At 49.2% G+C, this 142173-nt stretch overlaps 1 protein-coding gene and 2 long non-coding RNA genes across 4 annotated transcripts in view; all 3 read left to right on the top strand.

The window, feature by feature from the left end:
- Positions 1-2877, top strand: part of LOC138121408 (uncharacterized) — a 5167-nt gene extending 2290 nt beyond the window's left edge. For both annotated transcript variants that reach the window (XR_011156178.1, XR_011156177.1), the window contains exons 5-7: positions 1135-1249; positions 1635-1736; positions 2183-2877. This is a non-coding gene — a long non-coding RNA (uncharacterized lncRNA). The remainder of the gene's footprint in view (positions 1-1134; positions 1250-1634; positions 1737-2182) is intronic.
- A 23237-nt stretch (positions 2878-26114) lies between these two features.
- On the top strand, positions 26115-39163 carry LOC138121409 (uncharacterized). Its single transcript, XR_011156179.1, has 3 exons — positions 26115-26237; positions 27907-28007; positions 38599-39163. It is a non-coding gene; the product is annotated as an uncharacterized lncRNA (long non-coding RNA).
- Positions 39164-90158: 50995 nt separating this feature from the next.
- ZBTB40 (zinc finger and BTB domain containing 40) lies at positions 90159-139248 on the top strand. Its single transcript, XM_069035222.1, is given in 26 exon segments — positions 90159-90283; positions 95858-96306; positions 97321-97849; positions 97852-98350; positions 98952-99085; positions 102892-103019; positions 105285-105607; positions 106116-106207; positions 106209-106259; positions 118632-118824; positions 122972-123058; positions 123061-123104; positions 124208-124376; positions 128648-129032; positions 129034-129053; positions 129500-129514; positions 129517-129689; positions 129691-129706; positions 130510-130674; positions 131095-131265; positions 131268-131308; positions 132136-132298; positions 133806-133892; positions 134892-135112; positions 135839-135975; positions 135977-139248. Coding segments are annotated over 24 exon segments (3786 nt in total). The 5' UTR covers positions 90159-90283; positions 95858-96306; positions 97321-97411; the 3' UTR covers positions 136011-139248.
- Positions 139249-142173: the final 2925 nt, after the last annotated feature.

Here is a 142173-nt window from a genome sequence, read left to right as displayed (position 1 = left end):
CCTGAGGGTGGGGGGCTGCCTTCCCACTGCGTGTCGTTCAGGTGGATGAGCTCCAAATCCTACCCCCCAGGCCCTGGGTTCCTGCACCAACACTTCTCCATTCCAGGGCTTTTCTCGTTCAAACATTCAACTTGGTGCCTGAAGGTGAGCACCTGATGGTCGGGAGGGTCCCAGCCTGGAGCTGGGCAAGATGCAGCAGAACAAGATGAATGTCTCACCCCTGAAAATTCCTAATCCATTCCTGGCCATGTCCTAGTTCAGAGATCTCTTCCTGTGTCAGAGAGAGGTGGTTTCCTATGAATCCACAGAGAGCTGGGCTGTCCCTCCCAGGGTTCTGTGGCAGCAGCTGGAGGCCACCTTCCCTTGTCCCATGGAGGGAGGTGGTTAGTGAAGCCTGTACTGGGAGGTCCTGGGTGCGTTTTCAGCATGTGCTTTTGACACAGGGCACAGAGGAGAGAAGTAGCCACATTGTTTCCAGTGCCATTTGATCCAAAGAGCCCAGGCAGGGACAAAGCCTGCCAGAGCTGCTACACAGCCGCACTGGGTCTCTGGTTACCCGCACTGCCTGCCTTGAAACAATCCCAGTGGGGTGAAATGCATTCACCAGGGTGTGAAACCAGGCAAGTGTGAGTGGTTCCTCTCTCTTCCCCAAAATAATGTCCCCAAAGGGGAAACAACATCAAGGCAAAGTAAATCACTCCATCCCAGCCTGCTGGCTGGATGCATATCCTTGCTGGTGCTTGGCCCTGGACAAGGCACCCAGGACCTGAACTCCCTGTTGGGCAGGCTGAGCCAGTGCATGCAGGCAGTCATCTTTCCCCATCACTGTGGACATTGGTATTTGATTTATTGCCTCTTCAGGAGGAACTCTTAGACTTCCCTTTGGAGCTGGAGGCAGATCTGAGCAGCTGTGTTTGGCATGGCAGGGTCTAGTGGTTAGAGCCAGAGACGAGACGGCAGGACTCCTGAGCTCATTACTGTAATGAAGCTCGGGGAATTGGTTGTTGCTTATGGAGCTTTCCATTTAAGGAGGCCAGACTAGATGATGGTCCCTTCTGGCCTTAAAACATATGAAACTACAAATAACTCAGCCAATAATTAGAAATTTGAGTCTCATTCCTGTGAATATTACAGGCTTGCTGGACTAGAAGCTACAAAGGCTGCACCGAGCTTTCCTTGTGTTTTAAGAGAAGTCATTTCCTGGTGGTGGTCCCCTGAGCAAATCCCAAGACTGATGTCATCCGTGTTGGTATGTAAGCACGTGCAGGTAAATGACATCACTGTGAACTTGTGTCATGTCCAGCGTCATCTAGATGTGGCAAATAAGGATAATAAAGAGGGAAAAGTCAGATTTCTCATGATCATGTCTCCTCTGGAGTGTGAACTGACTTTGACATCCCTATCCCATCCCGCAGAGCATGAGCAGAGCCTCCAAAAAGCAAAAGTGATGCTTGGTAAGAAAACTTGGAGGAGAAAATGCTGTGTTGTCAAACATGCATCTTCACCTGCTGATCAGGGCATATCTCTGGGGGTGTTTTATATCCCTAACATGTCCTGCCATTGTTCTTGGCTCTGTTTCCCATCCTCTTCATTTTATTACTGCTTTTTAGTTGGACAAGTTTTACTGGTTTCAGGTCAAGTCTGTGTGCAGGGTAACCCTGATGTTGGGCATATTTGGCAGCATGGGTGAGGAAGTCAAGAGGAAGGTGGAGGACTCCTGTTTTTCTCAGCAACAGGTTTGTGGCCACCTGAGCCTAAATGGAACTGTGGGGAGAGGTTTCATGGCAAACTTTGGGAATTTATCACCAAATACGATTAGGAAGTACTGTTATCCCAGTTTTTTATACAGCCCCACTCAGTGTTGCCTGTATCATCTCTCTTTTTCTCCTCACCTTTGCTGTATGTTGCTTGGTTTCACATAAGACATTTCAGACTTTCTTCTTTGTTTTTTTAACCCCTATCCTTGCACATATCAATATTTCTTCTGTCCCTACCTGGCTGCAGCAACAGTTCCAGTGCTGCCAGGAGGACACTGCATCCCTAGCACTAAATCCCAGACCTACCACTGCCTCCTCTGCCTTACAGAATGGGCTGAGCTGGTGGAGGCAAGCTCAGAGTCAGGATATAAATCTGTACTCAGCAGAGCTTGGCTGATCATAACCAGTATCTTTTAAAAATATAGGGAAAGGCTGCAGTGAATCAGAAGACCGAGTTGCTCTCTTCTTCCACCAGCATGTACATATGCAGCCTCCAAATGGGAAACAGCCATGGAAAAGCATATCCCTTGGGACCAGGGTAACAAGTCCCAGGCAGAGAAAATGCACAAAGGGAGGAAAAGGGGGTGGCCATGTTACCAAGGGGGTTCACTCCACAACAAACAAAAAGGTGTGACGAAACGCTGGGTTGCACACATGTAAACAGCAACCAGGGGTATTTCCTTGAGCAAGACCTGAATGCTGGGGCTGAGAACTCAACAACTCAGCATTGCACAATGGATGGGTTGGAGTCTAGTCTGTTCTTGTTTTCCCAGTTAAATGCCATTTTTGAAATGTATTGTTTGTATTGTTTAATCTCTGCCATAAACTATGTGGGACATGTCATGAATTAGTGCTGCAGCAGATGCCTTGGCTTGGGAAGTTTTCATTTCTTGAATAAAACTCCTTTCCCTTATAATTTTGTAGCTTTAGCACACACATCCCTCTCTTGGATCTAGATAGCAAGGGTAAAAACAGGGGTCACAACAACCACTGAGAATCTTTCATTTATATCTAAAAAGACTTGAAAAAGACCTTCCTATTCATGTCAAGAAGTCTTCCTGAGAAATCCTTTCTGCATTGTTTTTTGCTGACATCTGTACTGCCCCAGGTATGATTAATTCTCCCGCTCACAATAAAATGCTTCTCCTTTACCTCTGAAGCAGTCTGCAATTTCACAATTACTTGGTAAAACACACCATGCATTCACCTTAAGCAGCAATGAGAACCCGGGCAGCTTTGCTCCTGACAGCACAAGGGAGATTTGCCCTCGAGGGAAAACAGCTTGGCACTTTTAGCTTTCTGATGAAGGATGTTCCTGACAGAGTTCAGAGGTGTTGGAGAAAGTGGTTTAGGTTTCTCAAAGGGCTGGTTGTTCTTGGGAGGCTCTTCCTAGGGTCTGTGAGGCTTGGGGTGGGCTTGGAAGGAGGGTGCTTTTCGCAAATCATTGTGGGCCCTGGATCCGACTGATCCAAGTGCAGCCCCCGCCCATCACTGTTTCAGAACATATCTCTCATTCCTGCTGCCTCAATTACTGCAGCAGATCCCTTCCCTGCCAGAGCCCCAAGACACAAACTGACACCTGCTGATCAGGCTTGGGCTCCTCTGGATCCCTGGGGTGCTGTGGGAGCAAATGGACCTCTGCCAACATTTCCACCCACACTAAGGGCTGCCCCACAGTTCCCCCAGGGATCTGGGGATCCTTCCAAAATGAAAGCCAGGCATGGATACTTTTGTAAGAGGAGAGAAGGTGTTGAGCGGCTTGGGAATGCTGGGGTTCTACAGGGTGTTTGCTAGCATGCGCAGGATTAACTGATGATAGTGGAGAGCAATGCTGGTGCCAGGGTAGGACAGGCTGGGCTGAGACCAGGGTCTCTGGAAGCCTTGTAACTCCTTGTGTCCAGGACAGGTCTGTGGTTCTCGTGCTGGGGTCTTGAACTGGAAAGCCACCCTATAAATTCTGCTGCAGGGAGCTCTCAGTCCTCACACATGATGATAAAAGCTGCTTGTTTGGAGCAGGGCTGTATTCCCTCCACCAGCTCCTTGGGGTGATCGATATGTGGGGGGAGTTAGGCAGGGTTAGTGCCTGGAGGCTGAAGTGTGGGGCTGGGCTGGGTGGGTGCAGCCTGGCTGGCAGTTTATCGCTTTTGTTAGTGGCAGAGAGCAGGACCTGATTATCCAGCATGTGTGCAGCCAGGGTAAACTATGAGCACTGGCTGACCAGCAGAGAGTGTAAAGCTCTCCTTATGGAGCCCAGCACTCTTGTTAAACTTTAAGGCTCGACTTCTCATCAGCTGGTGCAGCTGAGTGTGCAGCCTGCTTGCAGGAGAGGCATGGAGGGACAGAGCAGCAGCTATGTCCCACCACAGAGCCCCTGGGATGGTGCTACTCCTGGTGTCTGGGCCTCCCCTGGGAGAGATTGTCAGAGGGATACATAAATGAGTAGCCCCATCCCATGTGGTGACTGAACTGGGATCCCAAATCTACCTTTAGTCCAGAAGAATTTGGGAAACCACCAGTGAACAGAAAACTGAAGCTTTCTGAAGCCATGGAGGGCTTAGGCTCAATGATCCTTGTGGATCCCTTCCAACTCAGCTTATTCTGTGATTCTGTTTTCCCAGTGATATTGGGGGCTCTCTCTAAGGTGCATCTCTCTCTGTGCCATTGTAACCTGCCTTTATCACCAGTAAAGCCCACAGTGGCTGCCTACGAGGGTGTGTGTCTTGGCTGTGTATTTCCTGCCCGAGTTTGTCTGGTCAATTCCTAAACACCAGCTCTCCAAAGGAGTGGTTTTGTTCTCTAGATAAGGCATGCAAGTTCCTATTTTAGAAGCACAGAGAAGCTCATACAGACTGACAATGCAACGGGGTTCTGGTAGGGTGGTATGGGACCACTGGTGGGATGTAGAGAAAGAAACCTGGAAGCAGAAAGAGCTGGAACACAAAAAATTGAAGACAGAGAATAAACCTGCAGTGTGGTCTGGCAACAGGATAGGAGACAATGGTATATGCATGGATGCAGATGGAAAACTCATGGACCACTGTGCTGAAAAATCTCAGGAGGGACCAGTGCGTTGGCTTCTGGATACCTCATTGCCAGGGTGAGACTGGAAAAGAAGGACTGAGGAGGACCCAGCCTGGAGGGGTAGGTGAAGGGCCTTCTGGAGACAACCTGCAAAGGGAACAAAACAGCCTTGGCTTCCATCCCACCCTGGTCTATTATTGCAGGAGCAGTTGGTCTGAGAGCTGTTGCTCCACTCCGTTGTCTTGGGCTGTTTTCCCCCAACAACTGGATGTTTGCATTCACATCTCAGTCCTTGTTTAGGCTGGGAGACTGGATGAGGACAAGGGAAGTAAAACACTGACACTGCTGAGCAGAAGGGGATGAAATCTAAGGTACTCATAAAGAACTGGACTCTTCCAGACTCCTTTATCTGAGGTTTCTGTGAACTGCAGTGACATAATTAATATTTTGACTAAAGGGAGCCTTGAAAGACAGATGCTCCCTCTTTGTCACAGAGCTGTGAAGACACAACATGCAGCATCCTCTTGTTCCTCTTTAAATCCCTGAGGTAGCTTGACTTATCCATGTGGCCCCATTTCTACTGTCCTGACATTTCTAGTGGGAAAATTGATCAAAATGCTCTCTTCACGAATTGCAAGTTCCTGCCACTCTTTTTCCAAGTATCAGAAAGGAGGGGGAAGCATAAGCGTATGGCATAAATCCCTTGTGAGTCCCCTACCTGTCCCACTTTTAATTAAATGTTGTTAAATTATCCTGTGCTTCAGCAACTTGGTGGCAGAAGCTGGTGTCTGGAGCAGCAGAGAAGATCCTCAGGCAGGGTTCAAGAGGAACATGTTTTTTTTTTTTGTAGCGTAGACCTCAGTTTAATATCCTGAGTTTTCTAAGTTCTTGTGTTGTCAGGAAATATAAGCAAGAGGAAAAAATAAAGGTGAAAGGCCAGCTTTTCTCCATAGCTGGTGTATAGTGAGCAGTCAGGAATGTCTCTCACTGTGCTTGTGGTCTCTAATGTGGAGCTCTGCAATGCTGCTTGCTCTGCTGTCCCACCCCAGGTTTGCAAACCCATTGGGAATGGCTGGAAAATGGGTTGCAGTAGCACCCTGAAGGTAGGGGTGGGTGGTTGGGGTCTCACTTCTTGTCTTCACCTCCCTGGAGAGCTCCAGCATGGCCACCATGGCCTGAAACACATGCTGCCCTGGCCATCAAAACCCTGTATCAGTGTAAGTGGCCCCATATCATAGCGTATTGAGCCCACCATCCAGCTGGCTCCCTGTCATCCCTGTGCCCATCCCTGCAGGCGCCCCAGGGCAGCTGCTTCCTCCCAGGACTATTTGGGGTGTTGCCGTGGGAGGCTTAGCAAATTCCCTGGGGCTGTGGCTCTCCAGGAAGCCAGATACCAAATCCTCTTCTCTTCCCAGACCCTCCCAGAGCCAGAGCCTTGCTTCAGCAACTGTTTATAACTCCTGAAGCTGGCCAGGCTGTTTGGTTTGGGATAAAGCACAGTCTCGAAGGACTCCTCCCTGCCACCACAGTGGCACACAGCTGCTTATCTTCCATGACAGAACCTTTCCAAGAGCCCTGGGAGCTGGGCTGCCCGCACTGGCCCCAGGAGGCGTGTGCCTGGGATGGGTGTGGGAGGAAGACAGCAACACCAGCTGGGTTTAATCATCCAGGATGTGCCGGGAAGCTGGGTGGGATGCCTGTGGTGGCAGGTGCTGGTGCAGGAAGCAGGGAGATAGCCTGGGAATGGATGTGATGTGGGAATGCATGTGGGGAGAGGTGTGGAGGAGAGCTGATTCTGGCCTTGCTGGGCATGGTGGCCACAGGAAGGTCTGGCTGTCAGATTCCAAGTAGAAGGAAATTCCTTTGGAACCAGCTGAGTTTGGGCAGGGGCACTAGGCCTGTACCCCAGCACTCCAAGATGGCCCAGGAGGGTCCCAAACATTTTGTGGGTGACTGGTCAAGCAAGGCACTGGCCTGGCTGCTCACCTACCAGCTTGAGGACCTTGTGCTGGGGTGCTGGGGCCATGAGGGGAGCATATGCACGTGGGGACATGGGCTGCTCTGCCCTTTCCCCTGTTCTGCTCCATGGAAAACTCTTCCATGCGCGACAGCAGCACCACCAGGGGTGCTCCTCCAACAGGGAATGCTGATGTCCCGGGCACAGTGTCAGCAGGATGGACACAGGATTCCACCAGCACAGGGCTTGAGCTTCATGCCTGGCTTCTGTTCTGGCCAGCTGACCTTTGAACCAGGCTGGGGCTGGTCTCCTTCCTGGGAAAGCATACGGTGCTTTCCATGTGGGGATGGACAAACCAGGACAAGCCGAAGGGCACAGCTCTGCTCATTGGTGTCACTGACACAAGTAGTCTCCTCTGCTCTCCAGCTGTGGCTGTAGCAAGAGCATGGTGGCCCTACTGCCTGCACAGAGGATGCTGTCAAAGCCATGCAGCCCTGGGTGGCTCCAGCCTGTATCTGCCATGCTCTGTGCACTGTCGCTGCACTCTCAGACCAGCAGCACAGGGCACAGCCTCCGAGCACAACGTCCCACAGGCAGCAGGCTATGAAATTCCCTCTTTTCCCAGGCTGGTAAAGGAACAGTGACTGCCTCCTATCACACACTATCAGCATGGTGTGATAAAGGCAGCTTCCTGACTCTGGAGCCCTTGCTTTCATCTCTCACATGAGTTTATAGACAATATTAGCATGAAATCTATTTTAACCCTAGACGTTCTGCTGTAAAGCTCCAGCCCTCATCCAGGCATGACACTGGGCCAGTACCTGCATGATGTAACGTGTTTATGGGGAAAGCAGAGCCCGAGGTCAGCTTGGACCTCCTGGAGGAGGGTGAGAATCAACAAGCATTCACTTGCAGGCAAGTCACAAAACCTGCCAACACCTTTGCTGACTCATCAAAATTGAAAAGTTTTTGAGGAGAGAGTTCAGTTTTCTGCATTTCTGATGGGAAGCAGCCAGAGGGCCAAAGGAGATGTGCCTGAACTCTTCCAGCCGCCCACCTTGCTGAAGGCTGCATGCCAGAGCCTGGCTCCATCATGGGTAACTTGGAGATTTCTAGGTCTGGGTCCAAATCATGGTGAAACCAATACTGGCACATCCCAGTGCCCCAGGGAGGGGATCTGCTGCCTCTGCAGAGCTCTCCACACTCCCACACAGCTGTTAGTAGGCAGCTGAGATGGCTCCCAGAGGGTGGAAGGTAAAGTACCCGTTTCTCCTGAGCTGGACAATGTTCATGCAGTATCACTGGGGTGGGTTCAGCCCTGCTCCTGGCAATTCTCTACCAGGCCTTGTAGCTTGTCTTGCTCTCCAAAGTCATTGCCTTACTTGATCCACATGATTCTGTGCTTCCACAGAGCACCCAGATTACACCCTGCTGGAGTCCACTTCACGTTGGAAGCACTCTGGATAAGCTCCTCTCCTTGGATAATGTTTCTTTGCAAACCTGGGAGACTTCTTTCTGACAGAGCATGTCTGAAACCTCCAAAAACTCCTGGGCTTGTTTTGCAAACCTAAGATCTGAGTTTGCTAAGATATGCCAAGGCTGAGGGCTCTGCTTGTTGGACACTGAGGTTCCTGGAAGACTTGGCTGAAGACATACTTCTAGGACCAGATAGGAGATATTTGTCTTTCTAAATCTGCCACCATCTGCACTCACACTGTTCCCACTGGCTGAGTCATTTATGTCTTATTTGTAATTATTTCACCATGTTTGCAGACTGGGGGCAAAACTGTTGTGTTCATGCCAAACACAGCACATAAGGGGCCAGTGACACGTCCCCTCTCACTGCACAGCTGCTCTCAGCTGGAGGGAACAGCTGGGCTGTTAACCCCAATGCAAACCAGGGCAAGGGATGCTTGGACAGCCAAGGCCTCGGGGGGAGAATGAGGTATGGAAGGTGAAGGGGAGGTTTGCTGGGACTGGTCTCTGTGGCCCTAAAAACCTTGAGCTGAAGATTATTGGTGCGAGACTGGAGCTTGTTATGGAACAGGTCATACAGACAAGGGACTGGAAAAAATGTGGTGACTGGGAAACTGTGCAGGAGGGTGAGAGAGGAAAAAAACACAAAGAAAATCCCATTCTGGCAAAGTGGGCAGAGGGGAGACTGAGGTCTGCTGGTGACAGAGGCAAAGCCTTCCTACAAACACCATAAAGAAGAGATTTCATTGCATCATGTACATGAAATCTCCTGGCAGGGCAAGCTGAGCCCTGCATTTGTCATTCCTTTAAAATTCTATTCTTTGTCCTTCTTTCCATGGTCTTCTTTTTCTTTCTCCAGCACTGAAACACGAAGGCAGAAAGACATAGCTGAAATCTTGCTGCCTTGTAGGGGTTGGGGAGCAGAGTGTGAGAGGACAAGGATGGTGACCCTCTGGACTGTTTCTTCTCCAAAGTTTGGTAGCAAAAAAGGGGCAGAAAATGAAACAACCCGCAACATATGAGCCTCTTTTTGCCCCACAAAACAGTGCTTTAAAATCAGCCAGTCTGTGGAGGAAGTGTCCACAAGCTGCACCCCTTCTCTAGAGACCTCCAACTGTTTGGTAACCACAATCTGTCGCCTCCACTGGTGACTCATCTGCACAAATGTCAGTCTCTCCCATGGAGGTGTTCATACAGTTCCTTGCATGACAAAGTGCTGGTCTGGATGGCCTCCAGGTGCAGCCATCCATTACATGTCAAAAAATAATCCTGCTGCTGAATAACCTCCACCACAAACCCAGAGGAAGATTGATGCCTACTTGCAAATAAAGGCAGTGATAGCATAGCCCATGTTGAAGACCCAGCAAGAACAACCAGGTTGTGCCAGGGGTGCAGCAAGAAGGTCACAGCAGAAAGACCACAGCCAAAGAACACAGGGAGCTGACTGGTATGGGAACCGATATGATGCTGGGAGAGGTCTGAAAAGGGTCATAAGGTATTTCTGCAGGGTAACTCCTCCCTTCTTTTCCCTGACAGGCATTTCCCAAATCCAGCTCGATGAGAGGCTCAAAGTGGCCACAGCCCCAAATCTGACAGAGCCCAAGGAGTGTGTGGACAACACTCTTAGGCACAGGGTGGGATTGTTGGGGTGTCCTGTGCAGGGCCAGGAGCTGGACTCAATGAACCTTGTGGGTGCCTTCCAACTCAGCATATTTCATCATTCTGTGATCCTCCAAGCAGCTCAAGTGGTAGAAAAATGGATCAGAGCCTCAGATGTATGGGACATCTCCAGTTGTGTCAAGCAAGTCATGCCAGGCAGGCTGGGAGCAAGGTCCTGTGGGGTCAGTAAGCAGGAGCATCAGGTTTGAAGCAGGCAGAAGAGGCCAAATCCTCATGGGGAAGGGGGTCTGAGTTCACGTGGGAGAATTGGGAAGATGAGACCACAACTGTAGAAAATTCAAGGAGCTCAGGGCGGCGTGTTCTCAGAGAGAAAAAAAGAAATTCCTGAACCACGAAGAGTAACTGAAGCTGTGTCCTGAGCCACCTGCAGTTAGGCACTTGGAGATGAAAAAACAGCTGTGAAGTTCAGTGGCTTTGTCCCCAGACTCAGTTGACTGCAGGGACAGGATTCACTGAGCATGGGTGCTGGGACACTGCACTGTGACAATGCCAAGCAGCTATTGCACTGATTCTGAACAACAAATTGAGGTACTTTCTGCCTTGGGCCACAAGCTGCTGGGCTGAACTGTGCTGTGCATCAGTTCTGTTGGACCAGGAGGTGGAAAGCACCTTGGGAGCACAGTGAAAAGCTCATGGGGGTTTTTCACAGAGCTCACGTACCAAAGGTCAGTGCTCCATTTTGGGCCTTGACCAAAAGGTTCAGATGACACTCAGATGCTCTTTCTCCTACATCTTTGCTCAGGCATGAATCAAGTGTAAAAGGTTGGAGAAATAAGCCTGATGGTGTTCCAGGGCTGTTATTTCAGTAGCTTCAGAAAGCACAAGGCTAGCAGTACTGTGCAAAGATGGGACTGTGTGCTGACCAGACCTCTCCTGTCAAGCCAGGCCTTCTCCAGGTTGAATCACAAGGTGTTTTTAGGACATAAATTGGAAGAGTTAGAGAAAGAAAATGCAGAATATTATATTAAGCTAAAGATGATAAAATCAAAAAAATTAGGACTGTAGGCCTGTCTCTCCTTGCCCTCTCTGCCCTTCTTTTAGCACTCAGTCACCTTGTGATAATCCCTCTCTGTGCCCCTAAGAAATCTTGCTCTGCTGTCACCTCTGAGGCCAGGCCATCAGTCTATTCCCCGCTTCTTTCAGCATATTCACAGCCTTTCCTCAGCCATAGTCTCCTTTCCTGGAGATATTTTTGTCTCAATCATGTTTTTCTCCACCCTTCAACTCTGTCTTACTCTCTTTGCATCAGTGTCCTGTGTTCTTCCAGGGAAGGACAAATCTGCTCTTGTCTTTCCCTTTTTCAAGTAACATGAGGGCAAAGAAGCACAACAGATCCCCTCCATCACAGATGAGCACCTACAGGTTGGTGCTCTGGAGATGATTAAAGCTGGGACAGGAGGAGGGAGCTTTCAAGACCTGCTGCCTTTGGTGTGGACACAGTGATCTAAAGAGATCTAAGTGCAGTGGGACATGCTGCCTGCACCAGCTCGAGTGGGTGCCAGAGCCTCCAGCAGGCTGGGGGGAGGTGGGGCTCTCTTGAGTATAGAAGGGCATCTCAGATACCTCAGAGCCGGTACAGGACCCTGCAAGGAGCAGGAAAGTGGCCCAGCAGCCAACATCATCCCAATGTCTCTGTGAGCTTGTAGGGGTGCTGAAGGGCAGTGGAAGGGAGCTCTTCCCATGAAACCTCTGAGCACTCCCAGCATGGAGGGCACAGTGCATATGTACGTGGGGGCTGGCTAAAGAAGACAGCCATGGTCACCATGACTCTCTTTTTGTGGCTTCCTGCATCCCTGGCCTCCAGTATTTGTACATCAGGGCATTAATTCAAACCCAAACATTTCTGCCCTTCCCAGATTTCTGCAGCCCATTCAGCACCTTCCACCACTCCTGCACCACATGTGCGATCATCAGCTTTCACCTTATTATTCACCACCCAGCTGAAGGAGATCTGGACACCAAGCCCTTAGAACTTTATGCCTTTATGAACTTCCTACTTCATAAACCTCTCTGAGTCATTCTGTGCCTGCCCGACATGTCCAGAGTGTCACTTTATTTCAGAGCTGTGCTGGAAGCACCCATACCTGGGCAGGGGTCCTGCTCCTCACCAGCAGATGCAGACACTACTGCTCGTGTTTTTTTTAAGGAAGGGCTCTTTCTAATTTTCACTTTTTATTTTGAAACTGCTTACAGATGTTCCCGTATTTTAAAACATTTATAGACCTGTGCTTAAAATACTTGCAGGGACTCCCAGGAGCAGCCAGTGCAGCGCAGAAGAGGTTCAGGTTTGCAAGCCCTTAAGTCACCATGAACAACACTACTTGTTCTTTTATGTTCGGTGCTGGAATGCTTCAAGGTGTTTAAGCAAGGCCAAGGCCAGGGCATGGGAATGCTGGTTTTTACCAGGCTTTGCCTTTAATTGCCTCCATGCCTGCACTCTCCTGCCCCCGCAAAGCGGAGAGGTGGGAGCTGCGCAGATGGCCAAGGTGAAGGGGAGGAACTGAGCTCCAGCCCTGGGAAAAGCAAGACAAAGTGTAGGGGGCTTTGCAAACACTTGGCACATGATAAGATGTGGCACCGATGCACGGAAGCAGTCCCTGGTTATCCTCACAGGCAAACCCATCAGAGAAGAGCTGGAAGAGGGGTTTACAGAGCCTGAAGAGGACCAGGCATTGTTTGGCTGAGATGCTGAGCTCCTACTGGTAGCACTCTACTCTCAGAAGCTGCTGCCTCCCTGGGCTGAGGTCATTAAAGATGTCAAAGAGCTGTTTTTAACAGGAGGGGTTGTTCGGCTCAATGCCTGGCTCTGCTCCAAAGGGAATAAAATCACAAACTCTCTGTGTGCTCCACATGCAGCTGCAGTGTCCAGCACTGGGGGCTGGGGGTACGACAGTGCTGGCAGAGGTGTTTTGGGGGGACAGAACAGTCCCTGAATTTTTGCAGTCCCCCAGGGTCTCCATGGACCCAAGGTCATGCTGCAAGGTGGAAGGTGGCTGGAACCAGGTTTGGAGCAGCTTTTGGCTGCAGCTCAGAGGGTCTGGAACCTGGGGAGTGCTGGGTGGTGCTCAAATGCAGCAGAAGGGCCCTGGGGAGGCTGAGGGAGATGGGGGGTTACTGGGTGGCCTCTGGAGAAGGCTGGTCTGCAGACTCTGGGGAGATGGTGGAGAGCAGAGCGGAAGGCAGATGGGAGAGGACCACGGGAGGGGTAAGGGTAATTCCTCCTGCCCCGTGGATCCCAGTGGGAGGACATCAGGATGCTGGTGGTGATCCTTGGTGGCCAAAGCCACCCAAGCTTTTGACCATGGACTCTGTGGGGTGACCTGTCTGTGCTGGCAGTTTTGCAAGATGGACTTGGTGTGATGAACACAAATCCTGGATGAGGAGATAGAAACCATCTGGGGAGGGAAGAAGGATGCAGGGGTAAAGAAGCAGGGACCCTGGCAGGATAGGGCAGCCCTGGAACACCCTAAACTGCTTCTTGCAGGGTGGCTGGTGTGTGAAGGGGAGAGGATACAGTGGAGCGGACAGGGACAGGCCGGGGGGCAGGGGGGAATGCTGCCCTGCACCTGCAATAACAAGCTCTGGGCACAGGGCCTGACAGCAGGATGGAGGCTGAGCTGGAGTTACAGCCCCCATGGGAGCCCCTGGTGGCTTGGTGCCCAGGAAACACCTCAGAGTCAGCCCCCTCTCCCCCCAGGAGCACCAGGGCATGGAGGGGGGTCCACCAGCCCCACACCTGCCTGGCTGGGAGCTTGTGTCCCCTGCTTGGCTGCCCCTGTGCATCCACTCTTGCACAGCCCTCAGGATCCCCTCTCCCATGAGGAACACCTGCTTCTAAAATTCCTCTGTTTCCCCCTGTACTTCAGGGACTTTATGTGTGACTTTGACCCTGGACACCTTTATGCCCTATCTATTCCCCCCCCAAATCTCTCTGTTACACGTAATGAACTCTGTCCACAGCTTTTCCCTGCCTGCCCCAAACCTTTTACTGCTAGCCACCCCCAGCATGAGTTTTGCCCCCCAATCCAGCCTCCTTGCAGGGCTTAATCCCTCCTGCTGCCCTCCCTGCTCCAAATCCTGACCCTGTTTGCTCCTGCTCTAGCTCAGTAGACATTGCTCCCACCATGGCCATGTTGAAACCAACTCATCCCACACCTTTCTCCCAATGACTCCCTCTCTTCTGCTCCCTCTGTGCTCCCTGATTTATCCACCACCAAATGTGACCTTCTGAGAGCGTGGGGGTTCATGTTAGTTCAGAAATTCCCCCGTAAGTGTATGTTCCAGGCAAGTTCCAGGGACTGTTTGCACCAATTCCCTAAAAGTGTTTACACTCGCATACCCCAACTGTCTGGCTATTGCTTCTCCTGCAACTAACTGGTTAGATGCAGGTTAGGTGAAAAGAGCAGGAAGTTAATGGGATTTAGGAGTTAGATCTTACCAATGGGACTTGGGAGCCTAGTCCAGAATATTTACTTTAAGTAAGGATGGTCACAAAGTGCAGATTGTCCCAAGCAGCAGGGGCTGTCCAGGTCATAAAACCAAGAAGGTCCAAGTCAGGAGCCACCTGTGCTGCCTAGAAGTGGGGAGATGGAGCAGGGCAAAGCTTTTGCTTTCCCCTAGATGAGGACAAGCAAGAGGAGCAGGGGAATGTGAGAACTGATTTGTGCAGCAAGTCCATGCCAAAAATGAGATGTCCCTTCCCTCCCTGTGGCAGCTTGTCTTTGCCATAGGAGATGCTGGAGATATGATGAAGCTGGGGAGGGTCAATCTGCTCAGGCCAGGTGTACCGCAGATGTGGAATTAATGGGGGATGCTACTCAGTGTCCCCCCAGCATCCCTTCTTTTTCCTTTCCTTTCCTTTCCTTTCCTTTCCTTTCCTTTCCTTTCCTTTCCTTTCCTTTCCTTTCCTTTCCTTTCCTTTCCTTTCCTTTCCTTTCCTTTCCTTTCCTTCCCTTTCCTTCCCTTCCCTTCCCTTCCCTTCCCTTCCCTTCCCTTCCCTTCCCTTCCCTTCCCTTCCCTTCCCTTCCCTTCCCTTCCCTTCCCTTCCCTTCCCTTCCCTTCCCTTCCCTTCCCTTCCCTTCCCTTCCCTTCCCTTCCCTTCCCTTCCCTTCCCTTCCCTTCCCTTCCCTTCCCTTCCCTTCCCTTCCCTTCCCTTCCCTTCCCTTCCCTTCCCTTTTCTTTTCTTTTCTTTTCTTTTCTTTTCTTTTCTTTTCTTTTCTTTTCTTTTCTTTTCTTTTCTTTTCTTTTCTTTTCTTTTCTTTTCTTTTCTTTTCTTTTCTTTTCTTTTCTTTTCTTTTCTTTTCTTTTCTTTTCTTTTCTTTTCTTTTCTTTTCTTCCTCTCTTTGTCTTTGGGCTCCTGCTCTGTGGCTTGAGGCCACGTCACAGCCCCTTGAATTGCTGACACACAGACTGGGGCTGCTGCCACTTCTGCTCCTGACCCAGCCTTGTGGGCAGGAGACCTCACTCAGAAAGGCTGAACATAGTTTGTCTGCCCAGTAACCTGGCAACTGCACTAATGCATGTGTGCACATAAAACATCCTCCTGAACCAGAGCCAGCACCCACCAAGGGCCATATCCCCTTACATCGGAGACATGCTACACTCTCTGCATTGCTGCTTCACCGCCATGCTGAAGGGCAAAACCTGCCTTGTGTTTCTGTCTTCTTCCATACATGTCTTCTCCTCACCCATCTGTATACTGCACCCCATATTGCAGTGGGATGCTCAGAGGTGAAGGAGGCTCTGAACTTGGAGGAGAAGGGGCTCAGCTTGGCCTTGTTACCTCCAAGAGGCACATTCACTATTGGGAATGCCCCAAATCAACCCACCTGAAAAATGCATCTCGGTGTTAAAACCCAGGGCTGGCTCACTGCCACCTGCCTGGCCATCAGGAGAAGAGGAGGCTGCCCTATGCTGGGGAGCAGCTCCTGATGTACTGTGGAGTACATGGCATGTGGGGTAAGGTGTGTTCCTAATGACCAGGTCTGTGTGCTCAGGGCTGAGCTCTGCTGGGCTCAAAGCCTCCTAACCTTGTGTTCAGCCTCTCAGATTTTTAGAAGAATGTTGTTCCAGTGGTAGACAGTGAATCTGAGTATTCTAAGGCTGATTTGACTTTTCTGGAAGGGTCTAAATCTGGCATGTCAGATAAAATCTGCAGTGCTGGAGAGAATGTTCATGCTTCCCACCCAGCACCTCTGTGAGCTGGGCGGCATTTCGAGGAAGGCTTGGGGGCTGCACTAGGGCAAGTCCCTTGAGGAGGAGACAGGAGGAGTCATCTTGCTGTTTGAATTTGTGTCTTGAGGCTCCAGAGGTTTCCTAAGACTGGAGGGCACAGGGAGGGAGGTGAAAAGAGAGAGGTGGTTGATTTATAGCTTACCATCTTCTCTGATCTTGATCGCCCTTTTTCTTGGGAGTCTCTCTTATCCAGACATGGAGATGGGAGGAGGGGATCTGTTTCAGAGATTGCTGAACTCTGGGTGTTTGCCATTTCCTGGAGATCTTTTGATGTTCCCTTTGCTTTAAAACATTTTCAGTGGTAAGTTTCTCAGCCTCCCGCTGCACCTCGACTCTCGACATCGGGACACGATCCATCACAACTTACCCAAACAATCTCCAGCAAGGCCTCTGGGGCAGAGAGGCAATCTGTCCCTGCAGGACTCAGCACGACTTCTGGGGCAACTCAGCCCAAGACCCTGGGCTGCTACAGGCTGTCCATTGCTTGTTCCCTTCCAGTGTGGCGAGGAATGGCAGGTGCCAGGGCAACGCTGAGGGAAGGCTGCCCTGCAAGCAAAGAATGAGCCTGGCGTGAGCTTTGATTGAATGGAGCCCAGCACAATGGCATCAAACAGGATGAAAACCACCTCTCTGGGTAACAGGCTTGTACCATTAACTGAGTCCTATGACTAATGCTAAATGTTTGATTTAGGACTCGCTGGAGGAAGAAGCACAAAAACCCCTTTCTGGCCAGACTGTGAAAGGTCTCCAGCTCAGATGATCTCTCTTGTCCAGCATGTGCACCTTGTCAGCCCTGGTAATGGGCATCAGGTCTGTTATTAAAAGCCCATCAAACAATCCTTTTCCATAAATCTTTTCACAGCACTGTCAGTTAATAAAATTGATTTTGTTTAACTGGTGCCATTTTCCAGAAGAGACAGACCAAAGAACAACATTGCCTGTAAAACAATCTGTTTTGTTCTGTGAAAGTAATTAGTTTTTCTTGGACTTAATGTGCTTGGGGGTTAATTATCCCAAAACTGCCCATGAACTCTCATGAGGTGGGGATATTTTTGTGGAGCTGCTGAAGGTGCGCCAGTTCTTGCAGCAAGGCTCTTTATGACTCTTGATAATGTTCATTATTTTCCTTAAATTATCAGCTTAGTGGCATTGTGTGCTTGCATGAAACTTTTCTTTCACAGCCTGCCCCCAAAAATTTCTCTCCTTCGTGGTTCAAACCTACAGACTGAGAGCACCTGGGACCACAGGCAAATGAGATTTACTTGTCTATTACTGGTTTAATCATGATTTTCATGCCAAAGTCATAATTTTGCAGTGGGATGAGTTGTGACTTATCATGGCTCAGGCTGTCAGTGACAGCAGTCCCAGACAGCTTTTTTGCAGTGAAAGAGGCCACAGAGGGAGATGCTCCCAGGCATTTTTAGTAGCAATATTCTTTTCAAGCCGATGGTCTGTAAAGGTGAGATCATGTTAAAGATGCTGGAGGTTGAGCTTCAGCTTAAGAGGAACTTTTGGGTGGAAAAAAGTGAAAACTCCTGAACTTTCACCACATGTTCGCATAGGAAAAAAAACATTCAACCAAAATATCTCATAAACCGGTTTTCATGCTTTGTTTTTTTTAAAGAAATGGCTATACATGGCCATTTTACTTGTAACCCAGCCAAGAATAATTTGCAACAGGAAAGTTTGAGCATTTGTAAAAATAAAATTAAAATAAAAAAAAAAATTGAAAGCATGTTAGAGTGTTTTAGTGTGAACCCAAACAGAGAGGCGGGTGTTCAGAAGGCAAAATAGCCCTGATAGCACAACACGCTGCATTTCTGGCCATGTGTTGAAACTGAAATCTTTTTTCACATGTTTGTTTTATTAATCACACTACAGAACTTAGCGCAGCACTTGCTGATTTTTGACTTGTTAACATTTTTCTGTCCCATTGCCATTTGGTCTCCATTTGAGGTCTACACCTGCTTCCAATGGGATAAATTGGAACCTCATGCAGAGTAGTAGCAGAAAACTGCCTCTTACCCTGTCCCAGCATATTTACCTGTTGCCTTCCTATTGGAGGGGGGCTTTTGACCCCAGGGCTATGCTGACTGCAAGGGGCTTGGGCTGCAGTCCTGATTCACATGGGATGGTTTTTCTTGAAGCACTTTCCATGGACACAGTGGATTCTGTCACAAGCAGATGCAAACAATGGAGTGTCTCACCAGGGTGACTTGGGAAGGGAATCAACAAGCTACTACACTTTTTCCATCTCACCATAAAGATTTTTGCAATAAAGGGCCAGGCCAAAATTTTGTGGTGTCAAGTAGGGAACAGGGCAGAGGAGAGCTGCAGTGCCTTGTGGGATAACCCAGGAACGTGGCGAGAAGAACAGGTGGTGGCCGGGGATGATAAACAGAAGTGTCTCTGCATAGAGCAATTTGCCACAGGATGTTGCTGAAGCCGAAGAGTGAAGTGAGATTCCAGCGTAGGGTTGGACATTTGCATGGCTAACAAGAATATCCAGAATTATAATAGTTAACACTGACACCCTGCTCGGAAGAGATATCAGATCTGCGGCCCCAGGGCAAACGCCGACTGTAAGAGATTAAGGAGAGGCCTCCAGCAGGGGATGGATTTGGGGGGGATTGGATTAGCTGACACCTGCCTGCTGTGGGGACTTGCACCTTTCCTGAGTGCTGGACATTAACCCCTCCATTGGGCAGCCCATCTCCCACCTAAGACTGCTGATTCATCAGGATGGAAATACTCCCCGGAGATCCGTCACTGCAGATGAAATCCTGATGGAAAAGTGCCCAGTTTCCTGCCTGGATACCCTTGGCAGCCTGCCTGACCAGCTGGTAGCAAGAGGAGAACATGGGAGCCCGGCTCCTGAGATGTTAAACTCTCCCAACTCCTGTGCAGGCGGATGATTGAGGGATGGTGGGCTCCCAGCTGGGGGACCACGGTGTGGTGGTATCTTGTAGCCTCCTGGCTTGAATCCACCAGCTGGGGAAAAAGGGGAGAGAGGGCCAGACTGCTCTGCCTTTTGTAAAGACTGCTTTTGGGTTCTCATCTCAAACTGACCCACAAATAAATCTCAAGACAGTAAAAGGCAGTGGTAGGTTTCATGTTCCTCTTCTCTCCTGCCTAACCCTGCTCATCCACTCCTCCATTCATATCTAATGCCCTTCGCCCCTCCCCCACCTTTTTCTGATCTTTGCCCATTGCCTGGGTAACCAAATGTCTTCCAGGGTGGCAGAAGATCCCAGAGGGTTCCTTGCTGAACCTCCACCAGGCAGAGATGCTGTGTGTCCAGATTCCTCCTTGACAGAGGAAGCTGAGACTGGTTTCTCAGAATCTGGCAGGCCCAAATCCAGGTCCCTCTCTTCTGCACCAGCACTGGCATAACAGCATGGGGACACCCTGTCCCAGTGCTCCATTGTGTTGATCTTCCTCCTGGAGTGTGGATAAACAGGACATGAACATGAGGATCTCCATAGGTGTGATGCTGTAAGTCCACTCTAGCCCTGACTACTCAAGGTCTGTCTCTGCTGTTCACAGTTGTATGGAAATGGCATTTTTTTCCTTCTTCAAACACATACTTGCCTTTGTGAAAATAACCCGAAACAGAAAATTCTGCCAGTTTCCTCCCTGAGAAGTTTGCCTGTGCTCTGGCCGTGACAAAACTCCCAACAGCCCACGCCATCTCTCAGATAAGCTGTCTTTCAGAGGAGAGCTTCAACAGCAACTGAAAATACTGGGCTTATTAAATTCCTGGGCATGGGAGCTGTGGTGGGATGTGCCACTCCTGGAAGAGTACACAGTGCCATCTAGCCGTGCTGGTCCGAAGTACAGAGCTCATCGGGTAGCTTCCCGACCCCAAACCCCGTCTCCAGAAGCCTAGTCACCCCTTTTCCACCTCCAGAGCAGCTACTGACTGACTAACATCGCCAGCATCAGGGCAGGGGAGTGCTGATTTCAGACCTTTGCGTTTAGCTCATGGTGAGGCTTGTACCTGAGCAACCCAGCTTGGCTGAAACAGTGACATTTTGGAGAAAACTAGGGCTTGAACTAGTTGGTCCCATTTTTTCACTATCTCCTCCAGGGTGGTGGCTTTGTCTCCTGGTGTCTCCCTTCCATTTGGTGCTGGTGTGCTGGGTTTCCAGTCCCCCTCTGCTACTGTTCCCTTTTCTGCACTTGATGGATGTGAGAATCTTGTTGTAGTTTTAGCCATTTTCACAAGTAATTTCTTCTGGTCCTGGCCATTATTTCCCTTCTCTACCTGGTAGATCTCTGTGCCAGCCCTGACATCCAAATCTGGAGAAAGATCAGAGATGTTAGGTCAGCTGAAGAGCTTGGGGTGGCTTTAGACTCCATCCAGCAACATGCTGAGCTCCTTTATTCCAGCATAGACATGCTCATTAACATCTACATCAGGTGTCAGAAGCTGTGCCCTCCACCTGGAGTCAGGGTTCCCTTTTATGCTGTGGCATTTCACTTGTGAGGAAACTGTGCATCTTGCTGGTGCTGAGTGTTGGTCCTTGGTGCTCATGAAGGGCAAGTCCTGTCTTTTGGAAATTTCACAGCTGGAGTTAACAAGGCTTAGACTGTGCTGTTCTCTAGCCATTTCTCCTTTCTTCCCCTCTACCATTTTTCCTTCCCTGTCCAGAGGATGAGATGAAGAGAGAAATGTGCACTTACCTCTCATCTGGTGTGGAGGGACATTTAAGATGTGATCTGGCTGGACTAGGATTTCACTAGGACTTCAGTCCTCTGTCAGGCCTGGTACAGCTATAGATGCCTGACAGCCATGTTCAACTAAATCTCGATTCCAGATGCCATCAGGAATATCCACAGGACACCTTGCCTTTCTGAAGTCCCCTTTGCCTCCCGCCTTTTGCTACTTAACCTGCCGTTGTGGCCCTTCCCAAATCCCAGTGCTGACAGCATGGCCCTGTATCACCATGTTGTGTCACCTACATTAATTTGACTCCCACCTCACATTGCTTTTTTTATCCTGGTCCATTTCTTTCAGCTTCTTTTCCCTCCTACTGTTCCATTGCTGGACTATGTGGAGCAAATAGAGTGTTTGCATAAATCTGGGATGAGTTCTTCTAGAGTATTGTGTCTCTTACCCTTGGGGGCATACTGCCATTGGTTGAAATACTCTAAGATGCCCTTCACTAGCTAAAATCCCATCTCCATGAACTGTACAACAAGAATGGAGAAGAAAGATTCTTAGAAAGACTGGATCGTTGGGTGTCCTCTAGTTATGTGTGAACACGAGTTTTTATGATGCTCATAACTTGGCAGAAGTCATGGTAACCTTGAGATACAGGCACTCACATACACACAGAAAAATTATTTAAGCAAAGACCAAACACCGTTTCTCCTTGCGCCAACCCTTCTGACCTAGATTTCCCTTCTGACAATCCAGCCCAAACTGGGGGTGGGATGCATTGGATCATCAGAAGACACCAGCTGTCTATGGGAGAGACAATTGTGTAGACACCTTCTACAGTATTAGTTAATGCCAAGAAACTGTCCTACCTGAACTGCTTGCCTCAGGATGATGTGATTTTTTCCCTAGAAATCCCCCTTTCCCTCTAGTGGCTATAAAGGCAGGCAGAGGCTGGCTGAGGTGGAAAATTGCCCAGTGGTTAAAGTCTGGTGAAATGTAAGTAACTGAAAACAGTGTTTTATAGGAGGAAACACTGCCTTAACACCAGCGCTTGCTGTGAGACCCACCTGTGGCAGTGCAGGAATGGGGGAGGCAGAGCCAGGTCTCAGTTACATCCTGCCTCCAGGGCATTTCTGTGCCAGACTGGGTGTTCAGCTGCAGTTTTACAGTCATCTCCCAAATGCACTGGTAGTGACAATGTGATTTTGGAGAATAGAAAAGCAAGATGTGTCCTGGGCCACACTGAGATGTCCTTTGGGGACATCTGAGGGGTCCTATCCCCCAAGAGTGCCTGGGTGAGTGCAGAATTCTGTTGGACAACTGCATCCCCTTGAGTAGTGTGGGAAAATGGGAAAAAATTACCAGAATGGGAGAAAATAGAAGAAATTGAGAAGAATGGGAGAAAATTATCTTTGTCCAGAGATATTTTGCATTAACATTAAGGAGAAACATCAACAACAGCAGATATGACAAAACTGGAAAATTTTCATCCAAAGATGAAATTTTCTGGAGGCTGTGAAAAGTGTTAAAACCCAAGAATGAAGCTGTGACTGCCTTTCTGGCTCTATATGGTGTAACATTGCCAACCTGGGTGATAGTATTGCAAGTGTCTCTAAAATTAGTATTTTTCTTAAAGCTTTGACTGCTGCAGCCAAATAAAAAGCACCTATTAAAGAATCATGATTATTAAGCCTGTCTCATGATTTCTGGAGCCTGATGTTTTAGATGGTTGAATTGTTTCCCCTCTTTGGCAATCCTGTAGGTGCCAGAATACAGCTGGGACCTCACACAAACCCCCAAGCATGAGCACATGTGAATGTTGGGTATGCTGAGGTGCTGCCAATGGACATTATTTCAGCCAGGAATTGTTTCCCCCATAACCTGAGATGCTGGAGTTTTGTGAATACCTACAACTCTGTGCTTTTGTTTCAAATAAAAATCCTTTTCTAATCCTCCCAGTTGCAGAGGAAAAGGGCTGACAGACTGTTCTGAAAGCAGTTTAAGCACCCCAAAAGCAGAAGGCCTATAAACCAGCTTAACAAATGTAATATTTAAACAAGATTGCAAATATTTTGAAGTCTAACCCTGCTCTAACTTGACTATGGCTGGGGTGAAGGTGATGTGAGTGAAGGAAAATTTGCTCTGCAGCTTAACTCTGCTTCTGCATCTTGTTCATTAAAAAAAACCACCTTTGGGGCACCTTTCTGAAGGGCTTTACAGGATTGAGGGCCAAGTGTGCTCTTGGAAAGGGCTGGGAAATTTTAATTTGGGTACATACTGAAATGCACAAGGTAAAAGGTGTGGATATAGAGGTTACCTGGTGTAATGCAAACTAAAGGAACAAAAGTGACCAAGCATTTGCCAAGATCTGGGGAAAGCTCTGAAGCACAGCTCTGGTGAGGAGCAGCTAAGGGAGCTGGGGGGGCTCAGCCTGAAGAAAAGGAGGCTCAGGGGGAACCTTCTCACTCTTCACAACTCCCTGACAGAAGAGTGCACCCAGGAGGTGGGGGTCAGGCTCTGCTCCCAGGGGACAAACAGGACAAGAGGAAATGGCTGCAAGTTGCACCAGGGGAGGTTTAGATCAGATATTAAAAAAAATAAATTCTTCACTGAAAGGTGGTCAGGCACCACCACAGGCAATGGTGTAGTCACCATCCCTGGAAGCATTCAAAAAATGGGTGGTTGTGATGCTTAGGGACATGGTTTAAAGGTGAACATGGTGATGGTTCTGGGTTAATGGTTGGACTCAATGATCTTTGAGAGCTTTTCTAGCCGTAAGGATTCGATGATACTAAGCAGGTCCTCTGGCTTCTCTGAGGTTCTGCATTCACATCCTGCCCCTCCTGCTCTGTGTCTTCTTGGCCTGACACCAGGGCAGGGATGTTCAGTGGCTCTGAAAGGCAGTGCAGGTTATAATAGGTGTATGGAAACACTTTGGAGTGGCTTACTGGAACCCCAATGCTGCTTTGGGGAGGCTTTTGGCTCTAAGGCTCCAGTTGGACTTGCAGACATTAGGGTCAAGAGGAAGTCAGGTTAAAAATACAGGATCCACACACACAGCCCACACAGGCTCCATCTGACACTCAAGAGGACTTGGCTGCACACAGACACTTGACCTTGCCCAGATACATGGTGGGTACACTTGCGGGCCACTGCTGCTGGTGGTGCCATGCTGTGAGTCTGACTGCTCAGTTTGGCCCCAAGGAGATCTCTTAACACTCCCAGACCAGGTATTTGCATCCATTGCCCCACCAGTTCCCCCACAGACACTTTTACATGAAGCCCCAGTGAAAACTCAGTGAGGAAGAGAGGGAGGTGAAGGGCTCAGTGATGCCATGATGATTTTTTGCCTTTTCTTCTATACCCCTTTTATATATTTTTTTTATAGCTTTTGTATTCTTAATGTTTTTTAGCCTACATTCTTAGACGTGTTTTGTCAAGCTGAGACTAAACATCTTAGAAGCCTCATAATTAAGGATCAAAAAGCCCCAGACACCAAGGTCCTCTCCAGAACAGATTTTATAAACTAAGATAGAACCATCCAAATGGAAGGTTCCTCGGAGGAGGGGGCTCAGTCGAGCCTCTCACCGGGAAATCTTTGATGGATGTGCTAATTAGTAAGACCTATAATATTATACCCCATCTATGAGGTGTGTGCATTGCGGGGTGCATTTCAGTGCATTCCACCTGGACATGGTGCACCTAAAAATCCTTAAAATAAATACAGAGGTAAAATCCCTTTTCCTCTTCTAACCGTGTTTGATTCTCGATTTTAAGACCAAGAAAAGGCGTCATCAGCAGGAAGAACAGCAGTTCTAGGAGCTGCCATGTGGACAGCACAGGAAGGTCTTTAATGCTGAGGTGATGAGGAGCTGAAGTAGGACATCTAGGACAGACAAACCCTGGGAAGAAGTTGGCATAGCACCCTGCTGGGTACTTTGGACTGGAGAGACTGAGTGAAGAGTGGATGAGGATTGAGTTCAATGTCCCCATCTTATACCGCTCTGATCCTTGACATTTACTCAGAGCTCAGACTCTGAAGAAGGGCTTAAGCCAGTGGCAACTAATTCCAACAGAAGGTCAAGAGCTTGTAAAAATGCACATGACAAGAGGGACCCTTAAAGAAAGTGGGACTTCGTGTGTGACTGCCTGCCTGCCCACATTCCAATTTGGAGAGGATTGGAGTAGGGAGCTATAAAAGCCATTTGAAAATGCAAGTTCCAGATCCTTCAGGAGACAAATGCACATTTATTTAAGGGCTCAGACAAGGAAAGAGAGAAAAAAACCCCATGGAAGTCCATGCACATCTCCGTGGCATCTCTGACTCTTGCATCAATTGTAGAGCCCTCCAATGGTTTCCAAAGCCAAATATTCGTTCCTTGACTGACAGCAGTGCTGGTTTAACTGAAAATGCTCTTCAGCTACTCAGTGTATGCAGGCATCCAGCCTGGGAAAGTGCAGCTAAGACAGTGAATGTCTGTCAGAGGCCAGGACAGCTTTAACTACAGGCTTCCCTAACTCTGTTGCCTCTGGATTTTGCTTCTTCTTGCAAAATCAGGACATGAAAGTCCTTAAGTGTCTCCTGGCAGGATGATTGCTTTGAAGTGTCTTTGGGCTGCTGTGAAGGGCAAAAATCAATGTGACTCAGAGGCTGCAGGACCTTGCCCTGCAAATAATGCTGCTGGGAGCAGGAGAGGAAGGTTCAGACTGAGGCACTGGTGAATCCTGGAGTGATGCAGTTCAGTTTGGGAATGAGGAATTCAGAGGTTGGTGGTGGCAAAGATCAATGAATACATCATCAAACAGGAGCTGATCCATAAAACAAACTGCTACCACTCGGCAGAGAGGTTGTGCTGGGACCTCCCAAAGACACAGTGAAGAATGGGGCAGACATCTGACCGGTGTGTGCTATGAATGACCAGTGCCTTGACCTTCTTGCTTTTGGCCAAAGGGTGCTGGTGTATCAGAGAACCTTCTGATGGCCATAATGGAGCTGCATTGGTTTATACTGGTTAAGATCCACAGTTCCCAGCAGGATTGAAAAGAGAAGCTGGTCTCAGCTCTAGCTGGCTGGAAAAAACTTCTAAAAACTGTTTCAAATCAGCTATGATCAATAAAATAAACAGAACAAGAGAATGAAGGAGAGGAGTGGGATGTGGGAGAGAAGACCTTCTGAAGTCTCTTGTATAAGCCCAGCCACATGGGAATGAGCACTTGCAGGAGAGGGTGCCTGATGGCTGAGGTATCCATCACAGACTGTTGTGATTCAGCTGTGATGAAGTTTTGCACAGGTGCATGAAGGAGTTTGAAGGAGGCCCATGTAGTGACACAGGATTGCAGATTTTCTGAACCCTTTTCATGCCCAGTCCTGAAGGGTACAGAGGAAAGGGTTAATGCCTCCCAGAACTCAGTTGTGTTGGGAATGAAATAGAAAATCTGAAAGCAGGTCAGTACCTCAGCTGCTTATGAATTCTCATTAATTTGCATTCCCTTCTCATTTATTAATGGGCTGACTCACACTGTATTTGCTTTCCCTTTGCTGCAATTTGCAAAATTCCTTCTTATTCCCAGTAGCCCTCTTGGCAGTGTTATTTTTCTCTGTTTTTCCCTGGCCTTTATCAGTTCCTTGCAGGTCTTAGCTGAGTTTGCATATTCTTGTTCAGTTCCCCCGACTATTTCTTTTCAGCCTTTTTATCTTCAGCCCTCTTAAAACATCCCTTGGGACTATCTCAGTGTCTCTGGGAGCAGCTGGGATTATCCTGCCACCCATTGTGCCCATGAAGGGGATTTTAATAGCTCCCTTGGCCCTCCATTCCCTTTTTCCTTCCAGTTCCATGAAGGGACTCAGATGGCCTCCCAAAGGCTTGGAAGCTCCCAGGGCTTGGAGAAACCTGAGTTTTTCAGATGGGAACCACAGTCCTGAGTAGCCAGTGGATCCTGTGGAGATGCTGCTCTGTTCTTCGTTGCTGTCTGCTCCCAAATGCTCTCTGGGTTGGTTATTGCAGTGGATAGGCTCGTGTTTTCTCCTGTGCTCTGGCCAACACTGGCCATCTGAAGGGTCTGTTGAAGGGGTTCACAGCTTCCTCCCAAGGCAGTGAAGGGGCAAGCACCAATCTCTGCTCTCTGGTGTCCAGAGACAGGAGATGGTATGAATTTATGTCAGGGGAGATTTAGGCTGGATTTCAGGAAAAGGTTCTTTCCCCAGAGGATGGTCAGGCACTGCCCAGGCTCCCCAGGGAATGGTCATGGCCCTGAGGCTGCCAGAGCTCCAAGAGTGTTTGAACACTGCTCTCAGGCACAGGTTGGGGTGTCTGTGCAGGGCCAGGAGTTGGACTTGATGGTCTTTGTGGGTCCCTTCCAGCTCAGGATATTCTGATTCTTTGATCTTGCTCTGCCTGTGGAGGATCCAAATCTTCCCCAACCCAAGAGTCAGGCAGCCTGTTACAGATGACCCAAAGCTGTGGTTCTGGCACCATTGCATGTCCTTTTCTCCCCTCATTTACCTCAGAACCAGTCTCTGCAGTCACCCAGAGAGCAGAATCTGGCTGTGTGAGCTCATTGGAAGGCTCTCTTTGGCTGTATGAGTCCACCATGAAGGTCTATGGCAGGATGAGCTTTTGGGGGCTCTAGAGGTTTGTTGTCCCAGAAGCTGGAGAGTGTTTGGTGTTCCCAAACTTGGTGGGTGTTCCCCGTTTGGTGAGGTGAGAGGGGTGTTTTTGTAGGTGCCAGCCTTGCCAGGGCTTCCTGGGTGCTCCCCCTCATACTTCCCCAAATTCACCCACAAGAGGGAGGCAGTGGCTTGTGGTGGCAGTTCCCAGTAGCATGGGGGTCACAGGGGGGTCGTGGGGGCCCAGACACAAATCCTGGGCTATGTGGGGGCCTGTGGGCTGCATGGGGGCCATGTGCACCCTGCACCACGCACCTACATCACTGGAACCCAGGCACTGGGATGGGATGGGATGGGATGGCTGAAGTACATTCATGACACACCTTGTCCTACAAAGAAAGAGCCAAGGGACAGCATGGTCTTGCCTTGATGGCTTTTATTTGTGTCAAAAAGTGGAAAGATGTTGGTGAAAGATATTTTTGACCTGATTGAGATTTCCCCCTGCTAGGGCTGGGAGAGACTTATCATGGTGCTGTGCCTGTTAGCAGAAGACTGCCCCTTCCTTTGACACAGGTGGTCCTGTTGCCAGCAGAAGGTGGGAGCTGGAAGGTACTGTCCTTGACAACCCTTTTCCCTTTCACTTTGTCCAGATAGGGTGTGGAGTTTCTCTCACTGGGGATATTCCAGAACCATCTGGACACAATCCTCTGCCATGTGCTCTCGGATGACACTGCTGAGGCAGGGAGGTGAGACCCCATAATCCCACTGTGGTCCCTTTCAACCTGATCCAGCCTGTAATTATCTCTCCAAACCTCCACATCTTTCCAAACAATCTGCTTATTGTGGAGCAAAGGGGCCCAAAGGGAAAGGCTGAGGGACTCCTTGGTATATGTACCAAGCTGATCTTTACAACTGATGCCTTTCCATGGACCTATGGAAGGTAGAAGAGTCCTGTAGGTGCAGAAACTCTGCTCCACAGTCATGGGTCCAAGACAATGGCTCTGTTTCCAAATACTCCTTGGACCCAGCTCCAGGCAGACAGGCTCCAGTGACAGCTTTGCCCCCATGAAACTTGCCAAGACCTCTCCCACACTGAGGGCCTGTTGAGGTAGTGTGGTTATCTCTATTCAACCCAGGTGGATCATCCTTTGTTCTGATATCAAAATAACAGGTTCATCACACATCATTTACTCAAATGCTACCTGGGAAACTTCAAATGTAAGCAAGTCCCTTTGGGAAGTTCAAGAGAAGTTCATAGCAGCCAGGGATTTTTGTCCCAGACCCTGAATCTTTCCATTGCTCAGAAGACCCCCTGCTCTTTGGGCTGGACTCACACAGCTGTGGTGCTTTCCCGGCTACCACGGATGGAGTCAAAGCTTGAAGCTGCTGTCAGATGGACCATCCCAGATTGTGCCTCACAGCAGGCAGTGGGCTCTGGGGTCACCCATCCCAAATAAGCAGTTCATTCTTCCACACAAAGTGGCCTCACTCCAGCAAGGGCATGGAGACTGCTTGCCATGGAGAGCTGTAACTCCAACAAAGGATTCCTTTCTCTGAACTGCCACACAATTGCTGGAGTTAAATAAATCTCTCAAGCACAAAGCAAACTATGTTAAACAGTGTCCTCTCCCACTCCAGCAGGATAAAAGCCGGGCATTTCGGAAAGTGTTTAAAAACCATCTTTCATTCATTTGTGTTCACTTTTCCCTCCTGTTGCATCATTGCACTCATTCAGGGGCTTGCACAGGGACCTGAATTTCTAACAGGAACAAAAAAAGCATAAGGGGAATAAACCCAGTGTTAAAATTCATTCAGAGCTTCTATTATTTGGGACCGAAAGGGGAAGGTCCCTTGCAGGTCACTTTTAAATGTGTCTGTCTAGAGGCAAAAAGCTTCAAAGTACATTTATCATCCTTTTTATTCACCCCCTTTGTCATCCACAGCAACCCAGGGATTTTTTCTTGCTTTGTGTTGTGGTGACTAGTACAAACATGGCTGGGCTCAACCACTGTGTGAGGAAGGAGGGCTCTCCTCAGCCTCACACATCAGAATACGGCTGAAGAGCTGCATACTGCTGGCACAGCATTGGTGGTGACATGCAAGGTGGAAGGGGCCTGGGATGAGCTGTCCCAAAACTCACCTGGACTGTGGGGTAGTGAAACCTGGGCAGGAGTGGCAGCAGCTAGCTGGACCTTTTATGTGTAGTAATTCACTAAAAAATGGGATTTCAATGTGACCAAAAGGAGCTCTAAGTTCAGGTTTCAGTCATTTGGATGTATGTGAAAGTGTCAGCATAGTCCTGCTAGATGTTTCCAAGGTAAAATGTCTAATTTCTGAAGTGCTGGAGTTAGACAGCCTTGAAACAACAGTCTTTTCCTATTTTCACAGGGCATTTTTATTTAAAGCCTGACCCAAAGCAGGAGAACATGAGGCTAAGCAAAAACATCGAGTGTCCCAAAGGAAAGGGTTCCTTTTGGGTCAAGGGGACAAATTACTCCAGGGAAACCTCTTGTGATGGTTGCGATCCCTGGGCTTGGTCCCCAGCCCCAGGGAGCATGATCCAGATTTAGGCTGAACTTGGGGAGAAGCAACTGATGCAGAAGATCAGCAGAGTCATGGCAAACTTCAGGACTGGACAGCTGGTGAGAAGAGGGAGCCATGGGAGAGAGCATGGATGGGGGAGAGGAAAAAGGAGGGCAGCATGTAGGTGATGGCAGGGGACAAGAAGAAGAAGTGGAAGAGGCAGAGCTTCTGCTTAGCTTCCAGTGGTGCAAGGGAGGACATGGTGGGAGAGCAAAAGGCAAAGCCCAGAATAAGGCAAACTGAGGTATGGGTTGGAAGGAGAGCTGGATGCTTTGGGGTTCCCTCTCTATTACCACTCGCGATTTTGCTGGGAAAAGGACCCCATGGCCTATCCAGGGTTGAGGTCCATGAGACTGGTTCAGCTTCACTGGGGTTCAGGACAGTGTTGGGCAAACTGTGGAGGGAGCAGCCAGACTGTATGACCCAGTGGCTGTGTCCCTGGTGGGTTGTTGAGACAGGCAGGACCTGTCTGTCTACTGGGACAGAGAAGGAGTCATGGGGTGGTCTCTTTCTATGATTCAACGTTTCCAAGTCTTCATACCCTTGTACGCTCCAGGACACTGATGTAGGAGGGGGTCTCTCTCCTCTTTGGCACATCTGGCCGGTGGCTGCTTGGCCTCCTCTCCTCTCCTCTCCTCTCCTCTCCTCTCCTCTCCTCTCCTCTCCTCTCCTCTCCTCTCCTCTCCTCTCCTCTCCTCTCCTCTCCTCTCCTCTCCTCTCCTCTCCTCTCCTCTCCTCTCCTCTCCTCTCCTCTCCTCTCCTCTCCTCTCCTCTCCTCTCCTCTCCTCTCCTCTCCTCTCCTCTCCTCTCCTCTCCTCTCCTCTCCTCTCCTCTCCTCTCCTCTCCTCTCCTCTCCTCTCCTCTCCTCTCCTCTCCTCTCCTCTCCTCTCCTCTCCTCTCCTCTCCTCTCCTCTCCTCTCCTCTCCTCTCCTCTCCTCTCCTCTCCTCTCCTCTCCTCTCCTCTCCTCTCCTCTCCTCTCCTCTCCTCTCCTCTCCTCTCCTCTCCTCTCCTCTCCTCTCCCCACCCCATTAAATACAGTTTGGATCATGTCTTACTCCCATGGTATCCCTTACACCCCTGGTGTCCCTTCCCATACTGTGCAGCAAGACCAACACTGTCATCTGTCAGTCAACAGTGTTCCCTGAGCTCCAGATCCGCCTGGTGCCTTTTAAGTCCCCCCATCTCTTTCCAAACAGGTGGCTTTGAATTAATGAGGTCTAGGGATAGTTAGAGAGTTATAAATATCTTCTGAGATGATGAATTTTAATCAGGAGTCCCTAATGAGCACAAGATGAAATCAGGAATGAGAATGATGGTCCTCCAATGGGTCTTCATTAACAATTCAAATGACTGAGGTCTTAATTAAAGGGCTTGGGACTTAGATGAGGGATTACAGATTGCCCAGGGGGAGAAATCAAAGACTTCAAGCCCCTTTTTTATAGAAGGTAATGATCTTTTAAATTAGATTTTTTTAAGGGAAAAAAAAAAAAAAAGAGAACAAGGCCTTGCTGCTTTATCTGGCTGCTTCACTAATTTAAATGATGCTCAGATCTTGAAGTGTGCAACCTTGGCCTGACAGCCCCCCATCACCTGCAAGTCCTCACATTGCTCATGTCACTCCCTCACCTCCACGTCCCACTGAACACTGACCCTTGGACATGGACATCATGAGGGGTATCTATGTTCTTCTTGGGGAACACTCCAGGGTTCCCTGATCCCAGGGAAATGTCAGTAGGAAGACAGTGAAATTGAGCCCAATCTCCTATCAGCTTTATGACTCTCCCTCTTTGCTTAGTTGTTCTGAAATGTGTTTTCCTAGAGAAAAATACTGCAAACATTCAGATTGTGTTTGTGGAAAGTTTCAGGATGTAGAAAACCAGGGTTTTTTTACACTTGTAATATGTTTTCATGGTCAATCTCAGGCCCATTTCCTTTGGCACACACAGCTCCAGGCAGCAGGTTTCCCAGCAGCTATCCCTTCCTAGGACAAAATGACCGTCTTGTCTTTGTTCCTACTGTCATACTTGCCACCATTTAGTGGTTTGAAGCGGGAGGAATTAACTCCACACAAATATCTTGTGACAGATTCCAAGTCAGAACTACAGTTTAATAGGAAAATTAAAATAAAGGCCATAGTACAGAAACACTGGCTTAAACTGACAGGATATGACCTGACACCCTGTTGGTCAGGGTGGTAGTAGCAGTCCAATGAAATGGTGGCTGCAGTCCTGTTGGAGTGATGAATGTGGTCTTGTCAAGGCAGTGATCTTGTAGAAAGGTCTGGTCCTTCCCTGGAGGACCAGCGGTGGTTATCAGCTCTTGTCCTCTGGGAATTCAGTGGTAGTGCCCCTGTGCTGTTCCAAACCTCTGATTATATACAGGTAGGAATGTTCAGTTCCTCCCTCCGGGCAAGGCATTTCACAATGGAATGATGTAATTCTGAGTCATTCTGTGAGACCTTGATGGCCCACTAGCGGAGAAAGCCCTCCCCCCCAGAGTGGCTGCTGCTTTCCCAGAGGGAGTTATCAGGGCTGAGTCATGGAGAAGATAAGAACATTGCTCCACCCATTTTAACAGCTCATGTAGGTGGGAGTAGAATACATACTTTTGGTTACACTTTACATTGTAACCCAAGACACACCAACACAACACCTCATCTAGGCCGAAAGCAGGGGATGTCAATCCCCCAGAGTGACCCCTGTTAATGCCAGGGTCTGCTTGTGGCTGCTGTCTCTGTCACGTCTTGTGGACACAAGCAGGGAGGGGATGCTCAGAGGTGGTTGCATGAAAGAGCCTCCCAGGACAGAGGAGAGGTTTTAGACCATGGGGCAAAGATGAATGCTCAGACCTCCTGATCCAGTGTTTCTTTCCAAGAAGGGGTGGGAGAGACTGTCTTGGTTTGAAAGACACGTGTCTGCTAAGGAAGGCAGGAGCCTCCCTTGGAATGGAAAATGTAACCCCCTTCCCTCTGAATATTATAATTTTGAAATTAAGGGGCTTTCAGGCAAAGATAGGAATAACAGTTCTTTACTAGTATATATAACAAGGCAATAATACAGAAATACTGGCTTAACCTGACAGAGATATGACCTGACACCCTGTTGGTCAGGGTGGTGGTAGCAGTCTGATTAAGTGGTGGCTGCAGTCCTCTTTGAAGTGATAGATACAGTTCTGTTGAGGCAGTGATCCTGTAGAAGGGTCTGCTCTTCCTCTGAAGGTCCAGTGGTGGTTATGTAGCTCTTATCCTCTGGGAATCCAGTAGGTAAGGGCTGAGTGTGGTGTTCCAAACCTCAGATTATATCCAGGTAGGAATGCTTGTTTCCTCCCCCTGGGCAGAGCATCTCACAATGGCATGTGATGAATCATGCAGTGAGGCTGGGTGGCCCATTAGCAGAAGGGGCAGATAACTCCCAGAGGGAGTTATCAGGGATGCTTCACGGAAGAGAAAAGAACATTGCCACACTTGGTTTTAACAGATGGTGATAGAATACATACTTTTGGTTACATCTTACATTGTAACCTAAGACACAGACAGAGAGGGAGAGAGACAGGGGATGCTGCAGAGGGGTGGGTGGAAAGAGATGTCCAGTTACAGTGGAAGTGGTTCCAAAATCTGGGTCTGGGGTTGACTCCTGGCTCTAAAGAGGCTCACGAGCAGGTCTCACATGGAGGGAAGGACAGTCCCATGCCGTACTTCAGAGAAGCTGTGTATCCATTCCTGGCAGCTCCTGAATCTCTGCTGCTCCCACAGCAAGAAGCTGAAGCAGGGCTCTCTGCAGGGGTAGTCTGAGAAATCTGGGTGAAGAACCATTCATTTAGGAAGAGCAGAAAGACTAGAGATGGAATTCCTGGTGATTTGTGCCTGAAGGAACAGCCTCTGTGGGCATCCTTTGTTGTTTAAGATCTGAACTTTCCCATGCAGCCTACAAGGCATGTGTGAAGCTGGATCCTCTGCCCTCCTCCCAGAAATATCTCAGGAGCGTCAACCCAGGAACTGCACTAGGTGTTTGGAGATGAAGCTGGACAAGCTTTCAGAAGGCTGAGCGAGATACACAGAGGCACAGAGTGCTATCCCATAATCTCTGCTGCATTAGGAAAATGGGTGGATCCACTTGGAAAGTGAAGCAGGAGCGCTTTCCAAAGGGGCTGGCCTGGCTGAATGCAGTCTGCATTGGAGCTATGAAAAAAGCACTATAAAATCTGCAAAAGCCCCTGAACTGACTTGCTGAGTCCCACCCTGTACTCCAGGTCAGAGAGATGGTGGCTCCAGGGGGCAGATGAAACTGCGACTGAGAACAGCCACAGCACAGGGCATGCTTACCTCAGAGGGGGCCTCTTGGGAGCCCAGCATGCCTCCATGGACATGGTGGCTCCAGGCTCAGCCACCTTGCACAGGACCCAGGTGTGACACCAGACAAATACCAGGTCCTGCATGGCTCCAGATATGATGACAGAGGATTTGGCCCTGTGTGAGAGGCATGGGGATGCAGAAAAACTGCTGTGGAGTCCTGCCTCTTCATACCCTCATAACAGAGCTCAGCATGTGAGGCAGTCCTAAAAAGAGTGTCCATGTGCTTCTGCCTGTGCTCTCTATCTCAAAGACATCTCTATCCCAAATGTACTACAGCACCAGTATCATGGCTTGCCCAGCTTCAGAGATGCTGGAGGGAGAAGCTGACTTTTCTGTGGAGCTAAAGGACCATGACTGACCCTCAAATTGTGTCCTTTGGGAGGGAGAATCAGGCTATGGGCAGAACAGGCAAAAACCTGGTATGCTGAGCCTTGTCTCCAGACAGATGCTGGAGTTTCTGTGGAGCTGGGGGCAGCAGCTGGATCATTACGTGTCTCAGATAACAAAGATCTGGCAGGAGGGTCCTCACACATCCCCTCATTGGAGACCACTGAGGCTCTGGGGGATTTGGACACCTCCCCTGCAGCAGAACAGGTGTGAAGGGCACACAGCAGTTTTGGTTCTGCAAGAGAGGCTTGTCTCCCATCTCTTCCCATGTGCATACTGGGACAGAGGCATTATCTCAAGATCAGGACTGGTTTTGCTGTGTAAAAAGCCCTGGAAATTTGGGGGATGGGGTGGGGAGTTTCTCTGGGACAGAGCAGAAAAGAGGTGAATGGGGCTGATGAAAGGATAGATGGGAAGCATTGTCCCCTCCCAGCTGCAGAAGGTTGATAATTTTATCACCCTCAGTGTGGCAGGTATTTTCCAAAGTCAAAGAGACTGGCCTTGTCCCAAAAAACCTGCAGATGAGGACAAGAGGATGGTGAGGGCTGAGATCTGCCATTAGGCAATAATAATGGAGATGTTAATGACTTTTAAGGGAATTGCCTCTGTCTTTTTCCTCCTCTTGATCATCTGTTCAAGGTTTGGTGACCATGTGCCCTTGTGAGATCTTTGAAAGGGGCAGCAATCTCCTGCATGAAGGGGAAAGCTGTCTATGTGGGGTTTGTGGACATGGTCCTTGTGGGCACCCGTGATGGGCAACAGGAAATGTTTGCAAACAGGGTATGAGTCCTGGAAGATGATACCAGAGAAGGTGACCCAGCTTGGGACCTGGAAAGGGGATGCTGGGTACAACCCTGACCCATCTCCAACTTTTTCTGTAAATGAGCCCTGTGCTCATCAGAGCTCCTCTAAAAACTGTCCCATCCATTCAGCGTGATGTTTCCTCCAGTGCATCCCCCAGCCAGACCCCCAGCTGCTTGTCCTGTTGCAGAAACACATTCAGGGTGGTGCCAGTGGTGCACCCACCGCCACCCTTACTGACCCCACTGCCATCCCCACAACCTGGGGGTGCGAGGGTGACTTCACTGGCAGCCCGGGGCTGGCTCAGGAGAGGCAGCAGCTGCGAGTCTGGCTGGGACTTACACCTATCACTCTGTAACTTCTGATGGAGGCTGGATTTGCTGAAATGTTCACTGGATTTTTTCAGCCTGCTGGGGCCCATAAATCTGGCTGTGCAGGGGCTGCTTCTGCTCCTTTCCTTTGGTGAGCAGAGGCGGTATTTTTCTTGGAGGGTGAGACTGACTGCAACCCTCCTTCCAGCACCTGCTGCTCCACCTCGAGCCACATTCCTGAGCAGCGGTGGAGACTGGATCTGTCTTTGCCAATCGGGGACACTGTGGTCTCCGAGCTGGCCCTGCTCCCCCCCCACCGTTCTGCAGCAAGGTAGGGAGGGGGTGCTGGTGCTCGCCCTGCTCCCAGAGAAGCCCATTCTGGCCAGTCATCAGTGTCAGAGCTGGAGAGCCTGGCTGAGCCCCTGTCACGGTCAGGACTCTGACGACCATCCATCACTGTTCCTTCTTGGACAGATGGGCCAGAAACAACTTGTGGATGCTGAATGTCCTGTTCAGCATTGATTCCTGGGAACTTCCCTGGCTCAAGTGGGAGTATGATGTGGAGCATGGCTCAGGCCATTCCATGGGACTCTCCTTCCTCTTTTGGCATGGGTCTCTCTGTGCCTCTCATCTAGGGCTTAGGAGATCTTGCTGCCAGAGGGAGCTCCCAGATCCCAAGAAACAATCTGTGATTCCTGATCTGGAGGATGTCTCCCCCTGCTCTTCATGGGCCACCTTGATCTGCAGGTGGGCAGAGCACCAGCTGCATCCAAAGGATCAGCTGGCAAGAAGTAGGCAGGTGACTGGGCTGGGGCAGCCTGGCTGAGACAGCTCTGCATGCCCATCATTTAACATTTCTCTCACAGACTGGTGTCTGCAACACCCCAGATGCCTTCCATCCATTCGTCCTTAACCAGTACCTCAACCACACTCCAGAGCTCACCTTTGAATGAGGAGCTCTGCTCTGGCCCTCATTGTGATTCACCAGAAAATTGTGGTGCCGGTGAGAGATGCTTCAGTACTGAGTGAACGTCTTGCTCACTCCTTCTTGGTCATCTCTCACCACAGCCCTCTTGCCCCATCACCTGGGCAGTTTTCCCTGTTACCAGCATTTTCCAGATCCCCCATGGTCTCACTGTCAAGTATGTGTGCGTCCCAAGAGATGGTGAGTGCAGGGATGCTGGGCGAGTCTCAGGCTCTTCCTAGACCACCTGGGATGTGCAAAGGGAAGTATGTGCATGTAAAAGAGGGCACTGAGATGCACCCTTGAGCAGTGTGTGGAAAGCCAGCCCTGGAGAGCTCTTCCTTTGCTGGGATCATGTTACATGCCTGTAATTAGCCTCTGGCTTTCCTCACAGAATGAGCAATTGTTTCAGTGATCTGCTAGAGCAGAGTTGTAGGCATGTCAGGCTGGCACAGGGCAGCTGTAAAACCAGATCTGCCTGAACCGCAGCCATCGTTTTTCAGAAGGAAACCACCTGGCCAGAGAAAAAGGGATTTATTTGCCTCTTCCTTCATCCCATTCTCACAGGCAGAATGATGATTCTGTTACAACCCGCCCCTGAGGAAGAAGGTAACCCAGATTAATAGATTCCTTGGGGTGGATTAGAGTGAAATAACACTGAATGATCAGTGCTTATAAATACATATATATGGAGGGCTTATTTTAGAACAGTTTGGTTTCAATGGAAAATGGCTATGTAGCTGATTTGGTTATTATCTATAGTAATACAAAAGCATAAAAAGAACATTTAAGAAGATGTATAAGGGAAAAGAAAGAGAAAGAAAGGATAAGAACAGAATAGTTATATAGTTACCACCCTCCAGTGGGTCCAGGGATAAAACCTGGTTGTTGCAATTTCGATGTAAGTTGGTCAAAGCAATATTCAGTCTCGATCCATCATGGATGGAGGAAGCCCGCAAAATGCAACGTTCAATGAGTTAATATATGCTCAGGCTCGTTGGGAACACCCAGGTACCCAAGTACCTCCCCTGGGGCAGAGAATTCTATGCTGTATGACTTAACAGGTGGATCAGGGGAACTTCGGGGGTCTTTGATGGTTTATGACACTTTTTAAGACATGACAGCTGCTTCTCTTGTCATCTTAGCAGAGCCAATTATGGCTCATCAGAAAGGAATTAATAATTTCAGGTTTATATGTGAAGTGTGAAACTTCCTGGAAGGGAATTTTCACTCCTGAGCCAATTATGTAAGGGAGGACATGATAAAAAGATATATCCTGCCTCACAGGATCTGCTTCTTATTGGCTTCTTCCCTGATCTGTCTCAGAGCCCAGCTTGTCCTCTCGGTGTGTGTGTGGGGGGGTGTGTGTGTGTGTGTGTGCAACCCCTCTGTCCCTGGGTGGTTACTTTGGGCATAGTCAGCAAAGCACCTGCTGCTTTTGCAAATGGCCAATTGTTTTGAGTCATTAACGATTAGCATTCCAGTCTCTCGAAGGCTCTTCGGAGTCTCTGTCTCTGCTGCTGCCAAAAGCAGAATTTCACACCCTGTTCAGCTCTATTCCCCGATGCTCCTAACCCAGCATCATGCTCCTACAGGTATCCTAAAAACCTGCACGTTTTGGCCACAGAACATCCTGCATTTGTCTGCTATTGCACAGGGACATATCAGGAGAGTTTTCTGCTGGTGTCACACATCTCCATTCTCCAGGCCTGCTCCACATGGAGATGGTCTGCCTCTGCAATGGTTTGACTGGGTAAATACCCCACAGTTTATCCAAAATTTCCTGTTCTGTTTGTTTCCAGGGATGTGTCATTGGAGGTGCCTGATATACAGCTGCAGCCATGGATCATCTCCAGCAGTGTGACTTTTGTGGCTTTCCGACCAACCATCACCCATTAAAGACTGTGTGCCAGGAAAAGGTCATGTAACAGCTCCACAGGGAACACACCTTGTTCTCCAGCCCCTTCTGTAAAATGTCAGGTATCCTACAAGTGAATCAATGATTTGGAATGCAACTCCATTCAAATTTAAAAGTGCATTCCCTTGAGCTGCTGAATTTGACCTGAAAAATTCAGCCAAATTCCTGGTCCTGGTGCACTGCAGAGACCTGATGAGACCTTCCAGCTCCTGCCACTTTCTGCCCGCATCTGTCCCGCTGTATCTGACCCTATTGATGCTGGTGCACTGGGCCACCATTGTGTGCCAGTTTGGATGCCCAGTGCATGACAACATCTGATCTTTTGGTAGGTGACTCATTTGGGCCTTAATCCCAGTTCTAATCTAGCTATGTTATTATTTCCCAGTTTTGATGGATGGGCTTGTTAGCTTTATATTACTCATGAAATGTCTTTCTTTTGTAGTTTCTGATTAAAAACATCTCTCTGTTTCATCTTTATGGGAAATTCAGCACTTATTGCTGGGCTGCAGCTTCATTTAAGCTCTTTGGCCTAAGCTAGCCAAAAATAACTAAGCATGGTTGGTTTTCAAAAACAGAGATACCTGCCAACCATCTTTCCTGCATGTGGAGTGACACTCTGCTTAAGTGTTGGTTGTCTGTCCCTCAAGATCCCACTTGTCTAGGGACTGCCAGCACATGGGTCCTCTTTGCCTCTGGGAACATTTTGTGGTCTGGTAGTCACGAGAGTTGGATTCAACAAAAGGCTGATTTGGTTGATGTGTGTTTGTGGTGCCCCCATTTTCTCTGTTGGGTGCCCAGCACCTGAACATCTGCACTTGAGTGTCTCACCACAGGTCAGCTTGGCCAAAGTTTGGACAGAAACTCTGCCTTACCCACCACTGAGCGGTGGTGACACTGCTCAGTTTGAGCATGAGAGGTGACTGGTTGGAGCCATTGGCCTGTGACCAGAAGATGGGCTTTCCAAACTGCTGGCACCAGAAGAAATGCTTTGGAAGGGCCTCCCATACAGCTTACACAGCTCTCTGGGAAGCTTCCTTGTTGAAGATAAGCAAAAACTGATGGAGGCTGATGAAGGATAGATGGATGAATGTAGATGAAGGGTAGATGATGAAGCTGATGGAGGGCAGATTTAGACTGGATATTAGAAAGAAATTCTTCCCTGTGAGAGTGATGACGTCCTGGCACAGGGTGCCCAGAGCAGCTGTGGCTGCCCCATCCCTGGCAGTGTCCAAGGCCAGATTGGACAGGGCTTGGAGCACCCTGGGAGAGTGGAAGGTGTCCCTGCCCATGGCAGGGGGTGGGGTGGGATGGGATGGCCTTTAAGGCCCCTTCCAACCTGAACCATTCTAAGATTCTCTGATTCTATGCAAAATGAGGACTCTTGCCTAAGGAGGTCAAGCAACTTGACTGACCCCTAAGTGAGAACCTGTGTGCTGGAGAGGTGCCCCAAAGGGATGAAGCCCTTCCTGACTAGAATAGAAAGGATGGGTCCCTGTGCCTCAGGTTTGATCAGTCTCCTCATGGTTTGGCTGATAATTCTGGGACCAGCTGAGAAACAACTCCAGCACTGTCCTGTCTTTGGTGTTTCCAACTGTGCCCCAGCACCGCATGCTACCAACCACATAGTTGTGAGTGAGTCCAGTCCCACATACCATGCACAGGATATACAGGGGCCTAAGTCTGCTCCTAGAGCTGAGACCTCCCCTTGGGTTCTGCCTTGTAGATCAGAGAGAGGTAGTAAGTTTTCCAGGAGAACAGCTTCATCCCATGCTCAGCTCCAGCTGGATGACTAAGGCAGGGGAGCTGCAGGTGAGTGTGTACAGGATACTGAGGCTGGAGGGTTTGAGGGGGCTGGATTACAGTGTACACCCAGACTTTCAGAGTGGCTGGAAGTGCTGTCTTATGTTTGCTTCCTTTCTTTCATCACTTTCAGATCCAAAGAAACAGCTGAAACCTCTGGAAACAGCAAACTTAAAAGGAGAAAAAAACCCCCAACCCTAAAAATAAAGATCAAGGGATCTTGAAGGGCTTTATCTTCCAAGAATCTGGGTTTATTTTTAGGAAGGCAGATGGGGCAGAGAAGCAAAAGACAGCAGATAGCCCCTGCTTCTGGTCCCATTGGGCTGTGGGTGCCGTAAGGCCAGCCCATGTCTTAGACCCAGCTGGGCAGATCCCAGGCTGTGGAGAGCCAAGACTCAGATTTATTTCTGCAGTTTCCCATTATCCAAATGTCCTGCTGGAACAGCACCAGAACATGGTGCTGGGAATTTTGTAACCCTATTTTCTACAGTAGTGCATGGAACCTGCACATCCCACACCTGCCCCGGCTTCCTGCCTCAGCCAAAGTGTCAGATGACGCCAAAGGGGTATTGCCTGTCCTGCAGCAACCCAGATATTCATGTCCAAGATAAATGGAAGCTCCCTCCCAGTGTCACTGAGAGGTGAGAGATAGTGGGATGCTGGCCCTGGAAGAGGGGATGTGTCCCAGCTTCATTCCTTTTTCCTAGGGTGAATGTTTGGATCGGGCAGCGTGATTTGACCCTGGCTGCATCTCTTCCCTTCAGCTCCCTGTTCTTTGCCTCCCAAAGTTCTTCCTTGCCTCTCCAGAAATATTTCTCCAGCAGGGAGCCAGGATCTAGTCACAAACTATGAAATAAGGCAAATTGCCACCCATTTACCCCAAAATTAAAGCTGCTACAATGAGAGACATTAGAAACATCTCACCTTGGGGCAAATCGAGTCAGAGTGGCTAGCAAAGGGTCAACTCCCACCTGCATCTGAGCTAAAGGCAGCGGTGTGATGTGTTCCCCTAATGCTGTGGTTCTCCTTCAAAATACAGCATCACTTAGTGCAGGATCCCTTTCCACTGGGGGCACACAGGGCTGCTCTGCAAAGCACCGCTGGCCTGAATGGGTGTGAAAAAAATCACCTGTCTAGCAAGGAAAATCCCATGTAGGTTTTCCTGCAACATTTGCAGTAGAAGAGCTAGACAGCAACTGCCATCTAAGGAGAGGATTTCTGCATATCTGCAAAATAACACTGTCTGCAGCTGAGGGGTTTGTCTGTAAAGGGCTTCTGAGGTGTCAAAAAGTGGTTTTTTTGAGTGGGTTTCTTTCTCTGTGTGTTTCTGCATGTGACACATTACTCTTTAAGAGTATGACACTGGCTTAGAGAAATAACTGGTTGGAAGCTGTCACCCCTCCCTCTGAACTCCAAAACATTTCAGCAAAGCCTTATGAGGCAGAGGCACCTTCAGTCTATCTGGTCCCAGCAGGTCCCAGGTGACTCACCCTTGCCCCAGAAGGAGTGTGCTGGCTACTCCGGGGAGGCTGCTTTGCTGCACAGAGATGCCTGTGGCTGGAACACAGGTTGCACAATCCTGCTTGGCAGCTCTGGCTGTGGGGTTGCAAAATGCAAAGCCATCCATGGCAGTCACACACCAGCGACTCACCCGAGAGCTGTCCTCATCTGCCTGGGCTGCCAGGCTTTCCAAAAGCTGGTAATAAGGGTCTTAATAAGTGGTAAATTGAGAAAGTCCTTATTTCCTACTGAAACTGGGCAAAACCTGCAGCTGCTGCTATGCCCTGATATTGCAGATGTCAAGGCACATGTGAAGTGCTGGATGCTGGCACAGACAGGAAGGGATGGGGAGAGAAGGGATAATTTTTCATTTTTCAATACACTTTTCATTAATAAAGCACCTGTGTGAGTGCACATCAGGCCCTGCTGTGGTGGGGACTGGGGGCTGTGCCATGCTGGGTGGCTGTGCCATGCTGGGTGGCTGTGCCAGCTCCTATCCCTAGGCAGGGCTGTTCTGGTTTAATGTGGCCAGGAGCAATCCCACACAATTATTATGAACAAGTGCTGTTTTCCTTGGAAATAAAGGGCCTTCTTTCAAAATATCCCATTTTTATGAAATATTGTTTTTTCTGTGGCCAAGTTTGATTAGGATTTTTTCCAAAAAAATACGACTTTTTAAAGGTTGATTTTTTTGTTGTTGTTGTTTGTTTTTTTTTTCTTTAGTCTGAAACTCTCCCAGAAAACTCCATCAGAGAGAATGGAAAGAGCATGGAAAGAGCAATGCGTCTTCTGCTATAGTGCACCCAGGTTTGGTGTGATGAGCAACCTTGGTTCATTTATCCGAGGCCCTGGCACAGGGTGCCCAGAGCAGCTGTGGCTGCCCCATCCCTAGGAGTGTTCAAGGACAGGGTGGACGGGGCTTGGAGCACCCTGGAATAGTGGAAGGTGTCCCAGCCCATGGCAGGGGGTGGAAGGAGATGAGCTTTAAGGTTCCTTCCAGCCCAAACCATTCCATGATTCTATATAGCCAGGAATACAGGAATGCTGTAATAGAGCAGGGGAAAACCACATGAAAAACCAAAATCCGTCAGAGCCAAAGCATCAGCACCCACCACAGCATGTCCTGCACTCTAGCCTAATGTACAGAAACTGGATTAGGAATATATCTCAGGAAAGGAAAGTAAGAAAACCTCTTTCTCCTGGGCTAGCTTCTCCCACACAAGGAAGAGGGATTCTTTAACTGGTGTGGGATTGCTTTCCCAACCACATGACAATGGCCAGGGTCTCTGTGGCATTAAATTTGACAGCCTGTGCTTTACATGGTATAGTTTGCAGGCTGAACTTCAGAGCTATTTGACTGGGCATTACAAAGTTTCCTAGAAGATTTTAGCATGTGAGCTTGGCGTTGGCACCTCATAGCAATAAACAAGCTCAGTGCTGGTGCTTTCCATCCCCAACACTGCGAGTGAGAACATCAGGGGTTTCTCTTTCCTGTGAAAAGCCCATAAACCAGCCAGGTAATTAATTTTCTGCTTTTGAGGAGAGCTTAGTCTGGCAAAGAGTTCAAGGCTGGAGCATTAGCAGAGCTCAGCTTCCGCTCAACCCTAGGAGAGATGGATGTACCTTCTCCTCGGGGCCCGCTCAGCTGGGAGGCAGCAGTAAAAGCAAAACAGGCTTCCTAACAGGAATTGCATCCTGAGTCATTACTTTCAGATACTTGAGTGTCAGCCAAGGACATACAGTTAGTGTGTCCCAGTGTGAGCCCTGTTGATTTTATTGTCCTGTTATTCCACTGTGCACAAGGTTGCTGCCTGGGGGGTGTGGGGGAGAGGCTGGGGGTTGTTTCTGCCCCTCTCATTGTTGTAGTAGTCATCCTGAGGGAGCGGGGTTACAGCTTTCTCCACGTGCTAGGATCACTGACCTGCAGTTCTGTGTGAGGTGATTTGATGAAAGAAACCCACACATTTTGCCAAGTCTTTTTGTGCTATTTGCTCTTCATTGACAACTGCTGCCTGTGCCCCAATCAGCTCCTTGTACAGGTGGGTTTTAGCTGGTGGTCACCATGGAGGGGCTGCTGCATGCTGAGTTGTGGCTTCTGTGCAAACCCAGGCACTGCTCCCAGGTCAGCTGGGCTAAATGGGCCACTTGGGGCAGCAGGCAAAGCCACGCCTGCCCAGCACACTCTTCTGTGGGTCCCTCACTCAGGGCCATGCCACCTCTTGGCCCCAGGAGTGGCCATGCCACCTCTTGGCCCCAGCCACCTGGCAGACCTTGCATGGGCTGGGGGCCTCATGCATGATCCAGGATGGGTCCCTTGTTCAGGCTTGGCCTTTCACTGCTGCTGCTGCAGTAGGAGCACAAGTCAGGGGTTTATTATGACCCAACACAACAACGTGGCACATCACCTTGGGGACAAATGCATGTCTGTGAGGAGTGACATTTTCCCTCCATGCTGCTTGTCCCCTCTGTGCTTTCCTTTGCCCCATCCTGCTGAGCCAGGAGTGCAGCAAATGCCTCTGCAGCAGCTTGGTGCATTTTTTCAGGGGCTGGTGGATGACTCCCCCTGCGCTGCCCGCTGTGTGTAAGTGTTTTATTGTTTGCCTGTTGAGGTGTGAATGAAGTAATGGGCTTTCTCAGTCACTTCATCCGTCTCCGGCTGACAGCTTTGCTTAGACACATTGTGCTGTGCTGTATAAACCCTGTCACCTTGCCATCTCCAAACAGACAGCTTCCTCTGGGAAACTGTAATCAAGCCCTCCTGAGCACTCAGCTAGCACTGTCCACGGCTCATAAATCACAGCAACTTTCCTGGAAAATCGTGAAAGGAGACAGACGGACCGACATGCACGCACCCAGCCATAGGGTCCCACAGCTCCTGGGCAGGCGCCTGGGCAGCAGGGCTTTCTGGGAAGGAGCAAAGCTTTGGCTGCTGAGGTGAGCATGCCTGGATGGGGCATGAGGACCTCAGCAAGGTGAGGAAATGTCTCTGTTGACCCCAGCACTGCACAAGACCCTGCATCAATTGGCACTGTCATAGCATCTCTGATGTGCCTGAGGTTGGAAGTGCCCCTTTTGGGAGCCAGGGCTGATCCACTGGCCCTGAGGATGCTTGACAGGGTCACTGCATAAACCTCTTCGCACCAGGTGAACAACACATGGGGCTTTTCTCTATCCACCTAGGTTTAAACAGTGTGCCAGGAGGACAGATGGCTGCTTCTGTTTGCAACCCATGCCTCTCCCTCAGTTATTTTGGGAACGATGCTCAGCCAGATTCAGCTCGGAGCTGGTGGGGAGTGGTCACTGTGATGAATTGCCACCACCAATCCTGGAGTGGCGTAGGCACGGATGTACCCTGTGGGACTGGCTGTCCTGATTGGCTGGGGCTGCGGAGAGGTGCTTCAGGGTTTTGCCCTGCCAAGTGCTCACTTGTCCAGGGACACTTCAGCTGGAAAAAAGCATCATGCTCTTCTCTCTCATTTTTATCCACTGGCTTGGGAATTTCATGCACATGGGAACAGAAGCAGGATGGGAATGACTGTTTAAGCATGGCTGGAGAAGGTCTGTCATTCTACTGAAGGGACCAAACTCCCACTTCCCCACTGACCTCTGTTGCCATCAGTTTTGGACAACAACAAGGCTCTATGGACCAGTCCTCGTTTCATGCCCCCCTTTTCCCTGAACACCATCACCGCTTTCAAGTCATCCTTTGCCTGAGTCCAGACTTCTGGCAAAGGTTCTGAGATCTACAAAAGAGACCAGCAAGCTGCCTAATTTGTAGAAGATGAAGGCAAGTTGCTGATCCAGCACAGTTGTTGGGGAGGCACAGATCTGGCCTGGGATGATGGAGCATTAAATACCAGTGAACAGGAAAGGAGACAGGCCCAAGAAGAGTTGTGGCTCTCTATGAAATACAAGAGGACTTTCTGTCTCTTTTCAGAGCCTGCAGCAGCAGGCTGAGGTTGAGCTGGAGCACAGTGCATTAACCTGGGATTAAGAGAAGGCTAATGATCACCCGTCAGTGCTGTCATCCCTCAGTGTGACAGATGCTCACAGATTTTGCTGGCATGGTCCTGGAAGATGGACCAGTGTGGCCGGTGTGTGTGTGGGGAGAAGCAGTGAGCCTGGGCCCCGAATTCCCAGCCCAATTCAGGAAACCATCAGCATGATATGCAGCCCTAATTAGGCAAATAAACTTAGCAAAGAATTCAAACATAAATTTGCTCTTGCTGATTTCGGGCTTTGCACACGTTTACCGAGCGGATGGGCTCCCCCAGGACCCCAGACTGAGATCTGCACTGTCTCTGATTTATAAGGTCCTCTTGGACATGCTAAATATAGTATTAAGTGTAATAAATGCAGATCACTTTCTTAAATATTCTGTGATTTATGTCCAGGCTCCTTCCCCTGAGAGCTGGGCTCATAAATCCTCTGTGCAGATCTGTAGTGGGGCACTTTCCTCAGGTGGGTTGGAGAGTTAGTAAGCAGGAAGGGACCAGCAGGCATAAAAGGGAGCAGGGGAGAAAAGCAAAGATGGGGAGGGTCAGAGAGAAAGAGGAGGGAGCCGTGGCGAAAGAGGGAGGGTTCCCATTGCCCTTTTTTTGGTGTATGTGGCACCCTCTGTTGGGCAGCAGGACGCCGGGATGCTTCTGCTGGGAAAGGGGCTGTGGATGGCTCCTCCATGCCAGGCAATATGGCTCTAAAGGAGTCTGTGGAACAGCCCTGAAGGGCTGGACACTTTATTGTGGATAGGATAATGTGGCTCTGGTTTGTAGGTTTGCTTGGCTGAGCATCCTCCTTTGCTGGCTTAAAATAGTCAAATCCTACCGGCATGGGCTGCTCTTTGCCTCCCTTCTCCATGCAGCACCCACCATGAAGATTAAACAGGGGAAATGGTGTCATGAAGGCTGGAGGATGTGCTGGGAGACACTGGAACCCAGCTGGAGGGAATGGGAAGTGGCTTACTTACATCCTGGGAATGGATGCACAGCCTGGGAATGGACGTCTCTGGGGATACCCAGGGCAGGTCTCCGCCCTTCCCCTGGGGACCACAATGAGACCTGCATACCACCATGTCCTCTGCGAGATGGAGCAACTCTCAGAGCTTTGCAGTGGTGCTAACCCCACCACAGCCTGGAGACTAGGGCTGCTGCTGGAAAGGGCTGAGGAGTGTGGAATGACACGGGAAGATGCTTTCCCTGCAGGGCTGTGGCAGGGGCTTTTCTCAGCTCAGCTGTCTTCTTCTTCTTCAAACTTGTGTCTGCTGATGCGGTCCTTCTTCACTGTTCTCTCCCCTTCTGACCCTAGCCACCTCTTTTTTATTTTCATCTCAGGTGTGATTCCCTCCCCTTTGTTCCTCATGCTTTTCTGGCAAGGTCCAGACTACTGCACACCACCCCATCACAGACCTTCACTCTCCTCCCTACCAACCCCTGACCTTCTCTTCCCACCCCTTCTCCAGTGCCCATTCTCCAACCTCATCACTAAACACACTAGCTCATCACCCTGGCCTCTTCCTTCCATGGGACCACCCTCTCCAAAGCTGTTGCTGCAGCTCAAGCACTATCTTGGCAGTGGGGGGACCAGCAGCTAAAATCGTGTCTCCCACACATGCTCCCCAGGCCTCCCTTGCAGTTATTTCTCACTCCACCCCATGAGGAAGCAAGTCCAGGATGAGGTATGGTATCTGACAGGAAAGCAACAGTGCAGGATGGGAAGGCTTGCAAGTTCAGAAAAGAAACCTCTGGGCCAAACGGGAAGGGGACCTGTTTGAAAGAGCCTCTCAAAGGGAGGAGAAAAGGGGAAAAAAAAATGGAAGAAGTGAAAAAATAAAGCTGTGGATTGACATCAGTGTGCCCTGTGGAGAAAGGTTCATTTGTGATCGTGGACCGTGCTTCCCGAGGAGGACAAGAGGGTGATTTATCTGCAGAAACAAGGGATGGGTCAGGCAGGCAGAGATGTGAAACACAGATTTGGTCAGAGAAAATGGTCCAGCCAGCCCTGGACACAACAAGGGAGGCTGTTGTGGAAGAGAGGAGTCTAGCAGTCCCCTTTTTGGGGATGATTGTCCCAGTTTGTCTCCTTGGCATGCAGAAGGATAATCCCAGGGCACAGCTTTGTCACTGCTCACCCACGGCTGAGGCAGGAGGGCTTGAGTGGGGCATGAGGCTAGTTCTGTAATGACCCTGCTCTGTGCTGAGGATTTCCAGTAAAAATCCATCATGATTAACACATTGAATTTGTCACAGCCTAGACTTTCATGACAAAAACCATGACTTTTTGGGTTTTTTCACAACAAGTCATGTTCTTTGTAATCTAATAAGCACTGCTCCCCCACAGTCCTTTATAAACTCAGCTCTGTTTGGTTCCTGGGTCGTCACAGATGGGAAAATGACCAGAGCTGTGAAACACTTTAATGCAATTTGTCAAGTTTTATTAAATGGCTTGGAATATTTTTATTACCAAACAAGGGTTTCTCAGTGGGGCTTGAGACCCTGAGTGGGCCCTACTCCATCTCCAGAGCTTTTGTGTGTTTTTGTGACTTTTTTCCCCTACTTTGCCCCTACAAACAGGCAGCTTAAATGAGAATCTGAGATTTCTCAGCAGCCTTTTGTCAAGCAGAGGAAACCTAGAGGAGCAGTTGTATTCAGTTGCTTGAGGTATTTCAGTGCAAAAATGTGGACTGAAAATGGCAGCAAAGAGGCAGTGAGGTACAAAACCTGTTAAACCATTTTTCTTTTACTGGAAGGAAAGAAAAACACCGCACGAAAATTTGTCCCCATTGGTATTTGCTGCAAGAAGCTCCCACAGGTGAGGATGGGACATGCAGGTCACATCACAAGCATGACACCTCTGCCCTCCATCCCCGGCCATCCCTTCCCTGTGCCATGTAAATTCATGCCACGCCACGCCATGCCATCCTGCCTTATCCCATCACCTGTTTCTCAGTGTTGGCCTCCTCATTCCCTGCTTGCAATTCATTTCTAAGGTCAGTGCAGGGACTCCTGCATGGAGAATGCATCCCGTCCAGTCAAAAAGTCTCTTGGTCTAAATTTTTACAATGAAAATTGAGAAAGAGGTTATAAAAAAGAGGGAGAAGGGCTTTTCACTTGAGCAGAAAGGGATAGGACAAGGGTGAACAGTTTTAAACCAATAGAGGAGAGATTTAGATTAGGTGTGAATGAAGAAGTGAATGAAGTAATTCTTCCCTGTGCCCTGGCACAGGCTGCCCAGAGAAGATGTGGCTGCCCAGAGAAGTTGTGGCTGCCCCATCCCTGGAAGTGTCCAAGGCCAGGATGGATGGGGCTTGGAGCACCCTGGGATAGCAGAAGGTGTCCCTGCCCATGGCAGAGGGTGGGAATGGTTTAGGGTCCCTTCAACACAAACGACTCTGTGGCTCTCTGAAGAATGTGAAATCCTGGCAGCTGATGTGAACTGTACAGTAACAAGCTGGTCTTAGTATATCATCTGTGCGGCCAGAGGGTATTTGTGACCCATGCCACAGAAAGCCTGTGTACAGTTTAGGTATTTATTGAAGAAATTTCAGGGATTTGGCAAAGAATGATAAGGATACAGGTTTGGAAAGTCTTCCCGCCATGGGGCTTTGTCATGAGAGTTGGGGACTCCCCAGTATAGGAAACTGTTGGAGGAAGGTTTCCTGGGAGACAAAAATGTCTTGATTGTTTTGACCAGACTTTAATTATCCGGCAGGAAGATGGTGCTTAACCTGGGGCAGACTATCCATTTGTGTTAGGCCAGGTGAGGTACAGCCAGACCCCTAGATGACCTGGATGTCTGGACGACTCTGCAGCACCTTTGTGTTTCTGTGTCCTAGGCAGTGATGATCTGGGCAGAATTTAATGCTAAAAGTTCATTTTTCTATCTCAGGGGAATGTTCTTCCTGTGATGCCAGCAAGGCTGGACTGGTACCAGTCCAGGCAGACTGTGGGGATGAAGGTGTAACCTGCACTGGAGCACAGACAAGGGACCACCAGAGGGTCTGAGGGCAGTCCTGAAGAGACGCCCCTGCACATGTGGTATCAAACAGACAGCCCTGCTCAGTGCCTAAGCCTTAGGGCAGTGCTTTGCCCTGCTACATTTTGTCATGATGAGTTCTGCAGTACCTCGAAGGCTGAGGACTCTGTAAGATTAACTCTAAAATCCATAGTCAGTAACCCTGGTCCAATAATCCAAAGTCTGCACCGTGATGTCTTCTGAGTCTCAAGGGCCAATATTGTGCTTTGGATGAAACAACGCTGTGCATAGCACTGATGAAAATGAGCTGGCTGCTGGAACTCTGCTCATTGGATGCTGAACATGTGCTGTGGGTTATGTGATGTGATTATTCATCCAGAAAAAACATTTTCTTCTGTGCAAGCCTCACAATCATCACTGTGCAGTGTGCACTCCCCTGCTCAGCAAAGAGCAACATATCCTCCAGCCTAACCCATGAATAAGGATGAAATATTTGAATTTTATGGAAGTCTCTGTAGGTTGGGAGACAGTTTGTGGGACCAGATTCAGTATGATATTGGGGTCTGCTGGCTAGTTTGCTCAGGAAGAGAAACCAGTAAGGAAAGTCTAGCTAATCTCCTAGTGTAATCCAGTTTTTCATCTTACAGATGTCACTCTCCCATCACAGGCATATAGAAAGGATCCCGGCAAACCTAGGGAATGGGCTTCTTCCAGGAACGGTTGCAGGTAGATGGATGGGGAAAGAAATTACTAAGTCCTGTTTTAGGGGTTTTGTCCAGAGTTTTTGCTTGTTTCCCAGGTTGAGGCTGATGCTGGGAACATGACCCAGCTGTCGAGTTCAGGGAGTCACAGACCTGGGACACCAAATCCCCCTGGAGCCATGTCCAGTCTCCCTTCCTGCTTCCTGCAGCAGTGATGGATCTCCAAGAGGTCAGTGAATTGTACTGAGTCCAAGCACCTTCTATTTACTTCTCTGCCTTAGATACTGCATTTTCCTGAGCTGATGATTGCCTAGTTCTGCCCCAACAAACCTCCTCTGTAGAGGCTTGCTGCGTGTTTTCATTTCACAAATTAATATTGTTTCTTCCTGTCCTTAGTACTGAGCACATTCAGCTATTTGAAACTTCCCCTGTACCATTTGGTGTTGGCAGTGTGTCAGGTTCTCTTCACTTCATCTTATCAGGGTAGTAACTTTTCTTTGCTATGATATATGTCCATACATAGATATCAGTGTGTTCAACTTGCCTGTTTCCCTTCTCACCAATTTAATTTGCTTCTAACCTTATGGGTTCTTTCAGGGCTGTTGCTCAAACCACGTGGGCCCTTCTGTTGTTTTTTATGGTAGAACCCATGTCCACCTTTCCCTAACAGAAGCCTGAGGATATTGGATGTGCTTCACTACCACGGTAGTACTGATGATCTTTCAAGATCTGCTCCGTTGTTCCCTTTCACTTGGAAAGCGATCCTGAAATGTACAGTTACACCAAGCATTGTTCTGACTCACTCCATGCATGTCCTGAGAGCAGTTCAGGTTCTCAGGAGCCTGACACTGATTTGGTGCATCCAGCACCATCCATGCCCTGCTGCCATAGGACACACTGTCACATACCCTGTCGCCATGTAAGTTCTTGGGTTTTTAACTTTTTTCTTTTTATAAACTCCTGTTTCACATTTAGTAGTAGCAGGAAAACACAGACATTTCTGTAGGATGAGAACATTGCCATCTGGTCTGGGAAGGCAGGTGTATCTTCTTGGGAAGGATGCTGATAGCATCCTTAGACTAAAGGGGCTGCATGCAAGAGAGAGCAGAAACATCCTGGGCTGGTACAGCAATGCCTGGGGGAAATGTTCTACTGTAAATCCAGGATCTCAACAGGCTAGTGGAAGGGGACTTAGGGTCTCCAGACCAGCCTCCCACCAGCAGCAGGACTGTCTCCAGCACTGCCTTGGCGAGGCCATGGCTTTGCCTAGATGAGCCCTGGAAAATCCCGTCCTGCTCCTCTCTGGGAACCTGTCCCAGAGTTTCCCAATGCCCTGCCTGGACCTACTGGAGCCACTGCCCCAGTATGGAGCCACTGCCCTGATACCATCAGTTTGGCTCTGTGCTCCGGTTCCAGGAGTAGCTGCTGCATGTCATGGCAGGGCGAGGTGGCTGTGCCCAGACTGCCACCCAGTGCCTCCGCTGGGCAGAGCTCAGAGGATACCCCAGAGCCAAGACAACCGGGCACCAGCCCTCGTATATCCCTGTGGCAGGCTCCCCACAGCTGCCACTTGTGCGAGCAGAAGAGATTTATGCTGACTTTTCATTCTGTTGTTTAGTAAATCAGGAACTTGGAAATCAGCATGGTTTCTTGTGCGAGCCTCACTAACGGCCGAGGTTATCACAACAGCTATAAATCCCCTTCGATTCTGGATGGGAAATCTCATTATTTCTCCTCTCTCCTCCCCTCCCTGGGCCATGAGACCTGGCAGAGCCATGGGAGAGAGGAGTTGATTCAATCCAGCTCTGGCTAAAAGTGATCAACCATGAATCATCATCTGCTGGAGACCCTCTCCTTCACTGAGCCTTGACTCCCAGGGAAGCTGTGCTGACTGGTCCATGAGCAGGAACTGCTTTCAAGGCCAGAGCATAGAGTGAAGTAAGACACCTCCTGCCCTGACAAGGCTGGTCGCCATGTAAGACAGGTGGTAGGAATTATGCTCATTTACTTGTTTTGTCCCCTACTGCTTCTCTCTGGGGACACAAAATGACCAAGACAGAGTGTGGACAAGGATGCTGGGATACCACCATGAACAAGTCTTCTAGGACTGGAAAAGGCTGTAAAAAGCCTTCAGTCAGTTCAGACATGAGTAAAAACACTCATCAAAAAAGACAGACCCAAAGGGAATTCCTCTCCTCTCTCCTACTGCCTTCCCATCTTTCTCTGCCCCCTGGGAGGGAAGTGTTTCCTCAGCACCCTGCCCCATAGGTCCCACTCCCCTGCTGCCTGCGCCCCTCCTCCTGCACCCCCTGAGCAGGGGTGTTATCTTAAAGAGATGTTCCAGGGCCTTGCAGTTGGCATGTGAGGAGGACAACTTCTTCCTTGTCAGCAGCCCAGAGAAGTCAGAGGCTTTGTGACCTTCCCTTGCACTTGGAACACTGGACAAGCTGTGGGTGTCCGTGTGAGGCCACCTGAGCTGGTACGTATTGTACAAATCGCTGCTAAGATAAGAACTGCTGCACTGCTGCACATCAGTGAGTCCCACAGCATCTTGTATAAATTACTCCCTGACACCTCACTTTTGGGTAACAGAAGAGGGTGAGGTGTAGGATACTGAGTTGTGTGGGTATCCCCATCCCAACATCTCCTCCTTGCCTGCTCGCTCCACCAAACTACCCTCCTTCCTGGTGTCCCTGGTGCACTCCACTGCTGTTGCCCCCCAGCCTTTCTGCCCCTCTGCTCCCCATATCCCATGGGGTGGGGCAGAACAGGACCGCAGGAGAGGGAGCAGCTTGGGAGGAGGGCACCCTGCTGGCTCTGTGATGGCTTTATAATGTATTCCAGATTCCACCCATTCCCATCCCTGCTGCGTCCTATCATTTGCCTGGTTATTTTTGATTGCTGCTGAGCACAGATCTTCGTGTGCATATTTCTGTCAGTAGTTCAGTCATTTCATTCTTATGTTCCTACACAAGTCTTGGATGCCTCATTGGCACTCAGTGACTTATTGCTCTTTGGCATGTCAATTTATTCCAGCATCTTCTTCTGATACCCCCCATTGCTCATTTTAAAACCTGAAATGAGCTGATCCAGAGTAGCTGTCTACCCCCACCCTCTGTGGGCCTGAAATCCAAAGAAACCCCTCAGCTTCCCATTCCTGCTTTTTGCCATCACCCTCTGTTTCCCTCCCAGGATTCCACCTACTTGCAAACATTAGATTTTATGTATTGTTATGTCTTTTCACTGCTTATTTTTGTACCTTTTTATTTTATAACATTTTTTGCCATTTGCTCTGATGAAATCCCATCCTAATTCCCTTGTTAGGTAATCCCTGGCATGCTTTATATTGCCTCTATTGCCTGTACTAAGGCTGGATTTCCTTTTTCTGAAGTGCCCCATCCAGCTCAAATACGAAATGAAACCCTGTCATTTCAGCAAATGTTGTTGATTTTCTTTCCCACATGGGCCTTTCTGCTTTTTCTCTTAAGCTGCGCAGCCTTCAGAGCATCATAGATGGGCACATCCACAGCTTCCATATCAAAGCTATGGCCTGAAATGAATTTGCCTTTAGGGCCCTTTAAATGAACTCTCCTCATTTATTTATTTTTAAGTAAGTTCCCACTTTCTAACACTGAGCGGCCTCCAGCAGTTTTGGAGGCAGCATTTCCCCCAGTGACTCTGGCTAATTGCATGGTGATCACTGGAAATTAATGGCTCATCACTGGCAGCTTCTTGAGGTAAAACCTCCATGCGACTTTGGGCCAGAAATGGCAAAATATCTGTTATAAAAACCCAAATAAACAACCCAGGCAGCAGCCATAACTGTGTGTGCTGCTGTCTGGTTCATACCAGTCATCTCTGCCTGAACTAGAACTCAAATCCTTTATACAGCAGTGACAGTTATTGTGGGGGAAATGTCAATTTTGATAACAGACATTACAGTCAGTTTTGAGGTGCACAGAAGCTTAATTCAGAAATCAAAGCTGTTTTGTCAGATGGGTTATGGATTCTTTGCCTCCAAAGTAGACATGAAAATGAGGCTTGAAGTAGCAGACATTCCCTCCAAATACTGCAGATTCCCCAACTTTTCAAACCAGAGTAAACTTGAAAGCACAGTTATACTCCTGGGCTGAAATGTGTGTCCTAAAAGCATCCTTTGCAAAAGTATCCTGTGTGTGCTGTGGTGAGAAAGGATTCCCTAAAGCATGTCTCTCTGGGCTGTCCCCTCAGGCTGCCTGGATGCTGCAGGCCTTCTGCTGAGGACTTGCAGGCACATTGCACCTCTGACACATCCCCAGCTAGGGTGTAGCCTGGGCTGGCATGTTTGGAGTGCTGCATCCTGGCTGAGATGCACCAGCCAGGATGTGCCTCCCGAAACAGCAAGGCAACTTCTCCCCCTTGAGGGTTCTGCACACCCGCTCATTTAGAAATAACTTCATCCCTGTGTCCCTGCCGAGGGGACACCGCTCTTGCTGCCCTCAGCCCACAAACAGCCCCTGGTCAGGGTGGGCAGGCTGTGGGCTTCATCGCAGACCTGCCAAGCCCAGCACAGGCAGCTCCCTGCCAGCTCCAGCCGGGAGCCAGCATTCCTCAGCCGGCAAGCCTCTCACCTGATGAAAAGCTCCAATTCAGCTCCTGCACGGCGAGTACCTGACACCTTCCCCAGCACAAAGAGGGCTTTCTGCCTCGTGCCCCAGCCGCAGCTGGGGAAGCGGTGGCACAGCAGCTGCCTCTCACCCAGAGGGGTCACTGAGCCACATCCTGCACACACCCCAAACAAAACCCACTTGTCTTAGGGAGTGGAAGAGAGCATAGCTCCCCGGGCAGGTGGCTGCCAGCTGGGCTTGTGGCTCCAGGTCTGCCAAACTTCTGGATGGGATGGTTCTCCCAAGTCTGCAAGCCTTGCTCTGGTCAGTGGGATGGTGAGCCTTGAACTGTGAAGGTTTTAGGACCAGCTCTGCATCTGGGCTTCTGTCTCTGAGCTGCTGACCTGGCCAGACCCACTGGGGTGACTGGTGTTCCCCTACCTCTGTGCTCCTCCACAGCAAGCCCTGAGCTGGGATGGAGTGGGTGGTCACATGAAGACTAACTTGTGGATCAGACAGGTTGGGCTGGGAGGTGAGTGGTAATCTCAGCATTGAAACAGGGTTTGTGAGGGATGGAGAATAACTCATTTTGGGAGGTATCCACTGAGGAAGCACTGGAGAGGCTATTAGTCTTTATAGTATCTTTGCTCTTTCCTTCCCCAGGAGAGACCAAGTTGGAAGCAGTCCACAAAAGTTCCCTCACCCAGCAGTGCCTGAATGCAGGCTACAGTGTATGCCACAGACCCCACAGGATGCAAATTACTCAGCTCAGAGACCCTACAACATTTCTGCTTTTCAGCTGGGGACTGTCAAATGTGATGTGCACAATCCACCCAGGAGGAGAGGACACATATCAGGGCTTCCATGCCTCAGCTGAGAGCCAAAGTGTCCAGACCGCAGCCAGGGCCTCCCTCCCCACTCCCTGTCTGTGCCTCAGAAACTCTGCCTTGCTCATCAATAGTCTCTGGTCCAATGCTCCCAGTGCGGGATATTGGGAAGCTGCCCTGGCCCCTTCCCCAGCTTCCCTGTCCACCACAAGGGTATTCCAGCCTCACAAATCCATCTCTTGATCCAGACACCTAAACCCAGATTGTGCAGTGCAGAGCATTGCAGCAAACCCCCTCCTTGTCTCTGATCCTGTGAAACCCAGTGTGCATGTTGGCTTCATCTGGCTTCACAGAATCGTGGAATCATTCAAGCTGGAAAAACCCTGCAAGATCACAAATTCCAACCATTAACCCAGCACTGCCAGATCCACTGCTAAACCATGTCCCCAGATGTCACATCCACATATTTTTTGTGCACTTCCAGGGGTAACTCTACAGCTGCCCTGGGCAGCCTCTTCCAGCTCCTGACAACCCTTTCTGAGAGGTTCAGGCCTCTCAGTCATCCTGATGCAAAAGCACAAGGACAAGTCATCCTCCCCATATCTGGTGTCCCACAAGCCCCTGGTGGTGCCCAAAGAGGCTCAGCCCATTACAGGAGACCAAGTTGATGCTGGATGCATTTGCATTCCTTCTGAATGCAAGCCAGATGTGACGTGAAACATCACATGTCAGGCAGATTGGCCCAAAAACAAAACCAAGATTATTCTCAGCAAGATGTGCAAACCCTTCCCTGTCTCCCTGAATCATCATTCTGCCTTTTATTGCTCTCATAAACTCTCTTGCGGAGAAAACACATGGCTTAAAGAAACCCAGATTCATTCTAGGTTGAGGGGAAGTAAGAAATCACTGTGAGCGTCTAATGAAGGGACAAAGGGCTGAAGTCCCCACTAGGTACCATGGGAGATCTTTCCCAGAGGTGTGCAGATGTTGCACTGGTGTGTCTGCAGGTACCCTGGCACAATTCACACGGCTCATGGCCACCTGGACCCCCAACAGCAGTGTGCAGACTGCTGAGTGAGTGCAGTCCTTTCCAAACGGAACAGAAGAGCCTTGCTCCATCTGGACACAACAGCTGGGAAGAGCAAAATAAATCAGGCTCCAAAGACTTCCCTGCTTGTCTGCTGAATGTGCTAGAGCCCCAGCCTCCAAGCTCTAAGCAGGGGTTGCATCAGGGGCTTCACAGGGGCTGCAGGAACTTCTGATGCTCAGGGAAAGCTGGTGAGTAGTGCAGGAATGGCTCTGGGAATGGACAGCACTGCAGCAGCCACAGCCTAGGGCAGGTTCCTCAACCACCAATGCAGCCCAGTTGGTCTGGAGACCTCATCCAGACATTCCCTGGATGCATTTGGGACGATTGGAGGATATACTTGGCTATACTGAAGCCTGAAGAAATTCTTCCCTGTGAGGGTGATGAAACCCTGGCACAGGCTGCCCAGAGAGGTTGTGGATGCCCCATCCCTGGAAATGTCCAAGGCCAGGTTGGATGGGGCTTGGAGCAACCTGGAATGGTGGAAGGTGTCCCTGCCCATGGCAGGGAGTGGGACGGGATGGGCATTAAGGTTCCTTCCCACCCAAACCTTTCTGATTCTGAGATTGTCTGTTGCTGTTGCTCTCAGTGGAATGTCCTTGGAGGTGGCAGCAGACATTTCTCCACCTCCGTCTTTCAGCATCTCCCCCTCAACCCTTTCTCTCTCCTGTTTGGAGCTCCCCCATAAGCAGCCTTGGCAGAGATGCTATAAACAGGATATGGGCTCTCTGGAAATCTGCAAGCAGGAGCGGCTGAAGGTATTTAAGAGTATCTCTGCAGTAAACAGAGATAAAGGGGGATCAGCTGTATGGAGTAGGGAGTAAGTATCAGATGGAACTGCTCTGCCATGGCGACTATTTACTGAAACAGGAGACAAATATTTTTTTGGCTTTTGCCAAAGAAAGATTTCTTGAAAAATGTGTTAATATTAGAAGTAAAAATGCATCTTTTAGACATGTTAAGTGGCCACATTCACTGGAGTTTTATTTACTATATAAAGGTTAACATTGGTCTGTTTATCCTACAGACGAGATTTCCAGAAAATTACAAGAAGGGTCATGTAACAGTCAGCTCCTGCTTGCCTTAGCTTATTTGCCAGAGCCAAATCCCTGGAGCCTGAGGAGCTGGAGCACATATTCAGAAGGACTCTGAGAACAGGAGAAAAGGAATAACTGAGCTTTAAGTTTTTCAAGTTCATTCACTGGGAAGGTGGGGGCTGGGCTCACCCTTGTGCTGGTGGGGGGGGTGAAAGACAGAGAGGCTACATCGGTTTCCCCCGAGCTGTGAGAGGGAGCAGCCAGTTGGAGGGAGGCTGAGGAAAACCCATCAATGGTGCAAGCAAGCTGCTTTCCTGCTAACCCCAAAGAGCCATTTTAAAGCCTGGATCAGGAGATTTGATCCCCTGCCCAATACTTCTTATGTAATTTTACTATGATTACTCTGCTCAACAAATGGCGGTGCTCCAGAGAAACATCCAGCCCCTGTCCTTCATCCAGTAAAGACATCCTGGGACTTTTGCTGAGGGAACATTTCTCTCACAGCTATGCTGTCTCTTTTTTGAGGGGTGAGACTGCCTTCCACCTTGCCCTGTCCCCCTGTGATCTGGCAGTCCCCTGTCCTGGATGGACTTGACAAGGTTGTCCCATCTACTCCTTCTGCCAGTTTTGGGACTTGCTTCTGCCTGCAGCTTCCCACACTGCTCCAAGGGAAGCTCATTGTCAAAACAGTTGTGAAAGTTCTGGAAAATCATTCTGTATTAAAAAATACATCAAAAAATGGGTTCATTATTAATGGCCCTGCTGTCATCACCATGAAATCCCGACAGAGCAGTGAGGCAAGGATTTTCTTCAATGAAGCAGTGCTGGTGCAATCCAGTAGCGTTGCTATCTGGAAGAGAAACTTGTGCCAAATTATTAGCTCTAATATAGAAAAATCAAGGCAAATATCAAAGGCCTGAGATACCCAGGAGGTTGGATTAGGTAATTTACTATTTTTCTCATGATTTGCACAGTCTTATTAGCTGAAATCAGCATGGCCTTACGAAGGTCCTGACAGAGTCTGGCCATGGTCCGGAGGTCTTGGCTTTCAGCTATGAGATGGCAGCCCTGGGATCCAGTCCAGCTAACTGTCTGTTTAACACCTGGGGACACCTCGGTCACTGGCTGGCATGGACATTCCTCAGTGTTTGGCACCAAAAGGTGCAATGTGACCTGCTGCCCGTTCATGGCATGAAGAGGCACCCTGGGCTCAAGTCGCTGGGTCCTGGCAGCACTTCAACTGCACAGGTGTAAAACCTGGCATCGCCAGGGAGGGTGGGGATGGCCACAGCATGGAGGGGAGGGATGGCCAAAGCAAGCCTGTCCAGATATGGGCCAGGCTTTGCACCTGCCACCATGTGTGGTACTGTCTGGCTTCAGGCTTCACCATGGGCTCTAGTGGAGGGGGGCAGTTAATTTCTCCCTGCTGTATTTCACAATCTACCCGTGCCGGTGAGGTGTAGGAGCTGGTAGACATTAAAATATCACAAACACACTTTCAGCTCCAAATCTGAAGGCCAGAGGCAGCCAAGAGCCACTCCACAAGGATGCACAGCAGAACGTCTCGGCAGTGTTAGCCATAGCCACTGCCAGAGGCATTGGCTGTTGCAAGAGGGAAAATCTGAATCAGATATAATGAACCAATTGAAGATACCTGGGCATAGTAAGACTGGAGACTGCTGTTCCCTGAATACTGCGAGCATCCCAGCATCAGCCTGAAAGGGATTGTCCCTCTCAGATGAACCTTTCCAGGACCAGTCCTCCTCAGGAGTCCACCTTCTTGCCTTCATTGCCTGGTGAATAATGAGAGATGTCCTCAGGACCTCGCTTTGTCAGAGAGGTATGAATGGCTTTCCATGACCCTCATAGATCTCTGCTTCCCATGCTCAATGAGCAGGAAAGCTGAGCTGTGTCCTGTCCCAGAGAGTCACTGTAAGTGGAGAGGCCATGAATGAATTCTCCAGTATGCCAGATTTCTTTTCCACCTTGTAGTGGAGGGACAGCCTGCACTGTAAAGTAGGGGGAGAAAAAAATCTACTCAGTTATATCCCAAAACATCAGGTTAAGTACCTTCTTTGTGGGATCAGCCCAAAATGCCATTAAAAAGGATGGGTTTTTGTCCTCTTCAGAATAGCAAGCTGAGACTTGCCCCCACTACATGCAAATGTTTCCACAGATCTCCTCACGTATTTTCCCATATTCCCACAAATTTTCCCGTTTCTATGAGAGAGGAAGGTGAAGGAAAAGGTGATTTAATTTCAAACAAAACTGTTTTCAGACACCCAGTGTCTCACACCCATCTGGACCAATGTCCAGCATTCAGACTAGAGAGGAGAAGGGATGTCAGCTGGCGAGTCCTCACATCTCCTCAGTTACTGGGGTTCTCAGTTACTGCCCATGCACTGGCTTTGGAGACATTTAGGAGCTGAACTGTATTTTCATGTAGGTCCCATGGGCATCACTTTTGCCTCATTTTTTTAAAGATTCCTTTAGACCCCTTTCCCCTGGGTATGGTCTGTCCTTAATTTTATGCTGTCCCTTGTTTTGAGCTGCTCTTTATTTTCCCGGTGTGTGGGTCTTGAGAAACTACTCACAGATGTGCTGCAATCCGAATGGCCTTGGTGCCATCAATGCCTAATATTCTTCTATCCTATTTTGACACTTTTTCCTGGGTTTTGATCCCTCATGTAGACTTTATGTTTCTACTACACCTCTCCATAGATGCTCTCAGACAGGTCTTTTGAAGGAGCTGGCATGGCCTTTGCCCTCTTAGGAACAGTCTTTTCTTCCTTCTCCCCCAGGGAAGTCTTGATCCATATTCCTTTGACTGCTGGGCAAGGTGAAGCAGCCATGGCGAAGTGAGGAGTCATTGGGCTTTCAACCACTACCCCACTCCTGTCCAGCGGGCACAACTCCAGTGGTGTGTCCCCTCTTGCTGGCCATTGCTATCTTCACACCATTGCTGGAAATAGAGGATTAATAAACTGCAGCTCAGAAATGTCGATGAACATGTGGGTTGGCTGTGTTGGACAGAAGATAATTTGTGGTGAAATCCACAAAACGTCTGGGATTTGTAAACGTTTCATGATGACTTGGCTCTTCTCCAAACACTCCCATCTACTGACAAACATGAGCCATGAATCACTGCACACAGGAAAAACTTCCAAGCCCTTGACTTACTCCTCACCCAGTTCTGCTACACTGACAGCTGAGAGCATTCACTGTCCAGTGGGGAACAGGGGCTTCAGGGTCAAGGTGAGGAGATATTTGGCAGCCCCATGGATGCTCTGTACAGGCCTCGGGGCAGATGAGGTGGGGACATGGCACACTGGCTTTTCTGGGTGGCAGCAGCCCACAGGACTGAGCTGGGACTGTCCCAGCTGATGCCAAGATGTCAAGGGCAGACTCCCTGACACAGCCCAGAGATCATCTCTTTTCCCAGAGAATGGATTCACTTTCCACTGCTGAAGGCAGGGCACAGGAGGTTGCCTTTCTGCAGCCTGGACTGTTTCTGGTACTGCAGAGCTCCTTGCAGGCTGCCTGCAGCATTTCCCATTAGTTCTGAGTTTTGGACTCTGGAGGAAGCTGGACTCTTGAGCAAGCTGGCTTTGCATGAAAAGCCCTCAAGAGCTGTTGCCTCAAGGCATCTTTGCCATTTGTCACCCTGCAACCAGCAGGACCCACGGGCAGGGAGGTGACTCACCCCAGCCAGGCAGTCCAGCTGCAGGGGACTGATCACCTCAGCCCAAATCATCAAATGCTGAACTGCTGATTCATAAACACAGTGTCTGGCAGCAGAACACTGGCTACCAGTGCTTGGCTTGTGGGTCAAGGACAGACTCAGAAAAATAGCTGGCCATGTTGGGGCAGGATGTCTTAGCCTTCTGTCTGTGAGCCCATGTGTTCCTGCTCCTGCCTCCATCCCCTAGTGAGGCCAGAGGAATACAAAGAGGTGATTTCCCAGGACCTTCTGGTCTCTGGTGGACCAGTCCACTTTTTGGACTCTCCAAGTGGAAAGAATGAAGCCTGTGATGTGGGCTCTTAGAGCAGCCACACTTTCCCTGGAGCCCTGGAACACCTGAAAAGCAGCACATCCCTGCAGGGTGGACATCCTTGGTGGCTTTTGTGGTGTGTTGTACAGCCATTCAAGCAGGACCACAGGCAACAGTTTGTGCACAATATTGCTCCTGGCGTGGCAACAGCTAGCAGAGGCCCTCCCCTCCCCTCCCCTCCCCTCCCCTCCCCTCCCCTCCCCTCCCCTCCCCTCCCCTCCCCTCCCCTCCCCTCCCCTCCCCTCCCCTCCCCTCCCCTCCCCTCCCCTCCCCTCCCCTCCCCTCCCCTCCCCTCCCCTCCCCTCCCCTCCCCTCCCCTCCCCTCCTTCTGCTCCAATGAGCTCCAGTGCCATAATCTTCTAAGAAGATACAAAGTTGTACCAAGGAAGGACTTCTCTGGCTTGAGGGCTGCAGGTCTTTATGTCAATATAGCCTCTAGTCATGGCATGGAGCACTACAGTTCTTCTTCAGGTGGATGTGAAATGTGGTATGTACCTTAGCTGTAAACATGATGGAGGCCAAGGCTCTGAGTCTACAGCAATTCCTGGAAAGACACTTCATGTTTCTTCTGAAGTCACCTTCACTTTTGTCATCAGACACAGGGTTTCCCCGTGGGTGTGCTGTGCTCAGCGTTGGTGAAGCCCCTTGGATCTTAGTGCTCATTTGAACATGGCCAGATGCCAGCGTACTGTTTGTCTGATCCAAAAAATTACCTCAAAAAGGACAAAATGTGTCACTATTTTGTTGCCTTGGATCCCCAGAGACTTGAACACATTCTCACTACCCGCAGATTTCTCCTCTGTTTTTCCAGCATCTCTTTTCCTTGGGTCACAGCAGATTTTCCCTCTCCCTCTCTCTCTCTCACTCTCTCTACCTTTTCTTGTAATGGGTCCCACAAAATGGATCAATAAACTGATCAAACTCTGTCTGGCATAAGGGGATAGTTGATCTGAAAGCAAGATTTCCAACCACATGGATCACCTAGCTGGTCCTGGTGTCTCCTCAGAAGTAGGAGCTGCTGTGCCATCTCCTGGATGAAAGGGGAGGGCTGAGATGATGTGAGGCAGAAGGAAAGGAAACTTCAGACATGAACTCCAGACAAACGCATCCTCTCTGTTGGCTCCTTGCAACCTTCAGTACTGGATGTGCAGCTTGGCCTCTCTGGTAACCTTGTACAGATACTTCAAAGGTGGACCAAGCACTTTTGAATAGCAAGTAGAGGACAGAAACTGTTGCAGTGACCCAGCCCACTGTTGGGCTGGGGGAGTTGAATGTCAATCAATTCAGGGCTCTCCCTTGGGTGGATTTCCCCACCCAGGACAGTGATTCAGAGGGTGGGTCGATGGGCGGCACAGAAGCCTAAGCCGCATCCCCCTGAGCAGTACCCGGCTCCAAACCGCCTCCCCCTGTTCGAGAAAGTTCTCTGGTATTCGGTTGTTCATTGGCTCCCTGTTATAACTCCCGCCTCTCGGTTTCCCCCAGTGGTTCTTGTTAAATTTTATCCTCCCCCTGGCTTGTATCTCATTGGTTGCCTTCCCTTTCCCTGCCATTTTCAAACCCCCTATAAAACTGAAAGTGAAAGCCCCTCGGAGGCCTTTTTCTGGTTCCTGGATCCTCTGACAATAAACCTGTTGGAACCCACACCAGTGGCCCCTCTCTTTTTCCTTTGCCTCCGGATTAACACAAGCCCAGACCATCGGCCCCTGACGTGCCTCCTCCATGGAGGAACCAGCACACGCGCCCAGCCAGCGCCGTTCTGCTGCCGAAGTCGGTTCTGAAGGACGTTGCAGAAGTAACGCTGCGTCCCCTCTGACTGAGGGCATGCTAGAGCTCATGCCAGCGAGCCAGGGACAGCATTAAGAAATAGCTCTCCCAGCTCTAGCAGACCAGTCCAAGGTTGGGATTAGAAAAGGGTTCCTCTCAATTTCTATGGAAAAACACTGCCATTGTGGGAAAGGCTTGGGAATTTTGTTTTGCTGCTTCTTACCTCTCTGTTAGTGATAGAATGTCAGACTGCACCTGTCTCCATCTCCTGCAGGAGATGTGCCAGGAGGAGAAAAGGAGAACAGAGCAATGTTTTGGTGGTCAGACATGTGGCTCCAAAGCCTTGCCAACATCTTGAGAAGAGAGTTTGTGGACTCCCCATTCCTGGAAGTGTTCTAGGCCAGGCTGGACAGGGCATGGAGCATTCTGGTCTAGTGGAAGGTGTCCCTGCCCATGGCAGGGGGATGGAATGACATGAGCTTTAAAGTACCTTTCAACCAAAACCATTCTGTGATTGTTGGCACTGGCAGTATTTTGCCATCACATGGCAGAAGTGCCTCCCCTGAAAAGTTAGGAAAATGCCTTTGTCTGAGCTGGACTGACACAAACTTCATGAAAACTTTCAAAGAAGGAAAGCTACTGAGATGTTTTGTTTTGGAAACACCTGCAGTCCAAACAGTTTGCTATTTCTGAAACCAAGCTATTCACAACTTCCTGCAGACCTGAAAGCTGCTGCTTCCTGCCAGCTGCTCTGGAAGTGGCTGAGGAGCACGGGAGGACTGTGACTTATGGTTGCCACAGAATCACAGAATGAGCTAGATTGGAAAAGACCTTTGAGATCAAGTCCAACCTATGGCCTAACACCTCCTCATCAACTAAAACATGGGACTGAGTGCCACGTCCAGTCTTTTTTTAAACATGTCCAGGGATGGTGATTCCACCACCTCCCTGGGCAGATGATTCCAGTGCCCAATCACTCTTTCAGTGAAGAATTTTTTCTGATGTCTAACCTAAACTTCCCCTGGTGCAGCTTAAGACTGTGTCCTCTCATTCTGTCAGTGGTTGCCTGGGAGAAGAGAACTGACCCCCACCTGGCTACAATCTCCTTTCAGGGAGTTGTAGAGAGTGATGAGGCCTTCCCTGAGCCTCCTTTTTTCCAGGCTCAACAACCCCAGCTCCCTCAGCCGCTCCTCACAGGGCTTGTGCTCCAAACCCTCCACAAGCTTTGTCTTCCTCCTCTGGACATGTTTGAGCATCTCAACGTCCTTCCTAAACTGAGGGGCCCAGAACTGGACACAGCACTTGAGGTGCGGCCTCACCAGTGCTGAGTACAGGGGAAGAATGACTTCCTTGGTCCTGCTGGCCACACTATTCCTGATACAGGCCATGTGCCATTGGCCTTCTGGGCCACCTAGGCACACTGCTGGCAACTAGGTGGGCAGATGAGCCAGCAGAAGTGGGACAGCTCAGAGATACCAGCTTACACTCAGTCAAATGTGCATGATACATGTTCAGTGATATTGTGTGCTACCAAAAACCATCCACCAGTGAGCTCTTGGCTTGTCCCAGTCCCACTTCCTGGGGAGATTCATGTCATTTAGCAGACTGCAGCAGAGAGGAGTAGTAGCCAGGATGGGTAAGCAGTGGGCAGTTAGTGCGAAGGCTCAGCATGTGGCTCCCACACCACAGGACCAGGAATACTGTTCCCCTGCACACCTGGGATCCATGCTTTTGGGGCAATGCCACACAACCCGAGCAGGGGTACCTTTATATGGGAGGTGATAGTGGCTGTGGTGGGATGATAGTCGGTGGTATCTGTCTTCCCACAAGGAAGGTTACTGGTATATGTGCTCCTCTGACTATAAGTGTCAAGACATTCCCAGTGTTCTCACACAGGTTCTCCTGCAGGGTACCTGCTGAGGGGTGCTCTTGAAGAAGGCCAGGATAAGGGTGGGATTGGAGAACAAACAAGCAAGGAACAATGAAATATTGCAAACACAGAGGCATAGAATGTGTCTGCTGGGAGTGTCCAATGCCTCTTGGGTGAGTGTCACCATTTACAGGTAGATCTTTTTCTTTCTTTTTCTCCTTGGGATTTTTTTGTGTTTGGTGAACAGCTCCTGCCCCCAGGACATGATTCCTGGTGTGGCAAAGGGGAGGGTCTTGAAGGGGAGGGTCCTTGCTCGTGCCAGAACTGCAGGGACTCACACCACGAGCCATACCTGTCTATATCCTTGTGGTTCAGAGTTCAGTTAAACTAACAGGGCTCATTGTAACAACGATGCTGTTGGGCTGCTGGAAGCAAGCAATATGTGGTCCCTTCCAAAAAATATCTTTGTTCACACTGCATATGGCCACAGTATCTCTGCAGGTCTTCCCAAGAGATCGTCTCTCTCTATGCCCAAGAGTGGGTTTCAGATGAGATTTCACCAATGGCACCAGGCTTCTAGAGAGATCTTGCTGCACTACAGAGGCCAGTTGGTAATTTGGAGAGGTTAGTGTGTGAGGTCTCATACTAACAATAGCCCTTGATAGAAAGAAGGTACTTGTGTGGCATTTCCAAGCAGAAGGAGGTCACTAGAAGAGATGGTTTGGGAAACCCCATAGGGAGCTTGTGGTCTGTGGACAGCAAGTCTCCCTAAAACACGTGCAGCATGTCTGTGGGGAGTGAGTCTATTTTCTGGGGATTTGCAATGAAGTTTTAATTCAGCATTGGAATTAAAATTCATTTTATTAAGGGGTCTTTAAATATTTCCAGAGCCTGACCTTTTCTGGAGGCTGTTGACTAATTAATGTCTGGTCTGGTGTTCTTCAAACTTTCCACACAGTTAAACTTGTTGCCAGCTGCTTTCAAACACATTTTTCAAGAAATTAGGTTGTAATTAAGTACAGTTATTAATGACTGTTTTTCCTGCCTTTCCCATTGGGTTTGCAACTTACTTTTCTCCATGTGGCAGAAAATGGCCAATATTTCACAGGGTGAGTGAAGGAATGTCTAATATGATCTTTAACATGTTGATTTTATTCAGTTCCAACTTTGCAACACAGTGGTGATCATCCAACCGCGTAGGAGAGACCTGGGTAGAAAACAGAGTCACAGTCAGGTCCCTGTGGGCAACCAGAGAGAGGGGGCAGGGAGCTCCTTCACCCTTGGAGAGCCAGTGCATGGGGAAAGCAGTTCATGCAGATAGGTTGGAGGATAGAGAGGAAGAAGGATGGAGAAGAGAAGGTGCAGGCCTGCTGGAGTGAGGGGAATCACTCTTGTGCTTAAAATTCAGGGCATGAAACTGGGAGCTCTGCAAATAATGTGAAGCCCATTCGTGTGAACACTCATCTCCTGCCCCGCTGTCTCTCCGCCCAAGAGGGACTATCAGGGAGATCCATGTGTGGAGAGAGCAGATGGAGCTGAGAGCAGCCAAAAAGGGACGCAGCACTCCTCCAAAGAGCCCAGAAAGGTTTTATATACTCTCTGCTCTCTGGTGTCGCTGAGGTCACTCTTCTTTGTCAGGCACATGGCAGCAAATCCCCCTCTAAGTCCCAGATCTCAGAGGCATTATAATAATAAAAGCCTGTGCTGAAGCGTCTAAGCAAACACATCAGCTGAGCAAAGTGTTTTTCCCCAGCCCCGGGACCCAGTTATTCTGGGAACTGGCAGTGCTGAAACATCAAGGCGGCAACATCCTCCTGCAAAATCAGCTGCCAGAGGGTCTGCAAGGGTGCAGGGGGCGACAGGCAGGTGAGGGTGCCCACCCATGAGGGGGGGGACAAGGCGGGGACATAGCACCTATTTCATTTCCTGACTGGCCTTCAGCTGAGTCCTGGCAGCTCTGGGCAGCCAAGGCACAGGGGTGGAGGCAGAGAGATGCTGACAAGTAACACACATGTGCACAGCCATGGGGTGCACAGATAAACAGTCCCTTGCCAGACGGATGGGATTTGTCCAGGCCCTTTTTTTCCAGGCTCTCACCCTTCTCTTTTTGCTTTCTCTTAGTGGTCCAAATGCTGTGTGTTCCCAGTGGGACAGAGGAGCCCTGTGGACTGGCACCATCTTGGCCACAGGGATGAGTGTGGATGCATGCACCGACTCATCCCCACCACTTCTGGCACGTGTCCTCACACTGCACGGCAGGTCTGCAGGCACAGCACGTCCCACATCCAGGGACACGCTCACAAGCACTGGGTAATGGACCAACGTGGACATTGGTGCTGGAGGCATCCCAATGGCCCAAAACCCCATCTGTGCTCTGCTCCCAGTCACAACAGCTCTACCCAGGAGGGAACAATGAAAACGGGCTGAGTAGCCACCTGCCTGGAGAAGGGCGGAGGGGCAGATCATCCCCCAGAGCACCCCTCCTCCTCATGCAGCTCCAGCCACAACTGGACCTGTGCCCATTGTGTTTTTTCAGCAGATGCCCACACATCTCAGTCAGGCTGCTGCAGTTTATCAGCATCTACTGCTGTCCTTCAGCAGCTGGGGCCTGTTTGGACTGTTCTTTATGGGGTCAGTACCTGTTGCCAGCCCTGGAAGCAGCAGGAGAAAGGAATTAGGAAAGAGGTGGGGAAAGATGGGGAGATGAGCCACCAATGGAGGTGAATCCAGAAAGGAAGGACTTGGCCTTGATCAGGATCCAGGGCAGCCTGTGTCCATTCCTAGAATCAGAGCAAGGCTGGTGTCTCTAAAAGGATGAACAACAGGCCTGCTTCATCAGCTCAGCTGCTAGAAAGGAGGAGCAGAGCCAAAAATCCAGGAGAAAAATGTTATGCAAAATTGTTCATCTGTTACTGATTGGGAGGCTGAGAGCTCAATGCAAACCACCCAATAAAACTGGCTTGGACAAGAATTTCCTGAATCCCAGATTAAGTGAATAAAGATGTTTCAGGAGTTCAGGGCCGCAGTTGGGTGGTTTGCACACAATTTGCTGTTGGTTTCACCCTTTGTTGCTTAATGAAGAACAGAAGGAGGATCTCCCATGTCATTTGACCAAGGGAAAAAATTATTTCTTCTAAATTTAAATTAATTTCCTGTTGCAGGCACAGCTCTGCTTATCTGTCCTACACAGAGGCTCCATCTTGGACTGTGGCTCATTCTGCTCCCTGCAAGACACTGCTCCCCTCAGGGATGGTGGCCTTCCAGGCTGGTGGCATTGAGGCAGGATGGCAGGATTTTGCATGGCAAGGTTTTTTGTCAGAAGCTAATGGTAAGAAGTGTTTTGAAAGCCAGGTCCAATTCTGAGGAAAAACCTGTGATATGACACACCCTGTGTGTGTCTCTGACTCATTCAGGCCTTCCTCTCCATACTCTTCACTGCTGCCAGGATGCCCCCGGTTGTGTCCTTGGAGGAAGTCACAAGGAGCAGAGGGTGCTCCGCTCACCTGCAAGGGCTGAGCAGCACCAGGTGGGCAAGGAGCACATGCCACACTGAGCTCACCAGGGACTGAGGGGATTCCCCACTCTCTCAGCATCTGATGTTGGAGAACTGCTCTACCACGGGGCTTGCACAACCCTGAAAACCACTTATTTTAATAAGCCTCTTATTCACAGTGAGGGAAAGGACCTAGGCTGTGTGCACTGAAACCCTGAGAAAGTTTCACGGCTACATGTCTTGCTCCTAAAGGCATCAACCTATAGATTTACCTATCTTCCTTTTATTCCATCTTCTATCTTTCAAGGAAATGCCAGAGTCTCTTTACAAACTGAATACCTTTAAGTCACCTGGCACCTGGAGCATTCCTCCAAGTAGCATCATGTGCCTTGTTGGGGCTTCAAGCTCTAATCAAGTGTGGAAATGGGATGGAGATCCCTGAAGAAATCAGAGAATAAATTTTAAAGCAGGAAAACTAGATCAGAACAAAAGATAAAGAATTATCATGAGAAACTTGACTCAATGGTCCATCTCTCTAGGCCTCATCCTTAATTTTGTACAAAAAACTCTTCAGAATATTTCCCTTTGCAGAATATCTGGGGAATCTAGCTTCTTAGGAGGAGTCCAAAGGCTCCAAGGACAAAGAAAGCTATTTGCAGCCTTGGGTCTGGAGTCATTACCACCAAACAAAAATGCAGCAAACCACCACAAAATGCAGCTTGTCTAGATGGCAACCCAGGGAAAATCTGACTGTAACTGTCAGCAGGAGAGTGATGGGCATGGACACCAAGGAGAGATGTGCTTCAGAGGGAGGATCAGCAAGAGTAATTGGATGAATGTGAGCAAAAGCATATTTAGGCAGGATATCGCAAAATGTTTCCATCTCAGCTATTAGTTTTATTAGGAGAAGTCTCCCGTGGGAAACTGGAAGCTGCATCACTTGACTCACTCCAAGCTCAGCACTAGATAACATGAAGCAGAGAACAGGCGTGTGTTGGCGGGGGTAGATGGCCCAGATGACCTAATGGTCTTTTCCATCACTCCAATTACAATCCAGCCTGGATAGAGGCTCTTCACTTGTCTCTGTCTGACTCAGGGTAACGACAGACTGGAGAATAACATCTGAATTTGTTCCAGTGTTATTTTCCAGTGTCTTCATTTGAGGTCTCTTGGGTAGAAGATGGGCTGCAGAGTGACCTCAGCTGAAGTGACAATATTTCCCAGTCTTCTTGCCAGGTTCTCCTCCTTGCAGGGCTTGTGTGCATTGGTGTGGGGGCTGCAGAGTTGCCTGGGCCCCAAAGGCCAGGTCCTGGGTCAGGAGCTGGCACTTAGCAAAGGAGTGAAAGAAATACAGGTACAAAAGCCATCCAGAAAAGCTAGAAGAGCCTCTTACCAGCTTTTGCCATCTGAGACACAACTGCTCCAGAGCTGGTTATTTCCTTTGCTTGGCAGTTTCTGGGTTCTTGTGGATGGATGGTGGGAGCAGTGAGAGGTGCAAGATGTTTTGGTGCAGTCAAACAAGCAGCAGGAGCTGAGTGCATCTTCCTGGTGCTGGGGAAAGCACAGTTCTGATGAGACGGTGTCAAGAAAGATCTAGGGATTCATCTTGTCCCCAAAGGGAACCCTCTGGGAGCTCCTGAGACCTCATCCCATGGTCTGAGCTTGTCATAGGAGTGCAGACTGCCATCTGCTTAGCTGATACCCATGTGGGACCCACACTGGGGTCCTCCTCTCTGTCCTAGGATGAAGGTCTGGGTTTACTCTGGAGTGGGGACCTCACAGCCTGTGGTAGTTCCCCGTTCCATTATCCTTAATGTCTGGGAACAATATTCCTTTTTCTCAGCTGATTTCACTCTCCCCTTTCTTCAAATACTCTTTTAAAACTATTTAATCAGAAATCTACCAGCCAGCTGTCCATCAGAGGACATGGGGCACAGGCTGCCCCGTGCTGTTCATGGTTGAGACAAAGCAATTTATGATCTACCAAACAGTTCACACAGCCTCAGTTCACACAGCCTCAGACCACCCCTCTCCCAGCCACATGCAGAGCCAAGTGGGACATGCAGGGAGACAGTGAAGGGCTCCTGGCTCAGACTGGTGGCTCTGGGACCCATCCATCTTCTCTGCTGAAATCTCACAGGTTGCCTCTGGCTTCACAGGGCTTGGGTTTGACACTGTCCCCTCAGCAATACAGCTCAAACAGGTACGATCCAGCTGACACTTCCTCCCACGGCAAAGTACTTCACTGAAGTTTGCCTCTTAACATCAAAGATATTCCTAAGTGCATTATTAAGGGGCACCAAAACCTCTTAAATACTTTAACTAAGAGCCTTGACAGTGAGATGGGAAGAATCCCTGTGAGATGTGCAGTGAGGGGAGCTGGAGGACAGTGTGAGAACCCAGCAGGGGGAACAAGGGGTGCACAGTGATGCTGGGGCCCTGGCTTCACCTGTCCTGGGCCTGCAGCAGGATCCTGGGCTCTGCTAAAAGGTACATACATGAATGCTGGAGCAAGAATCTGCGGGGGTTGGGAGGCTACATTTCATTGACTCTACAGCTTCCTGAAGAAACAATCTACATCTTCCTCACAAGGGTCAGCGGAGGGGCAGGTGCTGATCTCTGCTCTCTGGTGACAGTGACAGGACCCTCCCCCAGAGGGCTGTGGGGCACTGCCCAGGCTCCCCAGAGGATGGTCACGGCCCCAAAGCTGCCAGAGCTCCAGGAGTGTTTGGACAATGCTCTCAGGCACAGGGTAGGATTGTTGGGGTGTCCTGTGCAGGGCCAGGAGCTGGACTTGATGATCCCTGTGGGTGCCTTCCAGCTCAGGATATTCTGTGATTCCCTGATTCTATGAGTCTTGTTTGCTAATTGAAGAATTGGACTTTGTCATTCAGCTTTGCCTCACTTTGCTGTCTAGTCTAGGAGTTCTCTGGGATTCTCAGCTGGAGAAGAAATGTGGATTCCTCCAAATGGAAACTCCTTTCAGTACTTCAGATGCTTTTTCAGAGTGGGATGCATTGCCTCTGCCAAGCCCATGATATCCTTCCCAGAATACAAACATTGGACTGACTGTGATGCTTCCTAAAACATTCTCATTTTAGAAATACCTAACTTAATGCTATAGAAATCACCTGGTCTGTACTGCAAAGGGATAGCACAGACTTTCTTTCCCTCTTGGAAGCAACTGGTACACTGCAAGCACAAGAACATAATGGGAAAAGCTTGTTTATGGGATTACTGACAGCACAGAATGGTTGTCTGGGATGGGATAAAACCTTATCTAAAGAAAAACACAGACAGATACTTGGTGGCACAGGAAGTAATCAAGCTGGAGGGATGAGTGGTTCATAGGCACTGGAATACAGAAAATCAGGGACACTTCAGTCAACATTTAATGACGGCTTGATATGAGATCTGCAGGCCACTCTGCAGTGATGGAACAGGGTGAATGGGGACTCCTAGGAGGGTTCAGGCTTCAGCCAAAACCAAAGAACAGACAGTCCCACTGCCACTGCAAGGCTGGACAGGACCTTGATATGCACAGGCAGGGAATATCACAGAGGTGGCACTTCTCCTGCATGTGATTTTAGTGACATCATCACCAAAATGTCACATTCAGGTCTGGTGCTTATGCTTGAGAGTGACACTGAGAACTTGGAAAAGACTCAGGAAAGAACGAGAAAATTATCCCAGGGCTAGAAATCATTCTCAGTGAGAGACAAATGAAACATGATCTGTTTTGTTTATCTGGTTTTTAAGAGGTGATTTAATCGTGGTCTGTGAGAACTGATGTGGGGGAATACTTTGAGTGCAAAGGCTCTTTAAGAGGGCAGACAAAGACAGAAAAAGATCCAGGGACTGGAAGGCAAAGCTGCTGCTTGTTGGGCTTGAGATAAAGTAACTATTTTTAACAGTGGGAATAACTGACCATTGGAACAAGGAGCCCAGAGACGTGGTAAACTCTTCATCCCATACAGCCTTGGAACATAGACTGGCCACTTTTCTGTGGATGTGAACTGAATCATAAGCTGTTGGTCTTGGTGAAGTTAAAAATGTGAATTTTCAGCTAAGAAAACCTGAAATGACCCATGGTGGCATGAGAGAGATATTCCATCTCCATCATGCTGAGTAGGTGGCAGGGCCAGGCTTAGCTCCCACTGACATTGGCAAAGGCAGTCAAGCACAAAGATGCTCTTCCTGTGCACGAAGTCCTTCCTGGGACTGCAAGATGTCTGCTATTGAACCTCCCTTGTGATCCTTTCTTCTTTTCCATCAATGCAATGTTCCTGGGTGCTTGTTCAAAACCTGGCAAATGTGAATGAATATCTTTCTGCAGCTGACTGATATTTTGAAAATATATTTTGGAAATGTATTTTCATGAGGAGAAAGCTCCTGGGAAGTTGTATAGAAAAAACCTTGGTGAAACAGGAGTGTCACGGCTGAGACTTGTGGCAGTTCAGTTGTCCTCAGCCCAGCTTAGAGGAGTGATTTGGTGTTACACATCTAAGCCCAGCCTGACAAGATTGACAACATGAAGATATCAAGGGCAGGATTTCATGAATGTGCAGAGTGTCACGTTTGGAGAGGATCCTGGCTGACCCTTGGAAGGGAGAGTCCTCCTTTCCCTCAGCATGCAATACAAGGAATTTCCCCAGGCACTGCTGGGAGGCAGCCCCCAGGTCTCATTACTCCCAAACTCATTGGGTGGCCTCATTTGAAAATTTCTGTAATTCTCCTGAAAGGCAGATCTAGAACAACAGAACCACGTTTCATTCTAGGAAAGCAAGAGGTTAGGCTTCTCAGAACAAAACTGAAAATAAATTTTCTTGACAAAAATATGTAATGAATTCAGCCTGAACTTCTCTTGACATTGTCTGCTCAAGGGTCAGCAGAGGGAATGTTGGGTCCTGCAGGTGTTCAGGATGCACTTCGCTCAGGAATTCCCTCTTTCCAGTTATGCTGGAGGGTTAACAATATTTTCATTTGGGAATTGTGTCCTCCTGCCGTTAGAAAGGAAAAATACATCTTTCAGGAGTGTGGTGATGAAAACTGCTGGGCTGCAGCTGGCACAGCAGAAGCCTTTTATTAGTTGCTTTGGCCCAGGAGGAGTCAGTCAGTGGACTCATCACTTCTCCAGGCACCTTCTGTGGCATCACAACAAATCAGTTTCTGAATTAGGGAGACTGGGATATACTGCAGGAGCTCCCAGGGCATTGCTGGATGATATTACAACAATCACAGCATACAAATAATGTAGCTCTGCTCTGTGGGGATGGGGTTCCTCCTCTGTGTCCTGTGGTTCTAAGAAGGTTGCAGCACTGCCACAAAAAGATGTCTTCTGCTCAGTCAGATGAAGGTTTGTGTCAAACACCCTTTCTCTGATGTGGGAGGACTCAGACAAGCATCATGGCAGGAAGGCGGCATCTGACATCGACGTGACTTAAATTGCAGGCTTCCCACTGCAGCCAAGCTGGTCACCTTTCTGGTGCTCTGCCCAGCAGGAAGAATGATGCAAACAGCAACTGCGGATGCTGGCACTGGCTGGAAGACAGAAGGAGCACACATCTGTGCTGGCTGCACTCACCTTCTGTTTGTGAAGATTCAGGCCCACCCAATCCATGATCAGAAGCCACTGCGTGTGGCCAAGCAGCCCAGTCAGGCAGCGTGGTGAATGAACAGCAAATAAGTAAAAAATATTCTCAAAATATTTTGAGGCTAAATATTGTTTGTCCAAGTTACTTGGCCAAGACTCCTGACTGAGGGAATCACTGCCAGGAACTGAGATCACCTGGGAAGGATTCAGAAGGGAGGGAAATTCATCAGCAGCTTTGTCTCACTGGATAATGGCGGCTTTTATCCCTGACCAATCATGCTTTGAAACACATCTCATGCCTGAAGCCAGAGTGGATGCTTTGGTCAAGCTGAAATCCTGGGCTTGAACTGTATCCCTCAGCTCACTGCTGCAGACAAGTTTTACCTAAACATGTTATTGAGGCTGTGAGGAGTCCTGCATCCTGATACAGATGTGAAGAAACACAACTGTATCCTTACACACAAGTTTCTGTGCCCTGGGAAGGACTTAAAATCTTCTAAATTACTTCTCTGTGAAACTAGGAATATGTTGTGAACTGAGAGATTAAGACAGAGCCTTCTTTCTAATCAAGCCAAACCCATTTTACCCATCCCTATTTGCTTCCTGCGTAACTTTATGAGCACTCTCTTGTCATGGAGCACTTGGAGTGAGACGTGTTAGCTGTCTGGGATGATGGTTCATTATTATGATGTCCTAGGTCTGTCTGAACCATGAATCACACCATGCCTCCTATTCAGGTGGGACTCACAGAGTCACAGAATAGTTTATGCTGGATGGGACTTTAAAGACCCTCTGATTTCAACCCTCTGCCATGGGCAGGGACACCTTCTACTAGACCAGGTTGCTCCAGGCCCCATCCAAAGTAGTCCCAAGAATTTAGGAGAAATATGTTGGAAAAGCAGATAGGTTATTAGCCTCTACAAAGACCCTGAAGAGAAAAAAATAAAACTGCATGGCCTTCATGAGTCTGTATGGTGCGTGGTACACAGCTCTGCTGATAGGTGTGCAGGATTTGTGCAACAATGGTATGTCCCCATTGGACCCATACTGGTACAGATCTCATCTGGACCAGGACAACTTTAACCAGTGCCCGCATTTTCTTTTTCAGGAGGCACTTGGGGCCCACCCTGGGCTTGCATCTCCAGAACAGACACACAGCAAGGCTCTGGCTCCAGCAAAATGCACAGGAAGTTCAGAGCTGTGCAGGCAAGGGTCGTGCTGCCAAGGGCGTTATGTGTTTGTAGCTGAGTGTGGATGGTCTCACTGCTTGGACATGGGCACAGCACACACTTCCCATCTGTTCCATCCCTATCAATAGGAGCTTGTCCTCACCATGATGAGGGTGGAAGTTATCCCTATGGGCTCAGTCCTGTTGCTCAGCCCCGTTGCCGCGATGCCCCATTAGCTGAGTGCTAACTAATGGAAAAATCCCGCAAAAGAAAATTGGAACAGGAAAAGGAATAGGAACCTTACTGGGTCAGAGCTACAACCTGTCTTGCCTGCAACTAGCAGAGGCAATAGGAGATGCTGTTTTGGGGGAGCCTTCTGCAGCCTATGCACGTCCTACTTCAGTATTCTTGCTCACTGGGCTTGGGACAGCAGAAGGCTGACTGTTCCCTCTGATACTCCCTTATGGACCTGCTCTCCACTGGCTGGTCTAATCCCTTTTCACCCATGCTGACAACCTCTTGTGGCAGCAAATTCTTGAGGTTTTACTCACTGTGTGAAGAAATCTTTCCTTCTCTGTTTCAGTGATATCCTACCAGTGCCACTGACTGCCCCTAGGTCTTGGCCTTGGGATTGATTTCAATTTCACTTGATTCACTCCCTTCAGTCACTTCAGTCACATCCCCCCCAGTTTTCTTCTCTTCAAGCTGATGAATCCCAACCTTTTCAGTGCTATTCACAAGACAACCCTTCCAGCCTCTTGATCATTTTAATTATTAATTGAACCGCTCTTAGTATATGAAAGTTAGAGCCTTCAGGTTTGTTTCTATCCTCTGTTTAACTTCAGAGGAGATCTGGAGGATCTTCTATTGGGGCTCTAACTGTGGTGAGTGAACATCCAGCTGCTTGAAAATATATCCTAAAAATATCAAATGCCTTGTTCGTGGGGTTAGCTACAGTTCTTCTGGATTTATAGTTTCTTTATAGGGTATTGCTCTTGCTCCAGCAACCTGCATTAGTAGTTGCAGATGCAAGTGACCTACTGCTAAAGAAAATATCAGGAATTCTTGCAGCTCTGCAGAAAGAAAAGGCTTTTGTGGTTTAACCTCAGGCTGAGGAAGAGCAAAATTATGACAGCAACCTTAGACTGAGATCTCACAGGCCAATGTCCCTGGTGGTTTACCATAAACATGCATTTATTTAACACTGGGCTGCATGTGGTCTTGGAGCATTTGCAGGAGAATGGTTGATGTGTCTTACCTGGCTTCCAGAGTTGTCTGAAGATCCCAAGACTTTGCTTTGCAGAAGCACTACTGTGGTTAGGATTCTCAAGGCTCATTACAAAGGTTAAGCTGTGTCAAAGGAAGATGCTTTTCCAGGGTCAGGGTTGAATGGCAGAGCTCTGGTTCACCAGCATACTTTAAATGTGGTTGTGATGGTCCATCAGAAGGGCTTTGGGACAGAGAAGGTGGACATTTATTTGTAAAGTTTCTGTTCTCCTGAAATGCTCAGTGCTGAGAGGATGAATAAAAAACAATTCCCTGCCATGTTACATCTGCTTCAGCTTCTGCAAAAGCACAGATGATGGGATAAGGTCATCTTGAGCATGGCATCAAGCTAAGCATTTCCCTGGCTTTATGTTCATCCCACATCCCCTGCTCTGTCCTGGTCTCATGCTAGTATGGTCCCTCCCCTGGAAAAAACAGGTAGGGCTTGCACTTGGCTTCTGAGCCTGGTGCCCACAGTGGCAGCTCTTCAGTGAGGATTCTGGTAGGAGGACACAAATGGCCATCAGGCCCCTGCCCACTGCACCCAGCACAGTGTGTGCAGGACACCATGGGGGCAGGAGGGGGCAGTTCAGATGCCTGCTCTTTGCAAAACCACAGGTATGCAAGCAGCAGAGAGGAACCACTGCGGAGTGCAGGGACCACGGCACAGAGACTGCAGTGTAGGGACTCTTCCCGTCAGGTGCTGCTCTGTCCTGCACGCTCATCCATGGCAGGTAAGCATGGAGCTGGGGCTCTTCCCTCTCAGGGCAGAGGGTGTCTTGCTCACCAGGACATAACTCCTGCAGAGCCCCTTTGCCATGGCCACAGACCACATGGAGCATAGCATGGCAGGTGAGGAGGTATCCACCCATCCTGTTCCCCTGCTTGGAGACCTCTGTGTCCCTTATGGGTAGACCCAGGCCTGCCCTCGCTGTCCCCATGCAGACCCTGTGCAGCACAAGCAGGACGCTGACCTCTTCCTGCACAAGGCTGGACGCAGCCTGTGCTCTGGGACCTGCTGACTCATGTATCTGACTCACTCCAAGGCTGAATTTCCATTGCCACAAGTTACTCTGTTCTGCCAACTCAAAAGACTCCCACCCATGGGGATCCTCTCCCTGGGGCAAGGAGGCTCAGCCCTGCACAGGCAAGCAGCAGCAGCAGCACCTAGGGGCACAAAAGTGGCTGACAAATGACAAATGGGTTCACGGTTTGGCTGCTGATGTACAGAACAGAGCTCTGCACACAGGTATTGCCTCTACTGGCTACCTGCTCCCTGAGCAGGGCAGGGGAGCCCAAGAGCCCCACTTCAGCCTCCAGTGATAGCTTCCAGGAGGCTGCCTGGGACAGGTGCTGTCTGACTGTTCCCACTTGCAGCTGCACAGCCTCAGCCCAGGGCTCCAGTCTGAGGTGTGCTCTGCTCCAGGCTGGCCACAAACATCACCAGTGGAGCACCAGGCTGGTGCTGCCCGGTACTGCAGACCAGTGTTTCTGCCCTCCCCTCTGACACACGGAGCAATTTGCCTTCCTCCTCAGGAAGGGATGCAGAGCCTTGCCCAGGTGGTGAAAGGGGCAGAGCTCAGAAAGAAAGGAGTGACCAGGATGGGTGCGTGCCAGCCCAGAACTTGCTCTGGCGGCCTGGTAAGTGTGGCTCACCTTGCCTTAGGATTTCCAGTGCACTCTGTGCTCCAAAGCCCATCTCACCAGAGATCTCTCGCCACTCAAGAGATGCACGGTTACCCAGGAAGGTGTCCTTCCAACAGGTCCCTGTGCTTGTTGTGAGAAACAGCTCTTCCCTTGGGATGCAAGAAGAGGATCCACTCCAAGTCAAGAGAGTGCAGGATTGGCCCTTCATTTGTCCCTACAGGTCTCAGGAATGGGGTCTCTTTAGCACAGCTGGGCTCCCAACATTGTTGGAGCAGCAAACCCAGAGTGCTGAGGAGGGCGGATGGGCTGGCTCATACCGAGCTGGTTTGAGTTCAGCAGTGGGATCTCTGGGATGCTTGTAGTCCCCTGAGCCCTCTGTGCTGCCCTGGCACCTGCCAACCCACGCTGCCCGTCACTTTATTCCTCAAAATCCTGACCACGCCCCAGTAACATGGAGAAGCTCTGTGCTGCCCCTGGGGCCTGGCTATGCTGGAGGCTCTCCTGGGAGGATGACCAAATGCTCACCATCCATCTGGCCTCTTGTCCCCATGCCTTGTCCTCTCCTGTATGTCAGTCTCAGGAAGAAATGTCCTCAGCTGCCAGGTCAGGGCAAACAGCAAAACATCGCTGAACATCTATAGAGAGGATGACCTCTGGTTCACAGCACCCTCCCAGGCTGCCCAGATCAATGAGCACAGGTTTGGTTTCCTCTGCGGACCCACTATGGTCATCTGTCTGATCGGTACTGTGCCCCAGACAGGACAGTCTTACCCACATATTTAAGGAATTGTTGCTAGACAGATGTCCAGCAATGCTTACTTAGAGATTACATGAATCGGAAATTTTGAAATTGAGTTGAATTTGAAACCATTTTACCATGACTGAACCACTTTCTTTTTCTGGAGGTTCTCATCCCAGGAGATCATGCTAAATCAAGGTCTCTGCTTCTCACCCAGTGACCTTTCACATCCAAGAGCAGTGTTCCAGCCCACCAGAACATGTGCCATTCTTCATCCTGGAGTAAAAGACCTCCAGATGTTGACCCGCAGGTTTGATAAGAAATGCTTAACCCACATAACCCACCCACAAACTTCCTGGAGCCTTGCAAGGTGCTGGAAACCTTTTGCCACCCTATTTCTGAGTTTCCTCTCCATTTTTCCAGGTGGTACCTGTGAGGTACAGAGAAGTGCCAATGGAGTTTTTCCCAGAGGATGACTCTTGCTGGGTCCCATACATTAGAAGACAGCACAGCATACAATCAGCACAGGGTTACCTCAGCCCTGGGCCAGCTGTGCAGGGGTGGGTGGTTGTGCACAACCTGTCCCCAGTATGTGGGGACAGGGCTAAAACAGCCAGAGGCCTAAAACCCTTCCCTTGCAAAGAGTTCTGTGACAGACAGACAGATCTTTTCCATGACTGCCCTGCTGGGAGAGATCCCAAAATAAATAACCCTGAGGCCCAAAGCCCCAAAGGAGATGAAAAGAAGCAGGGAGTGGGCCCAGGCCAGAGCACTCAGCTCCACACACAGGGCAGCCACACAGATCCGTGCTGTTGACAGAGCCAAGAATAATTCCAGCATCTCTATTTAATGCTATTTAGAAAAATCTCCCTCTCCAAAATAGTGAACGTCCCCAAAGACAGGATTGATATTTATAAATGCCATGACTTCCATGCCCCAGTGATTTATCTGGGACCCAGGTTGGGCAGGGTTGCTGCAGCCCTGGCTGGGCCTGTGGGCAGGGACAGTGTCCATCATTTTGGCTGTTCCCAGGGAAGCAGGATGCACTGGGGCAGCCTGAAGGAGGAGGTCTGGACTGTTCAGGGAGGCTGCTGGGCAGGGGTACCTCACAGAGAGCCTGAATTTTTCTCCCATGTGGAAACATGATGAATTTTTGAGGGAATTCAGTGCCAACCCAGTCAGGATAAAGTTGCCCAATAAGGCTGGCTGGTGGTAGCTGGTTTCCCACATCAGAAAGAGCTGGGGGCTCCTCTGTGATAGCAGAGGGAGTGGGGGGTAACCGTGTGTACTAGTTTGAAAACAAACCAGTGAGAGGCACCAAGTCAGAATAACAATTTAATGGAAATTAAAGAAAAGGAAAAGAAAGTAAAAGAAAACACTGACAGAGTCAAGATACAACCTGAGTCCCTATTAGGCAGGGTAGTGGTAGCAGTCTGGTGGAATGGTGGCTGCAATCCTCTGAAGTGGTGATCCTGTAGTAGAGGGGGTCTGCTCTTCCTCAGAAAGTCCAGCGGTGGCTGTATAGCTCCCGTCCTCTGGAAATCCAGTGGAGCCAGCATCTTTGGTGCTCAGAGTCCCAGATTATATCCACGATGGGATGCTTGGTTCCTCCCTCTGGGTGGAGCATCTCACAATGGGGTAATGAGTCATGAGGCCAAGTGTTGATTAGGCTCATTAACAGAAGATAGTCTGGAGGGAGTTATCTCTGAGTCATGCAGCAGGACAATGATGGGCCATTAACAGAAAGATAGTCTGGGGGGAGGAGGCAAGGAAACACTGCCCCACCTGATTTCAACAGCTCATGAGGATGGTAATAGAATACACTGCAACCCAGGACACCGTGGACACAGGAGACTGACTCCATCCTCCCACATCCAGGTTTTAGGTCACCTTTCCCCCTACCCAGGAGCATGTTTTCTAGGGGGACAAAGATGATTTTACTAATTTCTCTCTCTCATGCCTTGCCGCCCCCTCCACTGTTCCCATCCAGCTGACTGTGACTGCTGTAGAAAGCAGACGGGGGTAATATTTACCCCTCCCCCCCCAGTCATCCCCATGACTCAATCTTTAGCCCAAACAAAGGAGTCAGCAGACGGCAGGGACAGCACACTGTTATTGAGGATGGAGAGATGATCATCAGCAATCCCATAAAGTGATTTTTAAAGAAAGCTTCCTTTGCAACAGCACTTCCCAAAATGTCCTGCTCGGCATTTGGACTGGGATAGCCAAAGGATATATGGGGTGCATGTTGCTCTGCCTGCATCAGTTAGGGATGGATCTCGCCTTGCTAGATGCCACCCATTGGGACCTCTCTCACTTGGCCTCCATTCATCCTATAACAGGACAGGTCCCGGTCCATAAGAAAGGACCCTCATGAAGTGTTTGAGGCACCGTTCCTCTGTGATGGAGACCTAGAGGATGGATGCTCCTCAGACAGGTGCACAAGGCACAGATTTACCTGCATGGCTGAGCGATGGAGAACATCCCCCTAGACAGGACAAGAGGCAATGGCTTTAAGCTGAAGGAGGATAGATTTAGTTTGGATGATAGGAATAAATTCTTCCCTGTGAAGGTGCTGAGACTCTGGCACAGGGTGCCCAGAGAAGCTGTGGCTGTCCCATCTCTGGAATTGTTCAGGGCCAGGCTGGATGGAGCTTGGAGCAATGTGGAATAGTGGAAAGAGTCCCGGCCCATGGAATGGGGATGGAACAGAATGAGCTTTAAGGTCCCTTCCAACCGAAACCTTTCTGTGATTTTGTGATCAAGCCCTTCTCTGTTCTGCAGCTCAACACTGCTGCCCAGAGAGGAGCTTCTGATACAAACCATGACACTACCTTGGAACCATCAGGGGACTGCAGGAGATTCCATCCTCTGCTCCTCCAGCAGAAAAAGCAAAGCAAGGTCGCAGGCAAGCTGAGCATGCTCCCCACTCCCAGCCAGCAGCAGGTACTGGTGTGAAGCTGCCTGCCTGTGCTGAGGGCCAAAAAGGGATTGGCAGTGTTCTGCCCCAGCAGGAACATGGTCCTTGCAGCAACTAGGTTAGGACGTGCAGAGGGACATGTGCCATGGGGGGTAGTTTGGAGGGAGAGCAACTAAATAAGCAAGGGAATGCATGGCTGGAGCCCTGCCAGCACCTGCCACCCCTGGAAATAGCTCTTACAGAGCCCCAGGGTCCGGGCATGAAGTCCCCTTCCCTTGGGTTATTATGCAGCACAGGATACATTAAACATGTTGGCAGCAGTCAGTCTAGGGAGAGCTGAGCAAGGGAGGGAAGAAGATTAATAGGAAAACAAATCAGCACCTAGAAACAGAGCAAATGGTCAACATGTAGGGACCCAGACCACCAGGGATGCTGGATCACAGACAAACCCAGGCACATGCATGGAAGGAAACACAGGCTGCGAGAAGAGCTGACCACCCAGAGCAAAGGCAGGAAAATGAAAGGAAAACACTTTATTATCTAAATGGGGATATGATTTCTGGAAGAACAGACTCTTCAGCCCAGGAATGGTGTTTGAAGCACTAGAACAGCTGAGAGAGGTGTTGATGGGGGCTGTCACCAGAAAAAATAAGAGTACGGAGATACTGTTTTTTACCTAAAGCCAAAGCATGGGAGAAGAAATAGATACTTGCTTCTGAAGAAGGGAACACTGCAGCAGGACCTGCAAAGGGAATAAAGCAGTGGAAGAACTGCATGTGCTCAGTGCCCGGGGCAGTCTGCAACTTGAAGATCTTGGAGCAGCGATCCTGACAAGCCAGGAGTTTGCTGCTCTGCTAACAGCAGCGATGGAGAGGAGGAAGGTTGTGCTCACACAGAACAGGAGCTGTTGACTGCAGCCTCTGGCAGGGGAGAACTGCCCAGCTCACTGCAGTGCAGATGCTGAGCCATCCCTGCTCACCATGAAGTCCCTTCTGAGGAGCCTTGGAAAGAGTTCAAGTTCAGCTGGGCATCCCTTTCACCACATGCAGATGGATCTTCAGTCTGTTAGCTTGTGATAGTACTGGTGTGGCTGGAAGGAGAGGCCCAAGGGATATTCCAAAGATCCCAACAGACATGGGTACTGAAGCAGGACAGTAATTTGTTCAGCAAGGTTGGTGACATCATAAAAAAATCAATGTCACGGGTACCAGTAGCTCCTACCTGCCAGTAGCAGATAAGAGGTGAACTCTGGGCCACATATAAGGTGGGATTTTGCTTAAAAGAGGCCAGGGGACTGGAGAGCTGACATCATGGACAGATGCCTAGGCACGCTGAGTGGAGGATGAAGACATGCCTGGAGTGGTGCCAGGGCCGAATATTGATGCTTAGCTGAAGACAAGTGCTGTGTCCCATCCTGAAAGGAATCTGTGCAGCCTCCTGAAACTCCAACCTGTCTGTGGAAAGACTGGAAGAAACCTGATCACATTTAGTAATGGATCACAGATATGTGATAGCTGCAATAGCATCCACAGAGCCTTGGAGCTGGACTTTCTAGAGGCCATAGAAGTCAGAATCTGACTGAGAAGCAGAAGATCGCCTTTGGAAAGCTGGATTTCAACATGTTCTGCTCAGACTGGACCACCACACTCAGCAACAGAGTGAACACAGTTCAGTATCCTGTGGGAAGCTGGACATAAGACTTCTTTCCCTACGTACTCCACAGAAAGAAGCAGGAATGGCAAATGCCATGGAGATAGTCTCTCTTGGGAATCACTGCAAAAAAAGTAATCAAATCAAAAGCCAAGGAAGCTGATGGATCAGGAACTACAAGAGGCATTACAAATTCAGTCTGGGTGCCAGAAGTCCATCTCTTCAGGGAAACTTCAGTTTGGCTGGAGAAACACAGAAGTGAAGTATTTCAAACCCATTTACAGTCCCTGCTTCTTAATGGGAGCAGGGACTTCCCTTCCCCAAGACACCATCCAACTCAGTTTTGAAGGGCAATTTAGATGGAATAACAGGGCAACATACAGTCTCTGAGTGCAAGCCTGGAATGTGCTGGCAATGGCAAGAGGATGGGGCAAAGGGGGCAGAAACTCCTCTGCCATGAACCAGCTGCTCCAGTGGCAGGAGGGAGGAGGATTGGTGTGGGAGGAAATCTGCTTTGGTACATGGAGAGCGCACTTTGCTTGGTAACTCCCAGTGTGTCCTCTGGGACAGCTCAGAGGGGTTGTGCATGGTGTTCCGCTTCATTAGCAATTACTTTATGCCAGCATATGTAAATATTTATTCTGGCACAGGTTCCCAGCAGAGAGCTGTGTGCAGCCCTTTGGAGCCAGTGCAGCGCTGACCCCCAGCACAGCCTGTGCTGCTGCCTTTTTGGAGACCAGCACCAGGAGCAAGGAGATTTGTGCTCACACATGGACAGGCTGTGTGTCCTTGCATCAACAGTGCTTTGGAAAATTAAACCATCTGTACAGGTGATGTATAATTCCATGTGATCAAACTTTCTGCCTCCCCTCAATAACTCATTGTGCAGCCCAGCCTTTTCCCTGAGATCTGACCCTCATGAGAGAAGCCTTGGGATTAAAAAGATGGAAGGGAGAAATGTTTACAGAAAGATGAAGATAAAAGAAGTCCACATGACTTGATATTTTCTGTGAAAGGTTTTGCCCAAGACGGAGCGTTCAGGCCAAATCTACAAACCCCTGAGAACAGAAGCCACAAAACGGATGTTCCTCTGCATAGTACGACACGCAACAAATCTTTCACCCCAGGAATCTGCCTCTTTGCAAACTCCAACAGTGCCCTCAAGTGCTCAAAGGAGAAGCCGCAAGCCAGGGATGGAGCTTGCTACCACCCAGGCTGTGAGGCAGAGAAGACTTATGAACGAGAAGGCGGAGAGATGTGGTTGCATGGCCTTAGGCGTGGCTCACTGCTGTCCTGAGCTAAGGTGAAACGTCTGTGTCTTTTCCTACTTCTTTTCCCCTGAATGGGTAGATCTGTGCTGTGCGATAGCCCATCTGTCACCAAGAGAGCATCAAAAACAGATTTAAGGTCTGTGTTGCCTGGAAAAGATGCACATGTCACAAGCTTGTGGAAACAGCAATGTTTGGATTTGGCCACTGGAGTGATCCCACCCAGCTAGACTTCCTGGATCCATTCTTCAGAAGATGTAACTTCTGGAGGGGACTGCGTCTCAGTGTCCCAGCTCTGGAGGGGAGGTTGGGTTTCACCCCGTCTGACTCCCTGCCCTGAGCTTTTTAAGCAGTGTGGAGGCTGTTTTGGCAGAGCTAGGCAGGGCTGTCCTCACTTCTTCAGTGGGCTGGGTCTCAGCAAGAGGGGCGCTTTCAAGGGACAGAAGACAAGGCCTGTTTGGATCTGTGGGACTTCTGCCTGCTCCCAGTGAGAATGGTAGCTGGAGACATGGTACATGCTCACCTGGGCTCCTTTGTGTGACACTCAAGTGATCCCTGGCAGGATGCTGAACTCAAAACCAGCTCAACTCGCTTAGGTCTTTCCTTGTGGGTTCCTTGGAGAGTCACCTGGCAAAGCTTTATCCTGCAGTCCTAAGCATACACTTTGGGGAAAGGAAGCATGCAATGGTATAGCCCCACTCACCGGGACTTGCTGTACAAGAATTGTTTTCAAGGGACAACTGAGTGTTACTGTGCTTGCAATTGACAAAGCTACACTGGGAACCTGTTCATGTCCCCTGATTCCTCACCCTTTTTCTTATTTGAGGAGACTACTACTGGATCATGGCATTGGTTTGATTTACATGGCATGGACATGAATCCCATTGATTTAAGTAGCAGAGGGGACAGAAACAGGGAGATGGGGACAGGAACTACCAAGTCTGTTTTTGTCCCTATAGCCAGTGTGTCATGCCTCTGACCACCCTACCCTAGCCTTTGGAGAAAAGTCTGTGTGGCTTCTCTGAAGGCATATGTGTTGTTCTCTTCCATCACTGCTCATCATGCCACTGCCCTGTCACCTCCACACACCACCATCCATCTCCTCCAAGGTAGGAGACCACAGATGCTCTTCCAGCAGGCTGCTGTCAATCCCATTAGGCCCCCCTGAATCCCAGACACTGCCCAGCAAACATCAATTTCAGTTCAGAGCTGGTTTCAGCAAAGAGCCACTCCTTTATGACCTTTTGCTGCACTGCCTTGGTCTGGGCAGGGACATTCAGCTTCTTCTTCTCTCTAATTCTGACAAAAAGCTCTTCCCACAGGTGCCTGCTCCAGGTGCTCGCAGGAGTATCACAACGCCAAACAGACAGGCAGGCTCAAAAACCTGTAGCCAAAACCTCATCCCTTTTTGTGCCAAAGCTGCAAGTTTCTCACACAAGGAACAATTCTCAAGGTATCAGAGACATCAGGACTCTTCTCTGCCATCAAGGATGGCCTTGCAGGAAAGGTTTTGCTCCTGCAGAGAAGCCACCTGCTGCAACACACAGCTCCTGCTCTGCTGCAACACACAGCTCCTGCTCTGCTGCGGTGTGCTGTGGATGCTCAGCATGCCTCAGACAACATGAGATGGCTCTGCAGCAAGTGTACATCTGACAGGGATGGGGATGTTGCTTCTAGTGTAGCAATCACTGCCCTTCATCTCACCAATACTCCTTGGCCAATGCCAGCCTCTCCCCCAGCAGCCTGGAGCAGGTCATTCTCACAGCTGGGGTGTCATGTCCAGGTCAGCTGCTGTCAGCAGCCACAGAGCAAGAGCCACCGGTGACTTCTCAGTATCACCTTGCTTTGATCGTCACCAGTCTGGGGATAAAAATAACCAGATCTGGGTCCAGAGTTCTCTCACAGAGATCCCTTCAACACTTAAAATAGGAGCACTCAGGAGAAAACTGGTGGACCAGTGACTGACAGCTGCAGCAAAGACAGCTCAGTGCAGGAGAGTGGCAAAGAACCATAGTCTGAGCAGGTCCCCACGAGCCTCTCTCCACACCTCCACAAGAAAACAGCCTGTCCTGATTTTGTTGCATTCACCAAAAGTGACCTTCAAACCTGATGCTGCAGTGCCATTTCTATTGTAATGGCAGAATAGCTTCCGTGCCACGTCGGCTGAGAATCCCAGTCAAGAGGCATTTCCCTTGCAGAGCACAGAGGTCCCAGAGCAGAACAGGTCTCATCATGAAATGGTGGGTTTCTAACTAATACCCATTTGTCTGCAAGCTAATCTGCTTGACCACATGCCAGCCCCAGAACTTCATCTGCTTCCCTGGGGGTAGGGCTTGGCAGTCGCCAGGACCCACAGTCCCAGGCCCTACAACCTGCCTGCTGCTGGTTACCAGGTCACACACAGCCCAAGATATCAATCTCCACACCTCTGCACACTTCTAATCCCGCAATTAGCACTTGTTTATGCAAATGAGTCAGTTAATTAGCTCTCCTCTGCAATCTATCAATAGATGGAGCAGATAACCCCCTTCCAAGCCTGAGAATGTGAATGGAAACGAACCTGCTACTCCATGTACTGACAAGATTGCCTTTGTTGTTGTTGTTTTGTTTTGTTTTGTTTGTTTGATTGTTTTTTTAATCCAAATTTCAGCCAAAATCTTTCTGTTTCTCCAATGATACGAGTCAGACAAAACTTCCCTAGAGCTCTGTTAAAGCCAAGCACGAGGGGACCAGCAACTTTCAGGTGTGCAACCATACAGAGAGCAGAGAATGCCTGCTCGACTTTAGCACTCGGGAAAGGGGTCTCTCTGAGCCAGCCAGGGCATGGTCCCCGCACAGCTGTGGCTTAGCAAGGCCAGCGGGGACACTCGGTGGCTGGCCTTCACTGCACTGGCTGCTGGTGGCAGGGGCGGTCCCACTCACTGGGAGCCATCTGGAAGCTCTCAGAGCTGCTGAACAAAATGCCCCCAGAGGCCCTTCCTGAGCCACAGGCTGGGTCAGGTTACCGACAGAGAGACAGGGAATAGAAACACAGTGATGTCTCTGGGAGGAACAAGGAGCTCTCTTGCAATGGCAGAAATACAGATAGGGGTCTTGGGGAGGAACAAGGAATACCTCTGCTTTGGCATAAATACAGATCGGGGTCTTGGGGAGGAACAAGGAGCACCCCTGCTATGACAGAAATACAGATCAGGGTCTTGTCACCCCTGCCCCCGAGAGCAGGATGCCGGCACATGGGCTGTGAGAACAGCCTGGTCCCATCCTGCATCCTGTTGCACAGACTGACATATGGCTGACATGCACAAAACATGGGCAAGCACGGTGGCATTCAGCATCGGGGGGCTTCTTAGCTATTTGCATATCTTAGGGGCAGCCATACACCCCAGGGTCCCTGCCTGTGGCACACACGCCCCTCAGCACCCCAATTCTAGACCTGATGCCCCAGGTGACCCTGGTGCCCCAGGTGTCCTCCCCAGCACACCACAGTGAGATGATACCAGGACAGCACAGGGAGCTGTGCCTGCAGCATGCTGGGAAGCTAATGCCTGGAAACCAGGCAAGCAGGTAATGGAGCAGCAGATCAGGGCCCACAGCCAGGGCTGTGTCCACCTGCCCCATGTCCCACAGCCGGCACCCCAAAGTATTGCCCAAAGCATGGGCTGGAAGGTCCAGCACTGCCCAAGCATTCCCTTGGCCCAGGCCAAGGGCAGGTGACTCTGAGGTGGACATGGCTCCTGCCACCTCAGCCCCACATGCCCCTCACAGCTGGCTGTGCCCAGCCACCACCACCACTACCTCCCTCAGGGAATGAGCCCCGGCTCTAACACAGAAAGGTGATGTTTTATTACAGAATCACAGAAACAGTTAGGTTCAAAAAGGCCTCTGAGTCCAACCTGTGACCCAACGCCACCTTGTCAATTAGGCCACGGGACTAAGCACAACGTCCAGTGTTTCCTTAAACACTTCCAGAAACAGTGACGCCACCGCCTCTCTGGTCAGCCCCTTCCAATGTCCGACCGCGGGGGCTGCGACGGCGGCTGAGTCGAGCGGGCACGAGGTAGGGGAGGGGTGCGACAGCAGCTGCCATGGCCGGCGGGTCCCTCGGGGCTGCCCGGGACGGTGAGCCGGTGTTGCCGGTTTTAGGAAGTCCCAAAACACAGACACAACGTCTAGTTCAGAAGGGAGACATCGTTTAATCTGCACATGGTGTAAGGTGGAGGTTTCCACAAATCAAGTACAACAAGGGGTAAAAACCTCTTATCTTTGAGGCAGTAAAATTCACACGAACCTGCCATCTAATACATATTCTCCACCTAGCTAATGCATATTTATTTAAGTGATGTGACTTTGCGCAACGCTTGAAACACAGAGTTCTTTTCTTCATTAAGCAACTTCTATTGTAGAAGTTATCTGACTACATCAGTTACGTTTACAAAGGTGAGAAAATTCAGCCAGGAGACATAACATCCGACCGGAAGACAACAGGGGGGAGGGGGCAGGAGGTCCTGCCGCGCCCCCAAGATGGCGGCGCCGAGAGGGGGAGCGGCCGGGGACAGGGGCGGCTGTTGTTGTAAAGCTTTGTTGCTGCCGCCGGCGCCCGCCGTGTCCGCCGCGCCGCACCCAATAAAGGTAAAACCATGGCGGCGGGGCCGGCCGGGCCCGCTCGGCACCGGGGCGTCGGGGCGGCTCGGCTTCCCCGCGACCCCGCCGGCCTGTCCCGGCTCCAGCCACCCCTCGCAACCCCGCCTGGGTGCCAGACCCGCGGCGGGGATAGGGCGCTTCGCCTTGTCCCGGGGAGCCGGGGGACGAGACGGGACGGGACGGGTGGGTGCCTCCCCCGCCCTTAGGGAGGGACCGGCCCCTACTAAGCCTTTCAGGCGGATGAGGAGGTTGAGGGAGGCCGAAGGGTGTCTCTGCCTTCAACCTGGCCGGGAGCGGGGACCCGCACACCCCACCCATGTTAAATCGAAGTTAGCCTTGTAGGTGCTCCACGGGTGCCCAAAAACCGCAGACCCTCTCATTTAAAACACTTCCCATGTTCCCTCTGCCAAAGGGAGCTGGGCGATCCCATTGCTGCCTTGTGGCAGGGGCCTTTCCTTTTGTAACCTACACATAAAAGATGTTTCCTCCGGAATTTTGTCTTTACCAGTGAGTCAGAGTCTGTCTGCTGGGTACCACTGACCCTCCAAATGTGTTATATTAGCTGTGCATTAGGGCTGTGCCCCTGCTTGGGCCGGTGTGACCCTCCAGGAAGTTTTTTAAAGGTAGCCATGGAAGGGGTTTATCTTGTGGTTTGGTCACAGCAGATTCCTCTCCTTGCTTTGGCCCACTGATCGCATCTGTTCTTTGAGATGATCCATCAAGACTGACCCTTCAAGAGACAAGAGTTTTTGCACTACACCAAAAAATGAGCAGTCTCACTTGGTTTCCTTTGTGATCTTCAGCTCGAATGAGCTGCTGCACGGGAGCAGGGAGAAGAGAGCCTCAGGGCTGTCCCTGTCCCCAGGTCAGGTGAGATGTGTTACAGAGGGGTGCTGGGGTGGGTCCTGGTCAGGGAAGCCCACCTGCTCCCTCTAGAGGGACAGGCTGCAGTAAGGTGAGGCTCGCTGGCAGTTTGCTCTTCTGTGCTGGACAGGAAGGCTGACACACCTGATTCACGGGCCAGACGTGATATAAGGCAGCAGGATTCTGCAGGGTTTTGGTTAAGAGATGCCAAGTGTCTCCTCTTTGAGGAGGAATTTGGGTTGACGCCCTGGTTCAAAGACAAGGTGGTGCAGGAACAGCCTGTTGGAGTATGGACCAGAACAAAGGTACTTTCCCAGCCTCCATGCCCTACTCATTCACTCTTGTTTTCTCTGTTTCCAGTATATTTTAACTGCCCTGACATACCACTTAAAGAAGGTGCCAAAAAAGTTCCTGTTGTCCCTCAAAAAGCAGCTCAGCAGTTATAAAATTCTTCCAGGAGATGGAGGAAGCGCATTGGCTTTCTGGGGCGAACCGTACTTGGCTTTCACAATGCTGCATCTTCCTCTGCTGTTTTGGAGCAGCTGCACTCATTTTGAAGAGTTGTTGAGAATCCTTTTTTCTTAATGGCATTTTGGGGCTGAGGAGGTGCCTCTCTGAAAGCCTGATGCAGGAGGTGACAGCAGTGGAGGTTCAGGTGTCTTGACAGACTCAGCTCACAGTAATTCTGTGTACTTACTAAGAAGTCTGAGGGAATCAGACCCGTTTTGGGGTGACCATGCCTGAGAAGTGTAATTTTAAAGGCCTTTGCATCAAGGCACCTTAGGGGTGTGTTGAGCCATGTCTGTCCTTGGCTGTGGGAACAAATGGCTCCTGTACTTCTGCTGATGCAAAATGGGTCACAAAAACTGGTCAAAGTAGTGTAGTTTTGTTTTTTTAACAAGTCACGAAGAAATTGCAACATACCGTCCTCTCTGATGTAAACCTACCTGACAAAAAGTAGTTCAGATGCCCAGCTTTTGTTTTTTGACGATGTTAAGGGAACCTGCAAAATATAATTAGCACTTTCGGTGTTCTTGGGCCCAGTGATCCGTGGCTGAGCAGTGACTGGAGCAACTTTGGCAGTTTCTTTGGGTTTGTGCAGGTTTTCCATTGCATGATTTTGCTTGCTTTTTGGGGCAGCCCTTGGTTTGAAGAAAACTTGCCATTAAGAGTTGGAGCAGAGCTGTTTGTTTTTCGATCTATTGTATTTCTATTCAGAGCATTAGTGCAGATAGACAGCCAAAATGTGTGGGGTTTGAGTGGTATATTCTGCTGCCTTTAGAAACTGTGGAGCACTGAATTTAGTCAAAGTGTTGCGTATTTTCCTCTTTTATCAGACTGCACTGATGCTCTGAACTGCAACAAAATAGATTGAAAAACAAATTGGTGTTCCCTGGTTCCTCGTGCTGGATTTCACATTATCCTCTGGGCGAGCTGCCTGCTCTGCCCCTTTGGAACACCCCAGAGACAAGTAATGACCCCTCAGCCTCTTTCAGCACTTCAAAGGCTGAATTACTTTTTGTGGGAGAGGTAAGAAAATTGAATTGCAGTCCTTGATTTTCTGGTTTTCCAATAACTCTCGGTGTAAGATCATCATCTTGGTAACAAGAAAACAGGAAACTGGTAAACAGGCGCAGAAAGTATTCAGATTGTGATTTAAGGCTGTCACTGGTCTTTACTCTCCAGAGCTAAAACCAGAACATTGCCCCTCACTCAGAGGCCACTGTCATGCCCAAGGGACTGCAGGCTGAGCAACACGAGAGATGTATCCCAGCTTTCTGTCCTACTTCGTTCACTGATTTCCATGAGGATTGTGAAATGAGCCTTTGATTGAGTGCAAATGGGCTGGGATGGGATGAGCCCCTCTCACAGGGCAGAGAGCCTTCAGAGGCTGGCAACTTTGCCCCCTGCAATGATCACTTTGGATTTTAGGTCCTTGAGCAGAGAGCTGAGTGTGGGGAGCAGGAGGGTTTTGGGGTGCTCCTGTGAGCCCCTCTGATCAGCTCCAACGGAAGTGGCATTAACTGAGGACAGAAAAGTTGGATTCTTCCATTTTGCTTGTCTCTTTCTTTACAAAGCTGCATTATCCATGTGAGCACTGCAAGTTCCCTGTCTCTGTGTGGCTGCAGCAGAGCAGCAGGCTGTGGGTCTGTGTCACACAGAACCACTCAGAGGGCTTCATCTTTTGGCAGTGCAGCAATAGTTGTTGGGTTTTTCCAGATTTTTTTTTTTTGAAAGCTATAAAAAGCCTGCTCCATGTGCATCTCCAGGAAGACTTTCAGGCATGGAATACATCCTCAAGCTAGCCACTGAGATGCATACAGGAAGAGCTTTTGTTGTTATGTTATTAATGGCAGCAGCTGTGTTGACGAGCACCTTGTAAAAGTCCTTAATTATATAGCAAGGGATATACAGAATCCTTTTGCTTAAACCTTAGAGGCATTGCAGTTCTTTCTGGGTCTTGTGATGGATGTTCCAAAGGTGTGGATACTGTGGCAGCAGGAACTGTGAGGGACGGATGGTCTCATCTGTGCACCTTTGGGGCCCCTGTCTCTGTAGAGTCTGATTGCTAAAGTGCTCAGTCCTAAATTTCAATTATCTTTTGATGAACCTGGTGATGTACATGGCTTTTGAGTCTGTTTGATCTAGATGGAAGTAATATGAATAATGAAGAGAAGTGATTTAATTTGGGCACACTTTTCAGTTATGTGGATACAACTGGGTATCTCCTTTCCTCCTTCCTTCTTCCTTCGACTTCCCCCAAGAAGGGTTGTTGCTATCAAGAGACCTTTTTCCTGTTCTAATGTAGCTTAAAGAAAACATGATAGCCTCAAGCTGTGGAGGTGTGGGAGGAGAGAAATAAGTGGAAAAAAGGCAGAAAGAACTGAAACTGGACAGTGGAGGGTGATGTTTTCTGCAGACATGTTCTGGACCTCCTTTACTTGGGAGGTTCAGAAGGAAAAGTGTCATCTTTCCTGAAGTGGGTGTCCTGGGAGCAGTCACAGATGACAACTGCTGCTTAAGGATGACAGGGGGACAATTATCAACATGCTGTCAAGTAGAGCCTTAGGAATTTTAGGTGCTGTTGAAAATTTGGCTTAAATGGATTGATCTCGCAGTTTCATTGGAAGTCAGTGGAAGGAAAACTAAGCCACCTTGGTGCTTCCCCTGGAAAGCTGACAGGTTGTGGCTTAAGATGTCCCTCTCAAAGGATTAATTTTGCAAGGCCTGTTTGTTGTGCAGCTCAGCTGGGCAAATGCCCTGTCTCCTTTGTCCCCTTTCTGACCCCAGTGAATGGTATTTTGGAAGAGGGTAGTTCTCATGTGGCTCAGGTGTCAGAGGTCCCAGGAACAGTCTGCTTAAGCTGTGTTTTACCTTAAGTTTTAAGTGCCCAGTGGACCTGACTCCCAAGAGGAGTCAGAGAAGTAGTTTTAAGCTGAAGAAGTGACAATTGGCTTTTTCCTACCAGTGGTGTTGGCAGAGGCAGACAGCTCAGGCTCTGTCAGCACTCATCGCTGCTGAAGTATCAGTTACCTGCTCTGAGAGAGATTCCCAGTTCTGCCCAGTCCCCCAGCCAAATCTCCCAAAAGTCATCTAGAGGATGGCTGGGAGACATAGTCACACAAACTCAGGTGAGAAACGAGATGTAATTTAACAGTGTAGCGGTGGAGGGTCCTCTCCCTAAAAATCAGTTCTTATCATGACTGGGCTCCTTAATGGAAGAGAGGCTTTAGCCAAACCGAAGTTCCTGAGCCTGGAAGTCTGGGAGGCGGTGATGGATGAGCAATTGGATTGCTGGTGGTGGTCCCTTCTGGCCTTAGGCTTTGAATAAAAGCCTGAAGTGTGCTCTGAATAGGGTGCAATTGCCTTGAGGCTGGTCTTGGCCAACACCCCTTGTTATAAATGCCTGTTCTCTTTGGCAGTACTGGATGGTTTGGGTCCCTATAATTAAAGAAATAAAATGTATTTAAACAAATACGTTTGTGCTAATTGCTCAGGACACATTTTCCAGTGCTCTGAGTTGCTGTAATGAAGAAGGGGACGTGCTGGTAGGCTGCTTAGAGCTTCACTGTTTTGAGCTCTCATGAACAAATATGTCTTCTATATTCCTGCCAAGAATAGAGGGAGCAGACGGTGCTGCTGCTTCCTCCAGCTTGTCGCAGTGCAAGCAATAGGTTTCATGCAGAAGGCTATTCATGGCAAAGTGAGCAGACGTCTCTTCCAGGACATCGATGTTTTCTGCTTATCCTTTTGTAAGAAGAGCCGTAGTTGTTATTATTTAACTAGCAGACCCAATTTCAACTCAGATACTGGAAGTCCTTCAGCTTCAGGGAAGGAGTGGGTGGACTAAAACTGCTATTACATTGTGTCTGGCAAAAGAATCGGGTCTGTCTCTTCTCCCACAACCAGCAGCAACTCTGCTGATGGCAGTTTGGTTCCTTGTGATTTAAAATGGCGTGGGAGGAGAGCAGAGCCTGTGTGTTGGATCGAGTGAAAGTGCAGGTGGCCGGCCCTGTGCATGGGTGAGGGGGTGGATCTTGTACTCGGAAAGATGAGCTGCAAATCAGCCAGCCTTTGGTAGTGATGTGCCTGGAGAAGCTCTGGCTCTGTGGGGGGCAGGAGGGTGGGCTATCAGCCCACTCAGGTTTTTCTGCCTTCCAGAGAAGGACCAACCCCGACCCTGTGCTCTTGTTTCAGAAGTACTGAGGAGCGTAACACTTCTGCTTTGAGGTGATGTGAAGACCATCTGTGATCTTCTCCTGGTGATTGAAAAACAAGTTTCATAGCACTTCATCTTTAAAGCCCGAGGGAGCTCTTGGCTGCGCAGGAGAGCTCTCCTGCATGGGTGGGATCCACCAACCATGTTGTTCAGCCTTCTGTAGCTCTGGGATGAGGTGATGTTTCTTCAATTCTTCTGTCTTCCCATGGTCACCACAGGCACTGTCACGCAGAAGGACAGCTGGCGTCCTGCCTACCTGTGGACATGAAGTCCTGCATCCCACAAAAGCTGAGTTCCAGAGGGGTTGGTGCCTTGAAGAAGTGGGATGTCAGCTCAGCCTGCACCCAGCATCTGCTCGTGACATGATTTGGTACAAGTTGGGAGTTGCTCTGAGCCTGATTTCATGCGAGGCAGAGCTTCGAGATTGGTGTGTGTGCATTGGTTTGTTAAAGCTCGTACCCTGGTGATAGGCTGTATTACTCCTGTTCTCTGCAAGAGAGCAGGAAGCTGACTGCAAAGATTTTAATCATTGAAGGTCATGTAATTCATGTCAGTCCAGTTGCTCTTTCTCTAATGCTTATACTGCTTTGTGGCCCACGCCAGTGTTAGGCATCCTAGTGTGTAGACAAGGCAGTAACATCTTTATCTTATCTAGCTTAGATAAAAACTCCTGGTGTCCCACTGATAAAAATTTTGTTAGCAAATGTCCTATCTGTTCTCCCTCCTGCAATGGGGTGGGGGGGGGGGGGGAAGTTAAAGGAAGGCTCTGGTAGATGGGATAAGGGTTATGGACTTCTGCCAAGCATTACATTTTAGGGGAAATAAATTCATAAGTTCATAAATTGATTCATAAATTCATATAAGTTCATAAATTGATGAACTGAGACCATGGTGTGCTGAGAAGGGGGTGCTGAAGGCCCTGGGTTGCAAGCAGACCTCTGTCTCTAATGTTCACATGGCCCTGCTCATCTTACCAGTGATGTAGGGGAGAAAATGAACTGGTCCCAAATCACTTAGTGCTTTGCAGGCCCAAACGAACACCTCAGATTCTCCTCTCTGTTTGGTAGATGATCTGAACAGGTCTTCCTGCCCTGCATCCCCACCTGCCTTTCAGAAACCAGCTGCTGAATTCAGCATCAGCTCCAGCCCCTGGCTGAAGGCACAGCCTGGCACTGCAGTGCGTGATCTGATAGGCACTCATACCTCTGTGAGATGTATGGCACATTTTTATAGCTCCTGGGACTTGGGACTCAGTACTCAGTCCAAATCTGCTCATTTAGGTTTGAACACTATCTAGACTCTTCAGCTCTCACAGTCAGTTGCTGAATTTGGGGAGTTCAGAATGAGGATCTTGCTGTAACCAAAGAACTGAAGCATAGTAAACTACTAAAATGTGTAAACTGAAAAGTCATTTTTCTTACTCTTTCTTTCTGTCTTGTAGAGAAAAATGCTCCAGGATCCATTTCCTTTTCATTATCTGGGGTTTGTGAAAGCAGTGTGGAGACCAAGGCAAGAAGAGGCCAGTAGGTGCCATGGAGCTTCCCAGTTATGGCTGGAAGCTGCTGCCCCAGTTGTACGCTCTCTGCAACTGCACCATCTTCATTGGGAACATGCATTTTAGAGCACACGAGGTGGTTTTGGCTGCTGCCAGCCTGCTGTTTAAATCCCTGTTGGACAGCACAGACACCATCTCCATCAATGCTTCTGTGGTGACTCCTGAGTTTGCACTCTTACTTGAGATGATGTACAATGGCAAACTCCCACTGGGGAAACACAGTTTCACCAAAGTTATCTCCGTGGCAGATAGTCTGCAGACGTTTGATGTGGCTGTTAGTCGCAAAAACCTCCTCAGGGATCTCATGAGCTGTTCTGCTCAGGACCAGGTAGTGAGAGGAGTCTCCAGCCAGGAAGCAGATTCATCTGGAAACCAGGCTGAAGCTAATTACTTGAGTTTGCACTCTTACTTGAGATGATGTACAATGGCAAACTCCCACTGGGGAAACACAGTTTCACCAAAGTTATCTCCGTGGCAGATAGTCTGCAGACGTTTGATGTGGCTGTTAGTCGCAAAAACCTCCTCAGGGATCTCATGAGCTGTTCTGCTCAGGACCAGGTAGTGAGAGGAGTCTCCAGCCAGGAAGCAGATTCATCTGGAAACCAGGCTGAAGCTAATTACTTGCCCCAGTCTGGAAGACCCGATGAAGAAAAAACATTTGTCATCCTCACTCAGAGAGTTTCTCCTTTACCTGGCCCTGTAGAAGCAGAAATGGAAGCAGGTGTTTCTCCTCCTGGCCAGGAACTTACTGTGAATCCTACCTAGGCTCACCAGGACACAATGTTGAGTGACTCCAGGTCCCTCCAGGAGGATTCAGGCTCTGGCCCTGATCAGCCTGCCCACGCTGAGTGGAGTAGCTCTGTGGAAGAGGAGCTTGCTGAGCCTCCAGAGGGGAAAGGGCGATCGAGGGATTTAGGTGAGACTTCACAGGTCTGGGCACGGCATTGCCTCTTATTTGCAAGATGTTGACTCACATTTTCCTGTTCTGAGGTATTTTTACTCTGTGTTCGATCTTCTTAGTTTGCGCTGGGTTGGGAGCAACTGCAACGTATCCCAGTTCTGCAGGGATTTTCTTCCTTTGGCTTTTGTAGTTGCTTCATGCTCATTGCTCTGCCAGAGCTGTAGCGAGCAAAACTTTTCTTGCTCAGGCATGTGATTGCATCTGCCATGCAGTGGGATCTGTGTTAGTGCAGGACATGGGGCTGATCAGACAATCTGTCTAACAGCAAGTGAACAGAGTTGCTTGCTAATGCAACCTTATCCTTTAAACTCCTGTTCAGCATGGGGGGAAAACAGAGGCTGTACTGGGTTTAAAATAAATGTTCCATTTATAACTGGTGTTAAATAAACCGTTGGTTTTCCCTCCAGGCTGTGTGATGTCTTCAGAAGGGATTTATAAGTCACAGTTTTCCTATTATAGCCAATGTGCTGGTTACAAACTGATGCCTTTCAATCACATCACGCTTTCTGTGAATCTCTTCAATTAGCAAATAACTCATCTTGTTTCTCTTGCACAGCAGCAGAGAGCAAAAGCTGTAAACTGGATTCCTTTGTTGGATATGAAAGTGTTTTTTCTGAAGCTCTTTCTGATGCCCAGGCTGTGCTGAAAAGACTAGAAGAATGCAGAGAAATTGATGCCTCTCAAAAGGAGGTAGGTGTGCTTACTTCCATAAATGATGCAAGGTTTTTCTTCACCCTGCTAAGGGCTGTAATAGTTTGTGCCTTGTTTAGGAAATTGTTTCATGGGAAACTGGTGCCTGGTTGCTTGAAGGGCAACATGTGCTCACCTGCGTTAACACCCTGGAGAGAAGCATCTGTAAATGCAAGTTGCTCGGGGTAAAGAAGTATGTCCTGCCCTGAAGACATCCTTGTGTTGTAGGAGAGCTCCAGCACAGATTTCTCTCCTCCTGTTTATGCCATTTGCTTTAGGAACTATATCGACTTGTAAATGACTGACATATGAGATCCCAAAATAGATTTCCCGAGCCCTCGGCACTGTCTTGCTGTGAAGCATCTGCTGCTCTCTGTGTATGGCAGAGCTGCTGAGGGAGGAGTGGGACAGGGGGTGGCAGGGGGAGCTGGGTGCTGCCCCATGGTGCTTCTCCTGCCAGTGTGCTGCTTTAAGAACAGTCGGAGCTGGCAAATGATGCTCTGTTCCTGTTGGAGGGGGTAACTGAGTCTGCTGCTGAGCGTATGCTGAAGGGTTCTCTGGGCTCTGAGCAGTGGTAGCCAGATGCCACCCATTGTCCCAGATCAAAGTCAAGACAGAAAACAGAATGTGATGTCTGTACTAGTGTGACAGTGGAACAGGAGGACACAGAGCTTGGGAATGATTGTGGCGAGTCCAGGTGGGCACTCGTGCTGGCTGCACACTGCTGTGCAGTGGCAGGGTCTGCAGAAAAGCTGTGGCCAGTGTGGAGCAAGGATGGGACTGTGCTTGCTGTCCTCAGCCTGGCCATTTCTGGTAGAGCATTTTTCATATCAGGCTGCATGAACTGCCCTGCGTGCCTTTCTGAAGGGGAAAAAGTATTACTGTTTCACTGCTGGCTCTTACATGGCTCCCTGGTTATTCAGCCTTTGGAGGCTGTTCCACAGGCCGGGGGCTGCCATGCTCTCTAGGTTCCCATGTAGTTACTGGCTGGAAGCTGTCTAGATCAGAGTCCCTCCGGTAGCAGTGTGATCACAGGACATGGTACATTTTGGCCATTGTGGCATTCTGCTTATAAAAGCCCAAGACCACATCTCTATTAGATAAAAACCCAAACCTGTGACAGCAGGGGAGGAGAATTCCCTTGAGTTGGGGAGTGCAGGATTGTTTTCTGCTGAGCCCTTAAATGTTCATGGAGGGAAGCGTGTGTTCCCTTAGCTGCTGGTTCTGCTGATGTTGTGGAATATAATATCTGGGGAGCTTTAGGAGAGAGGTGTGGGTCCTAATTCATGTTTGCAGTAGCAAGCACAAGCCCATCTGGGCAGACAAGCACATCTGAGTGCCCTGCTCAGAGAAGGATTAGATTTTTGTATGTTTGTTTTTCACCATGACCAGATAAATATGTCAGGTTTAGGGTTTTACCTGTTGTCCACGTTTACAAATGTGGATGGGTGCTGCCAGAAGGGATTTGGCAGCTCCACGCCCCCATGCCAGTAGGCCCTGTCCCTGCTGCTGCCTCCCCTTAGTGCTGCTGGCAGGGCAGAGCTGTGCTGGCAGGTGAGGTGCAGCTTCTGCACTGCACAACAGCCTCGTTTGCTACTCCTTTGCAGTCACTGCTGTTTCGTGTTCCTTCAGCACTTCAGACCCAGCAGGGAAGGTTTACAGATCCATTCCTGGCCCTTTGTGCTCCCAAATGAGCTGTTACAGGAGGAGCCAAGCGAGAGGTTGTGGAGCTCAGAGCCAGTTTGGGTGTCTGACTGCAAAGTGGTAGCTGGACAATTTTTCTGCAGCTATAAATAAATGCTGAATAAATGTGAAATGGATTTTCTTTAAGCCTTCCTGAAAAATCACTTTTCAACTGTGACAAGCATGAAAAGTGTCAACCCCAGGGCAGTGGGGAGAACAGGCTGCAGCCTGTTATAAGCAAGAGCTCAGTGAGATCTGTCCCTCTCTGAGCTCTCCTCTGGGACCAGCAGGACCTGTGGACCATAGCACTGAGTCTCTTTCCAGCACACAGAGCAGCTTTTCCCCACAAGAGCCTGGTGTTTCCTTTGGGGGGAAAACACAGCGGTGTATTTTTAAAGTCATGCTTGAAGTGCAAGTTCAGCTCCAAAGAGCCGAACTCGGATGTGTAGTTCAGGCTGAGGTTGTGCCAGCGGTAGGTGTCAATGGGTTTTTTTCTCTCATTTTCTTTTCCCTCCCCTTCTTTGTATTCTTTTGCTAGTAATTTGCTTGAAGTTTTGGGTGCCTCAGGGCAAGTAAAAGTGTGTCTGGAAGCCGGTGAGACACTTCTTTGCAGAAAGCATTCTTGCTGGTTGTGCTTGCCCTGCTGCATGGGAGATCTCCCATTCGTTGGGAGTATTCTCTCGGGAGCCTTTTGAAAGTAGCTGATCTCTCTAGGCAAACGCCGGTTGTTTTGAGCAGTAAAGCCTGGGCAGCGTAGGAGTTCACGGGGGTTTTGCCAGCTTGCCTGTTGGCACCAAGGCTGTCCTGGTGTAGGCTCCGCTGGATTCAGTGGAATTTGGCCTTGGATAGGTCTCTATTTCTTTTCCTTTGCTGGTGAACTCATCTCTGCATGGTGTCTTGTTCTGTGCAGCACTCCGGTCTGCTCCCCTCTGCTGTTCCTGCCTATTTTCTCCTACCTCCAGTGGAGACTCGTCTGGTTGTGGGGTTTTTCCCCAACAAGGTTTGTGGTGCAGGGCTGGCTTTTGTGAGAACTATTGCTTCTCTCTGAGTTTGATGTTCTGTTCTGCTCCCCAGGCTGAAAAATGCAGATGAATTGCTTTTCAGTTTAGGGAGATGTGACTTCTGGGGTTGTTTCTGTTTTATAGTTTCTCTGTTTATTTCATATAAACTATTCCTATCTAATTTCATTCTGGCTTGGATGAAAACTGCTTGGAAAAGAGAACAAGACTGAAATTGCAGTTATTTAAGGAAGCGTAGAAGAGCTTTGCTGGTGTCAAGTCTTATCTTCCTGTGCTCTCTTAGAGAAACTCAATTCAAATTATTGCACAGCTCATTTGTTCCCTCTACTACTGGGTTCAGATGAAGTGGGGGAGCGTTGATTCCCCACGTAGAATAAATGTCACTGTGTTTGTGGATCATTTCCATTGCCTGTGGGCCTGTCCAGTCATTGTTGCCCTTCATTTGCAGCTGCAGGGATTTCTGGATGAGGCAGAAGAAAAAAGTTTTCTGTTATCTTCTGCATCCTGATTAGGAGAAAGAGCTTGTGAGGGCTTGGGGTTTTTTTTCATGGTGACAGAGCTAGAAAACTTTTTTTTCCTGTGTTCTGGTGTATTTTTGTAGAAGTTTGGGCCGAGCTTTTGTTCTTGTTGTGTGGAGCAAGCAGGGGGTCAGTGTTTTCCACAGAGCCTTCCTGGGGTCTCCTCATGAGTCATGTACAGATGCAGGCTTGAAAAAAAAAATCACTTTAGCTTTCTGAAGGCAAAATGTGAATGTAGTTTTTATCTGATTATTGTATGCACAATACAATAGTTGATGGATAGTTGATTGACTTCGTGGTGGGATCACAGCAGGGGAGCTTCTCTGAGGGTTAGGTGTGTGGAGCCAGTCCTGGGGCTGTCCATGCCACTCACCCTGTGAGCAGCAGCAGCCTATGGAACAGCACTGCTCAGTTTCCAAAGGTCGCATAACCACGGAACCATGGAACAGCCAGCAGTGAAACAGTCCCTAACCATGCAGGTTTCCAATCACTTTTTAATGTTTTCTTCACCTTCTCTACATCAAAACCCAGAGCAGTGTGCATTTACAGAGGACTGATGATTGTGGCTGTGGAAATTTCCCCACAGTGCCCGGCCTTCTGCGGTGTACCTGAGTGTCCCTCGGGTCTGAAGGAAGTCAGCTTCTTCTGCCACCCTGAGCAGGTGCTTCCCAATCTATCTCTTGCAAATCCCTACCCACCACCCTCTGGATGCTTGCATTCACTCTAAAGCTGATGCTTGAAGGAGATTACTCAGAAATAGTGAGTAAATTGGCTTTTGCTGGGATGTGCTCTCACAGTGGGAGCAGGACCATGGATAAGGCATGAAAAGCTGTAACCACACTCATCCACCTGCAGGGAAGAGTTAATGGCAGCTGGGCTAATGACTGCCCTGTGTGCTCTCCCTCTCTCCTCACATCCCTCTTTAGTCTCAGTTATGGGCCACTGCACATTGCTTGGGGGGGATGTACATTACTTGTGCATGTGGTTGAGGTCCTCTCTGGAAAAATATGGAGGATGTGGAGATAGATATGGAGACAGGAGACCTACCTTCTGGATCCTTACCTGCAGAGGTTCTTGATCAGAGCTTGCTGTGGTCATGGGAAGGTTTGAGATGAACTGCGAAGGCTTTTCCATGGTGTGTGACGTGTTCCATGGTGCTGAGGTGGGAGCGTTGTGGCCACCAGAACTGATATCCTCAACTGGGACCAAACTTCTGGGGTGCCATGGAATCTGTTTGGTGGCACAGCTCTGACCAAGCTTAGGCCAGGTCTTGGTGACTCAATTTCCCTGTGTAGAGAGGCAGTCTCTTCCTCCCATGTGGAAGCTGGATGTGTGCTAATTTGTGCCAACTTGGCCATGAAGCGTTTTGCAGTGTCCCAGGCAATGAAAGCCTGGTGGATCAGGCTGTAGTGTGAGGGCACATTATGACTGAGTGGAAGCTGGGATTCCAGCTGGTATCAGTATTTCTCCATTTTTTCCAGGGTCTTTGGGAATTGTTAGTGCTTCGAAGTAAGTCTGAAATGTATTGTGTGCTCTTTCACAACAATGCTGAAAAGCTGTTGTTCCCATTGAGCAATGCATCTAAGGAAATGTCTTTTGGAAAGAGCCAATAAATAGCAGAGCATTTCAGTTACTGAAAGCTCATTTTCCATTAACCAAATTCATGCACTGAGGAAGGGATGTTACCTGGGGCTCTGGGTAGCAATGCTGTGCTGATTTTAATGAAAAACCCCCAAAATTAAAAAATATATTGCAACAATGCAAGTTACTTTTCATCCATATTAGTGCAAACATGGATTTGGCAGGATCTGAGCAGCTTTAGGGTGGTGAGAGTGGAGATGTTTTGTGTTTTACATGCTCATTTTGATCTGGAAGGGGCCAGGCAAGCAAATCTTGAGAACAAACACAATCTAGTTATCAAGTATCATTACAAATTAATGTTTGCATTAAAAAAATACCTTTAAGTTTGTTCTTCAGCACATCTGCATTTTTCTTTACACCAGAGCCCTTCATGTCCACACTCTCTGTTCGGCAGGCACACTGCTGTGAGTGGGAAGAGCTGGGACTGCTGCAGTTTCCCCTCTGTGGAGTCGTTGCAATAGGTCATTGCAGTGCCCTGCTGCCCTAATGTGTGAGCATTTACACCTGCTAGGAAACGCCAGTCTACCGGTGCGGCCCCAAGCAGTTGCATTCAGTCTTTTTATCATCGGAATAAAAATGACAATGACAGCACAAAATGGCCATTCTCCCTGGAGCAGAGCTGAAGTTCCCACTTCAAAGGTACCTTTATCGCATCCCTGGAGTCTCCAGTAAAGGCTGCCTGCTCTGAAAGGCTGGCATCTCTCCTGGAGAGCTGGGGAGCATGTGTCTTCAGGGGCAATATTTACAGCATTAAAGGATGCTGGGGAAATGGGAGCAGGAGTTCCAGCTTATTTCTTTGCCTTTTATTTCCATAACTGTACAGGCATATTTGCCTCTGGTTGCTGTTTCAGGTCACTGAAGTAGATTTTGGGTTTGATTGCCAGGTGTGCTGACAGCCCTTGGCACTCAGAGTTTGCATGCCTCCTCTCCAGAGTTTTCTCTAGGAAACAGAACTCCATTGTGATAGAGAATGGAGATTCCTGAAAGTTCCACTTGAAATGCTCTCTGCTTTCTGTGCAAGTGATCCCTCCTTGTTCTGCAGCAAGAGCCAGTATCTCTTGCTCTAGCTTTGCCTTCCAAAGTAGCAGTGTTTAATTCATGCTTTATCAGGTCTTTTACACTTAGCAGTCTTTGGCTATTTGGACATGAAGAAATGTTTGGTGTTGGAACCAGCTCCAGTTTGTGGGATTTGCTCTATGGATAAGGGCTGGCAGCAGGACTTGCTGCCCTTCTTCCCAGGGTGGGCGGCCACAGGCCAGAGCTTGGGTTCAGTGGTGTGTGTCTGTGTGGTTACTTTTTTGTTCTGTTTAATTTTTTGTCCCCTGACTGAAATCCCAGGATTCTGCTTGTTGTGTCTGTCTGTATAGGGCAGTCGACTCTGTTCTCTAAACTTACTTCCTGCATTTCTGTTCTGCTGTACGCTCTGGCTGCCTGTCTGGCCAAAGCAGAGAAGCAGTCAGTGTTCAAGGAGCTGCTGGGAAAAGTGAAGGATGCTTGGTCCCAGGATGCTCACACCCAGGATAGTGACACTTGGGACACTCGGCCCCTGGACACTCAGACCCTCATGTCTTTTCTGAAGCTGTTTCAAGACACGAATCCTGAGCTGAGAGTGGCTTTGCTGGAGAGGGAACACAGCAGCAGAGAAGCCCCACAGTACGCAGGTAGGAAATTGGGTGCAACCTCTGGCAAAGTGAGTGGGCAACCTTACAGAGAAACGCTGTATCCAGATGTGGGAGGTTTATCATGTGCTGGCCAAGATCCTGGAGCATTTCTGCCTGTAGCAGGAGGTATAGCTGTACAGGGCTCTCCCCACTGCTGCCTGGAGGGCTGGATCAATGGCTGGCAGCCAGTGTGGGTCAAAGCAGAGCTGAGCCTTGGGATTGAAAACTTCTTTTTTACTCGAGTCTGACACAAAACAGTGGCCTTGCAAACCTGGTGTTAACCTCCAGCTTGCTTTATGGCTTTGTGCTCTGTTAGATAAATGAGACATTTTCCTTTCATAGAGTTTAAAGAGAATAGTAAAGTGATTTTCCTCTGCTGCTTGTGCTTGGGATGAGCTTTGCTATTCACTTAGATCTTTCAGAGAGTCTCCCTTGCTTCAGGAACCTGTCAGTTTCTTCAGACTGGCTTATTTCTTCTCTTGTGTTTCTGAATATTTTTTCCCCCCAGAGAGCACAGCCGAGGAAGAGACGTTGACCGCTCTCTTGTTGTGCTGCAGGGAGGAGCTGATCCAGAGTGTGACACAGCTGAGCCCCATCATAAGAGTTTCTGGAGGCAGTAGAAGAGGCATTCCTGACCGCCTCCAAGAAGCAGGTTAAAATAATCTGAAATAGGCAAATGGTGTGGGCGAGGTGGGGTGTGTGTGTCTGCAAGGCAGCATTGTACACATGGTTTACCATGTGATCGGCAAGCCTCACCTGGCACTTCCACCTGCCTTCTGCACAGCATCGACTGCATGTGTGTGTGGTCTCAGGTCCTTCTGTTCTGGACTGTGGGAATAGTGAAAACTGAGCAGTGAAGGCAACCTTGAAACCAGGAGCGGTGTCAGACTACCCCTGCGAGGGGAGCCTGGGCCAGAGGAGGTGCCTGGTACTCCTTATACCCCCAAAAAAGCCTTTTTGGGAGCAAGGACAAGGCTCTATATGGGAGTTTAAACAGAACCACTAATACCTCTCTGCTACCTGCTCGTCAGTTCCTGGTCATCAGCTAACGCAACCGAGGGCTTGTAACCACAAGCGTGCCCTCGGGCAGAGGGGACGCAGCGTTAGCCTCCACAACATCCTCGCTGGACGGCTCTGTGGAACAGGCGTGAGGTGGGTGCTGGCTCCTCCTCAGAGGAAGCACATCGGGCGGCCGATGGATTAGGCTCGTGTTAGCCCGGAGGCAAAGAAGGCGGGAGGGGCTTCTGGTGTGAGTTCCAACACGTTTATTTGCAGGAGGGTCCAGGGACCAGAGAAAAGCCCCGAGAAGAAGCAGGCTCACCCCTTTATGGGGGGGTGGAGCAAGGCAGGGAGAGAGAAAACAACCAATGGGGTACAAGCGGAGGGGAGGATACAATTTTTCAGAACAAATGGGGAAAACAGGGAGGCAGGAGTCATAACAGGGAAACAATTAAGAACTAAAAAAGGGAGAACTTTCTGGAACAGGGGGAGGTAATTTAAGATTGGGAGCCACCCACGGGGAGGTAACCTAGATCTTTTCTGGTCTGCCTTCCGATCCACTGTCCTGGGTGGGGAAATCCAGTGGGTGGCCCTGGTTTGACTGACATTTGATGGTTTCAGCCCGAGAGCAGGCTGAGCCACCCCAACAATCAGGTTCCCTTTCATCTGTCTCCCAGCTTTGTCTTTTTTGCAACTCTTACCACACGGTTGCTTGCAAGATCCACTAAATGATTTGGTTTTATTTTTTATGTGTTGAAGGCAGCAGTTGTTGGGAGGACTGTTGCTTTCCTTTCCTGTAAGCAACTGCACTCTGTATGCTGATTTGCAGAAGCCATAAAGGACAAAATACTGTTTATAACTTGCTTTCCTTTGTCTTTTAGGGGAGCTGGCTGTACCCTCTGCAACTGGAACTTACAGGGTGCCCTCACATGCTGTGATCAGAACACAGCTTGAGACCTCCTGTCCTAGTTTGTCACATCTCTGAGCTCCCCTGACACAGGATTATAATGAGTGGAAAGTTGTGCTCAGTGGCATGAATGATCTTTGCTTTCTGTCTGAGTAAGCCTGACCAGAGCCACAACAGGTGGGCTGAGAACTTCTGCCCAACTCATAAGCCCCTCAGTTAAGGTCTCATGATCCCTCATCACGGCCAGCATGGAGCATCCGTGAACACAGGCACGGATTGGAACAGGAGACCCAAAAAGTATTGCCTAAGAGGCATCTGCTCTGTCCTTGTGGGCTGGGGTATGACTGGTGTCACTGGCGTGTGACTCGTGACTGATGAATTTTTGCCTCCAAAAGCACATAGCTGATCCTGGAATGCAGATGTGAGAGGAGAGAGCAGGGTATGAGTACAGCAAAGGACTTGGCATCTGTTGGGGGCATTGTGGCTGTCAGCAGATACCCGTGGGGGGGGCCTGGAGCTGCAGCTTCATCGGCAGTGGGGAGATTAGGATTTTCATATATGTCTGTTTGTGTTGCAGTGCCTTCTGTTACAGGCTTCACCTTTTCCCTGCTCTCTTCTCTTTGTCTTTATGGAAATAGGTGGTTAAAATTCAGCAAGTTTTTATCTCCATTCACAATGAAAAAACCAAACACAACCCCTCAATAATAAACCAAAACCCTTCTGCCATCATAATTCTGCTCCTTGGGCACAGGATACAGCCTGTAATTGCATCATCATGTACTGCAGAGCTCCTGCCTGGTTCGGTGGAGGAACAGTGTTTTGTTTCATCCTCACCAGTCACTGTGTGCTCTGTTTGCTACAGAGCCTCTAGACCCTGCTCCGAATACCAAATCCTGCTCCTCTTTATGGGATCCCTTTGTGCTCTTGTTTCAGCCCACAGTTTCCATCAAATGACAGATCTATTTAGGGAGCACTCTCGTGAGGCTGGGGGCAGAGCTCTGTCCTGCTGTGGCGCAAGAAAACGAGAGAAATTGCCAAGTGTGGACTGACATTGGGGGGGGGAGGGGGGTATTTGTTTAATTCCACCCCCTCTCCCCCAGACAAGTGGGAAAGTGTTAATTATTCCAGAAGTTAAACTGATTAAAACGGTGAGCCCATGGCAGGTAGGATCCCTGGTGTCTCAGGTGTAGGGCTGGGAAAACTTACATGGAATTAGCAGCCACTTCTGAAGGTTTTGTCTTCCCTGGTTCATCCAGTGTCGCACTGGAGCTCTGGGCTGGCAGGGATGGGATCTAGTTCTCCAAGGTTCATAATGATGAAGCTTTCCTTTTTCTTCTCACAGTCACTGCCTCATTAGCTACACACTTATTCAGCAAGACAAGTGCGGTTTCTCGTGGAACAGCCTTTTTTCTTGGCAGCTGGGTTCTTTCTGTGCCTGGTCCGAGCTGTGCATGGAGCAAGTTTGGTTTTCTTTGCTGGAAAACCAGTACACGATGTTTTATGAAACATCTTTGTAAATATCTGTTTTTTCTGGGTAACTTTTGAACCTAGTTTTTCTCTTTTTTGAGTGCTTAACTTCTGTGGCTTTTTTGGTGTTTCTGTAATTGGGAAGGTGGGGTGGAGGATTTGGGTACAGATTATCACTTAAGAGAAATAAAGTGGGTACAGAGGAAGAGTAGGTAACCTTTCCTGTGTGGTGCCCCACATGGCTTAGGTTGTTGCAGAGTTCAGAGTGACCAGTCCACAATACAGCCCTGAACCCAGAAAATCAGAGTAGGTAGTAGAAACATCAGCCCTTTCCTTCTGTCCAGGCTCTCTTCTAGAAGGCACCTGGGTATTCTGAGCTTGTGGTTTCTCTCCCCTTTGACTCCAGTGCCTGCGCACCTTGATGCTCAAGCTGCTTCAGAGCTCAGACAGGTATCAGGGATAGTATGAGCAGGTTGCTGGCCACTGCAGGAATCTTAACTGGGTGCACTGGGGATGGAAAAATCCTGCTGCAAGCAGAACTGGGGGATGTTTTCTAATTGTCTCACCCGGTGTTGTCAAAATAAGTCTTAAAATGTCACCACTGCATCTCCCACTCCCATCACTTCTGCCTGGGAGCAGTGGTAGGTTACAGCAGGAGCTCCCCAAAGGATGCTGCTCTTGTAGCTCTTTTTGTGTTCTCTCAGAAGAGGACTTCAGACTAAGGGATCCAGAGGCAGGTCGGTGTGATTTGAATGGGAGAATACATCAGCAGGTTCACTAACAGAGTTTGGGCTATAAAAGGACAGATCTTTAGAAATGAAAGAAACTAATTAAGGAGTTCAGGTGCTCATTAGAGCACAGGAGGAGCTGTTGGATTAGTTTCTTTTATGTTAAAGGTAGGAGAACTGTCTGAAGTTTGCCTCCTGAATGAGAGAGAAGAACTTATATGAGAGGTTACAGACTTGAGTGAGTGAATAACTTGAGGAAGAGCTTTAGGACATTCAGGGAATGGCTGAAATGTCTGACTGGCAAACAAATATACTGTAGGGCTATGGCTTGTGGCACATCAGCCTGCTGGGCATCATGGCAGATATTGTCTGACCAAGAAAAAAGTAAGGAGAGGAGATGACCTGCAAATTCATGGCTTAGCCTGGAGCTTGATCCAGAAGAAACACAGAAACAGAAATTTCCTGCAGCTGAAGGGAAATCACAACTCAAATGACATCCCTCAACAGTCAATTAGGACCAATCTGAAAGCCTTCTATGATGGCATGGCAGGATGGGTCAATGAGGGGAGAGCAGTGGATGGGTGTCTACCTCAACTTCATCAAGACTTTTGATACTGTCTCCCACAACATCCTCATAGGTGTGCTCAGGAAATGTGGGTTAGATGAATGGACAGTGAGATGGATCAAGAAACTGGCTGAATGGCAGAGGGTTATGAACAGTGATGCAGAATCCAGCTTGGGGGCCTGTAATCAGTGGCATTCGCCAGGGATCAATACTTATTCAACCTATTTATCAACGCCCTGGATGAGGGATAGAACGGGCCCCGAGTGGGTTTGGTGATGATACATAACTGGAGGGAGCGACTGATACACCTCAAGGCTGAGCTGTCATTCAGCAGGACCTTGATAGGCTGGAGAACTGGGTGGAGAGAAACCGAATGAGCTTCAGTAAGGGCAAGTGTAGGGTCCTGCACCTGGGGAGGGATGATCCCCAGTACTAGAACAGCTTGGGGGCTGAACTACTGGAGAGCAGCTCTGCTGAAAAGGCCCTGGGAATCTCGGTGGGTGCCAAGCTGTCCATGAGCTGGCAGTGTGTCCTTGCAGCCAGGAGGGCCAGTGGAATCCTGGGGGGCATCGGGAAGAGTGTGACCAGCAGGTCAAGGGAGGTCATCCTGCCCCTCTACTTGTCCTTGGTGGGGAACACCTGGAGTGCTGTGTCCCGTTCTGCCCAAGAAAAACAAGGGGCTACTGGAGAGGGTCCAGTGGAAGCCACAAAGGTGATGAGTGGCCTGGAGCATCTCTCTTATGAGGAGAGACTGTGGGAGCTGGGCCTGGATAGTCTGGAGAAGACTGAGAATGTATCTCATTAATGCATACAAATATCTCAAAGGGAGGTGCCAAGAGGATGGTGCCAGACTCTCTTCAGTGGTGCCCAGCAAGAGAACAAGTAGCAGTGGCCATAAAATAAAACATAAGAAGCTCCACCTCAGTATGAGGAAGAACTTCTTTTCATTGCAGGTGGCAAACAACTGGAACAGGCTGCCCAGGAAGGGTGTGGAGTCTCCCTCTCTGGAGACAATCCAAATCCCCCTGGACGAGTTCCCGTGTCACCTGCTCTGGGTGATCCTGCCGTGGCAGGGGGCTTGAACTACATCGTCTCCAGAGGTTGCTTCCGACCATAACTGTTCTGTGATTCTGTGAACAGATGGGAAGAGCTGACAGCAAGTGACAGCAAGGCTTCTTATTTACTGTTCTCCAAACCAAGAGTGGTCCTGACAACTGATGAGCAGGACCAGACTGTGGGTGCACAGGAAAGGTATTGGGAGAGGCTGGAGAGCACATACAGCTGAAGCTTGTAAGCAAAAAAAAAAAAAAAGAGAAGATGCAGTAAAGGGTGTTCAGTAACTTGTTTCTGCTTGACCTGGGTTCTTTATTTGATGAGATAAAAATGGGTTTTTTTCTGCCTTGATCTACATCTAGAGCAAAGCATTTGAATTTCATGTGAGGAAGTTGTTAAGCTAGAAGTATTACCGCAGGCCTGGTTCCTACAGTATATCACCGTGTCCTGCAGCCATAGGGAAGAGGAGGAGAGATGATCCAGCAGGCAGGAATTGTGCAGCAAGATTGATTGATTTAATTATTTTGCAAACTCTTTTTATAGACTTTTTTCTTCATAGTCTAATTGGACAAAGGGCCAGCCACCCCTTGGGGGTGATTGGCTAAAATCCTAAAACATTCATTGTCAAAATATTTTTCTACTATACCATAAACAAGACTTTTCAAGGTTGCAGGTGGCTTGGTTGTTTACATTCCCTGCTACCTTTCTGTGAGAGAGAAAAGTCTCTCACGGACTTAGAAAATAACAAGAAAATCCTTGCTAGCAGCATTTTTGTACCTACAATTCCCCCTTTTTGTTTTATAAGATAACAACTCCACTATTAATCCTAAATAGAAATCGACATCAGTTATTAATTCTAAATATGTCCTTAAGGCTTTAATGATCTGACTCCATAACAAGAAATTTAAAGTTCAGTCTCTGCTTGTAGAAGGACCATCCCAATCTCTGCTTGCAGAAGGACCATCTGCCTGATGGTTGACATCCTGGTCATCATCAGAAGAGTCATTAGGCTGATAATCTACATTCTGGTGGCCATTTGGATGATTGGCATTCTGGCCATCATTTGGAGGTTGCCTGTTCTGCCTCTGGTGCTGTAGGTCAGGGCGAACGCATTTTGAAGGTAGCCACCGTACTCCAGTATCTGTGGAAACGCAAGCATAGCCACGACCCCAAACGATGAGCTCATGAGGGCCTTCCCACTGGTTAGTGAGTAAATTCCGCACCCAGACTTTTGCCCGGGGCAGTTGTCTGTCACCTGCAGACTGCAATGAGAGAAAATGATTCAGAATAACAGGATTATTTGAATTTTGTGGTACTGTAAGGTGATTAATTGTATACAAAGCTTTTTCTAGTTGGCTTCAGTAACCAAATTCAAAGGTTCCTGTGAGAATCATTGAAAAGACATGATAACAGCTCTTAATTCAACTAACTGAGCAGAGTCTGACTCGGATTGGTGCATTAATCAACCACCTCAAAGGCAGTGTAGGATACTACGCGCCCTTACGCACAGTGACCTCTGCTAAAAATTTGTCCCAATCCGTACACCCCAAGCTGCCAACACATCCTGTCCCCAAAGATTATGGGAAGTGGTAGCAACATAAGGCCTAATCATAGCTGGGTGCCCCTCTGAATCCTTCACCACCACAGGCCGTTCGCTTAAATAGCTCTGTGTGGTTCCTCCTAATCCTGCGATGGCCGATCCCACCGGGGCTAAAGGCCATGAGGGAGGCCACGCAGAGAAGGAGATGATAGTTACATCAGCACCCGTATCAATCAAACCTCGAAGCTGAGTCCAGGGTGGTTGGGCGCTCGGCAGGATCAGGGTACATGTCATCTGTGGCCTTTGGTCAGAGATGTCTGCAGTCCAGAAGGCCTGCAGAAGTCCCGTAGATCCACTGCCATTATCTTCCTGAGTTTGTTCTACCCTGGGGACACAAGACTTAAAAGGCACTAATTTAGCAAGGCAGGTCTTTTCAGGAATAGTTACAGGGGGCTTTTGCGTGGAGACCATAGCGCAAATCTGACCTTTAAAGTCAGCATCAATAACTCCTGAGTGCGCTAAGATTCCTTGATGGGCAACGTCAGGTTTTCCCACCAGCATCGCACTGGATCCCTGGGCTAAGGGTCCATATGCATCCAAGGGAACCTTATAAATACCGCTGGAGTCTAAGGCAACTGCGGCTGCGGTGTGGACGTCAAACCCATCTGATCCCTGGGTGCCGTCTGATCCCTGGGTGCTGTCTCTAGGGTGGCTGGGTAGGCCTGTGCCTGTACCTGTGCCACTCTCTGGGGGAGCGACTGCATTGGAGAGCAATTCCCCCTCCTTGCACCCCGGTGGGAGTTTCCCGACAAAGGCCGACCATCGGCATGAGTCCGGGATCTACAATAGCCCGTACAATGGCCTGGCCTGCCACACCTCTTGCACTGGGGGATCGGTGTGTTTTCTTTTTGGCTTGGCTTAGGCCACTTCTGTTTTTTCACCTGTTTTGGTGGCTTTGGTTCACGACCAGAAGATGTGTGAACAGGCTGCAGGAACGCAGCCAAAGCAGACCTTTTCTGGTTCCCAGATCCCACCTTAGCACAGGCGTCGACCATGTCTGTTACCTCAGGGTCCCCTGGTAAGGCATCTGTGATTTTTCTGCACTCCTCATTTGCGTTATCCCTCACTAACTGCCTTAACAACATCTGTCTTAACCCGTCATCCTCAACCTGCTTCTCGAGAGAAGCAGCGACTTTCTCTACAAAAGAGAGGAATGACTCTGATTTGCCTTGAACTATTTCAGTATATCGCTTTCTGGGTGCAGATAACTCTATGGTTTTCAACAGGGCAGCCATGCCAACCTGCTGAGCTTGCTGCAGGACGCTAGAGGACAAGTTACCCTGTAGACTGGGATCAGAGAAGGGACCAGTCCCCATCAAAGCATCCACTCCTGCTGTGTGTCTAGGATCAGCAGCAGGGAGCTGCATATTTGCTAATGCAGCCTTGCTGGCCAGCTTTCTCCAGGTTTTCTCAAAAACTGTAAATTGTACAGGTTGAAATAGAATTTGACCTAAGTGTCTGATATCAAATGGAGAAAGCAAATCTGTATTTATCACCCTTATTATCTGCATAACCTCAGCAGAACCTAGCCCATATTGTGCCACCTTGGATTGGAGGTCCTGGGCAACTTTCCAAGCAATCACCTCATGCTTATCATGCTTCCCTGAATCTGGGAGAGCCTTATACACTGGGAAAGCTTGGATCTCCCCTTTTGGGGAAGCACTACCATCCTGAACTTCTGGCAGAGCCTGCAGATGGAGTGTAAGAGCTCCCCGGTTACCCCCAGAATCCTCAGATCTATTTGGCATTCCAAGGGTTTCCAATAACCTCCAGTCACCCTCCTCCAATGCTCGCATCTTAAGGGACTCTAAGAAGCTATTATAATGCGTCGGACACACTGTTACCGTGCATTCCTGAAAGGTCCAGGGGCGAGACCGATGCAGCCTTTTTCTTTGCCGCACGGCTACAGCCGCCTGGTGACCTGGGGCCAGAACCTCATCTGCCTCGCTTCCTCATGAGGAATCATCAGGCAAAGGCAACTCTGAGGTGCTGGGAGTGAACAGAAATGGATGGAGAGGGGCACTTTGGCTAAGTTCGCTAGAGGCAGAACAGACAGCACAGACTGCAGTTGCCTGCGCTGCAGTTTGGACAGCAGCCTCTTAACGGGATGCTGTCTCGGCCGGTCCTGACCGAGCCGGTACTGAAGCTGCTGCCGCTGTCTCTGGGGCTGCAGCCACGCTCGGCGCCGCGCTTGTCTCTCGCACAGCAGCTGCGTTTGGCGCAGTTGCCGCTTCCGCTGCTGTTTTGCTCTCCCCAGCTGCGCTCGGCGCCACTGCCCCGCGGCTGTTTCGTGCTCCCCGGCTGTGCCCGGTGCTGCCGTCTCTGGTCGCATCTCTGCAGCCGCCGCCGCTTCCGGGTTTTCCCATGGCCTCGCCGTTTCCTGGTTTGGAGCTGTGTCTCCCACAGGCAGTGTGGGCGGTGCTGGCGGCGTGGGAAGCGCGGGCGGTGCGGGCTTGGCGTGCCCCACACGGCAGGATTGCTCAGGCATCCGCTGCTCTAGCAGGCTGAGCAGGTCCTCCATCCTTCGGGATAGGTTCGGTAGCTCTGTCAGCAAGGGGAGATGCTGTATTAAAAGGTCGATGGCTCGGTTCTGCGGCTGCGCAGAACAGTCCAGCGCCAGGGAGGGCAGCGGACCACAGCCAGGGAGTCTAGGTGCAGGCATGCCCGGCGCTACGCCGGCTAAGAAGTTAGATCCAGGTGCATACGCAACCGAGCTAGGAGCCGCTCTGGGGGTCCAGTTGGCTAAGCCGCTGATTTGTGGCCCTGGATGAGCTGTGGCCGCTGCCCAGCCGAACGGCAAGGCAGGCTGTGCGCCCTCCCGCTGCCCCGACCCCCCCACCTCTGCCGGCACGGGGTCCCTGGGGGCCGCGGAGTCCTGTGATTGTGCAGGGTGAGGCGGCACAGGCTCTGCCTGTGGAGCCGGGGGGGCGTTTCCGAATCCACCATCACTTGCCCCGGAAGCCCAGTCAACGGGGCCCCCCTTGGACATTCCTCCGTCACTCATCACCGAAATAGGCGATCCAGCTCTGCTGTTACAGTCAAGGTCTGTCAGCAGAATAAATAACAAACACCAGGTTTTGTATAATTCTAACGCTGCTGGGTCCCCAGTCGGGAGCTCGTGCCAGACAGCAGAGCCGAGTTCCTGCCATAAGGCAAAGTCCAGGACAGTATCTCTGTCCATGGAAATCCCTTTTAAGGTAGCCCAATCTAATAATTCCTGAACTGAGTTTTCAGGAATGGAGGTGTGCATTATACTAAACACACCTTTCCAGACCAGTACCACAGGGTCGTTTTGTGAGCCGCTGTTCGCCATTTCTCAGTCCACGTCGGACCTCCCAGTCCCGGGGGGCAAAGGGGAGCAGCGTGCCTCTAGAGGAATTCGGCTTGGCTCGCAGCAGCAAGACACATCAGAGAGTGCAGGTCACGTCGGGGTCACCAAATATTACCGCAGGCCTGGTTCCTATGGTATAGCACCGTGTCCCGCAGCCATAGGGAGGAGGAGGAGGAGAAGATCCAGCAGGCAGGAATTGTGCAGCAAGATTGATTGATTTAATTATTTTACAAACTCTTTTACAGACTTTTTTCTTCATAGTCTAATTGGACAAAGGGCCAGCCACCCCTTGGGGGTGATTGGCTAAAATCCTAAAACATCCATTGTCAAAATATTTTTCTACTATACCATAAACAAGACTTTTCAAGGTTGCAGGTGGCTTGGTTGTTTACATTCCCTGCTACCTCTTCTGTGAGAGAGAAAAGTCTCTCACGGACTTAGAAAATAGCAAGATAATCCTTGCTAGCAGCATTTTTGTATCTACATAGAAGAAACAGTGATATTGAAAAGGATGCATTTTATTGGGAGACAACTACAGGTTGTGCTGAAGGCAGGACTGACAATGTGGAGCAAGGTCACCAGTGGGATTCTTGGTGCTTACTTAATATTAACACTGATGTTATGGACACGAAAATACCAAGGCATGTTTAGCAAAGCTTGATGATGAGCACTATCAAAATCTTTTGTCCTCATAGAGGAGGATCTGCAAGAGAGAGAAGAATGAACTGTATTCCGTTTTGGGCCCCTTGTGACAAAAAAGACCCTGAAGAGCTGAAGTGTGCAGAGAAAGAGCACAGGGAGTGGCTGAGGGAGCTGGGGCAGCTCAGCCTGGAGAAAAGCCAGCTCAGGAGGGACCATCTCACTCTCTGTAACTCCCTGAAAGGAGGTCCAAGCCAGGTGAGAGTTGGTTTCTTCTTCCATGTAACAAGTAACAGGACAAGATGAAATAGCCTCAAGTTGTGCCAGGAGAGGTTTGTATTGGATATTAGGAAAAATTTCTTCACTGTGAAGGTTATCAAACACTGGCATAGCCTGCCCAAGGCAGTGGTGGAGTCACCATCCATGGAAAGAAATAAAAGATGTGTGGATGTGGCACTTGAGGACATGGGTTAGTGGTGAACATGGTGGTGGTGCTGGTTGATGATCGTGATGATCTTAGAGGGCTTTTCCAGCCTAAATGAGTCTATGACTCTGTATGAGTTCTATGGCTAGAGAACTGAGTAGTGAGAATTGACTGATGTGGTGGTATAGCGTGAAGGGCATGCATTGGGTGCAGTAATGAGAACTAAGAATTAAGACTTCATCCAAAATTTCTGTTCCATTCTGGTTCAAAAAAGGTGAATTCATATTGGAACTTGACATATCTGCAGTGGGAAGTCCAGGGGAGTGTAGAAGTTGTTTTACAAGAGAAGCTGCCTTATTTTGACTGAGGAAATGAAGATTGAGAGGGAATATGATCATGCTCTTATAATGAAATCAGAGACGAAGGACAGGGTAAACAACTCGGAGCGTTTAAAAGGCTTTTTAAGCTAAAAGATAATGTTGGCACATGAACAAACAGGTATACACTGGCCATGAATAAATTTCAGCTGAAAATTAGAAGAATCAGCAGGGGACTGAGGCTGTGGAAGAGCTTACCAACCAGGGGAAAGGGAGCAAAAATGTAACTAGTTTTAGGACAGATCTTAATAATTTTATTGACGGGACTGGGTAGTGCTTATTGTCATCAAGGAACTGGGCTGGTGCTCTGCAGAGGTTCTGCTCAGGAGCACAGTGTTGGTGGAAAGGAGGTCAGTCTGTATTTTCCAAGTGCCTCTCATTTGTAGGAGTCTTGTAGGTATTTTACTGGTGTCCTAGAGCTTTTCCAAACTACAATGGTTGCATCTCACGTAAGAGATGTTTCATGTGGCCTTGTCACAGAAATAATAATTCAGTTAATAGGTGCTTATTTAAATAATAAGAGTCTTTTTTTCTGGCCATCAATTTTTTGATGGCAAACAGAAAAATTGTGGAGACAAGGGAAACAAGACTGTCAGTTTTAAAAGTAGTCACTAAAAATATTAAAAGAAATGTTGTTTTGAACACTCTCTTTATGTCTATTTTTGTTTTCTTTTAAAAAGTAGCTTTTGCTTGTCAGCCACTTCCAAGAGCTGGACTTGGTGGAAGAACACACCAGGTTTGTTTTCAAGGTGACACGTCTGTTACACCTCAGCCATGTTTGGGTGTTCCTCACCTTCCATTTAAACTGTGTAAGCAGTGGGTAGGGATCTAGTGCAGTATTGTGGTACTGTTCCTGTTTTTCTGATCTCTGTTCAGATCCAAGAGTTTGTAGGAAGCTCTCACAGACAGTCCTGTGGCTGTTTCTTTCTTACAGGTAGTTTTGGATTGCTGTGAAGGTGGGTCTTAGAGGGAAGCCATGGACAATCTGGTCAGGAAGGTGAATGAAGAGAAAACCCTGAAAGTGGAAAGCTTGGTCAAACTTCTGGAAGCTGTGAAAGCATCCTTCCCTGGACTCCAGCTTCTGTAGGACAACTTGGTGGCAACAGCAAACATCTCTGATGGCAAAGGTATGAGTAAATTAAACTTCCATTGGTGATTTTACTGTGTGGTACTGACTGCCTTTTAAAGCAAATAGCTAAAAATTCCCCTAAGCTGGAAGTGTCTTGACATTAAATACAGACAGTGTCTACTTGGAATTTCTTGTGATTGAGGGAGATGGGGAGGAAAATTTACTTGGGCTGTGCTTCTTTCCTCTATCCAGGTAGCTTTTCTGCTCGTGTTGGTCACTGACTCATGGTCTGCTGTGTGGAGCAGAGTGTGCTGATTGGAGTCCTACTCTTAGTGTCCCCATTACACATCATTCTGTTGGATGGCCAGGCCACTCCTCTTACTTGTTTTGGTGGGATTTTATTGTTTGCTGCCTGCCTGTGGTGGCCCAGGGACTCAGGAAGATGCCTTCTTTTGCCTGGTGGGACAATCTTCCAAGTTTAGGTGGGTTTAGGCACAGCCTGAACAATTCAGATCAAGAGACTCTGAAGGCACATAAAATTTAAAACTAAACTAACATGCAGTGAAATATAAATGAGTGTTTAATAGAAGGCAAAACTGTGCTCATAATGCTGATAATTTCCTCTGTAGCAAACATTCCCAACAGGCACTTGGCTTTGTGATTTGTTAAGCACGATTGCTTTCTCGAAACACCAGACTCCCAGCATGGTTAATTATCTCGTGGTAATACCCGTTCCAAGGAGGAACATTCCTTAATTACATAGAACTGAATTTCCTCAAATTGCAGCTTGAACAAACAGAAGCACATATATTTCTTATGGTGGAAATGAAGAGGGAGGGGATGATTTGAGTCTGCTGGCAGTTTAACTGGTGGTACCTTTGCTGTCCAGCTAACAGGGAGCAGGAGGTCCTGCACTGTGACACAGGGCATGTGCTGGTTCTTGAGGTCACCTTGGCATGGCAGCAGAGTGGAGAGTGCATTCATAACAACTCAAGTTTGTGTCAGAAAATAAGAAACATTCTTATGGGAGAAGAAGGAAAATATTTCATCTGTGGATTTCCCTTGGCTTTGCTGGGGATCAGATTCATGTCTCCAAGAAGTCTTTGTTCAGGGAGCTGTTCATAGTAGCTCCGAAACTTCCACTGAATATTCCCCCAGCCTGCCATTGCTTTCTTCCTCATCCCAGAGAGTTTTCTCTTCTTACATGGCACTGTGTATCTTCTGGGACGCAAAGACTTTACCTTTTTTTCCCAAGCTGTGCTTCCTGCTTTTCTCCCAATGCTGTGAAAATGATGGATTGTTCTGGTTGGTACTGAACCAGAATAATTAAAAGACACAAGCACAAAAATCATGCATGGATGTCTGGGATGAACTACAGGTTTTGGGTTTGGTTTCTCCCACTGAGGTATAACAGTGCATCGTCTTCAATTTAGTAATTGCAGTGGTGAAAAAATCCTTTTCAGGTTAATACATTTGCCAGTTTCCAGTTTTATTTATCAAGTAATCAAGTGACTACTCTTGAGACACAGTAGATTTTGCCCAAGTCTCTTCATTATCCTGAGTAAACACTGCTCCTCTTCCTGACTTAGTCTATCATGTCCTGATGCTGAGGTGTCTTTAAAGGGTTGCGTTTTACTCTGGACTCATCATTTTTGTGATTCATCAAGGCAAACTCAGCAGATCCAGCTTGGAATTAGATAAGAGAAAGGAATGAGGTTAAAGTTGCAGGTTTTTGGTGTGAGAGAGAGAAGAAGGTGCTACAGGTGCTCTGCAATCGCAAGTCTGGTTTGTGTGCCCTTAACATTTTCACCAATGGCAACTCAGCCCACTGAGTTCTTGATTACCTTGGACCACCTGAGTGTAAAATGTTGGTGTGTTTGATAGTCATACACGGGCATGAGAGGGACATGAGCCAGGGCATTTCAGAGCTCCCTCTTGGTGGACTGGATCAAACACTGAGTTACAGACCTCTTACAATGAAACTCTAGTTAATTAGGGTCAGTAATGGGGTCTTTGTGATTCCAGGGTATCAGTAGAGGCTGATGAACATCTTGAGGTGTTGGAGGTGTTGCCTTCACAGACAAGGCCACTTGTTCGTCTGCTGAACACTGAGACTTTCTTCCTCTGGGCTCAGACTGGGAGTGATACTCAGGAGATATTTGGGTGCCAAAGATCCATTTCTGTTGGCACATGGGGGTAGAAGATATTCTGTATTGTCTCTGCATTGGAGAAGTACTGATTTGTCATGTTCATCCTCTGCTTGAAGGTGAATTCCAGGTGTGCTAAGCATAAGGCCCTGAGCATTAGTGACCCAGGGAGAACTGGCTGCCTAGGCCTTTTCTGTTTCCCCTACCTTTGAAGCCCTTTGGGAAGATGCTGCAAGCTGAGCTGTTCCTTCTTCCATTCACTGAATTTGGGCAAATAGAGCTCAAAAGGATTATGGAGCCAAACTGTTGTGACAATACTGAGAGAACTTTGTGGAGCTCCTGACAGACACCCAGGTGCTGCTGGAGGGCATCTCTGCTGAATGGAGCCTGGCTCCTGCAGAGAGAGAGATGAGCAGGCTCCTGCACATGTGCAAGCAGATACAGAGTTTTCATCCCCATCTGCAGGGAAATCCTGGAAATCCTAAGGACTTGTTTTACTACCTGCCATGCTGGGTTTGGGGCAGTCCACCCGCAGGACTTGGTTTAATGATTCCTTAGTATTCTTTAGTGGGAGTGAGGCAGGGTAATGTATATGAAGCTGATTAGCAACTAAGAGTGGCTGATTTTGGGCTCTGAGGAGAGATGCTTGTTCACAGCAAAGGAATGGGAATGAGGGAACGGCTGATGTGTTTAGGTACTAAGTGGTCACCACTTGAGTTGCACTGTGAGCCAGGTCTGCAGTGGGTAGGAGCAAGGGCAGGCTGGGTTTGGGTGAGCGTTGGTCATGCCCTTGTTCCTTCCAAGTCAGAATATTCTGTAGTTTTCTGGGGGATTCTGTGTCCAAGTGTGATGAGGGAGGCAGGTGGATGGGGTCCCTGTTAGTGCCTCCCTGAAGGTCTCTCCAAGGTGATGGAGCAGGTTGTGAGCAGGAGGCAGCAGTTTTGCCTCCCTTGTGTTGGCAGTTCTGGAGTGGCAGTCCTTGTCTGTCTCTGCTGTTTGGCAGCTGCTGATGGCTGTGCAGGAATCGGCATCCCTGAAACTGTCCATGAAGGATATCCAGAAACAACCCAGCACAGAATTTTTCTTCCAAAGAAGTGTCCTCCTTCTCTTTCCCTGAACTTCTCCTGCTGCTGGCAGCAGCTGCTTTCTAACTCCTCAGCCCTCCCTGGCCAATGACTTCTTCTCTTCCAGTGGCTCTCAACACCCATGTCCCTGGTGAAACAGTTATAGTTGGAAAAGCACTTTGGCAAACACAGCTGCTTTGCTTGTGGCTCCGTGCATGCAGGTTTTATAATGAGCAAACCTTTGAGAGCTGGCCACCATCCTGTGGTGACAGGCAGCTGGAGGCCCATCAGCCCAAGAGCCCAGGGTTCATCGTAGGTCTCTGTGCAGCCACCATCCTGTCCTCCCCATAGCCTTGGCTTCTGGGTTTCAGTTTTCCTGCTTTAAAACCTAAACTGTGCTTGCACCTCTAAATTGTTGTGAAACACTCACACAGGTGTGAGGAGTGCTCAGTTTGGTGGTCTGTGCAGCAGACCCTGGCTGTGTGTGCTGGCCCTGTGGGCAAAGAGCTGGAGTTCACCTGCAGCCAGGTGCCTCCATCTGAACTCCTCTATCCCCTCTGTGCACTGCCTGGAAAAACCAGCATCTCTGGTCCCTGGTGCATCCAGCCAATTTTCCTGTGGCTGTCCTCAGATGAGGCAAATTGTGCCTAGGAATGCCTGTTTTCTGCAAAAGTTGGGATCTCTATCACTAGGGAGAGAAGAAATCCTGAGTCTTGGGAGAACCATGCCTTGCCTTTTGAAGTCATCACTGTCTCTTTCAGCACCATACTTTGGAAAACCTTATCTTCTCACTTGAAGTTGGACAAGCAGTGGGAAGGGAGGTCTGCAAGGACCTCATGCTGCATGTCAATGCTGCAATTAGTACAACCAAAGCTTGAATGTAGTAGTTTGCTGTTTTCTGTGCCATGAAGAAGTCACTCATGTTAACAGCTCAGCTTCAGGTTCTCCTTGGGTTTGTGTTTTTAATACCTTTGCTTTTCATTTTTACCTTTAGTGGCCACCAGTGAGAGCACAGCCATTGAGATCATCCTGTGGCATGGCAAGCTGATCTCAGAAGCCATCCAGCAGAAAGAGGACCTGAAAGGCTTGGCTCCGGAGAGGCAGGGCTCAGGGAACAAGTGAGAGAGGTATGAGGGGATGTTCTCAGAGCTGGCATGGTTTGAGGCTCAAAGGGTGTACAGGTCTAATGTGCACTGAGATCAAGGGACATTGCTTAAGTTGGGGAAGCCATCCAAAGTTGGAAGTGCTCCTTCACTGAAGTGAGTGTGTGCTGGATATTTTATTGGGTGTTTTATATAAATGAGGGCCTAAAGGAAGGCTGGAGAGGGACTTTTTGCAAGGGCAAGCAGTGAAAAGACCAGGGCAAATGGCCTTAAACTGACAGAAGGCAGATTTAGATTAGGTATGAGGAGGAAATTCCTCCCTGTGAGGGTGGGGAGGCTCAGGGTGCTCAGAGAAGCTGTGGCTGTCCCATCCCTGGAAGTGTCCAAGGACAGGTTGGACAGGGCTTGGAGCAACCTGGTGTAGTGGAAGGTGTCCCTGCCTGTGGCAGAGGAGTTGGAACTTGATGATTTTATGGTCCCTTCCAACTGAAACCATTCTGGAATTCTGTATAAATTCTGCAGGAGTTCTTAAGTAAAAGAAGGTGCCAGTGAGATTCTCAGTTGATGAAGGTGTGGGTATTCAAATGCAGCAAAACTATTTGAGCTTTGCAAGGTTACTGAGGTCCTGGGGAAAGCAGAGCTGTGTTTTTCCATTTGAATTGGGAAAGCAGAGCTGTGTGTTTCCATTTGAATTGACTGTACGGGAATGAAATACTCCTAGAAAATGCCCTGAGGATGCCATAAGTGTGTAGTATCCCAGAGTACCTTGCCCATTGTCCCTTTGACAACAAAAACATTTATGAGTTGGGTAAGCTGGTAATGCTGCCAGGTGTTGAGGAACAACCTCTCTTTCTATGCAAAGGTGGTTTTAAGTGGGCTAATACCAAATCAGAAAGTCAGACTTTAATTTGTTGTAACTTTTTAAATCCTGAAATTCTCTCAGCTCATGCACATATATCCGTGTAGGAGCACAGACCTGTATGGAAAGGGATTTATTTTCTGGTTTCTCAAAGCATGTTCCCAGCAGTAGAGATGAAACAGAAAGGATGTACCCTCACTCCCTGACCATCCTGAACTTTCACAGCCCATAATCTCTGTCATGTGATCTTTTCTTGTTACTTCTCCAGCTACTGAGTATTTCTGCTGAGACTGAAAGTTCAGAGGCCTCTTTGAAAGCAGCTCTCTGCACAGCCCAGGAGAAGTCTGTCCCAGCCATCAAGCTCTGCCACCTGCTGTGCAGTATCCAAGAGTCCTTCCCAGACCTGCAGCCAGTGATGCAGGAGCTGGGCCGTGTGGGTAAGAGAAGCACAGGCTTTACCCTTTGGTGGGCTTTTACCCATGGTTGTAGGGGTCTGGGGCAGTAAGGTGATGAACCAAGTGTCCTGGTGGCCTGAGGCCATTTCACAGAGCTACCTCTGGCCAGATGTTTGGGTTGTACTTGCAGGAGGATTTGCAGGGGGCACTGGAGTGTGTGTTTCTCCTGCTCGTAACATGCACTGTGTTAAGTTTTGTATGTTACAGGGGTTGTGGAGCCCATAACTGACCCCATGCTGGTGTTCCTCAACTCTGTTTGCATTTCTCCACCCCAGCCCTTGATCTGGAGGCATTTAAGCAGCTTAGTTCTGTAATTTGTATCTGTATTGGGTTATTTTTCAGAATTATTATCTTTAAACTGTGGGGTTTCATTGGCTTTTCCTGTGCTGTTTGATCTGTATGAATTTGGACTTTTATTACTTTCCCTTGACTTCCTATGTGTATGTTTGGATTTTTCACATGCTGCAGAAAGGTCAGGACAGAGCACACCCCTCTTGTGCAAAGATGACCAAGACAGTGCAGTTTGTAATCCCAGACTATTTTCTGAGTTAATTTTCTTAGCATGTTTTAATTTGGTCTTGCTCTGTATGCACTTCACAGATAAATACTTCCCTGTGAGGGTCCAACAGCAGTAGGACAACATTACATGCTATACTAGTTTGGCAAACTTGTGGATGGTACACAAGCAGATAACAATTTGTGAACTCCAGAACAAATGCAGAGCAATAACCACGTGTGAGTCCTGCCCTGAGCTGTAGGAGGCTTTCCAGCTGAGCGCAACTGTATCTTTGCATCCATCATTTGAAGGAAAAATTCTTCACTGAATTTGGTGCTTTAATGACAAGGATACCAGAGGGTCAGGAAAGTAATTGCTGGTGTGTGTCCTCCCAGAAAGGATGCAAATGTGACTTGCTTATTCTGTTTGCTTACATACATTTTCATCTGTTTCCCAGTGTATCCAGATTCTTTGGACTGCAGAGTCCTCTGGGATGTGCACAGGGTGGTTTTTATCCAAGTACAGGCTCAATCCATTCCTATCTTCTCATGGTACCAGAGCTGCTTAGCTGCAGTGTGGAAGTGCCATCAGATCGCTGGGGAGTTAGAGTAAAAAGCGGGTTGCTATCAATGTGTTGGGTTTTTTTAGAGATAGAAGGTTTAATTACTTTAACTGCAACTTTGGGTCAATATTACTGCCGGCCTGGTTCCTACGGTATATCACCGTGTCCTGCAGCCATAGGGAGGAGGAGGAGAGATGATCCAGCAGGCAGGAATTGTGCAGCAAGATTGATTGATTTAATTGTTTTACAAACTCTTTTACAGACTTTTTTCTTCATAGTCTAATTGGACAAAGGGCCAGCCACCCCTTGGGGGTGATTGGCTAAAATCCTAAAACATCCATTGTCAAAATATTTTTCTACTATACCATAAACAAGACTTTTCAAGGTTGCAGGTGGCTTGGTTGTTTACATTCCCTGCTACCTCTTCTGTGAGAGAGAAAAGTCTCTCACAGATTTAGAAAATAACAAGAAAATCCTCGCTAGCAGCATTTTTGTACCTACAGGTCAAGGCCGTCAGTATGAATGAACACAAGCCTTGTGGCTTTGACATTTGCCATCATTTCATGTGTGGCAGGGACAGGCAAAGCCTGTCCCCAGTGTGCTGGGGGCCTCTGCACCCTGGGCTCCTTGGCCTGCCTGTGGTCTTGAGCAGTGAGGAAATGCTGCTGGAGTGGAAGGTGGGAGTGGGTGACCGGGAGGAGGGCACAGGTAGAAGAAACCAAGGATCTCAATGACTGCTCTAGCTGTAGGGCTTGGAGGATGACAGCACATGCTCCACTCCCATTTGTTGCCTCAATGGCCTCCTGAGAGATGTCCTACACTGCAAATCCAATATTCCTGCCCAGTTCAGATCTACGTCCTCTTTTCTAGCTCCACCAAGAGCTGCTACCAATCCAGCTGGCATTTTCACCTGATCATGGTTTTGATTTCCTTAGAAAGGATGATTCTCTCTTATCTGCCATTGATTCTGTCACCTTCTGATGCTGCAGGCACTTGTCCCACTCCCCCCGCGTCTGTGTTTCTGTGGGATGTGCCAGGGCCGATGCCCTGATGACTCTGGAGCAGATGAGCCAACAAGTCATGTATCTGTGAATGCGCTGCCCATGTGAACTCCTGGACACCTTAGCATGTGCAGCAGAGGGGCCTGGGGAGTCAGTGTGACTGCTCTGGCAGCTGCCGCCTCTCTGGCAGCAGTATCAAAGAGAGCAGACTGCTGCCACTGAGTGGCTTTGCAGGGCTTCAAGCCAAGGTTGAGACAAAATCAAGCAAGAAGCATCATGAAAAACAGAAGCTCTGGAAAATGTTATTTACTTGGCAGAAACATCTATTCTGGATGAAGTGTCCAGAGGAGGATTGCCAGGTACCAGCTTCTTTCTGGCATCCTACAGATCTTTGCACTGAACTTCTGTATCTTTATTTTGAGGCCAGTCTACTCAGCTCTGACATCACTGGCCCACATATAGCAGGTGACTTTATGGACCTTGTGGTTTTTGGTATGAGATATGAGTGATAACTGCAGACATCATGTCTGAGGGGTGTGAGCTTCTTATTAAAACTGAGGAGACCTTGTGGTTCTGAGAACGTATGTGCTGCATGGAGATATACTCAGTTTGCACTTCCACTTGAAAACAGTTTTTGCATATCTGTTGCAAAAAAAGCTCTCAAAAAGTTCTGGTAATTAAGTTAGGTGAACCAAAGCACTTGGAAGGCACAGAGCATCCCTGTGGCAGAAAGTGCATCCATCCCTAGCCACGCTCAGCACTTCAAGTAATGGATTGGTTTCTTTGGTGGAGGTACAACATGGAATCTCTTGGCTTCTCCTTTGGACCCTGCTGTAGTCAGATCACTGTCACTGTTGGCACCTGGTGCATGCAAGGGCAGGTTTTGGCTCTTTCAGCCAACTCCATAACCTCCTCTCTAGCCATCTGCTTTCCAGGGCTCTCTACAGCCACTTAGGAGATCATGTTTGTCAAGATTGGTCTTACTCTTATATCTCAGAAATGTGTCAAGAGCTCTACAAAAAAGGTTTTTCGTCTCCATGGTCTTGTTTAAAAAAAAAAAAAAGACAGTTACCATCTCACTGCTAGATTTAAAAATCATTCTTCACTTAGGTCAGAAAAACTGACAGTGTTGGCTGAAGGGATGTGGAAAGAAACCTTAGAGGTCACAAGTCAAGGTGACCTTGACAGAACAGGACAAACTGGAAACCAGTCTTCTGGTCTGCTGTTGTCCCTTGACGCATTCGCAGATTATGGATCACCATTTGGTATCTTAAGATTTACAGGTCCGTCGAAATATGTCATCTAGTCTTTAGCTGGTTGGAAATCTGGGGCAGTAGTTCTGTGCAAGAGGACACTGTGCTGAGCTCTTCCCATGGTGAGGAAGGCAGAGATGAAGTTTTTCAAGCACAGGCTGAGTTTTCCTGTACATTGGCAAAAGGAGAAGTCTGTGCCGGTTTCCATGGCCACACAGTTCCCGGCTTCTCATTATAGCAAAGACAAATGTATCTGTTTGTATTTTGATTTTTTCCATACATACATTTCCTGTGGGTCTTTTCTGTAGACTGAGATCCTGGGTGAATTTTCCAGCTTTTGCTTTTTGAGATGATGGTGTTAGAGGGACTCGGGAAGGCATTTACGCTTTGTAAGAAATGAACATAATGAGCAGTTTAAAATACCTCAGGGCCCTGAGTAGAAGACTCAAAAGGGTCGTAGCAAGATTCCCTTTTAAAGAGATTGTGTTTGTGAAGTGTTTCTGAGATTTCTTGTAATTAAGAGCTGGATGTCCACTCTCAGTGGCAGATTTAGACAGTATCATACCTGGGGCTCAGGTCTGCAAACATTTAAGCATGGCTGTAACTTCACATGTCTGAGCCAGAGGCAAATGTTTGGAAGCAAGAGTTTGAGAAAGAAGCTTTTAAGAAAATCTGTCCCTGGCTCTTAGCATCTCATGCAGACCCTTGCACGTGTGGTGGAGAAATTCAAGGATCACTCTTTATGTTTCTAACCATGCATGGCTAGAACCACTTCTGGGCAGAGCCATGTGCCACTATTGCGATGGGACAGCATGTCTGATGTGTTACTGTTGTGTCTGAGCAGGGAAAACTATGTAGGAGCATTCAGGAGATGGGAGACTGAGGGGCAGGTTGCTCAGTCCTACTGATCACCACCGAAACAGTAATTGCTATTTCCATAGGTCTCTTGACTGAGGGAAGAGGGGAGAAACCTGGGATCAAGAGGTGGACGGTGAACAATGAATCCCAGCTTGAAGCTCTGGACAAAGATGAGGACAAGGTGGGAGGTGCCAGTGCCAAAGAGACAAAGGAATTCCAAGACAAAGCTTCTTCCAAGAAGAGTTTTGTCTGCAAAGCCTGTGATAAGGTCTTCCACTTCTACTGCTGCCTGAAGGTGCACATGAAACGCTGTCGGGTGGCCAGAGGAAAGCAGATCCAGTGTAAAGAGCACAGCGAGGTCAAATCGACAAAGAAGGAGCTGGAGAAGCATCAGCTGGAGGTCCATGGGATGGTGGGGATGGCCAAGAAGAAGAAGAAGAGCATCCCTGTGGCATGTGACATCTGTGGAAGAGTTTGGTCATGCCTCAGGTAGGGTTGGTGGGAGCAGGGGTGTTTAGACAGAAGTTTGGACAATATAGTAAAGTAATAGTCTGAAATCTCATCCCTGCAGCTCTGTGAGTGCCATGTGTGAGAAACACAGCTCATTTTTCCTGCCCCACTGAGCAGAACCACTTTCTGATTAGTTCTTCCGTAATTGGTTTTCCACATAGCTCATCAAGGAAAAGTGGGGCTACGGGCAAATTTAAAAGCTTCCAAAAATAATCAACCTGTTCCAGTTCCTGGCTGCTTTAGCAGGACGTGTGCAAGGAGCCAAATCTCTTTGCCCTTCCTGGGGCAGCTCATGATGTTGTGGTGGACCTCCGGGCTGGAGGACACTGGAGGACCTCAGTGTTGCTGATGGGCTGGTGGACCTGCAGTAGGGTGGAGTGGTGCCTCTGCAGCTGAGTTAGCCAGTGTCCTGCCTGCCTCACCAGGGATGCAATACCACAAGTGACAGAACACCTTGATGAGAAGCCCTTCTCCTTCCAGGAGTGTGGGGCCAAGTTCACGGCCAACTCCACGCTGAAGAACCACCTGCGGCTGCACACAGGGGATGGGCCCTTCATGTGCAAGCACTGCTTGATAACCTTCAGGCAGGCCTTGGCCCTTGCCTACCACACCAAGAAAGAAGCATGCTGAGGGTGAGCTTCCCTGCAGGAGCTGGCTCTGGGTTCAGCTTGCTCCATCCACTCCTTCATGCCCTGTTCCTCCCTTTGCCTCCTGCCTGCTTCCCCAGCCTTTGGGCTACCCCTGGGCATCATCAGGCTACTCCCAGATCTTCTCCACCTGCATGGGTTTGCTTTCAACTCCCCACTCTGCCTTTCCCTCATCCCCTTATCCAGGTCCTCAGATTACCCACACACTCCTCCTCTTCATCCGTATTCCTTGTTTTTCTCCCGAATAGCTGCTTTCTGTCCCATCACATCTAGACTCCAGCGATGCATTCTTCCTCTGGTTATCCTACTTTCTCCTGTCCCTCCCTTTGGCTGAATTTCACATATTTTTTATGCCACTGCTTCTCCTGCCCCACACTCAGTGCTGTGCGCTCCTGGGACTGAGGCAAGGGTCTTCCAGCTCGTTGGCACAGATGAGGCATCGCTGGGGTTGCAATAAATGTGCTTGGGCGTATTTCCCACTGTTCCATCAGCATGATGCAGTTGGACAATTCATTTTGAACATGAGACACACCAGCATGTAGTACCCCTGGAAGCATGTAGTACCTCTAGATACCTGAGGTCTGTATTAATTTTATCCTCCCTGTGCAGGTGTGGTTTTCTCCAGCACCTCCAGGACATTTTGCATCTTGTACTGAGATGCTCTGGTACCCTAGGAAATGGCTACCCCATTCACTTCACAGTCTCTTCCCTCTGCCTCTGAAGTCAGGCATAGTCTGGATAGAGCTGCTGTGCCATGGGTGTGGGCTCTCACTGGGGTGTCCCTGCAGGGAAGGTGTATTCCTGCCAGTGCTGTGACGCTGTGTTCACCCAGTCCATCGAGCTGTCGCGCCACGTTCGCGCCCACACCGGGGACAAGCCCTATGTCTGCTGGGAGTGCAGGAAAGGCTTTCACCAGGCCAACGGGCTCTCCATCGACCTCCAGACCTTCCACAGTGAGTGTGGCTGGCTGCCTCCTCAGCGTGGGCAGCCCAGCCTGCAGGGCATGGCTTCTGTGGGGTCATGGGAGCCACATGCCAAAGTATTACTGATGTCTGCTGGGGGTCTTGTGGGGGGATTTTTCCTCCCGAGAAAAATGAGATTTTAGTGTTTTGATGCTATGAGTAGGGTTATCCCAAAACCAGTGGCAGGGGTAGTTTCCAGCAAACAAGCTGCTGGGGGCCCACTGTGGGAAGTTGTCAGTGAGTAGGAACAGCTGTATGTAAAGCCCAAATTCCAGTTTTAGTTTTCACCTGGGAAGTAACATTTTTTTCCCCTTTTTCTTTCTCCCTCTGTAAATTTCCCTCTTAATTCTTCTCTTCTTTTCCCTTGATTTCTTTGCCCTCACTGGTTTTTGCTGTGTTTCTGGGCAGCAGACATTGAAGATCCCTTTGACTGCAGGAAGTGCCAGATGAGCTTTGCCACCCTGCAGGAACACCGCAAGCATGTTCGTGAAGCCCATTCCTGGGAATACCACCCCTGCCCTACCTGCTCCAAAATCTTCAGTGCCCCATTGCTCCTGGAGCACCACATGGTGGCCCGTGTTGGGTTTCACCCTTTACCGGTGAAATGTGTAACAAGGCTTACCAGGTGAGCTGGTGCACCCAGGAGTTGATCTCATATGCCAATGCTGCTGTTGCCCGTTCCTGCACCAGGGTGTCTCTCCTGGCCATATGCAGCAGTTTGGGGTTGGCAGAGGGAAAAACTGTGCAGAGGCAGAGACCATAGGGAAAAGACAGGTCCATAGGGAGAGATGGGCTTTGGCTGCAAAGGGCTATGTATCTGCCCATCAGGACCTGCAGGAATCTCATTCACTCAAGTTTCCAGCTGCCAGGAAGTGTAGGAGTAAAAATAGTCATGTTGCAAATGGCAAGCCTTGGAGGGAATGTGTGTGGGAGCACATTGCTGCAAGAAAACAAGAATTCACACCAAAGGGAGACCTGCGGTGAGTGAGACAAGGATCAGGGATTCAGCTGTGTTCAGGGACAATGGAGAAACAGAGTGAGGTGTTAGCTCTTGTCCTGTGGGAGGACAAGGAGGTCTTCTACCTGCTGAGCACAACTCCCCTGTTCTATTGCTTCCCACGTGGTTTCTGGCTGTCATGCTGTCCCTGGAACAGAATCATAGAATGTCAGAGTGGGTTGGGTTGGATGGGACCTTTAAAGCTCATCTTGTTCCACCCTCTGCTGTGGGCAGGGACACTGTCCCCTAGCCCAGGTTACTCCAAGCCCCATCCAGCCTGGCCTTGGACACTTCCAGGGATTGGGCAGCCACAGCTTCTCTGGGCACCCTGTGCCAGGACCTCACCACCCTCACAGGGAAGGATTTCTTCCCAATATCCCATCTAAACCTGTTCTCTTTTGGTTTAAAGCCTACAGCTTTGGATGGTAACCGTGATTTGATCCTTGTCATTACAGCAGTTGTCAGGGTTATGGTATCACAACACGACACACCACCCTGATGTCTTTGCAGCTCAGAATCACCACTCCTCCAAGTTCTCCTCTGTGCAGTGCAGCTGCTGCGACAAAACCTTCATCAGCACTGCTGCTCACTGAAAGCATGTTGAGGCAGAGCACACAGGTAAGAACCCGTCATTAGTGATGTGGTGACTGCTGGGAGAGAGAGAGAATCACAGAATCATTTAGGTTGAAAAGGCTCTCCAGGATCTAGTCCAACCATTAACCCAGCATTGCCACTTTCATCACCAAACCATGTCCCTAAGTGCCACATCCATACATTTTTTGAACGCTTCCAGGGATGGTGACTCCACCATTGCCCTGGGCAGTTTGTTCCAATGCCAGACCATGCTTTCCATTAAGAAATTTTCCCTGATCACAAAATATGCTGAGTTGGAAGGGACCCACAAGAATCATTGAGTCCAGTTCCTGGCCCTGCACAGCACCGTCTCCAAGAGTCACACCATGTGCCCAAGGATATTGTCCAAATGCTTCTTGATCTCTGTCAGATTTGGTGCTGGAACCACTTCTCTGGGGAGCGTGTTCCAGTGCCTGACCACTCTCTGGGTGAAAAGCTTTTTTCCTGATATCCAACCTAAACCTCCCCTGACAGTACTTCAGGTTATTCCCTCAAGTCCTGTCACTGGTCACCACAGAGAAGAGATCAGTGTCTGCCCTCCTCTTCTATTCACGAGGAAGTGGTAGATTGTGATGAGGTCTGACCTCTCTTCTCCAGGCTGAACAGACCAAGTGCCCTCAGCAGCTCCTTACATGGCTTCCCCTTGAGGCCCTCCACCATTGCCCTGGCCCTCCTTTGGACACACTCTAATATTTTAATATCTTTCTTACTTTGTGATGCCCATAACTGCCCCAGGACTCGAGGTGAAGCTGCCCTACTGCAGAGCAGAGCAGGACAATCCCCTCCCTTGTCTGGCCAGCAATGCTGGGCCTGATGTCCCCCAGGACACGGGTGGCCCTCCTGGCTGCCAGGGCACTGCTGACTCAGATCCAACTGGCCTTTGACCAGGACCCCAGGTCCCTTCCTGCAGCTGCTCTCCAGCCTCTCGTTCCCCAGTCCATCCACACATCCAGGGTTGCCCCATCCCCGGTGTAGAATCCGGCACTTACCCTTGTTGAACTTCACACGGTTGGTGATGGCCCAGTCCTCTGTTTTGTCTCTGCAGGGTCTCCCTGCCTTTGTGAGAGGCAACAGCTCCTCCCAGTTTTGCATCTTCTGTGAACTTGTGTCATATTCCTTCCAGTCCTGTCTCCAAGTCATTTATGAAGATGTTGAAGAGCACAGGGCCTAATCCTCCCCTGGTGCTACTTGTGGCTATTTCCTCTTGTCACTTTTATTTGTGGGAGAAGAGACCAATGCAGTAGTAACTCTGATAGCACAAGGCTGCACATCCTGTTTACCTGCAAGTCACAGTAGATTCTTGTGACCTGTAGTAGTCTCTTCTGGCTCATCTCAGCATCTTGCAGCTCACTTGCTCCTGGCTGCATCTCTAAGGGTGCTCCTCATGTGTGTGCAGGTGTGGTGGTGATGAAATACTAGAGAGCTCTGGTCCAGAAGGTCTCATATAGAAGACCCTGAGAGCACGTTTTTGTGTTCTTGGCTTTGTTTGCAGATGTGAAGTTCCACGAGTGTGAGTCGTGCAAGGAGCTGTTCCCCACGCTGGCTCTCCTGCAGGTTCACATGAAGTACAGGCACTCAGGTCTCTCACCTTTGCTGCTCTTCAGGTTACCTTTTGAGCAGTGAGGGTTCCTCTTGGTGATGTCTGAAATTTAAGCAGGAGGGTGAAGAGGGACATGGTAAGGAAACAGTGTGAGGAAACACAAAATAAGGATGAACTGGAAAAACACTGTGTTGGTGAGGCTGGGACATGTTAAGCTTTTGGACCTTCTGGAATCATGGAAAGTTATGGTTTTGCCTGTTACAGTAGAGAACAGAGTTAAGTGTAGATGAAGAGACATCAGCATGAGGAATGATGGACTGAACCCCATGCACCATGTTTGTCTATGTAGCTAGAGGGAGACTGGAGAAAAAGGGTGTGTAGCACTAGAAAGATCAGAGAGAGACCTGGGCTTGGGGGCACCACGTTAAGGACCCTTTGAATCATAGAACCGTAGAATAGTTTGGGTTGGAAGGGACTTCAAAAATCATCCAGTTCCACGCTTTTGTAAGTTTGCAAGCTGTAAGGGCAGAGTGAACTGTCAGACCAGGCTACTACAAATAGTGGGTCCCCAGGGCAGTGCATGGGATAGTAGGAGAGAATATGAATCAGGAGACATTGGAGGGGACAGCCAACAGCAGCCTGGAGAGTGAGGAGAAGAAGCTCTCTCTGAAAGTGGAGACCTCCTGATGTGGGTAATGATTTTGGGATAGCTGAATCAGGAGGTGCAGGCTAGGCCAGCAAGGAGCAGTGCTGGATGGTGTGAGGGAACAGGGAGAAGGGATTCCTGTGAGCAGGGACAGCCACAGCTGCAGGCAAAACCAGCCGGGCTTCTTAATGCCAGTGCTGCAGGGAGCCAAAATGAACCTGAGCAGCCGTGAACTGTTTGATAGCCAGTGGTGCAGCCAAGAGAAGGGACACTAGCACATGCTAGTTCCTGCTGGGTTGCAGCCCTGTGTATCCTGGCCATTGCAGCTCCCTGTGCCCTCAGGCTGGCCCTTGGCTGTCCCAGCCCAGGCTCAGACAGTGCTGCTCCTGCAGGTTCCCAGCTGTTCCGCTGCTTGTACTGCTCCATGGCCTTCCGCTCCCCAGAGGTCTTGCAGAGCCACATCGCCAGCCAGCACATCACACAGACAGACAGCACCTTCACCTGTGAGCTCTGTGGGGAGCTCTTCCCCTCCCAGGGCAAGCTGGAGGGGCACCTCAGCACTGAGCATCCCAAGGTGGCCTTCTCTCAAGCCACCACGGCCCAGATTGTGCAGGTAAGGACTGCTTTGTGTCACAGCCGCTGCGGTTGTTCATCCATCCTCCTCTCCCCCCTCTTAGTCTTCCCAAATCCACCCTGTGGGCCCTGTTACCCCTTCTGCTCCCTGATTTCCCATTCTTAGAGGGGTCCATGATGCAAACCCCCAGCTCACAGTGCTCTGGGATTTCTGTGCTGGCATGAAGTGGGTTTGCTGGAGGGGAAGCAGCTCAGTCATGACTTTAAGGAGCCGAGGAGGAGGATTGGCACTGTGTGTGGAGGTGCCTTGTTACTCAGGGGGTGTTAACACCTCGATGACACCCCATGAGACTGCAGCTGTTTTGTTGGAGGCCCAGTGCTAGGTTTGAACTCAGATTCTTCAATTTCTCATCCATCAATCGAGATGAGTTCCTTGGATGAGGGAGCCCAGTGTGCAAGATTCCCTGGGATGGCATTCACACAGTGGATAATCACAGAATGTTTACTGTCTACGACTGCTTGTGGAGTTAAATTATAGCAATTTTGTAGAGAGAAATATTTAAATTACTCTCCTGTCTTCTTTTACATCACTGGTGTGTGTGGTTTGGTGTTTCCCATTAGTCTCATGCCTGTAATTGCAGACATGTGGTGTGAAGCTAAATGTTACTACCTGAGCTGGGGCTGGGAAAGGTGTGGGCAGCAAAGGGATCCAGGGGAAAGTGGTACTGTATGTGTCTGACTCTTGGGTCATCTTCTTTCCACACAGGTGACTCAGACATTGGAGCAAGAAGCAGCAGAGCACATAATCTCTTTTGATGATGCCAAACCTATGATGTTGCCCAAATCCCAAGTGAGCCAAACTGGCTTTGAGCGGGTGGCAGTGACTATGGAGGACTTGTCTGATGACAGTCACTTTGATTTGTGAAGAAACTAAGTGAGGAACAGTGGAGGGTGCCTGTGCCTGGCACCTGGTATCCACTAGGCTTGTTCAGGAACTCAGTGTGCTGCTCCACCTGGGAGATCCGGGGTTTCTTTGGGAAAGCAATCCCAGGCATGCAGAAAGCACAGCATGGCCACAGGACAGGAGAGGTTCATTCACTGCCTGGGAAGTCTCCCTGCAGTCAGCCACTGGTAGACTACTACACATGAGAAATAAAGCAGCAGAGGAAAAGACGGGAATCAGGTGTAATTCTCTGCTGCTGTGAACAGAGGGGAGAGGACTGGTACAGGACAAAGCTGGGGCTTATGGATATGGGTAGCCAAAAAAAGGTGTTCTGACAATTTAGGATGGAGATTTTTATGGCTGAATCAGTGATATGCTCACAGGTACCTTCTTCTGCAAGATGTAAGGGCTGCTTTGTTCCTTCTGCTCTCACCTGTATTGTGCAGCTGGAGAACTCTTCCAGCACAAAGCTGAAGAGCTGACCTCTGGGTCTCTCTTCTGCAGCAGAGACTTCCTGGGAGTTGTGCTAAATGACTTCAGCACTGCTTGGATGGCCACACAGATCTGATCCCATCCATATTTTTGCTGTGGGTGTGAAGTAAATGGATAAAACATTAGCCAATTTATCTCTGCTCCGGCAGGTTTATTAGCAGAAACAGTAACAGAGCAATTAAGGTTCCTATCAGCTGATTGGCCTAGCCCTAGGGAGGAGGACCCACCCCACAATGCCTCACCAGGGTCGATTGGTCAGAGACCCGCAGTTGCTGAGGGAGTCACTTTTTATACCCCTCCCGAGAACACCACTCTCTTTCTGAGAGTCCTCCCCCTGGAGGTGTTTTGATTGGTGTATGTTGGCTCGTTGTCTAGATGATTGGTTTTTCCAAATGGAGTGAGGTCGGTGCGTCGAGTGATTGGGTAGGTCTTAGTCCAATCTGCATCCTGAGTTCCTCCTTTTATGCGAATCCTAGATGACACCCTTCTTGTAGATCATTCCACCTTGTAGATTGTTCCACCCCTGTCAATCACATCAAGGCCTGTTGCTAGTACATAAAGCAGATCTAACACTAGGCCTAATTAATCCCCATTCCCTAAAAATTAATGTACTAACAGGTTTAACAGTGACACATAAAACAGGAGTACCACTTAAACACTTAACAGACTTAACAGTAAGTCTTATAATTAATTAACTATTAACTATTCAACAGGCAGTTAACAGAAAAACACTCTTATCATGGAGGACTACAAAAGCCAACTTTCCCCGCTTATTCATAACAGGGTGTCTGTTAGGAAGGAGGGTCCCAGGCAGGTCTGGCCATATCCATCCTCTCTGTGAGCAAATAGCCCTGAGATCTGCCACCACCCTCTAATTCACCCGAGTCATGCTGAAAAAAGGGAAGGAGCTGTGCCTGTGTGCCAGTGTCCTTTGCGGCGTGGCACTAATGAAGGTGTTGGAGTGTGGGATAGCTGCTGTGACTGCATGTGAACCTTCCCCTGGCACACGGGGCACTGCCTAGTAAAATGCACTCAGTACCTACTGTAAAGTTTGCTTCTCTGGTACCAGCATGATGCAACAGCTTCATTGCACACACCAGTTCCTTTAAGACTAAATTTCATAAAGCTTTTTTATCTGCAGCTTCCTAAAATATAATCTGATAATTAATGGCTTGCTGAATCCATTATGAAGTGCAATTAGATAGATGCAGGGTTCCTGTGGCTCTGAGGGGACTGGTAGCATGTATCTTCCTTTTCCTCATGCCAAAAGGTTGAACTCTGCCACTGTGATATATTTGCACACAGAGCGGTGATCCCGCTGGATCCCGGGAACCCACCGTGAGCAGTGCCTGTTGTATCCTGCTGCCCAGAGCCAGGGCAGCGCAGGAGGGGAACAGATTGGAGCTTTCCAGAAGCATCTTGTGCCGGCTGCTCAGTGCCACCAGGCAGAGATGGTGGCACAGGAGCATGCCAAGGTGGTTGTGCCAGTGTGAGAGTTTGTTCCCATTAAAACTTGGAAGGAGGAAGAGAGCAGCAGAGCTCCCAGGAGAGGGGCTGGGGGAGCTCATGGCATTTTGTGTGTGTGGCAGCAAGTGTATGAATGACCCTGCTGAATTGTTGCACGTCTTGAAGGGCTCCCATGTACAGTTTGTCCCCTTAAGCTTTGCAGGGATGGTGACATGGAGGAAGCATGAGGTTAAGTTGCCACTAAATCCGTGAATGACCAGGAGATGGTGCTCAAGGCCTTGAGGATTAGTGCTGGTGCCCAGGTGCCTCAACACCTTTGTGGAAGCTCCTCTGAGCCTTCCCAGGCCTTCCCCAGCTCCTGGGCTGCCAGCTGTGGAGAAATCTTGAGCCACTGCCAGGCTGAAGGAAAACTCCAAGCCCCGGACAGGTCACCTCCAAACCCTGAATATCACTGCTTAAAGAGTCTGAAACTGGGCCTTGGCCACCTGTGGAGAGGGTAAAATGCACCTGTTGCTGAGGTGAAGAGGTGAAAAACCTGGGATGCCCCTTGGCCAGGAGGAGAAAGGCCAGAGGGGGAACTGCTGGAACCCATCTCATGCCTGCCTGGACACTGTGCGGGGCACTTTGGATGAGCATGGGGATAATGACAGAACAAGCACCTATGTCTTGGTGGTTTCAGAATAGATGTGTTGGGAGGAAAGCAGTGGATTTTGTCCCACAGGCTGGTGAAATTGGAAGCTGTTCTCTGTTTTCTGACTTTGTGGGGGCTGGGAGCTGTGGAAATCCTGCACAGGCTGTGGGAGTGCCCTGGGGTGGGAAATAGATTGTCCAGACAATGCTTTACAGGTGTCCTGGCCTTTATGTATGAGCCAATATCTGCAGGGAGCACTACGGTGAAGATGATCTCTCTTTGTTCCTGAAAAACTGTGGAGGGAGGGAAAAGGTTCAACAGGGCTTGAGGAGAAGTTGCCTTATTTCTAGCCCTGTCCTAGGGCAGAGGCAGCTCAGCCAGGGCAGAACATGAGCATGGGGTCTGTTGGCTGTGATCCCTTTGGTCCCTGTTGCTGGAGTGTTGTCACAGCTGAAAGAGTACAGTGGAGGTGTTACATCAGGGGTGATTCAGGCTCACCTGTCCTGTTTGGGGCCATCTGTCTCGGTTTGAAAGACAGGTGTCTGCTAAGGAAGGCAGGAGCCTCCCTTGGAGTGGCAGATGTGACCCCTTTCCCTCTGAGTTATTATAATTTTGAAATCAAGGGTCTTTAGGCAAAGATGTGGGAAATAGGAATAACAGTTCTTTACTATATATATATATATATAGATATATAGATATATAACCAGTCAAACAAAACAACAATAACTATGGCAGTAACAGCAAACACAAACCCAGTCCCAGCCTTCTCGGCTGTCAGGCTATTTCCTTTCGGGTGCAGTTCCGCTCGCAGCCGGCAGGGATCGCTGGCGGCTCCCGGTGAGCAGGGCAGGTGCGATGGTTCCCCCGCGGCTGCAGGGGGCGCTCCGGAGCGAGCTCGGGAAGCACGTGGCTGCTCTGATGCCCTGGGATCCCGGGGAAGGATGGAACAAAGGAGCTCCACAAACCGGTGGGCAGCTGGTCCCGGGTTCCCGGAAACAGCAGGCTGGACTGGTAGGCTGGAGCGGCAGGCACAAACACAAATCCCGGGTGGCAGACGAGATGTATCCAAAAGGGGAACCCCCCGGGGCTCCAGGCAGGCAGGGTAAGCACGGCTACAATGCAGCGAAGGCTCGAAGCAGCAGCGGTGCAGGGCGGCCGCAGCCCAGGCTCCAGCAGGGCAGGGAAAGCAGCTTTGGGATCCCCGGTGTTGTTTCCAGCAGAAAGGAAAGACGCCGAAAAACGGGAACCAGCAGCTCCTTTCTCTGCACCTTCTCCCTCCAGACGCTGAGAGCGAACTGAACTGCCCGCCAGGTGAGAACAAAAGCCTGGCCGGGCCCTTTTGTCTTTCTTAAGTATGGCTATCTCCTCTCAAGTATGGCCATTTATCTCCTAGCAACATGCTATGGGAAAAAATTCCTTTAACAGAAAAAAACTAGGACTAAACTAAAAACCCCAACACCATCTCTCCTGCCTTTCTGCCCAGCAAGATCCTGTGTGAACGTATCCTCAGCAGAGTCCTGCCAGCAGCACACACCCAGCAAGAGATCTGCAGCTTTACAGAGCCCATTGAGCATCTCCCATATCATTATGAGGAGGTAATAACTCACATCCCCCCATTCCAGTTCCTTCTTGATGGATGAGATGTGCACGGCAGAGCAAATTGCAGTGTTAGCAACACATATGTACTACCCGGGAGGGAGATGCATTTCCCAGGACACGTCCTGGTCTGGTGTGCACCGCACTGGAGATAGTGATTGCTGGTGATTCCTTGTTATGCTGCCTTTTTTCTTTTTTCTGTAGAAATAAAACATGGAGAAGGAGAGATGTAGCTGCGGAATTTCATGTGAAGCTATTTTCTGGAAGGAAAAATCCTTGGGTTTTGAAAACATTATTTTTTTCAAGTCTTGTCCTGGGTGCTGGGTGACCTGTTGGGTTTTGGGGCATCCTGTACCCCTCTTGACCTTGGTGCCATCCTCTAAGGAAGCAGAGAAACTGTTGTAAGGTCAGGCTGGAGCATGAGACCATCCTGACCTTCATTGTGTCCTCCTGTTTTTGGATGTTTTTGGAGAAAGGGCAGAGTGCCTGTAACAAACTGGGAAGTGACATCCCATGGAGGATGTTTGATCAGGTAATGGTGGAGTGACAGGACAAAGGGGGATGGCTTTAAGCTGAGAGAAGGTAGATTTAGAATGGATATTAGAAAGGAATTCTTCCCTGTGAGAGTGGGGAGGCCCTGGCACAGGTGGCCCAGAGCAGCTGTGGCTGCCCTATCCCTGGAAGTGTCCCAGGTCAGGTTGGACAGGGCCTGGAGCAACCTGGTGTAGTGGAAGGTGTCCCTGCCCATGGCAGGAGGTGGGACTGGATGAGCTTTAAGGTCCTTTCCCAACCAAACCATTCTATGATTCTGTGATTTATACGTCTCCTGGTTTAACTCCAGCCAGCAGCCAAACCCCTTCCAGCTGCTCGCTCACTCCCCCACCAGCGGTATCAGAGAGAGAATTGGAAGGGTAAAAGCTGGAGAACTTGTGGGTTGAGATAAAGACAGTTCAATAGGGAAACCAAAAGCCACACACACAAGCAAGAAAAACAGAATTAATTCACTGCTTCCCATGGGCAGGCAGGTATTCAACACCTCCAGGAGAGGAGGGCCCCATCCCATGGAACAGCAGCTTGGAAAGACAAGCGCCATCACTCCAAATGCCCCCCCCTCCTCCTTCTTCCCTCTAGCTTTATATACTGAGCATTATGTCATGTGGCCTGGAATATCCCTTTGGTCAGTTTGCATCACCTGTCCTGGCTGTGCCTCCTCCCAGCCTCCCATGCACCCCCAACTTCTTCCCCAGCATGGCCTTACGAAAAACAGAAAAGGCCTTGGCCCTGTGTAAGCCCCACTCAGCAACAACAAAAGCATCTCTGTATTATCAACCCTGTGTTCAGCACAAATCCAAAACACAGCCCCACACCAGCCACTATGAAGACAGTTAACTCCACCCCAGCCAAGACCAGCACAATCTTGCATTAATTGGTGCCATTTAGGGTGCAGGACTAAGCCTGTGGCCATTGGGAAATGTCTGTTTTCTGCACAGCTCCCCATTGTGAGCCGGTGTCTGTCCCATTGCTGGGGGATCCTTTGGAAGAGAGCAGAGTGCCCTGGGTACAGTAATGCCCTGAGGAGCCCTCACTAGACATTTCCCATGCAAAGTGGTGTTTCACAGCCCTCAGGTGTTATTTTATAAGTTTATGCAAATTCAGTGCTCTAGGCTTCGTTTTGGGGTTAAGGTTTTTATTATTTTTAAATCCAACCTGTCTGTAATTAGGTGGAAAGATCTGCTGCTTGCCCAGAAGTGAGGGATGGCGGTGGTGGAAGCACGGCGGCAGTTTGGATGTTCCTTCAAGCCTCTTGTGGGGTAGAGCAGGAGAAGAATGGGTACCAGTGGTCTGAAAACCTTCCTTGTGATTTGGACAAGCCTTGGCAGCCCCAGATGATGCTGATGTCCTGGCAAATTTTATTATTGATCTGGCAGGCTGCCAGCATGATCCCAGTGAATTGAGGCACTGGAAAAGGGAA

The sequence above is a fragment of the Aphelocoma coerulescens genome, chromosome 21, assembly GCF_041296385.1.
Source record: "Aphelocoma coerulescens isolate FSJ_1873_10779 chromosome 21, UR_Acoe_1.0, whole genome shotgun sequence".
Lineage (NCBI taxonomy): Eukaryota > Metazoa > Chordata > Aves > Passeriformes > Corvidae > Aphelocoma > Aphelocoma coerulescens.
Note: the sequence above shows the minus strand (reverse complement) of the source record. Positions and strands in the feature narration are given on the sequence as shown.